The following is a 144,179-nucleotide window of genomic DNA, read 5'->3' as shown; positions in this document are numbered from 1 at the left end:
GCTTAGAGAAACAGTACAGGTGACACAGGGATCGAAACCTGTTCCTAGATCATTTGACGGAGTGAGTTTGTAAGAAATCTTGGCAATCATTTTGCTGCATGAATGTATTAATATGGGAAACTCAAGTAAGGTCAGTATTGTCTAAAACTGACAGGCAGATAGGTCCTTTCAAATTAAGTAAATTTGAACTGTGTGCGCTGTGTGAAAAACAAACACCTTTCTGGTGTTCCCTGTGCCCTTCTTCTTTATCATGGTATTAACTAAAGACCTGGTATTGTGAGACATACATGATAGTATTAATGTAGCAATGAAATGTAAGATGGCTGAATATTTCACTGAAATGCAGTCCTAGCTGTGCTCATTGGTATATATAAATAAATATATATGTGTATATATATATATATATATATATATATATATATATATATATATATATATTTATTTATTTATAGTGTGTGTGATTTATTTCATGCATCTTCAAGTCTGTATTCTACAAAAGCTGTTTGAATGTTTTGGCTAATTATAGTCTTCTGATTTTGCATGCCACTTGGCAGTCTGAAAGTTAATGGCTTAAGGAAAAAAAATTAAAAATTTAGTTTAGGATGCCTTAAGCAGCATAAACCTGCCTTGTGGCATTTTACGGCTATCAGCACTCTGGATAGTACTCAGGGAAGAAAATACACCTGACAGTTAACTTTCTGTGTGGTACAAGGTGCAAGTGCAGTGAGATTGAAGATAAAGGGCATCTGATTTAAGATTTGAATCCACTTGAATGATACTTTTTCAGAGGGTTGTCTGAATACATATTTAATTACACGGTGTAATACCATTCTGTTAGTTTTCAAAAAAAGCAACTGTCACTCTTGCTGGCAACATGTGATTGTTACTCTACCCACTGTCATATTATTTGTTATTCTCTACAAGTGTGATAATGTGCTACAGAAACTACATGTCTGATGTTGCATGGAGATGTGAGAAGGAAGGGTTTTTAACTTGAACGCTCTTCTTGCTTTGGTCATTGTTACATATACCCATGCATTGCATTTATTAACTTTCTGCATTTTGTTTTATCATACATTCATTTTTCAATGTCTTTTCCATTTGCTCTCCACTCTGCAGCATGCAATCAGGTTCATTACCTAATGAAAAAAGTGAAACATTTAGTTTAGGCTGCAAAAACTCCAGCTATACTCTGTTGCATATTGTCTGCTCTGAGGCAATCCCTGCTTAACATGCAAGGCCATGTCAAACCCAGAGCTGTTGGACATGCTACACTTAAAGAAATCCCAATCCCTTAGAGTCACATGCTCCAGGGATCTAAATCTTGTCATCACAATAAACAAAACATGCTGGAGGGATAGGTTTCTGACTCAGAGACTCCCCAGACTCTGGAATAGACTGCCCATACATATCAAGCAAAGCGCCTCTTTGGCCCTCTTCAAAAGGAACCTTGATGATTGGATGGGAGAAAGGAAATTCACCCCAGGGTTCACGTCAGTCACCCTGCTAGACAGGGGTCCAGGGGAGTAAATAGTGTAGGAGGAAATAGCCAGGGAATTGTTATGGCTAGTCTTGTATAGGCCCTAGGGCCGATAGCCTAGTACCAACCTATGAACCTATGAACCTTAGGTGGAGAAAATATACCTGCTGTCATTGTGTGGCCCTCTGCAACAATGATAGTACTTACTTCATAAAATGCATCGGACAGATGTCAGATTCTGTGGTACAAGGTGTAACTGAAGTGAATTGAGAAAAATAAGGCCCATAAAGCATTGATCAAATCTTCTGTGGAGCTCACATTGCAATTATTAACAATATGTCTGTTTTAATCTTAGGCAACTAAACTGGCTGGAATTCCAAAACCATCTGATAATACCCCAACTCACGATTGCCCACAATATATTTTACCAACCCAATAACACCCCTATACTCTCCAAGCTCTTAATCCCATATAAAAATCTGAATTCCCTACGTTCTTCTAGCAAACTCCTTACTAGCATAACAAAGTCTAATAATATGGCCGGTGACTCTCTGTTTACTAATGCAGCAGGAAAAAACTGGAACCTATTACCCAATGGACTAACTCTAATCACATCCTTGCCACTCTTTAAACAAAAACTTAAAAAACACCTCCAAATGTACTGGTTATGACCTTGTAGTAACCCTGACTATCCACCCTCTTCACCTCTGTTTCTTCCACTTCCAACCAAACTTCCAAACATTTTAATGCTTAGTCATGTAAATAAGATTGACACTGTTTAAACTCTAATTAACTTACTGCCGAAATCTTTCCACCTGATGTGAATACTTGCACATGACTGCTACTGTGTTACATTTGTTTTTGCTTTCTTAAGTGTAAATATTTTTACTGTTGCTTTTCTCAAGTGTTAATATCTTTAGTATGTAATAATTACTTGTTGAATGTTTCTCTTTTTTTTATTAATCTTTTATTTACCATGTAACAACATTTCATACTTTTTATATCTGTTTGGAGCTTTTCTCCCCGGGCCTCTATTGAAAATGGAAATATATTCAGCTAGACTAGCTCGGTTAACAAATGTAAAATAAATAAAAATAAATAAATAAATGTCCATTTTTTCACTTTTTTAAGGTTCATTTGCTTGCCTCTTGACAGCACAAAAGCATGGTTTACTAAGGGAAAAAGTGAAAGATTTAATTTAGTCTACATAAGTGGAGCAAACGCACCTGGCAACAGTACCTGTTTTCAGCACTCTGGACAGTAGTGAGAGGAAAAAATATACCTGTCATCAAAATACCTCTGTGGCACAAAGTGTACATGTAGAGATGTTAAATAAAGAACACTTTTGATTATGGGTTCAAATTTAGCCATACAATACCTTTTACAAAGGATGTAAGAATGCCATTTCTCACAACATTTTGAATAGGACTGTAACTGTAAAAAACTGATAACATTAAACCTGTTTATTACAGATAATTTACCAATAAGCTTTGCATAATAAAACTTTTCTGTTTCACATATATCATTAATGTTTCGCATATAACCTCAAGCTAATGTGTGTCCAGTTTTCTAGACCCAGGATTTCCCCACTGTGCCACAGCCACAAGGCCGTGACAGGTTGGCAGGTGCGCAGTAAGATTTTTTTTAAAAAGCTAGTTTACCTTTTAAAACTTAAGGATTACTTTGCTCACCTGCTGTTGCTGCCACTGAAAATGTTTGCCCACCACCCACCAAAAGCCACTATGCCTCCCTTTTATTTCAAATTAAGTAACTACAAGAATAATCACGGAGGTGAGGTACTGTAGCACAGATGCTCTGTCTAGCCTGAATACACATGGGTGCAAAACTCAATGCTGTCATGTTGGCTATGCTCAAGGACAACAGGCCTCTATTGATGGAGGGACTAGCAAAAGGACTAGGAGGCTGGTTTATGGGTGGAGCATGATCGACACTTAGGATCTTGAGTTAGACGCAGAACCTGGGTGTTAAATGAGTAGCTTTATGAGCTGTTATCTGCTGCCAGTCACACTGAAGTACTTTCAGGAGGCATTTGCACTTCACAGGTTTAAACATGTGGATCGAAAATTTTAAGTAGCTCAAGGACTGCCAAGTAAATAAATAAGACAGATGCATAACTGTCCACCATCTGTCACCAAAATGTGGAACACTGCCTCACACCCTAACAACTTCATATAGGAAGGCAACAGCATGGTTAAAATGAGATACTATTTTGGGAGGATGTAGTTGGCATAATAGTTTTTAGGCCTTTACCTCAGAAATACGAAGAACAGGGATTGATTCTAACTTCTGGTTATTACCGTATATTTAGACAGTTCCAATAGTAGTAGGAGCAACAGGTCTAATAAAAAGAATTTGGAATCATACTCAGATATAACACCAACACAAGTAACTCCATATGAATTGCGTGTGTTTATTAGTGGGTACCGTTACAGTAACGCTGCTTGGAAACAGTCTTCTCACACAAAAAACATTCTAAAACAATGTTAAGCTCAGATATCTCATTAAATATTCAATGCAAGTAAAAAAGAAGAAAATTTTTTTTAAATCAATTGAAATTATACCAACTGTTCTTTTTGTCAGATCGGCAAACAATATAAATAATTTTTTTGAGTGTGCCTCAAGATTTTTGTAATTAGTTTATGTCTGCCATGAGATGAAAAAGGTTAAAAGTCATTGTTCTAGACAATGGCAATGATTATATTTAATATAAAATTCACTTGCATATATATATATATATATATATATATATATATATATATATATATTATGGGCTCAACACTTTTGTTATAATCATCATAGCTCATCACATATCCCAACTAGGTGTTTAGGACACTTTTGTCTTGTGATGTACATATGCAACATAACTGACCTGTATTAATCAGCACATTCAACTGCGTCCAATTCAATAATATTTACTAACAAAAATAATGACTTTTACATTGGAATGCATTCCAAGAAATATTATAGCCATGCACATGTACACCTCTCTGAGGTATGTCTCCACTTATTCAGAAATTACTATATGTCTAATTTCCATGCTGGGAAGGTAGTTCTCCTGGGGCAATGTTAGTTAATAAAGTTTCATTTTTGCTTACTTCATCCCATGAATTCAATTCCCAGTTGTTACAATAATATTTTAGCATTGTGTAAGCCCCAACATGACAATATGTCATAATTAATCATCCTTATCTTTCCAAACTGCAAATCTTAAAAGTCATGTCATTAGGTATTCCATTGTTAAACACTGGGACCTGTATTAGTGGGTTGAGCATCTCACATGGCAAGCTCAATGCCATGTTTTATATCTTTCTGCTATGCAATGTAAGTAGTGCTAATGTGTCTGCAAAGGAGTCAATCTGCTTTCAGTTATGAAAATGCAGTTGGCAAGGCTGTGCATCTTTGAGCAATACCAGCAACACACAATATCTGAATTGGGTGCTAGCTTGACTTTGGTAGACATGGCTGGCAATGGAGAGAATGGTGCTAAATTTAGAGCACAGAGGTGGGGTGTTGAGGAGTATAGGATTTTTGTGGCACTCCTCATGAAGTAATACAGCTGTAGGTTGCTACAGTGGGACCATACGGGGTCTCAGTATAAACTGAGGCTTGGAATAGCTTAGTCAATGCTGTCTCCAATGCAACAGGCATTCCAAGCAATGGGGAAAAATGTTGTCACCTCTGCAGTGACATAAAAAAGTGCAAGCGGGACCTGTTAAGCTGATGGTAGGATAAATTTAGGGCTGGGAAAACCCCAATTGTGTAACTATACTGACCCATTACCTGCCTATGATATGGCATTAAATATCTAGCCAGCCAATGCAGTTACCCATTATGCTTTCATATATATTTCTTTTTTTTGTGCTGTAAATCTGCAGAGGAGAAAGATGCAAACTGTGAGGTGCACAGCAGAGATTAACTCACCTCAGAGAGGCACAGGGTAAGTGTGAGTCAAGTAAAAATTCAAGCCATAATGTTATTTTCATTTACTCAAGAATTACCATCTTGGGCAGGCATACCTCAACCTTCATCTCAAGAATATATGCCTTCCTCAATAACTCTTGCTTCTTGCATTATGCAATCAGCACACCAGCTTTACTGTGTGAGGGTTCAGTACCCAGAAGCAGCAATTATGTTTTCATAATGGATAAGTATTTGTAAAAGAATAACAGCAGGAATTACATTATGGTAACCGTAAGTAGTATATTAGTTGCATAGTTCCTATCCATCATATCGAAGTAAATGTTGCTGTGTCTTATATCATAGCAGTGAGATTTGTTTACTTTATGGCACATAAATACCTTTCAATAAATAGTATATGAATGAGGCAAAGGTGTGCAATAGTAAATTATCATAATTATTTATGTATTGTCAAATCAAGTTTATTTAAAAAATACTGTAGTGTGACATGGCATGTACCTAATTATCTCTTTTTTTGTCTTCTCCCACACTTCGCCTCATTTTTTGTCTGTGTAGAGGGGGTTATAACTTATTAATAATCTGATGTTTGCATAACTTACTGCTGAAAAATTAATGATCAACAAACCACTATAGCTGAGCCTGCTATACCTCCACAAATGTCAGCACAGACACCCAGTACGTCAGAGGAACAACTTGTCAGTCTTGCCACCACAGCTCCTGCCCTACCTGCTCCAAGTACATCGGGGAGCTCAGCCCTGTCTGCTGGTGCAGTAATATCATCCAGGAGCATTAGCAGTGGAGGTTAAGATTTTATCACACAACAGGCCTTAACAGGGCTGGTGTAAGATGCAATGGAGAGGGTCCTTGGTACACATATCAGCAGGGTTGAATAGGTCATGCATCCCATTGCAGAGACAATGCCATGCCTTGCACTGACCCAGGGAGCTGCTGCAGGAGACAGTAATGACAGTTCTGGGGGTGAGAACTAGATTCTCACTGTTCCCAAGCTAGACATGAGTGCACCTCCAATGTTCTTACCTATCCCCAGTCATGCTGTCCCCCCAACCTTTTGTCTTTATCATTGTCCCTGTCTGTCTTGTGTGCCTTGTGTATCTATGGATGCTTTCTAAACTACCTTACCTACCTGACCCTCTCATTCCTAAGCACCTTTCTTAACATTCCTCTCTCTCCTCCTAAATAAATAAATAAACAGGCAGCTGCCCCACAAAAAAAAAAAATGACAACCCACACATTGCTATCCACTTTGCCTTTGTATCATCATCAGATACTGTTTAAGTCCAGTTGACCATGCAACATTATTCTGTTGTTGTCAGCCATCACTGAAATTGTCTGTACAATTGGAAATCTATATTGTGAAGAAATAGACAGCTATGGTGCTCTGCCGTAAATCTCCTGCAAATTCCTTTATTTTTCCCCTTTGTGCTATCCTCTGTTTGCCAGCCACATTTTCACCACTGTCCTATCCACCCTTTTTTTACACATTTCATCTGGTCAATAAATACAGCACACATGGCAAGAAATGGTCCATGGAGAAGCCTCCACTTTATATACTCAGCATCTGCATGGAGTTTGGCATAGCATAGAAATGCTGAGTGCAGTGAATGCTGTTTAACTTCTTATTGCAAAAGTTTAAGATTTCTATTTAATCTGCAGTGGTTTGGTTACTTTTGGGCAAATGTGCTTAAATCTGCTGCACTATGGGAATACAAAGTAAAGGCAGTACCATGGAGCAGTTAATGTAACAGCTCTTAGGCTGCTGGAAGTATTAAGGTAAGTGTTCTTATGTATCATGTTGGGATAATTACCCTGTTGTTTTGCATAGTGCTGTGGGTTTGATTACAAATATATGTTAATTTATTACTTCATTATATTTCATATCCCTGTCATATACTTAACTGCAAGTGTTTGTATATCTTTTTGCATATAAAACATTTCTTTAACATAACATTTATATAGCACAGCAATACATCATTTAGAAAACATTGCTGCTCCAACAGGGAGATTTATTCAGCCAGCCTTATCCTGGTTAGGTATTCATGATTGTTGCACTTACCCCTATTTGTACCTATGGCAAGCAGTTTAGTACATAGAGCATGGCATAGTAATAATAATTTATTAAGATTAAAACACCATACAGATGTTCTTACATATCCCACAAAACATACTGTTGCTAGTCCTCTCTGCATTTGTCTCTGTCTCTGCCTTTTCAACCCTTCTGCTTCATTAAGTTGTCAGTGTACCAGTTATGTTATTTTAATGTTGTACAGGATGCTTCAGAAGGAAAAAGACAATGTAGAATCCAACAAAATAACATTTATTATTACAACAGGACAATGTCAGGAGATCATCAGAACATGAAAATAGATGCCTTAGATTGCAATTGTATAGCTCAATTATTTGGATGTTACTTTGGTGAAGGATTTGAACAAGCACAGTTACAGCAGTTACAGTTCATTATTATGTAGAAAGCCCACTTATTAGAAATACATTTTTACATTTTACTAGCAATCATCCTTATGAACAGAAGAAATGTTTAGTAAAAGGTCAGATGGTCAGAATTTTCAGAATAGTTTCAGATGATGACCATTTTTTTGCTAGAACTTGATACTTTATTTATTTATTTATTTTATATATGTTGACCGGGTTTGTCTGACTGGGCTACAAATGTTCATTTTCAGCAGACGCCCATGGAGAAAAGCTCCAACAGAAAATAGAAATTGTACATATTGAATACATATAGAAATACATTCATCAGTACCACAGATTACTGCATTACAGTGCCACACATTACATTCATCAGTATCACACATTATTGCATTACAATGTCATACATTAAACTGTGGCAAGTGAAATGTTTGTAGAGCAAAGCTATCCTTGCATGTTGATGAACAACATTAAGGATGAAATTTGTCATAAGCATGACATTTCTTTCCTTTATTGGGAAGTGGTATGGTAACTTTTCCAAATACATTAGTTGAGTCTGTGAACTTTGAAGAGACCATGCTTATTTGTTTTTATTTTGCAGTTTGTTTACTGGGAAAGTCCACTGGGGTGAAAATGAGCCCATTTTCAATGAAGACCCGAGGAGAAAAGCTCCTTGTACCATTGTACAATAAAAAAATCAATTTGCAATTTATATATAGCTCACAAGTAAAAATCAATGGTTTGTAACTTATACGTAGTTTACGAATAAAAACAACAAGGCAAAAACAAAATGGTAAGGAAAACATTTGTGGGATGAATATTCTAAGGACATAAAAATAACAACAGTACATAAATAATAAACAGTATTTGAGGATTGTACTTTAAGAAAGCATATTTAGGAAATATTATGAACAAGGCACTTAGGAGGTTAAGCTTTGCAAGTTCTTAAGTAAGTGAGGTGAAATGGGAGGGAAGTAAGTAGCAAAAAAGAAAAAGTTGGACAGAAATTGTGGAGACGAGTGTTAGGATGACAAGAAGGATGAAGGAGAGTAGGGGTGCAGTGGAAGCAGTCTGGTGGGATGAGAACAAGAGCATTCCCAGTGAAAAGAGAGGTGGGAATGTAGCAAGTTCTTAAAGGTGGAATGGTTCCAGGTGGTTTGAATGTGAGGAGGAAGGGAATTCCATAGTCGTGCTAGGGAGAAAGATAATAGAAGTGTCCCTGGAGTAACTATGGGTTTGTACATTTCTAGGAGGTTCAGATTGTTGGACCTAAATAATCTGTTGGGCTAATGCAATTTGAGGGAGGAGGAGGAGAGTGTGGGACAATTTGAAGGTCTGAAGATGAGCTTAAGGGCAATAGAGAGATGAATGTAGTATAGATAGTTAGGACGTTCCAACCAATTCAAGGTGTGGAGACCATCACAATGGTGGGAGGAGGATTTGGATCCAGTAGCAAACTTAGAGATTTTATTGTAGCAGAAAGCTAGCTTGAACTTTAAGCTAAGTGGATTGAATATTGATAAGGAGAGAGGATCCATACAAGAGGGAGGGAATGAGACAGGTAGTAGAGACGATGTGTTTGGTTGATGGAGTTAGATAATGACTGTGCTGATATAACATACCCAGTTTTTGATGTATTTCCTAATATTAGTTTGTAGGTGGATATCGAACTTTAGTTGATCATCAATAAGGACACCTAGAAGCTTAGTGTGGGGAACTATTTCAATTGGGGTCAAGTTTTGGCTAGTTATAGAAAATGTGTTCTTATTTATTTTGGTGGATTTAGAAGGGGTAAATATCATGACTTTGGATTTTAAAGGGTTGAGAGCAAGGTGATTTTTCAGTATCGAAGACTACATTTAACTGTTCTCACAGCTCCTTTACCCCAATTTTTACAGGAATGTCCTCTATGAGATGAGGTCATTCCCAGCAAAAGTGCACTTTGTAGCCTTAAGAATGTGACTTCTCCTGTGGTGGTTGTGTCTAATACAGTGTTCTCTGGTTTATGTAAGTAAATAGGTAGGAGGTCTGATGCCCAACATGGAAGACTTGTTTTTGTGCATGTCATTGTGTAGCACTTGTTGTTGTATATACTTCTGATAAAATTACATTTAACTGTGCTTGCATCTCTCTTTTCCCAGTTTTTACAGACACATCCTGTATGGGACACACTAATTAGGCAATCCTGACAATAGTGCACTCTCTAGCCTTAAGAGTCAGACTTTTCCTTTGGCACTTGTGACTAAAACAATGTTCTCCATAGTAGATAGGAGGTTCAATGCCCAACATGGAAGGCATTTATGTGTTTCTATGTGTAACACTTCCCACGAGAAGAACACATTTATTGGTTGTCACAGTTCCCTTATCCCAATTTTTACAGAAACATCCTGTATGAGACACAATGATGAGATCATTCTGACAAAAGTGCATTCTCTGCCTTTAAGAGTCAAACTTCTCCTATGGTGCTTGCAACTAATGCAGTGTTCTCTAGGTTGTGTAACAAGATAGGTAGGAGGTTTGAGGCCCAACATGAAATACCTGAATGTGTGTGTGATGCTTGTTGCTGTATCCGCTTCCTTTGAAGAAATGCAATTTACTGTATATATAGCCCACTTATATAAATTGCTATGGAAACATCCTCTATAAAAAACACTGATGAGATCATCCTGATAAATATGCAGCATCTACCCTTAACAGTCAGACTTTTCCTGTGGCACTAGGGGTTAGTACATTGTTCTCAACAAGCACATGGCAAAAAAAAAACAGTGTTGTAAGAAATTATACACTATGTTCTTTTCATACACTGTGCAACTTTTAATTATTTAAAAAACAGGGCTTATACACACAAAGATTTTCCTACAAAAACATTGCAGAAGTAATGCAGTTCTTTCTGGAAACAAATTTGCAGAGTTTGACTGATTTTTCACTTTTTTAAAATATGTATACATATATATATATATATATATATATATATATATATATATATATATATAATTGTTTTATTGTTGTACACGTACTCTGAATTTGAAAAACTTTTTAAAGATTTCATTGTGCATGCTATAGCATTATTTGCTTTTTACTCAATATCTGATAACTCAGCTTTTGTTTTTCATTAAAAAAGTCCACACTCATATCAGCTTACTCTTTTCATTTACAGGCTAGCAACTCCCCCGGCACAGCATCACAGAGCAACTGACACAGCACAGAAACATTACTGGATTTATTTCAGTTTAGTAATTATTTTAACTATTTCAAAAATGACACAACAGTGGTCCAGCTTCATTAGCAGTTATGAACTTTTTCAGGAATTCCATGTTATTAACTTCAGTAGCATAGACAATGCTTAGACATTACATTTTGACTGTATCTAAAAAAAGGTTCGTAGTCAACATTTTCAAGTGCGCACAATCTTGATCTGCCTGAATTGTTATTCTAAAAAGATGTTCAACACTGCTCATCTATACAATCCATTATACATACTCTATACAAAATCATTATACATACTCTAAACAAAATCCCGGTACATGTGAGGCAGAGCACCTCGCTGGCCTTGTTCAAGAGGAATCTTGACCAATGGATGGGAAATTGCAGATATACCCCAGGGATTACTTCAGTGTCACTGCTTGACAGAGGCACAGAAAAATGATAGGCATAGTTTTTATTCAAACTAAAGGGGTGGCGAAAGCCACATAACTATGGGCTAGGTTTATAAATGCCCTTGGGCAGATAGCCTAGTATGAACCTATGAACCTATAATTACTTAATTTATTTACATATAAAAGCTAGTACAGAAAACTCAGCACACAACTGAACATAAGCATTGTAGCACCAAAATGTATTTTCCAGTCCTCTGCTTATCAGTTGCTTTGTTTCTTTTTAAGTAAGTACACTTTGCATTTTGGGGGCAATTGACACATATTTGCAAAAAGTCAAGGGTAATTTGACAACATAATGCTTTATAGTTCATTTATTTTAGGTCTATGCGTAAAATGCAGTAAGCTACTTTTTAAAGTTTGGAAATTCAGCACAACTTTGCCATGCATACTACTTCACTCAGAAATTTTTATCATGAAGGCATGCTTCATTCTGAAAGACCATATTGCTGTACATTTTTAAATAAGTTTAGCACATTCATTGTATATATTTTGATAACTAGCTTTCCAGTTATTTCATATCACTTTATCCAAACAAAAACACCGGTTTATGGCAAACACTGAGTCAGAAACACATAACTGGAACAGCAAAGCACAACAGCACAGCCCGTTAAAGCTAGTATCTCCAAATCAATTGCTGTATCCACAAATAACGCCAACTGCTAAAATCTTCTTTATTGTGATGATAAAACAGACTTTGAACTGACATAAACCATAATCCACTAGTTTAGCGCTTTCATCTGCTCAGCGCAGACTTCTTCAGAACTAGTGAATAAGACAAAAACCAACATTTAAAAAACTTTTTTGGCACCAATACTATAATCATCTCTTAAAGAAACATAGTATTCACTATAACAAATATGTTAGAAGGAGGGAATTACAAGAAGATAGGAAAACAACAAGAGAAGATTACAACGAAGAGATGTGAAAGATGTAATCAATGCAAATATATTTATACTAGTGCAGATGTCCGCCTGGGTGATGTAAATAGGACAGTTATTAGAAGTATAGGTGGAAACTGCAGTAGTAAGCACATAGTGTATTTAGCTTTATGTCAGATATGTTCAGCCTATTATATAGGCAAAACAGAAAGGCAGCTAAAAAAGCGGATCTATGAACATTACTACAGAATTCAGAAGAAAGATAGCAAAAATGCGTTATATCGTCACATCAAGGAATATGGGGGGAATCACACTTTTTTATTTTTTATTATAGATCAGGAGCAAGACATCATATATGGTGGTGATTGGAAAACAAGATTAGCCTGTAAGGAAAGCAAATGGCAGATGCTCACTGATTCTACTAGGAGTCCAGGTATCAATGAATACATAAGTATCAAACCTTTTTTGGTATTGGACTCTTAAGTATAAATCAATTAATATATTACCAAAATACATAATTATACATAGTAATTCAGGTATACATAAGTTATGTTTTAGCAGTTGCAGTTTTTTATAAAATAAGTCATAGTACACCAAAATCGTTGCAAATATTAATTTTATTTAAATATTTCATACATATGTATTTTATATTTTATATTTTATATATTTATATTAATATTTATATTTATATATGTATATATGTTACATTCATATATTTAAGCACCAGTAACATTTTATATTGAGATTTTAAGAATTCAAGTACTATCATTAATTTTAAAGCTTTGTATATTTATGATCAATAGCTGGTGATATTGTTTGAATCTGTTGCAGTGCATAAAGGTACAAGCAGAAAAGAAAGTCAAAATGTTATTTTAAGCATCCATATTTTAAGTATCCACATTTTTCAGCACTGAGAATAGTATGTTTCCTTTGTTATAGTGAATACTATGTTCCTTTAAGAGATGATTATAGTATTGGCGCCAAAAATGTTTTTTAAATGTTGTTTTTTGTCTTATTCACTAGTTCTGAAGAAGTCTGCGCTGAGCTGATGAAAGCACTAAACTAGTGGATTATGGTTTATGTCAGTTCAAAGTTTGTTTTATCATCACAATAAAGAAGATTTTAGCAGTTGGCGTTATTTGTGGATACAACGATTGATTTGGAGATACTAGCTTTAACGGGCTGTGCTGTTGTGCTTTGCTGTTCCAGTTACGTGTTTCTGACTCAGTGTTTGCCATAAACCGGTGTTTTGGTTTTATTCGTTGGCGATTTTCATTCCTTTATCACTTTATCCAAACACATTGTCAGTCTGCCACTGTTTGACTTACCATGCACTTCTTTTTAAAAAGTAATGACATTACTTCTCTTTTGAGAATGGACAATCTATAGATCGCATCCTGAATGGAGAATGAATGTTCTCAATCAGGGTATTAATATACTAATAATGCCTGATGAAAAACAAGTCTGCTGCCTCATGGCAGCATATTCAGCAACCATGAAACTCGGACAGAAAAAAACTAACAACTGCCATTATTTCACTCTTGGTAAGCAGTGCTTCTGCTGTTTAGCAACTGTAAAACGTAAAAAAAAAAAAAAAAAAATTAAAAAAGGTGTATGCATGTGTGTTTATGTTTGTGTGTGTAAGTGTATATGTGCATGTGAGTGAAAGTGAGATTGATAGAGCCATTATTTCACATTTCCTAAGCAGCAGTTTTGCTGTTTGGGCAGTGTAAAATAAAAAGAAAAGAAACTTAAAATAAGAAAGTGAGTGTGTGTGTGTATGTGTGTGTGTGTGTGTGTGTGTGTGTGTGTGTGTGTGTGTGTGTGTGTGTGTGTGTGTGTGTGTGTGAGAGAGAGAGAGCGATAGAGTAAAGAGCATCATTCTGTGCATATCAGGATAGTTGAGACATATGCATGGTAACTGTATTTATGTTCTAAATAAATTTATTAGCAAGTATTACCCTTGTGACCACGTAAAGGATAAAGTGGTTTATGGGAAAGAGGAAACTGCAGTATATGACTATCCATAAAAATACACAGTACCGAGACCTGTATGAGCATTGTGAATTACTTTGTTTAAAAATTATGTATTATCAGTACTGCGGTAATAACCACAGAAAGTGAATAAGCCTTAACCCCTGGTATATGGCTAGATATGCTTGGTCGTGGAGATGTTCAGACTGCTCAATCCATTCAGTACTGGCAGTTTTCAGATTTCCAAAGTACATGTTTCACTGAAATGCAAGAGAAAGATTTCACGAGTCAAAATAAATCATCAATAAATGCAAAAAACTGATTTTACTTTTATTAGCAAAATTAAGATTACTGTTTCTGAGTTTTGGTTGTTTCTGTTGCTTCACATCTCATTAAGGTGTTTCAGACATAGCATAACCCGATTTTAATTATTTTTCTTATAACAGTTGCTTAAATAACAGGATTTACTGTATGTTGCAATAAAATTTCTAAATGTAAAGAAAGTCTGAAACTCAAATTTATGTCATCGTTTAGAAACATCAGTCTCTAATAAATGGTAACAAACCAAACATTTTAGTTAAAAGGATCCAAAAAGAAAAGAAAATACCTGGATATTTTTCAAAGTGTTATTATATTTTCGATGTAAAATGCTTCCTCCAACACCATTAACATATACTACAGCAAGTTTGAAACATTAGGCAAAACTATTTTACATTAAAAATATGTAAAAATATATAGTACCTAAAAAAATAAGTAAGTAAAATGCAATACGTTTAAAGAAAGCCTATTCTCTAAGCCAATAATACCTTCCAGGGTGTCTGTTGATGCGTAATTAATGCCCTTTCAGGGGTGTAGAGGCCTGACTGAATGTGTCTGTGAATGCAAGTTATGATTCATAGTTGTAACATAGATTAGAAGCATAGCAAGTTATATGGAACTATAAATGCATCATCACATAAACTTTTGGAGTTGTATCAATTAAACATGCATGGACTAGTAGCAGTATTCATAGAATACAGTCTGTATTTTATGTAACAGCCTCACAAATTGACCACCCTATGTTAGAGCCATCCACTGACCAAAGATAGCATTGTTGTACTACACATTTGCTGTAGCACTTGCTATCATCCATATGGAGATAATATTGCAGGACTGTGCATTACCATAGTCCTCATGAGTTATAATAGGGCATTATCTCCAGACTGCATAACCTCACCTAGGCATTGACAGTGATGGTTAACACCCTCATGAAAGCCACACACCACACTGCTCAATTTTTGGTGGGAGTTTAGCATTGCCATGAATCAGGGTACAGCTGTGACATGTAATGGAATAAGGAATCCCTGCTGGGTTGTAGTATGGTTAGAATATCCATATAGTAGGCAGTGTGGTCCTCTGCTGCTGCAACAACTGGGAGAGACTTGCTGGTGATCTCAGTCATGGGTAGCACTGTTGGACAAGAATGGTCACAGCTCTGGTTGAACACCCAGTAGTTCAGGTCTCTTGACCCTGAACAAGATTTGGAGAACCACCTAAGATGGATGGAGGCAATGCCTGTATGTTGTCTGATTTGGTCTGCTTATTGCCATTAACAGACACTGCATAAGTGCAAATATCAGTCTGTTATCATGACCCATTCTGCACAGATTTCACCAGAGCAGTGGTCCAGCACATGCCTAAATAAGACAGAACAGTGAAAACCTGATAACTGCTACCACAGGGTGAGAATTTGTTTCATGTATGCAAACAGTGGAGCACACTATACAGAGAGAAAGCTGCTGCATACCTGTGTGCCTGCACATCTGACATGTGTATGGGTAATCTATGTAGTGATTTTCCTGGCCTGCCAACACACAGTGTACACTTGCTTGAAGCATGTATGCATATTATTAACCTAGGCATCTACATCTAAGTTGCATGAGGGTTGTCCACTCCTAGAACCTGTGTCCAGTCTTCCAGGTATAATACCTGTGCAATTATCATAATCATGCAGGGATACTAAGAACTCCTCATCATTTAAGCTTGCAGTTTGATGTGCTCCACTTTTGCAGGTGACCCCTCTTACTCTATTTTACATTCCTTCTTGCACATAAACCTAATAATGTTTACATGCCTGTAACATTTCTGAGGTGTCTGTCCACCAACAGCACTGACATCATAGAGTACTCTTTTCTGGTTGTTGCCCAATGGGTCCTTAAGGCCTGTAGTAAAAAAATATTTTCAGCTTGGCTGACATCTGCCTATCATCTCTTGTAAGAGACAAAAGGACATCTACAAAAACAAGATACACAACTGGTGGGTGGTGAATGCTTTGGACTGTAGTCTACCAGTTACAACCAGTTGGTTGCCATATATATTAAAAACAGTACAAGTGTTCAGGGAGTACAGTCATGTCGCAGATATATACTGATGCTCCAGAGTACCAGTACAGATAGGCATGTGTATGTGTACATCTGGGCAGTTGCTACACAGAGTCTCACAGCAATATACATAGGTGAAAGTCTAGACTGAAGATACCTATGCTGCAACATGCAACCATATACAAAGGTGGAATCCTGTGGTATGGTATAGGAGTCACGTCTGGGGATGCCACAGAAATTATCATAAAGAATAGGCTCGTAGCACACATTTTAGGACAAGCAGGATACTTTAGGGCTAGGCAGTTCTGGTAGTGGATTGCTTTCTCTGACTGCAAGGTGGCTATGGTGCCACACATTTTCCTTATTATATGCAGGTGTGCACTGCAAGCAAATAATTCATCCAAAATTAATCTATGTACCTATATTCTCTTTGCAGGCAAGGGCTCACATGCACATTTTACCCCACATACATCTTTACCCCATTACTACAGAACACTGCAACTTCCCAAGGCTATAGCTTCTGATAACTGTACCACTTTGCTTCCAGATAATGTTTTCCAAATGCTTTATTTGTGTTGCATTCTGCAACTGGGGCAGCTTCTTTTTACTGCATGGTTTTACATTTAAAACATTGGACTGTCTGCCAAAGCTACAAGTAAGTAGCAGTTTGCATGTCATGTGTGCATTTGGGACTCATGTCCACATATACCTGTGAATCTCAATACTTTGGTAAAGTACAAGAGTGGTTTTAGTGAATTACAAGGGTGACATAACACATATGTAGGGTGTACTCCTTGGGAGCTATAACACCATGATGTAGGGACTGTGCTTGCTGCCCATCTGTGCACATATTTTGTTCTTCATGATTGTGCTAGGCTGTACCACAAGCAATTCAGAATTTACATCTGAGCTTGAATCCCAAACTACCATCTCATTTTGTAGTGCATTTATCACAGTAGCAGCCTGTGGCATTTCACCTCAGACAGCACCTGCTTGATGTACCAAGGACAGAGAGATATCGTTCTACTACATGCATGGCTAGCTCAGAGACCATCAGTAGGACCATATCAGAGAATACTGAGGTTACTGGCATTTCTAGAAGTGATAAGCAATGCAGGCACAGATACGATGAAACACAACCCTGCCACTCTGAAGAGCTCTAGCTATGGTAAGAGGATTTTAAGCAGGAAATGCCCAAGTGGCATTCACCATGGTTACTATTTTCTAAAAGTGTATCTTTTTTTCTGGCATTTTGATCTGTGTTGCAAGTAAAGGCTTTTCTGTCTGTCAGATACTAGGACATGTCTGGTAAATGACCACTATGAAGAACCATATCTTGGCTGTGATTGCTGCTAGTCTGTCTGTCCTGACACTACTACTTTCAAGGGGTGTTACATAGCTGTTTTATTGGGTGGCTTTCAGCAGCATGTCCGGCTTCTGCTCTCTTGCACATATGTGTGGGGCTATAGCTTCATAGTGCAGGTCTGCGCATATTTCAGAGCATCTGCTGTTATGCTAGGACATATGGACCAGTAGTTTAGTTCTGTCACTGTGGGCATGTTTCCATGCATCTCCTATCATACATGTCTTGTGAGTGTGTGGGTTTATGCTGGTCTTTGTACATCTCACCTATACCGGAGTGATACAGCTGTGTCTTGCAACACAGGCAGAACCAATGGCCATTAACTTTGGCTCCTGTAGGAGATATCTAACAGTTGTGGCATGGCAGCATGATTAGTATGGCATGTATCTACCAAGTTGTCCTATGTTACCTTACCAGGAATGTTCAGTAATGCCATCCTTCCCTTCCCACTCCGTCTCCCTCCTGCAGTTCATGAAGTCAACAAGTCTGTCATCCACAGCTGACTCTTGTACTATGTGGATGTAGTAGGTAAGAAAGTGGGAAGTGCCTCTTGGGGTAGTTCTGAACTCTTTCAAGCAGGTAGCTGGGCTGGATCATCGACTATGTCATAAATTTCAGTGCAGAAAGAGATGTGATGAGTAGTTGATGGTACAATGGCCGGCTGTGGCAATTTGCATTGCCTTTCTAATGTATATAACATATATACTCAGTTGTTACTTTTGTGTAAGCCTGCCCTAATTTCAAAAGACTTGCTCTCAATGTAAGTAACTTACTCTGTAGAAGGCATATCATTAAAAGAGACTTACAGTGGGGAACAGCTTTCAAAAGACTTGCTCCAAGTTTAAGTGACTTATTCTGATGAATGCAGAATATGCCACTTACATTTAGGGAAAGTCTTTTGGAATTGGGACAGGCTTAAAATGGAGAAAGTATCTTACACTGAGAGCAAATCTTTTAGAATAGGAGTCCTCTTATTAATAGCTATTTTTTCTGCTATGTAGTTGACTGTTGGTCAGAGTTACTCTAGCTTATTTCCCTTTGGATGTCTGATCTTATGCATGATTAATTCAAGGGCTAAAGTGTCAAGTATTTTAGCCACATCAATGTATGCTGCACAGAGAGATTGATTTATGAAGACGTATAGCTCATTTTCTTTCTCAGAGGGCAGAACCAAATGGAAAAAGTTACAGGCAAATATTTGAGGAATGCAAGACAGGTCTTCAAACCATGCATTTTGATGGCTTAGACCTTTGAACTTCATGGCAGCTTAATTTTTATTTATTTTATAGGCATTAATGAGTCCACCTTTGCCTTATTGTTTTCTCCAAAGTTTAGTTTGTGGAAGCCAATGCTACATATGACATATTCTATATAGTCACTTGATATTTGTGCTGACATTGGGAATTGTGTTTTTAAATGAGAAAGACTACATTGTATTTCGTCATATGATTAAAATTTTACTTGATAAAAGTATTTAGAAAATGCAATTGAGTAGTAAGGAATATTCTTAGAAGCCATTCTGCTAAGGCATTGCAAGAGTTTTTTTCCAAATTAAAGGACATATTTTGGAATATTTTTGATTTTTTTTTATTATTAAATGGGAATTTATGCATATGGTTCCCTAAGCTTCTGGGAAAGAAGTTTGGCCAAAGTGTAGACTCATAATGAAAATATGAGGAGGAGAATAATTTTGAAATGCTTAAGAAGTTAGTTACATAGTCAATTACCATGGTTCCAGTAATCCAGTTGTGTTTCAAGTAGATACTGATCAGAATGATATGAACCTGCAAAACGATGAAGCAGATGTCTATGGGTCATGATGACTTACAAATGTATGCAAAAGGCATGATCAAAAAGAAAGAAAATTGGTAGCAATATTGTATGCACATGATAAATTCAGAGAATATGGTCATAGTGAAGAGATCAGGCAGAAACAGGTCACAAGTCCTTTTTTTAAAGCTTACTCAGAAAGTCTTAGTAAGCATCAACTCTTTGTTATCAAAAGACTGCTCTGCATATTAATAAAAGCGTAATTACCAGAGCTGGATACAGAACTATTAGAAGGACTAGAGATTGTTGGGTAGTAGTTATGCTACCAATGGTACTGCAATGAAAAGTATGATCTCAGCCAAGTCAACACAGTAAAGAAAGAAACTACCGCTTATTCAGATCCCAATTTTGAAAACTAAAAACAATAATTCCTAATCAGATATGAAGACACATGCTTCCGGGGATAAATGAATCCCATCTGGGAATGCTAAAGTACAAAAAAACAAGAGATATAATGTATTCAACAGAAATGATGCCTCATAGAGAAAGACATTCTGTAGAGGTAATCTATATGGAAAGCAAATCATCCAACACAACAAATATTAATATACTCAGTAGAGAGTCATACAGACAATCAAGTGGGTACAACTTTGTTCCATTTCAAGAAGCCATGAATTTCATATGTGCAAATTATTATTATGTTTTGTGAAATAATCAGACAGATGCAACAACTGCATGCATAATTATTTTTTAAAAATCTATATTACTGAGATAAGGAATACCTGATATTGCCATATAAAATATGAAATATAAATGGTCCACAGTAAAAGAGTCTGGAATTCAGAAGATTTGTTTATGAATAGGAATTAAAATTTACAACATCCCATGCAGACCAGGATCTCATGATAAAAAGCTACAGCAAAACCTAAGAGGATTGTCATCTTAAAAATGTTTGAATATAGGAATTAACTAATGCAAGATCTCTGTTTCTTAATGCCTCAACTGTGAAGGAGCAGAAGGTTGAAACATAAATTACCTACTTTACTATATAGCACATGCTGGCAAATTAGCACAAAGTAAGAAAATGCCTCCTGGACATCAGCAGAGACAAAAAGACTACTTTGCTAAAATCTACAAGCGACTTTTAGATTTTCAAATTAAAGATAGTGTCAAAATATAAAATTGATATAAAAAGTACAGTTTTCAGTAAATCAGATGAGCCAAGATCCTTTGATGGTCATGGGAAAGACTGAATGCTGCATGGAATTTGCTGACATTTGCAAAAAGTCAAATACACAGACGTTAAATGCAAAGAAGTTGACCAACCAGAATGATTGCAACTACATTTGTAGCAAAAAGATAAAAAATGTGAGAACTGCAGTAAAGAGTTGCCGAGACAGAGACTCCTTAAGCTGTGTCAGCAAGAAAAGCTGTAGTGCGGACATTAAGAGCTGTAGGGTACTTATCCAGAATAAACTGTTCTGCTAAATTTGGCAGCTACGGAAGATTATTGAAGAAAACAGACATATGGATTTTTGGGGAGTTAATAATGATACCAAACATTAAAAGTTTAATTTATTTCATTATTATTTTAATATAAATAGTCAGTGGCTTGTTTAGTGTAGAATTAATTTTAATTTTGCAATGATTATTGAAATCGACTGTATCTTAACTTGTAGATGGCATATATTATATTTTATACTTAAGTAATGATGCAAACCATAACGTTTAAAATGTTAAAGAGATTGTTATAGAAAACTGCATGCCATGTAGTGAATAAATAATGCAGTCTAAGAGTGCAGACTTCATGTAGGCAAAACAACATCCTCAGAGTCTCTGTATTGCATGTTCTTGCAGACCAGCGTATATATGACATAGTACTTTTTAGAAAAATCACCAATAGTACAGTACAGTTCGTGTTATTTCTTCCAATGTTTATATGTTTTGGGACTGCTTTCATGCAACTGATGATTTTGGCTTGTTAAGGTCGCAGATTTTCTTTTCTAGGCCAGTAACTGCTCATCCACTATCTTACTTTTCCTGTCTCAGTAATGTTGTGACATTCCTCATGAACTGATGCACTTAAAATGCTGGCAGTCCTAAGAATATATATATTGAAATTTTGTTTTAACCCACTTTTATTATGCCAAGAATTTAATTTGATGGCAGGCACAGTTATGATTCTGTACTCCTCATGTGACTTTCTTAACAGTTTTAATTCCATGAAAACCTCTTACCAGACAGATACAGTGCTTAGTCTCCTTACAAGAGGCAGTCAGGCTAGGACTCAAAACTGCAGTTTCACTGCAAAAGGCACATAATACTTCTGTCTGTAATTTACTGTGGTCAGTTTTTATGGCTTGATGATCCATTATAGCATCTATTATTAATACAAAGCCTTTTGCAATAATACATTTTACTCACAATTAGGGACAACATGCATTAAGGTAATATTAAAAATCTTTATGTTAGAAGAAATTAAACATATTTCTTCTATAAGTTTATTCCTCTTGTAGATTGAAATTTGTTTTTATCTGTACAATTCACAGCTTCACAAAGTAACATGATGATATAGAACATTACAAATCTTGGCAGTTGTGTTAAAGGGGGATGGTACAACTAAATATGATGAGAGAAGATGAGAACAAAGAAACTGACAATTTATGAAGTGTTTAAGGCAAGCCCTATATAGAACCACAAACAATGTAAGGAAAGTAATCTAAACTTGCTCTGGTTACTGCTAGTAAAGTAATTCAGTATTATGTTCTTCCTCTATATTGCCATCATGAGTACATGCAATAAATGTCTTATATCTTGTTTCCTAGGCTGCTTTCAGGTTGTGTTTATTTAAGTGACTGGAAGGAAAGTTGTATATTTTCTCAGCATGCAGACAAAAAGATCCTTGGGGTACATAAATGGCCAAGAAAGACACTGAGTTCATCAATTAGTCAATGAACTTTATTTATCACGATTCAGTGTATTTTATGCATCATTCCTCAAGTCCCCAGCTTCATTTTCCACAAATTGTTAAATCAATAATGTAGGATGAAAACAGAACTATGGGATTAAATGAGATTGAATACCAGTGTTACACTAGCACATTATACTTTTTCTCTCATATACTGGTATTTACCAGGCTATAGTGCAACGAGGGTAAACTTCAAGGAAAAGGAAAATCTGGTGGGACTGAAAGTATTAATTGACAAAGCAACACCTGAGGAATTCATAGTTTAAGGACAACAAATGAAGCTTACTTTGAAATAAAGGTTGTTTTCAGAATATAACGTCTTTTGACCAAGGCATATATTGCCTCTGTTTTTAATGTCCAGTGTTTTGTTCTTCTAAAATGTCCAAGAATATCTAAGTTGTTAGCTAAATGCATTTTATCTTTATATTATGACCATTAATTGTATAAAGGACAACAGATAATGCTTAATTTCTAACAAAACAGCTTTTAGTTCTTCTTCTTGTTATATTGGATGTATTCATTTCCTAGTCTTAAAGCACACTAAGCATGCCATAAGTTGAAATCGTTATACCTCAATCATATCTTAATTCATGTTCGCATTCCTTCATCAGATGCTAAAAATAGCTACAAGAGTATTTCTATTAATTCTTTGATATACAAAGATTACATTTGGGCCTTTCATATTAGTTTGTGAGCTTCACTAAAGTATAACTAATTTCCCACACCTGCTTGTTGATAAATATATCAGCAAGGTGTGTTGTGTTCTTATAAGCTCCTCATGTTCTCATAAGATGGAAAATGCTGCAGCTAACCTCAGTCCCTGCTGCTGCATGGGACACAAACAACGCAGACTGCCCATCTGCTCATCCAAAAGGCTTTGGTATGATATCTATACATGGTAATGCATATAATATAAATGGGACTGGAAATTACAGAAGCACACAGAATTAGTGCTTTATGTAACCACTAATTCATGATTGGTGAGATATTGGAAATTGTCTCAGTCTTATATAGTCCTCCTTTTTATAGCTAGGAAAATCTTAAGCAGCAATATTGACTTCAAGAGACAGCACTTCGGAGATTTATTTCCAGCATACTCACTGTTTTCTTCTCATTACACTACTTTGTCTTCTCCATATTTGTCACTCTGCTCCACTGTGACAACACTGTCTGAATTCCTTTGTTGCTTTTAATGGTCCTCGGAGAACTTATTACTGCTGGACACACAGCATATTTTAGCACTGATTTTAAAAGACTGACTTTAAATCACGGCAACATGTTTAACAGGCTGTAGCACACTTGTAAGAATACTTAAAAGAATGACTATCATTTTGATCTCTGGTTTGAGCAAATGCACATAAATACCAATATCTGTATGTGCGATTGTGAATAATGTTGACCTGTATGTAAGCAGTGAATGGTAAGTTGATGATTTTTTTTTTTTAGGAATAATAGTAATATATCAATTAGTGATTTTTGTACTTTGTGCTGCTGCAGTGATTTCTGTGTTTATGGAGATTTCTCCCTTGTATGAGTTGGTGTTGCCATGGCAGTGGTATATATATTTAAGTTTAATGGCTGTGGGAAAAGATTGCCCCCCCCGAGCAGGAAAATGTCTTTTTTTGTAATAGGTGTGCCATTATTCTTTGAATACTTCCTGCTGTGATGTTCACTGTTTTGTATGTTTCGTGTTAGATGAGATAATCATTTAGCTACAATATTACAACACTGCTAAAATGTTTCTACACCCACTTCCGTTAAAACATTACTTTTTTTGTCAAATGTAGATCAGTAGATTGTTTTCTGTGTGCCTTCATTTGAGCTCCAATATATCAGGCAAGGCATGTAAGCTGCAGTTTTGAAGACTGAGCCTGCTAAGACTAGTTCATTGGAAGGAGTTTTACAAAAAGGTAACATGAAAAAAAAAACTCTCTCTCTCTCTCTCTCTCTCTCTCTATATATATATATATATATATATATATATATTTATTAGTATTTATTGGAAGTGGCAAACTCCCATACATTCCATGCAGGATTTTAACATCTAAAGCCCACTAACTCTATTATACCAATTCTGAGTCTGAGCAACAGCCAAGAAAGAGAATAAAACTTTCACATCCCTGAAGGGGCCAATTACTCAGTTGCAAAGGAAGGTGACCAGCTAACATGTAAGCTCCATAGATTGCCATGTATATTTGAGGAAATAGTTTGAAATTTGGCAAAGGGCAATGAAAAATAAAATGAGAAGTTAGTAAAAGAGACGGGATCAAGATTATACTGAGACTGAGGATGAAACTGCTTTGAAGATGACTATTGTGTGATTACATTTATGAGAGTTGAATAGGAAGGTGGCCATTTCAAAAGGCAGCTTTGCTAGTGGCAGCATGTGGTAGAATGATTAAAGCAGCATATAATGAAGATGAAGAAAGTGTGAGGATTTACCAAGTGAGAGTTGCAGAACAATTCAAGTTATTGGAATAACAGAAGCAATAGAAGACCAGGATCCCATTGCCTCACTGGGATGCTGAGTTAAGGAAGTGATGGTAGAAGTCCATATTTGGATCTCAGATGGATAATGTGCAGAAAGTAGGGATGCAAGCAATGGCTGGTAAGCAGAGGCAGCTAACAGTAAAGACACACCGTTGAAATACAAGGATTGGTTAGTGTGGCAAACATTTCTTAAAAAAAAAGCTTTACTATGTGTACTATGCATGTCAACTATACTAGAAGAGTTTGTTAAAAATATGTACAAGCAGCAAGAATGGTATCCATGGTATGTAACATGAGAAAAGAAGGAGCAGCTGTGAGAACAGATATTCTTATCTCCTTAAATGTTCTGTGGTAAAGCAGGTATTAGAAGGAAAACACAAATGGTGTTTGTTTTGTGAAACAATGGCATCATTAGAGTTAATTAACAGATGTGAGAAGGAAACGGCAGGATGAAATGAATGGATAATAGAAGAAAGGCAGATAGTGATGAACCTGTTTTTCTTACAAGGTGGTGGACAAGTAATAAGCAATGAGGCAGTGTAAGATGGATATAGCAGAGGTGTAGTAGTAAACCCCAATAATGGTCAAGTCCTATATACATGATTAAGGTCAAGTCCTATATACATGATTAAGGTCAAGTCCTATATACGTGATTAAACAGAAAGAGAATGTGGTTAGTGATGTGCGGCCTGGAAGAGTGAAACAACATCAGGAAAACTACTTTTAAGAGAGGGAAATAGTGTGACCATGCTAGACATGGATCTGTGGTACAGGTATCAAACAAGTGAAATGGGCTTGGAAAGCATGGTGAGCTATCAGTATTCCATGACAAACAAAGGAAGGCAATGACATAAAGTAGAAAAGAGCTAGTGATAAATTGTCAGAAAGAGTCTGAAGGAAAGCTGAATTAGTGGGGAGGAAGATAAGGGGCTGATGAATAAACGGATGAAGGTGGGCCACTAGTACATTACATCCAGTAAGAGACAATGCACAAGTTATGTTTGACTTGGGAATGGTTTGGGTACTGTGTTTAACAGAATACCATCCATATAAATGCTGTTCTCTCTTTTTTTAATTTTCCTGTGAGCCTGGACTGCATGGAGTATAGGGGTGAAATAAAGGATCTATCATCAGGATGGAGTTTACAGTGAGCAGTGGAAGGAAGCCATTGTTACTACATGTACAAGAATATGTGGAAAAATAGGAAACTATTGATGATGTCTGGGTAAATACCAGAGACAAAAGATAATAGTGCCATGGTGGCAATTAAACCCTTTGGAAGTTATTCTTCAGAATGCTGAGAGGTCTGAAATTACAGTTATTAAACTGTTATTTGCGTTATGTTAATTGAAATGAGTTGCAATGTTTATAATATTGTGCTTATCGTAAATGGGTTGACTGAGGAGTGTTGTATGCAACAGTTATTTGGAACTGGAGACATGGAGATTAAATAAGTACTGTTTGACTGAGAAGGTAAGGACACAACATTTATTCACCTAGAGATATTAGTATGTGTCATGATAGAGTTATACCCCAACATATTCACTACTACCGACACGAAACATTCAATGACCACTAAAATAATCCTAGTGATAATGTACAGCCCATGTGGATTCCTCTTTCTAATACTATTTCTTTTGTAAATTCACCATTTATATATAACTATAGCTTTTGGGCTCTATAAAGCTTTTACGTTCCTCCCAGCTACATACCTTCATGCAGTCATAGCCTATTATTGTCTTAAGGACTTTCTCCAACCTTTCTGTCAAAATATGAGCAAAACCATTTGGCATCTGCATTGCACAGAGATATAGAGTGATTTTTTTGACATCAGTCTGTTTATCTTTCTGTTGTTACAATACTATTGCTGTGACTTCTTCCATAGATTTGGTTAATCTCCCATTCTCTATAGTGTCATTGAACAAATATTTTCTTGCATTGCACTTTTGAAATACCACTATGTTATTGAAATCAGTGGCATATTCATGTTATCCCCCCTGATAATAGCCTTAAAAAAGTCCTTTAGCACATGGCGGGGGGGGGGGGGGATGGAAGGTCTAACACTTCTTTTCTCCACTTAAAAAAATCTTTTTAAACTGCAACAAGCCACTTGCTGCAATTGTTTACACCATACATGGAGTGCTAAAGGACTTCAGTCCTCACTGCACGTGCAGTACGGTCATTTATTTCTGCACACCTGTAATGTACTGCAGACCAGTTGGCATCTGCCAATCACACCCCTCCCCAATACTTTACACCCAGGGTGATTGCCACCTTCTCTCAGAACTGAAGGATTTTTACACTCTGTATTTGCAATAAATTGTAGCAAGCAGCTTGCTAAAAGTTAGAACAATATTTTCTTTGGTCCTGAAATCCAAGGAAAGGAGCTCCCTGTTTTCTTATTCTTTTCAGCTTAAAGCTGGGGAAAGTGTGTCAGCAGGTTGGGGAATGACCCTGGGTGCAAAATTAGCTAGTTATAAATCTGTCTGGAGCTTGAACTTTCCTTCTTCAATGTATTCATAGGTTCATAGATTAGTACTAGGCTAACTGCCCTGTGGCCATTTTAAGCCTAGCCAACTAAACCATGTGAGATTCGAACCCTGCACCTTGTGTTTGTAAACACCTTAACCATTATGACAAGTATTGTAACTTCCTAATCCTTTCCTCTAGCTCCATCACTGCATCCTTTCATTTCATTTTCCCTCTTCTAGCCATAATCCAAAGTCACAAGTTCCACAAAGTGGTAGCTACCCACATCAAGCTAACTAACTTGAGGGTTCTGAAGGCCACCACCAGGATGAAAAAAAAAAATAAATGTCAATAGGATTAGCTCAAGAGCAGTGATTGGTTTCTGTTGAAAATTAAGCCTTGCTTCTTGCTAGAAGCTCTATATGAAAATATTTTGATCCATTTCAAAAGTTCTTAAATCAGTAGAATCAACAAATTTCAGAAAAACAATCATCTTTAGTATGTTTTCTTCAAAGAAAGTTTATTGAGATCAGTGTTTTTGCCTTCTAGACTTCATCAGCTCCAAAATGTTTATAAAAAAAGTAGCTTAAGATGTGATCTTTTATATCAGGTTCCAAACAGTGAGATAGAGGAACAGTTTGCATAATTGACTGGTGTTAAGATTATTTCTGATGGGTTATATTTGGTGCATTCCAACTCAATGCGACTTTTACTCCTTAATTTCCACCAATTTTTTTTTTTTTCCTATAGGCGGTCTGTCTCTTTTAGCTAGTTCTTTATCTGTAGGAGGATGTTAAGCCCTCTTCTTCCCAACTCAAGCAGCCAGCTCTTTATTTTGCCATCACTTTACAGCACATGGCTTATTACAGATACAGACAAGCTTAGTATAATGTTTTCCAATAAGTGTAAGAAGAAATCCAAAAAGAATCTCATCATATTCTATTGACTTGATATTAGGTATTCATAGTAGTTCACAGATTTTACACTTTAGGGAGCAAGACTGTTTGTGATGTACTATATAGTTTTATTGTAAACTTTGGTAAGTTTCTGTCCCTCTTCATAGGTTCATAGGTTCATAGGATCATAGGAGGTTACAAGGCAAATGGCCCTAGGGCCTTTACAAGCCTAGCCATGTAATACTCATGTTCCCTAACTGATCATTGTTAGATGGTTACATACTTGACCACTGTTAGATGGTTTGATTGTTTGCACAGTGCATTTATGATAAGCACCAGTTGTCCCTGTCCATGACTGACATAGGTGCCACTCCAGGGGTGAATTCATGGTCTCTCATCCAGTTGGCAAGATTGCACTTATATAGGGTCATTAAGGAGCTCTGCTTATCTTGAATTAGGTGTTTATTTCAGACTTGTGGCAGTCTCTGGGGGGGCATACCTGTCTCTTCAGCATGTTTTGTTTAAGTCACGGGCTAGGTTGCAGCCTTTAAGACACAGAGTACAGTGACAGGGCTTTCTGTCATTCCATGTGGGTCATGTTTTGGAGTCCCTGAATGTTCGTGCACAGGAACCTCTGCGGTCTCTCCAGCTGCTGCAGTGTCTGATGAGGCATATGCAAGAGGAAGCATTGTACTGTGTTAGTTGCCTAATGAGGGTGGAGTACAAGGGAGCTATAACATCCTTGTTCTTGGAAGCAATGTCCTTACTTATGAGGTGTGCAATGTAAAGGGCTTTCCTTACTTTTGTGGATACATGGTGATCAAAGTCTAGACTGCTATCAACTTGTGTTCCCAAGTCACACACCACTGGGTTCGAGCTTATGGGGGTGCTGTCTATATTGTAATTCGCAGGGGCTACCTCTTTGCCAAAGGGGACAATGACACACTTTTTTGCATTTGGTTTTAGACCATGGCTTTGGCACCATTTGTCTTTGTTAACCCTCCTGCAATATGCTAATATCTATAGGGGACTCAATGATTTGTCCCAGTTTGCAATCATCTGTGAACCTGGTAAGCCACAGGCTCTCTACTTTTGCCTGGACATCCGAGAAATAGATTCCAATGAGTGACGGGCTCAGCACAGAACTTTGTAGTACCCCGATGGTAACTGTTCTACTGACAGAGGTGGAATTGCCAACTTTGACAGTATGAGTTTTGTCTGTGAGCCAGTTGGCCTCCCATCTAGTGACATATGGGTTAACTCCAAACTGGGTGAGTTTCTTGATGATACCTGAGTGGAGGATTGCGTCAAATGTCTTGACTAAGTCGAGATAGGCAGTATGCACTGCTTTGCCTTTGTCCAGGCCTTTGATGACATTCTCGAAGAAGTCCACCATGTTTAGTAAGCATAATCTACCCTTAATGAAGCCAGACTGGGTTAGGTTGAGAGTCTGAACGTTGCTTATATCCTTGTCGATAAGGGCAAACAAACCAAATACAAAAACAAAAAACTGATAAAACCACAAACTCAAGGCTGCAGAGATTTTGACGAACCAGCTCCAACAATTCAGAATTTGTTGATAAGCATTTTCATTTTATTCAGTAATAAAACTTCATCAGATAAACAAAATATGGCCTTTCAACATTTAAATACAGTTTTAAAATATCATATGACCAATATTTTCAAATCATGTGAGCAACACAAAATCATGTGACAGCCAAACCCCCTGTGCAAATCCTAAGTCAAAGACAGTAAAAATCACCAAGGTAAAACAAGTAAATATACACAATAACAACCTGAATACCTAAATAGATAGTTTTAAATAATTTTTAAATAATTTCATACTCTTGTCACCTAACCCGAATGTACACAAAACTATAGTTAAAAACATTTTTTATTAAAAAAACACATATTCATGACTAAATAAATAAATTAATTAATACATCTGCTTGTAAACAATGGCAGCAGTGTCATCTTTGCAATGCTATCAGTTTTAAAAGGCAACTTACATAAAGCTGATCATTTATACCTGGCCAAGAATTTGCATTAAATGTAAGTTTCCAATATAACTCACGTGTTTCTAGTTTAAGCTGCCAAGGGCCACCACGTTCACCAAGTGTTGATAGTACAACCATTAGGAGCATGTTGTTTGTCTTTCGGCTTTTTCCCATTAAGGGGTCTCCACAGCGGAACTCCGGTCCGCTAATGATTGGCAGTAGATTTTTTATGAACTGCCAAGGTGCCAGCTTGACGCCCAACCTTCAACGAAGGCACACCCATTTATGCATGCATGTTTTCAAACACTACCCAACCGTGGGGAGGACATGCAGACTCCACACAGAAGGCACTCCCAAGCCAAGCCGAGAATCGAACGGGAGGACCTCTTGCTGTGAGGTAACAATGCTACCGCTGTACCACCGCAGAATTAGGAGCATGATTTAGAAAAACTGGGCTATTTTAAAAGAAGATAGGCATGTTACTAAAAGGTGGGGGACACATGCATTACATAATGAAGGGGCTGTAACCTTAAAAATAAAATTGAGTATCCTAGTAAAACATCAATATTCACCAGTCATAAAACCCATTGTATGTGCAAGTGTGGTTGTTACTGTGTTTGCCCTTACATTATAGTGTGAGAACAAGTAATTGTAAAGAATTTTACATTTAACATAAAAGGGACATTTAACTGCTTAATTAGCAAGGTAATATATATGGCATGTTACCAGAACTGTTAGGTTTTCTAGATAGGGAAAACCGAATGCAAGTTTAAAGAGAGAGGTGTTGAGCATTCATAGGTATTTACTAGAATAATGACCACAGATGCCTTTTTAAGTCTAGCCATGCATCCCAAATCTCTGACAAGTTCTGATACCCTTGATAAGTGTAATCATGGCCCTCAGAGATGAACCATTTACAGGTTACCTGTGTTCATTAGAGACATAGGTGCCAAACCAGGGATGATTTTCCAGTTTCCCATCCAGTTGTTCAAGTTGCACTTGAAATTGTTTAGGGAGGAACTCTGCTTCACATGGATGGGGAACCTGTTCTATAGACAGGGTATTCTCTGGGATACATACCTATCTCTTCAGCAGGTCCTATTTATATCACAGGCAACATTTAAGTTTTTAGAATGGGTAATTCTGGTGCTCTTTTTTTGTGGATAGGCAAGAGGTCCATTAGAGTGGGGTCTGACAATGCTCTGTATGTCAGGCATAAATCTCCCCTCAAAAGTCTGTAGGTGACAGAATGTAGGGATAGGGCTTTGAGGCAGTCTGCACAGGAAATTTTACTTACGCCCTGTATTCTTTAAGTGAGGAACCTCTGTGGACATTCCAATTGTTGGATATGCCTGGTCAGGTACATACCAAAAGGGGGCATTGTGCACAATGATAGATCTGATGAATGTTGAATACAGTGGAACAATTACTTCCTTGGACTTAGATGGCATACCTTTGTTTATAAGGTGCGCAGCATAGAACGATTTCCTCACCACTGTAGACACATGATGATCAAAGGCTAAATTACTATTCATGTGTGACCCTAAGTCCCTAACTATTGTGTCAACTCTAAGGGATGTGTTGTCAATATAATAGTTACCAGTGATGAATGACTTCCTAAAGGATACTATTATGCATTGTTCAGCATTCAGTTTTAGTCCATGGCTCTGACACCAGTTGTTTGTCTATGTCAGCCCCTCCTTGAGAACATTTCTGTCAGTGTGAGATTCAATGACAGCTCATAATTTGCAGTCATCTGCAAATTTAGTCAACCAGAGACCACTGATATTGGCCATGTCTTCTGAGAAGTAAATGTCAAAAAGGAGAGGTCCAAGGATTGATCCCTGTGGGACTCCACTTGTGACTGTAAGCTTTGTAGAGGTGGACTCTCCAATTCTAACTTCCTGCATCCTTTCTGTAAGCCAGTTGGCTATCCACTGGATGACATACAGATTTGTACCTAACCTTCTGAGTTTGTCAACAATACCCGAGTGGGAAATTGTCTCAAATGCCTTGGCCAGGTCAAGGTAGGCAGTGTGAATGATTTTTCCCTCATTCATCGCTTTGGTACCTTCTCAAAGAAGTCCACAGTTTGAGTAGGCATGACCTACCCTTGACAAAACCAAACTGTGATGAGTCCAGTGTCTGGAGGTTTACTATAGCTCTGTTGATCATCTCCATGATGATTCTTTCCATGGCTTTACATATAAGACTAGTGAAAAATATGGGTCTTTAGTTTCCAGGGTCTGTAGATGGCCCACCTTTGTGGAGACTGATGACTCTTGCCTTTCTCCATGCATGAGGCACGAAGTCAGTTTGGAAACTACAGCTAAATAGTAATTCCAGAGGTCCTGACAGGTGTCTTTCATGCTATTTAGAAGGCATCATGGGATATTGTCTGGGCCAACTGATGCAGTGTTCTTGGTCTTAGAGAGAGCATTAAGGACCTGTTCCCAAGTGATAGTAGGGGGAGTTATATTTGATGATATTTCCTGATGGAAGGTTGAGAGGGAAGAGAGGGGTAAAGTTGAAACTGAATTTATCAGCCAGGAAGTTTTCTATATATTCTGGATCAGTATAGGTGGCTCCATTTACAATGAACTCTTCACACAATTGTGTATTGCTTTTGAGATTGTGGACATACCTAAAGAATGCTTTATAGTTGCCCTTGGCCTGGGATGTCAAACCTACTTCAAATCTGGCTTTGGTAGACTTTACTTTTCCTCTGAGTTGTCTGTTTAGATTGATGAGGGTGCATTTATCCTGCTGGGTGGCTGCACCTCCTAATTGTTGCTATAATTGTCTTCCTCCTGTTATGCAGCCTATTTATTGATTTTGTGATTCCACCAGGGTGGCTTGTTTATTAAGTAAGTTCTGTACTTTTTCATGGTGGGTACAGCTGCCTCTATGTAGCTATTAACATGCTTGTACATGGTTTCTCTGAACAGTTCTGCATATGCGGCAGAGTTCTTAGGGTTTATGGGGGCTTGAAATTTTGCTAGGTTCTCATTTAATAACAGGAGGTTAGCATTAGAACAGTTCATGAATATTCCAAGTTTAGCTAGGGGTCCAGGTTTTATTTTTACTTCTAAGCAGGCCATTTTGTGGTCTGGACTTACCAGGGAAGGCATTACAATAGGGGGTGTGCAGCACTCTCCCATATTAGTGATGACCAGATCCAGTATGGCTGCACCCCTGGTTAGTGCATTGACTATCTGGTCCAGGGAGTTTGTGTTTACAAAATCCAGGAATCTCTGTGCATGTACGTTTGGTGTCGTATAGGATTCCCAGTTAATAGTGGGGTTATTAAAGTCACCCATGAATATTGTTTTGGGTTGTATGGTTAGTGTTTCTAATAAGTTTAAATACATGGTGTGGGTTTCTTGGGTCATAGAGGGTGACGTATAGCTTGCCAGGAAGTGGTATTGGATTTTACCTAGGGTGATTTGAACATGGAGCAGCTCAAGTGCATTGTCCCGTTTTACCACCCTTGAAGTACATTTATTTTTGATGCACATAGAGGCAACTCCACCTTTAGTCTCTGCCTGTGAAATAGCTAGCCTAAATGTGTGGAAGGCATTATAACCTTGGACTGCTGGTGTGCTCTCCGCAGCTTTAAACCATGTCTCAGTGACTACACAGATGTCAGTATTTTCTAGGGTAAAGAAAGCTTCTAGGGAGTGGAGTGTTTTTGTTTAGATTCCTAACATCTTGGTTTTGATTTGCTATACTGGAAATACTTTCAGCTTGGCATTGCCTAAAAAGGCACTATGGGGACAACAGTGTTTTAGCTAATATTCAAAAGCCTAGAGTGGAGAGGTGCAAACCATCCCTGGCAAAGCAGTATGGTCTGTTGGCCATCGGTTTCCATACTGACAAATAATGTACCCCCTTAGAATAACACCATAAACTAACCCAATTATTAAAGTCAATCATCTTTTGTTTGTATTGTGGCATCATCCTTGGATAAGGTAAATGCTGCTCAGTGCTAGGTTCATACCAGCCTGAGACACACATTCCGAGAGCTCCATGATGTCTCTCTTCATATAGTCTAGGAAGGTACATCTCAGGTCATTTACTCCCACATGGACTATGACTGAGTCATATTGGTAATTGTAGTCCAAGGACCTGAGTGCATGCGTAATGTGGTGGATCCTAGCCCCTGATAAGCAACTGACAATAACTTTCTCCTTACTCAGCCTGCTGAGACGGACATCAGTGTGCTTCATGATGGGTTCGCCGATCACTAGAATGTTGGATTGTGTGGTGGCTTGCCTCATGGGCTTAGAGGTACAGGCTCTATGAGATGTAGCTCTATGTGTTGATGTGGGTGTTGTTTTGAAAGAGCGCATTTGGGGCTGCTGAGGGTATTTGTTATGTGTACTCCGTCTGCGAGTTCTTTGTGGTTTAGAAAGGTTACATCTAAGTGCCTCAGCATATGTGAGTTGATATGTCTGCTTTGAATTGTGCACGATGGGTGTAGCATGTGTATTACTGGCAACTTTATTGACATTAGGAGTACTTTTTTGTGAGAGCTTTGCCTCCAACGCATTGTGTAAATACATCTCTCACATACTGCATCAGTTTGTTTGAGAATTAACTGGCTGTCAGTAAACATGAAGCAATTTCTACATTACCTCAGGATGTCCATATCCACCAAGTCGTTAATGGAGACAGTAGGAAAGTTCATATCCAAGGCAATAGACCCTTTTTTATTCATTAGACTGTTGGAGTGAGAATATCATTCGCTGCTAGGAGTAACCTGTTTGCAACTATGTGGACAGTGCTTGTCACTGCAAACTAGTTGTCCTGTGTGCAACTAGGTACTGGAGAAATTTCAATTGTGATTTACAGGAAATTTTCACGCAAGGTGTCTGAGTCTGTACAGAGCACTGACAAACACTTGAGGGGAAACTAGCACATATACCCTGAAAATTTAAGGATGAAGTATTTAGGCCGATGTTCTGCAGTTAGAAACAAATCAAACAGTATTTACTGAAAAGAAAGAATTAACTTGTCAAGAATGATGAAAAAAGGAGAATAGCATGAATGGCTACTGCCTGGCTACTACTAATGCTGGTCTCACGACAGCTTCACCCTGTTGGGATACAATGCGCTTTTGCTTCTTCTCTCACTTGAAGCAAAATGTTAGCACCAATCACAAGAAGAGAAGCAGGCCACAGCCTGTTTAGTGATTCACAATTTTGTCCCAGATGATCCAAGGGCCTGTAGGCTTGTAGCTTTTTTCTGGTAGATGCCTTGAATAGCAACAGACCAATCAGGAACATTATGCACAGATACTCACTCTCCAACCAGAAGCAGTCAGGAATCAATGCACTCTGCTCCTTCTCTCACCAGGACCAGAATATAAGCACAGATTCCAAGCTGTCACCTATAAAGCAGTTTTTGGGCTTTCTGATGATCAGTGATCTCCAGGAAATAATGTAACTGCACTCCTTCTCTCACCAGGAGAAAACAGAAGCACTAATTCCAAGATGACTACTGAGAGGCAGAATGTGGGCTCTACAATAACTGGTGGTCTTGCAATACATGTTTAAAGGTAAGCTGAAAGAAATAGTTTATCCTAAACACTGCAGTGTGCATTAAGCAGTTAGATATGAAATTGGGTAACTTAAGTTTTAGCTGTCTAAGTGAAGAGATGCTATTTTTAAAAGAGAAAGACTGGGTGAAAGGTTGTGGGCATTTGTATTCCGGTACTACGGAATACATTGGGATGACCAATGCATTTCAATAGCTGAAGGGGATTGATTTTACAAAAATGATAATTTGATGCTTACTCACACCAGCCAGTAAAAGGAGAGAGGCAAGGAGATATATGGTCAAATTAATTTAAAGGGCAGGCAACTAGAAAGTCAGTGGTGTTTAAGAACACAACAGTAACAGGGTAGAAGTATAGGAAAAAATCTTGCTCACAAGAGACAGAGCTGTAGTCTTTTTTCAAGTTTTAATATGCAATTAAAAGTAGAATACAAGTATAACATAGTGTAAAGAAAACAAATCGCAGTATATAAAATAGAAAAAGGCAATAAAGTAATACAAAGTATAAAAATTCAACAGCAAACTAACATTTCTCTCACAACAAGCTGTGGCAGAGTCTGGGTGAGCTTTTCCAGTAAAGCTTTGAAATATTTTATTTTACCCCTTAAATAGAAGGCTTAGTTCTTAGTTCCACCCCCTCAATTCACAGATGATTAACCTTAACTGACCTGTTCTAATTATGTCTGACTCCTTAATTGACCTGTTCTAATTTCTATCTGGCTCACAAGAGACACAGCTGCGGTCTCTTTACAAGTTTTAATATGAAGTTAAAAGCAGAATACAAATAAAAGACAGTGTAAAGAAAACAAATCACAGTATACAAAATAGAAAAAGGCAATAAAGTAATACAAAGTCCAAGAAATCAAAAGAAAACTAACCTTTCCCTCACAGCAAGCTGTGGCTGAGTCTGGCTGAGCTTTTCCAGGATATGATATCATGAAAAAGATAAATTAATGCCCTTGCAAAACAATCAGTAGAACACACAGATCATGAGCTTAAGTTCACAATCACAGAAAAGGTAACACTTGTTATTATAATTATTTAAAACTATCTATTCAGGTATTCGGGTTGCTATTGTGTATATTTACTTTTTTTAACTCGATGATTTTTACTGTCTTTGACTTAGGATTTGCACAGGGATTCGAATGTCATATGATTTTAAGTTGCCCATATGATTTGAAAATGTTGGTCAAATGATATTTTAAAAGTATATTTAAATGTTGTCAGGCCATATTTTTGTTTATCTGATGAAGTTTTATTATTGAATAAAACAAAAGCACTTATCAACAAGTTTTGGATGCTAGAGTTGGTTTGTCAAAATCTCTGCAGCTTTGTTGATAAGGTCCATGATGATTTTTTCCATGGCCTTGCAGATAAGGCTGGTTAGACTTATGGGTATATAGTTACCAGGATCAGTTGATGGACCCCCTCAGTGCAAGGGGATTGGATTTGCCATTCTCCACTCTGCTGGAACAAAGCCAGTACTCAGGCTATAGTTAAAGAGATTGCCAAGTGGATCCACTAGGTCAGGTGTTTAGTTGTTTATTAAGCAGCCTGGGATGTTACCTGGTTCCATGGAAGTTGTGTTTTTAGCCTTGGACCTGCTCATTGGAAATACTGGGAAGAGGACAGGTGCCAGGTATGCTTTGGGGTATGGCTGGTGAAGATAGGGGTGTAAAGTTTGCACCAAATCTGTCAGCTAACAAGTTTGCAATTTCTTCAGGGTTAGTGTGAGTGGTGCCATCCACTATGAGTGCGGCACATAGCTGGGTATTCCCTTTTAAATTTTAGATGTAGCTAAAGCATGCCTTATGATTGTCTTTAGCCAGAGAAGCTAATTAGCCTCATAAGTAGCTTTAGAGGACTGTACCAGATATCTTATTTTCTTGTTCAAGCTGCAAAGGGTATTCTTTCTCAGCTAGGTTCCGTGTTGTTCTTAGATATCAGTTTCTTCCTTTTGTTATGTAACCTGTTTATAGTCGAGGGCCACCAGGGTGGCTTGCTTTTATGGGAGGACTTGGTTTTGATCCTGTCAGGTACAGCAGAGTCAGTACAGTTATTTAAGTGGTTATACAGGGCATTTATGTACTGCTCTGCATAGGCTTCATTGTTGGTTGTGTTAGCAGGGGGTTTGAAACTTTTTAAACCATCATTTAGTAGGCTATATTTTGTTTTGGAGAAGTTTCACAGTTATATTGCTTCTGTGGAGGTGTCAGTTCTAATTGTTACCTTGAATGAGACAGATTTATGGTCTGACCTTACTAGAGAGGGTAGAACACAGAGAGTAGTGCAGTGACCTCCCATATTGGTGAGTACTAAGCCCAGAACATTTGAGCCACTTATGGGGGGTGCAGACTAACTGTTCCAGTGCATTTGTATTAACAAAGTCCAGGAACCTGAAGGAGATCAAGCTTGTGCTTGTGTACATCACCCATTTGACAGAATGGCATTTGAAATATCCCATGACCAAAGTGTTTGGCTGTATAGTGAGTGACTCAAGAAAGTCAAGGTAGGTGGTGTGATTCTCATATGTCATGGTGGTACACCTATAGTTAGCAATGAAAATGGTAGGGTACTATAGTTATTTGGACCTGGAGTAGCTCAAGAGAGTCATACTGTTTAACATGTCTCAAGGTGCATTTGGATTTAATGAAGATGGATACACTTCCATCTTTGGTTCTTTCATAGTCATTTTGAGGTCTGAACATGTGAAAGGCATTGTAGCTTTACATGGCCTGGGTACTCTCTTTGGGCTTGAACCACGTCTTGGTGACTTCAAAGACATAGGCATCTTACAAGGTGAGGAAAGCTTCCAGGGAGTGCAGTTTCTTGTTTAGGCTCCTAGCATTAAGCAACATAACCTTGAGTATGTCTATACTGGATTTTTTTTTTTACATCTGAAGTTTCATTGTTTTGGTATTGCCTAAAAAAAGGCACTATGGAGGAGACCATCATCTTTGCCAGTATTTGAAAGCCTAGAGGAGACAGGTGAAGACCATCTCTGGCAAAGCTGCATGGTCTGTCAACTATGTCTTCCCAGGATGACAGATACTGGATCCCCCTGGATTGATACTAGAAGCTAAGCCAATTGTTGAAATCAATCATTTTTTGTTTATGTTGTGGCATCATCCTGGGTGAAGGTAGAATGCTGCTTAGGGCTAGGGACATATCTGCCTAAGACACATAATCTGAGAGTTCAGTCATGTCTCTCTTCATATAGTCTGAGGAGGTATGTCTCAAGTCATTCACCCCAATGGTAATTGTTGTTGATTTGATGGATTCTGGCACCTGACATGCAGCTGACCGTGAACTTCTCCTTGTCCAGCATGGTGTGGGGGACATCTGTGTCTCACTATGGAATCTCCTATGACCAGGACATTTGGTTTTAAAGTGTTCTGCCTCAGGGACTTATAAGCTGAGACACTGGTATGTATTTTAATATGTGTAATTTGCTTGAGCTTGGGAGATCTTTGGTCTCTTGGCAGCACCTCCAGATATGTGGGTTTATGTGTCATGACCTTATCTTGTGTGAGAGAAGAGGTGTGTGTGCTAACAACCTGTTTGATATCTTCTTTATTGTTGCATGAGAGGACTGATTCCAGTTTCACAGTAAGTTACATCTCTCACTTACTGTATTTGCTGTAGGAGCAATTGATTGTAAGAATACATGAGTCAATTACTATACTGCCTCAGAATGTCCATTTCAGTCAGGTTGGTTGGAGAAATGTTGAGAAACTGACTGCCCATTGTAGTAAGTTAAACCATAAGTACTGTTAGGGGTTTGGCAAGTTAGATCAGCTTTTGCTCTAGGGTTAGCAAGGGGACTTACTCTATAAAGGATAAGTGATTAAAAAGTGTGGCAGTGCTGCTCAGTGCTCAGCTGAGTTGCCTACAGTACAGCAGGGAAACCCGGGATGGTTCCTCTGACTGTTCTCTAGGAAAAAAGTTGTATCTAGGTGTTTATGTGTATACAAGGCACTGCTAACCCCTCTTACCTGGTGCACAGCTATGCTCAAACACAAGGCTTAAATACAAGCAAATTTAAACAGTTTTAACACAAACTACCAACAAGAAAGCCCCACACAGAGCCTTATTCCAGCAGTCCCCAACTCAGATGGGTCCTAAGCTACACACTTCTGCCACAAGGGTGCAGGGAGGCCCTCTTAATGTAAGATGGCTGGTTTTAGTGCTCAAATCATACCAAGGTGATACTCAGCAAACCTGAATCTAGATTACACTATTTAAAGCAGAAGTAGCAAGGATGCAAAGTGCTGAATGAAGCCGTCACAGGAGAAAAAACAGTAAAAATTAAGCAGCAGTTCAATAAAATACAGTTCACAAAATACTATACAGGCTTATATTATGCCTGTATTCAGAAGATTTCATTGGCATGCCTTGGATTTTGTTCAGATGCACTTCAGACCTCTAGCTAAGAAGGCTGAACTCTGAGCAACTCCAGTAAACTGTTTAGACAAATCTTCCAAATGTAAAATAACTGGCTTAGAGCCCAAGTTGTTAAATCAGAACAAAGACATTTAGAATAATTGCACAGCAACAATAAGCCTATATTACAGCAGTTCTAGTAGAAAACAGCTACACAATTTTAACTATTTAGCACTTCTTGGTGAGACGTTTATTTTTTTTAAATAGAACAAGGTTTTTAAATATTTATTTGGAGTCATGCTAAAAAAGAAAAAAAAAAGAAAACAAGAAAAATAATATATCAGTGTATTGACCATTGTGAAGCTCACTTTACAGGCTGGTAATTAGGAGTGGGATACGATCTTTTAAATTTGATAGTGTTAGAGTCCAGTCCCTTCTCCTTGTCCTAAGGATGGATGGAGCCTGCTTTTATGAAGCCATAGGTGATACCAGCTGCTGTATATGTGTAATTACCCATTTTGTACTAGAATAGGGTTATTTTACTTCAAATATGTTTGTGGGGTACACTTTTATGGGTCCTGTGGGTGTTTATAAGTGTCAGATCTTTCTTTTTTATGCATTCTTACAGAAGGAAAGGAACGAAAAGTAAGGCTGAAACAATATAAATGTGTACCACTTTCAGTCTCTATTCAACAGAGCTTCTTCAGATCCTTTGTTAAATCTAATAATGTTTTGAATATTACATTTCTCATGAAAACTGAAAGCAGAGGCATTATAAATTTCCATTGATGAAGAAAATTGCATTTGAAAGGACAGGCAAACAGACATTATACAATTAAACTGTGCAAACTACTAGGGTGAAGCAGGAGTAAAATTTAGGCTGATAATGTATTACAAACATTCATAGTGAGATACATAGTCCTAATCCCAATTCCAGGTGGTAGATCAGGCTGGGTGAAATTAGCACAAGTTGTTGGTGTGGACAGAACTCTTATACCCAACCCGGATATGTGCCACATGTTGATAGATTTCTGTTCATAAGATCATAGAATCATAGGGGGTTACGAGGCTAACAGCCCCAAGGCCCTTACAAACCTAGCCAAGTTCAACTCATGTTCCCAAGGGTGTCTGGTTCAGAAGCAGACACTAAAAATCAGCATCTATTGCCACAGTCCAAGAGGGACATAGGTGGAACTGTCAGGGTGAATATCCGGTTACCCATCCAATCATCCAATCATCCAAATTACACTTAAATAGGGCCAATGAGGGCCTTTGTTTAATATCAGTAGGAAGCTTGTTCCAAAGGTGGGACAACCTATGTGAGGCAAATCTGTCTCTCCAGCAAGTTCTGTTAATTTCACATACCAGAGTAAGGTCCTTTGAGTGAATAACCTGTGTGCTGTTTGACTTGCGAGTATGCAATATTTCCATTAAAGCTGGGTCAGAGATTGCTGTATATGCAAGGCACTGGTCTCTTCTGAGCAGTCTGTATGACACAGAGTAAAGTGACAATGATTTCAGTCTGTCAGCATAAGACAGATCTTAAAAGACCCTGAATTTTCTTTGAGAGGAGCATCTGTGGTCTCTCCAATTGCTGCAGCTGTTTGGAAAGGAACATACCAAAGGGAGAGTTGTACTCTATTATTGGCCTGATGAGGGAAGAGTATAGGGGGGTTATAACCTCTTTTTTTCTGGAGGCAATGCCCTTACTTATAAGATGAGCAATATATAATGCCCATCTTACCACTGTGGAGACATGGTAACCAAAGTTAAGTTTGCTGTCAACCTGCATGCCCAGATCTCTCACCACTGACTGTGTGCTTAGGGTATTGCTATTAATGTGGTAGTTTTCAGGAACATCACCCTTGCTGAAGCAGATGATAATACATTTTTTGCATTAAGTTTAAGACCGTAACTTTGGCACCAGTCATTAGTCTGCATAAGACCTGCTTGCAGGATGTTGACATTGCTAGGGGTTTCAATGCTAACTCTCAGTTTGCAGTCATCAGCAAACTTTGTCAGCTACAGTCCTTTAGTTTTAGCCTGTACTTCAGGAAGTAGATTCTGAACAGTAGTGTTTCCGGAACCAATCCCTGTGGAACACCACTGGTTACAGGTCTGCTGGAGGAGGTGGGATCACCTATTTTGACCATATGAATTCTATCACTGAGCCAGTTTGCAACCCACCTGATAATATATGGGTTGTTGCTTATGTCCAATGATCTCTGGCCAAAAAGGTCTAGAAGCTTCCTGTGCACTCATGATAAAGACCTAGTAGGAAGTGGAGTTTGAATAGGAATAAAGGAGTGCTTGTTGACTGCCAGAAATTAGAAAGGTGGTGACACTAGTTGTAAAACAGAGGTGGGGGGACTGGACATTTCTGGAAATTGATCCTAGTCTCTGAGACATCAATATCCAGGGATTTCAGTTAGTAGTACAGCCTGTAGTTAAATTTCCTTAACTCCAGCACAATTTTAATGGAGCAGCTGATGTTGAGCTGTTGCAACAGACTTTTTTCATGGGCATAGTCCTGCAGATCTTTGTATAATATATTTTTGTTTAGATTGTTTAAGAATAGGTTTGTAGTTATCCACAGAGTCTAATATGTCCATTGGCTTATTGATATAATGCAGCCTCTTGTCCACCATTTGTTGTAGAGGTGTGGCAACCATCACCTCAGTATCACTCTGGATGCTTTCAGTTCTATGTATCTTACCCATAACAATTGGGTTTCACCTTTGTATCGTACCACGTGTGCACTTATCATGTTGGACAGCATAAATATATAAGCAAAGACACAGGAATGACAGAATTAACTATAGAATTACTTCATGATTTTTGAAACACCACTCTCTACTAAAAATGTTTCACTGGCAATTCACATGCCACTCTTTTCTGCAATAATTTTACACCCTCAAGCTAGTGTTTTCATCACCCATAAGTCCATAGTTATTCTTTCTTGAGCTGGTGCGTAAGAATATATATCTCCTCTCTCTCTTCCTCTCTTTGTTGCATCTCCTCACATTGTTGAATATCTACCTCCTCTCTCTCACCCCCTCCCTCCCTCCCTCTCTTTGCTGCATCACCTCAAATTTTTTCCTGTTCCAACCTTCCCTACTCCACTATCAGAACTCCCAGGTCACCAACCTCTTCCAGACTTCTCAATGTTGGCTCCTATCTTTCCAAAGAAATTTCTCCATAATGGAGTAATCTGCCTCAGAACTCCTGCAGCACTCTTTGGGGTTTCTGTTGTAAGGATGTCTTCATTCATCTTCATAAGCCTGCCTCCTCATGTCAGGCATGCAATCTGCTTGAAATTTTTAACCACCTCCATCAATAATTGCTCTTACTTTTCTGGTCTATTGCCCATCTATTCTGGTGATACCATGACTAGTACCCTTCCCCTGCAACTGATATTTTGTCTGCTGTACAATTTAGGCCATTCAAAACATTTGCAGGGAATCTTTTCTTCCCTCCAACAACCAGCAATTTTCCCTGGTACTACATCTTTGCATATGTGCATTACTGTTTCTGCATTCTTAGCCCACAACGCATTTCCTTTACCAATTATGTTGAGCATTACAGGATATACAAGAATTCATGCTGCTATTGCTTGCCTTAAATGTCAAGGTTGCTGTAAGCAAGCCTTTTAATTTCTATTAGATCTGTGGTGCAAAATTAACTAATATTTTTTTCTGCATCTACCCATCCACCCATCACAAAGCCCTTGCTGATTGCTGCTGTCTTAACAATCCATTCTTGAAACCTGTAACTATGGCATTTTACAATTAATTGTACCTGTTTGTCAACATTTCTAGAAAAATATGTCAAACACGTGTGCTCTATTTTCTTGTCTAACCAGTCAAGTTCCTTCTGTTACTTGCCATGTCCACTGTTCTACATACCACACTGCTTCTGTACCCTTCAGGCCATTCCTCAAACCAATGACTCTGAAATTTTGTCTGGGTATTCTGTATTATAAATCCTCCTGCTTCCCTAGTAAGGTTTTTATTCATGCTTGCAATTTTAATCTCAATTTCATGTCATTGTACTGTACTTTACACACAATCAGCTTTTTGCTGCATACAGTTAAACATTTCATGTAGTTTTTTAGTTTTTTTCAAAATTCCCCTACCTTCAATCACATGACCATGAGTTCCATAGTAATCTCTTCAACATACTTCAGGATTTTGTCAACTTTCGTTTCTATTTTGGTAATTTAAAAGTTTCACATAGATTGTTTTGCCTTCTAATCTACTTTAAACACAAATTTCTCTTGGTGAGAGATATTAAAATCTCCAAACTCTATTACAAAATAAACCTTAATAATCCACTTGGCACAGAGTCGCTAAGATAGTCATCAATCTTAGATGCATGCTTACGTGGCCCTGGGACCACATAGAAATTCAGAATGTTTGGCATAAGGTCCATGAGAGTTGGAAAATACTTTTTTGGGGAAAGAAGGGCAAAGGCACAGGTCTTTTCTATATATGGTATAGAGACTGCAAGTAAAAGGCCATTATGGGATATGAGAATACATTTTTTATAGAAGCAGCAATCAAGTTTTAGCTAGCTCTGTGGTGAAAGGATAGTGCATTAGATATATACAGACTTACAGAAATGGCAGCTCAGGTGGTGAAGGTATGGTTAAGCTCTAACTTGACTGGGATGGCTCGGAGATGGAATGTTGATATCTGAGGTAGGGAGGATCTGAATGTGATAGACCAACATATGACAACCATTTTGGAATAGTATATAGAACTGGCAGAAATTATCAATAGGAGGGTTATTTTGCTGTCATATCAACCTGATGGGGTGGTGAGACAGGAAATTGAAAGTGTATCCATATATTGCTGAATTGTATAATGTTGTAATAATGTAAAAGACTTATTTTATAATAAGAGTTTGATGGAGTGAGTTATTGGATAGCTCATAATCTAATGTTAAAATACTAATACATTTTATAAAGAGAAAAACGGCTGTCACATCATTCCAGTCAGTCTCAAAGAACCAACCTTTATAGGAGCAAGTGTTACATCCACGGAGAGTTCTTTGTTGTATGGTTTGATATAAAGTTCATTCTTCACATGTCTTGCAACCATTTTCATGAAAGATACTCTACAAGTCCTGTTATCATAAGTATTGTATGTACTTATATCACTATTGTTAGGAAATAAAAATAAAGAACATGAGACCTAATTATTTTTATAAAACCTATATTCTCCAGATAAAAACACTAAATTTATTAGAAGAAGTAAATACATTGATATTTAGCCTTTCAAATTATCTGTGAAGAATGCAAATTGAATGTAACATCACTTCATCTATTATTTATTAATCATTTCAGTGATACAACATTTCTTATTATACAATCTCCTACTGGAACTTTCATCCATTGTCATCATATGGGCTCCTTTTCCAAGATGTGATATCAGACAATGATCATGATTAGAATCTAAGTATCATTAAAGTGGATTTACCCCACTGAGCAAAACAGTGCAAATCTATATCAACCTTCATTTCTATCAATTGCCTTCCCCTTTTATTTAACTTAACTTCAATTTGCACTGAGACCTATATTTGCTTTCATGACAAGTATATAAAACATATGTTGGTCAGATATGTAAACTCAAAATGATTCCATGATCTCTGCAAGAGCGAGCATGTCTGTATGCTATGGAAACATGGATAACACGGCGATACAAAATGCATTATTAGAGTTTCTGTTGAATATAAGATGGAACTGATTAATGGTTCTTAGATGTCATCACTTGAGACAAACTACTGAGAGAATATACAAAACATGAAGTTTTTCAAGAAAGTTAGGAACACTGAGTTTCTTAATCAATATTGCATATATACTTTTGAAATGCTTTGTAAACACTTTCTTGGCATTAGTCTCCCCTTTGTTGCTCATCTGAAATTAACTCTTCCTTAATTACTGGGGTTTTAAAGCATTAAAAACCATTCTTTACATTTAATTGGTTTCAAAATATCATCAATATACAAGGATGTTTGCATTTTTATTAATGCCATGGATGATGTTTATCCTAGAACACATGATTCTCAGATTAGCTAATATCACCTAAGCCAAAGTATTTTTTAGTAATACAGCACGTTTGACATTTAAATTATAACTAGTTTGCAACATTTTATTTTTGTAACATTATTTTTAATACATTAGACTGCAGTCATTTGACTTAACAGTATTTGTCTTAGTTTTTATCACAGATGAATAGTTTAGATACCTGTGCTCAAGCTATAAAGCCAATATACTAAAATAACATCTATGCATGTGTAGTAATAAAACGTGAACAGCTAAAGTATGTAGACCATAACTTTTGTACTACATGTGCATATTTATTTGTTATTCCTCATATTGCTTTTTCATATAAACTAAGTTGTATCATTTGCACAAAAAATTCATGTCACATAAAGTGTCTTTGTCAAAGTTTGGTCTTCAACAGTTGAAAAATGTGGGAAATAAACCATATTATGAAGGATATATTAAGCCTAATTCCTGGTCATCAGTTCTATTTTTCTCTTGATATATTGTGTTAAATGTTATCACAATGGAGTAAAAATATTTCTAAGTCCCAATTCATGATATATAACATCACTTGTAAGCTTTTTATGCAAAAGTTTCACAACAAAAGTTGGGTGACATAGAATCATACTTCTTAACTGCCCTTCATTTTACTGAATATCTCAACTTTTGCTTCACATTTTTTGCCTGTCCCTTATCACATTTTTGATTTTCTGGTAACTCACTGAGATTTGTAGTTATTTAGTGATTCCAGATGTTAGAGTTTCATGATTTTTATTGTTCACAAAATTCAAGTTGAGCCATTTTTTGTTTAACTTTTTTAAGTATATGAGAATAAATTTTAAATTTTCCCTGATTTGGGGCTTTTGTACCACATTATCTTTGGCTTTAGCTAGAATTTTTAAACAGATAAGTTAAGAGGTATGCATAAAAGATATTTAGAATGAACAAAATCACATATTGAAGCAGATAAACACAAAGGCAAAAATAAGTAGCTGGATTGAACCCACTCAAAGTAATGCAGGCAGCATGCAGTAAAGCAATCACCACACAGTTGCAGAATGCAGAATCCACTTTATTAACTTCAGAACATAAAAATCCAAGGATGAGTGCTTTCATGCTCATCAGACAATTTACCCCACATAGTTGCTTCCTTTTTATACAGTTCATACAGGACGTTCCACATATTCTTTGCACTCTCCTATCAAACTAACCTTAAGGATACAAGGAAATAGCCAACTCAAACTGAAGCCAAACATGCTTAATAGCAAAGTACAATTGGAACATCGGAAACTGCTCTCGGTTGTTAAAAACAGCTAATACAAAAAAAAAAAGATTTACAATCTAATACCCTTTTCCAATATAAACTGTGTTCAACACATCCATGATCCTTTAGCACTGACTGAAGTTCAAGACTCTTCCCAACAGTGTCAATTTGTAATAGAATTAATTTCCCAAACTAGCTGAAGCTTCAGCAACCGACCGTGTAACCTATTACTGGTTGGAGTACTCACTTTCCATTTCATTCTGCTGACAAGAAAATGTATCTTCTTGTCCATTCACCTTACCTAGACTGGTAATCAATCGTATAATTTGACTAACTCTGCACAGTCTGTAGTCTTTAATGCAACAACATATTTCCCATTCACACCTTGCTGGCATTTAATGTACCCTGAAGCTTCCTACCACAGTCCTAGTGAATCTTGTTTATTAACTACTCTATTCAAACTCTTGCAGTTGAAGCCAACCCTTTTGCCACCTCTCCCACTGCAGCAGTTACTGGACTTCCCTTGATCAACCATTCTTCTCTTTTCAGTTACAGACAACCTTAAGAGGTTGAGTGGTTGGATGAAACAGAACTGCCTTTAAACTTTGCAAACACAGATATGTAAATTTATGTGTGTGTGTGTGTGTGTGTGTGTGTGTGTGTGTGTGTGTGTGTGTGTGTGTGTGTGTGTGTGTATATATATATATATATATATATATATATATATATATATATAAAACTATACATTTATAGATATAGATATTTAAGATTTGCACTGGGTGTGACAAGGGTGGACAGGATCAGGAATAAGTATATTAGAGGGTCAGCCCAGGTTGGAAGGTTTGGAGACAAAGCCATAGAGGCAAAATTACATTGGTTTGGGCATGTGCTGATGAGGGATGCTGAGTACATTGGGAAAAAGATGCTAAGGATGAAGCTACCAGGTAACAGGAAAAGAGGAAGGCCTAAGATAAGGTTTATGGATGTGGTGAGAAAGGACATGCAGGTAGTTGGTGTGACAGAGCAAGATGCAGAGGAATAGGAAGAATTGGAAACAGATGATCTGCTGTGGCGACCCCTAATGGGAACAGCTGAAAGAAGATGATGATGATGTATAGATATAGTGTGACTATTTCAAGAGAAGTGTTATTTGTTGCCAGCCTGAAAACTGGGAAATGATGAAGAGAGAGACTTGGTATTAATTCCTTTTGTTTGTTTGTTTTTTTTCTCAACAGGCATATCTCACTTTTTGATCAGGTGAGAAAGACTGGTTGATATGTGTGACTTTGCTTTCCCAAATACTGTTAACTAAACATTGAGATAAAAAGGAACAATTAGAAGGCTGTGATCTCTGCTCGAGAAATCACCTTTTATCTACTGCAGTGGGAGCATTTCTTACACCTGCTTGTCATTTCCATAGTAGAACATGTTTTATAAATGCAGTTTCCACCTGTCTCTCTGTTTTCAGTTGATAACCTTACAAAACTGGCCAAACCTTATGTTGTTTAATTTTCTTTTTTAAAGAAACATCTATCTGTCTATCTATCAGTCTATCTATGAGTGTATGTTGCTTAGCCATCTGATCGAGCACAAATGCTCAAAACTAAAAGTACCAAAATAAAATGCACGGAGGCAAGCCCCTCTGAACCCACACTCTCTCTACTACCAAGTCTGAGATCACTCTACAGTGTGGAAAAGGCAAATTCCCCCCATTAAAAATGAAAAAAACCCATAAAGATCATTCCAACCCTGCTGATGTTTCATTTGTCATATTAGAATAAATGATATTATAATGACTAAAAACATTAGACCTTTTCTTACTAGTAGAGATAAAGTATTCCTTGCCTTTCACACTATGTTATTAAAATAGATATACTGGGTTGATTAAATGACTTTTGGGCATTTGGAACATAATATGTGTGTTTCTTAAAGTCATTTTCATGGAGGTCGTCATTCTTAGATAATTCATTTTTCTTAGATAATTCTTAGCTAATAGTTTAGCGTTTTTATGTAAATTAAATAAGAACATCTTTGAATTTCTAAAAATTCCATATTGTTATGATATACTCTAATCTACTTCTTAGGATGACAGTAAGTACCATTGTTGGAAGAACTGAATTATGAGTTGATAAGAAATGACATTGTATAATTTTTTTTATGCTTTTTAGATTACGTATGAGCTTTACATTGCGAAACCAGGACACTTAGGCCATTACAGAATTTGGTTACTGCCGTGTTTCATTACTTCAACATAAGCATATTAGACTATATTTACAGGCCAAGTATTAGTGCAAAAGTTTTTTTTTTAATTTATATTTATTCCGTTTAGTTTCTCCAGTTTAGATATTCACATGAAGCATGTCAGAGGGTCCCTATATCACATTTCTCTTTCAGAGCATGTAATAGCTCAGTCTTCTAAATATGTCATCCAGCTTCATGGCACAGTAGGACAGAACATTGACTAAGGCCTTTATAACATGGGATGGATAATTAGCCTGAGTACTGATAGAGATAAAATACACCACCCCAACTCCCGACTGGAGTCAGATTAATACTTAACAACAAAAACACCACCAAAGCTCTGCTATAGCGCTGCCAAATTTGGCAGCTATAGCAGAGTGTTAGTGGTGTTTTTGTTGTACTGATAGAGATAGCCAATTAGGTTGGGAGTCATTGGCCTATTTATTGTGTTCATTCTGGGTAGGGGTGGTGTTCAGGGCTGGTTAGATTGAATTGCTGTGTAATTTGTTTATAGTGAAATAAAATGTAACAGCAGGTAGAATTAGTGCACTGTGTTTATTTGCTATAGCCTTGTACGACACAGCCACAGAAGTGCACATGTGGTTTTGACAAATATTGTAGGTGCATATAATGCCAGACTAACATGAAGGGTAATGGGAGAAGGAGCTCTTCATTATGTTCTGTAGCTGTTTGTCATGTCTTCAGTCTTCAGCTGACACATTTTAACACATCTTTTCATTATTATTTAAGTTCTTAGCATATCTTGTAAGAAAAGAAACTCTGATACATTTCTCTGTACTTAACTTGTAGTATGTTTTCTAAATGCAGACAGTAGTTTTCCTAGTTCATCCTAAATGAGGAGCACGGTCTTCTTTGAGTAGTACTAGCCACCACTGTGTGCTTCAGTGTTCCTGCCATAAGTTCCTAATCACCTAACAATGCAGGAAAATAAAACCCAGAATAGTAAAACAGAACTTTAGATTCCACAAAACATTGGTGAAAGAACCACATAAAATTTTGAGTGGAAGGCCTTACTCACCTAGAACCCCATCTCATGTGATCCTGACATTTTCCTCCATATATGCAACCACTGATGTTACTGTCCATGAAATTGTGGGCACCCTTTACAGAAATCATAAATTTATAAATACTGTAATTTAATAACAGGATTTCACTGCTCTAGGCATTGGACATATGTTGTGTAAAGAAATAATAGGCAAACTACTCTAAATGAATTTTCCATACATTTATCTTGCAGACTAGCATGCAAATTTACAAGGTACATTCAAGTAAACTGATATTTGTGTATTTTTAACTCAGTATTGGTTAAAATTTGAAAAATGAATCGGCCATGGTAATTATTACTCTTGCTGAAAGTATTGTATGTCGAGTCAGCTTGTAGCAGCTTATTGGCATATGGTCCAGGGCATTCATTCATCTTGTTGTGAATGTTTTATCTTGAGTGAGTTTATATTGGCTTACCATCCTCTATCACTTTAATTAAACACGATAAGCCTCCATAAGCTTCTTTACAATCAGCATATTGTTTAATTTTAATAGACTTGAGCCATTGTTGGGATCACCTCGGAGAAATAGGTTGAAGCAGCTGATGGCCATCTCTCCTATCCCAGGCCTGGAGAATATAATGTTAATGCAATATATGCTGGAGACCAAGTGCTTTGCAGGTCATCTAGTTACATAATGAAGGGGCAGCAGCGACATCTCTGACTAGCCACTCTTTAAGGTAGGGACATTGATGGACGGCCATTAGAATGATGGTATCTGACCTCCATGAGGGATCCCTGGCTCCTCAGGACTACAAGTTTGATATCACTGAATTTGGATTCTGTCAAAGGAAAAAACTTCCAAAACCAATTCATGTAAGGTTCAGGTTAGGCACCCTTTATTACTTGCAGCAAGGAGGCAAAACATGCAGATACAGGATTTTGCCTAAATTACTAGTAAGCAGTATGCTACTTTTATACATTTCTATGAAATGTTACTTTTCTATGGTTGACGTAGTTAGACACAGCTTTCTGTATTGTTCTACAGAAAATGTTATTTAGATTTCCTGCTGACATGTCCAGATTTAAAACTCACTATGTGTTGCACAGAAAATACTACTTGGATTTGCTGCTGACATGACTGGATTTATGAAAAACATTTGAGAAAAACAATTTGGCCTTGGGGCCTTATTTTTAGCCCACTACAAACTTTCTATTCTTCAGTTGTGCAGCTCTAATATATATGAGTTACATTTCATAGTACATTTCTAGCTTAGGTACAAGTAATGCTGACTACAGTTTATATTTTTAAGCAGCCTTTGTTTTCATTATCAATAGCTTCTGCAGCTGTGTACTTTCTCTTGGCATAAGCAGAAAATCAATAACTCTTTGTTTAAGTCTCATGACATTAGGAACATCTATTATTATTTTCATGACATTAGCAGAAATCAAATGCTTTCCTGTTAATTTCCAAAGCATAAGCAGATCATGGCTGCACATATTTTATGACATAACAGGACTGGAATGTCTTTAGCAGCTTGAGTAAATTCATGCAGTGTGAAGAGAATAAATGCATTAACCCTTTTGAACCTTGAATGCACTAAGCATGCATATTATTAATACATATTTTTCTAACATTATCCCAAAGAGTTGGGGGCTTACCAGTGAGAGAGTTAATCCAGGAGTACCCGGAAGTAGCAATTGAGGGATCCAGTTCTTGTGCTGGTATAAAAGTCTGAAAAACAGCCAGAGAGGTCTAAAGCACAGTGAGAGGGAGCAATTAAAAGTAATTCAGGGTTTGTAGATTAAACTAACACATTTCTGTAAATTATCTAAGTGCATCTAAATAAACAGGACATGTTTTCTTACTACAGCTACTATATACAGCCATGCGAGTTTTTTCTGTACTTCACTCCTAAGAAAATTTAATGCATAATTCTTAAATGCAGATTTATCATGTCTTACAATTTTTCATTTCTTTTTATGGATAAATGCTATCCATCCTTTCAGATCCATAGTTTGTTAAATGGCAGTCAGTATAGTATGTATTGCTTGCTTTACTTCTTTTTCCACCATTCTGGCATACTTTATTCGGTGCACCAGTGTTGTATTAAGAACAGGAAGCATGATGATCCTTGTGAAGGTGGAAAGTGTGAGTCTATACATGCTCAAAATACTATAAGGGTTTAAGTTTGAAAACTGAAATATTGGAAAATAATCCAGATATTAACTGAAGTTCAACCGGAAATTGCTGTTACTGATATTAGAAAATAGTCTGGATATTAAGTCAAATAAACTAAATTACTTAAATCTACTTTTTCTTGGTGAATAATCTGCTCTATTTGATAATATAGGGTGCATGTCTCTGTTAATATTCTGACTACAGACTCACATAAAAATAGCTGGATTCTAAAATCTCAAGATCTGTGATCATGTCTCAGCTACATGACCACGAGTGCAAAAGAGAAATTAGAGTCAAAAGCCATACAAATCAGATAGGATGAGGGTGCCTACCTCCTGCAGAAGACATGGCTTACAATTCTAGTATTTATTCAGTTAGCTACTTTTTATCTATTTATCTGTTACCATTTGTTTACTTGGAAAGTCTGACTGGGCCACTACAAGCGCCTTTTCAGTGGATGCCTGAAGAGGAAGGGCCACAGTAGAAAAATATTAAAAGTTGCCTTACAAAAAAGTAAATCTTAACTATAACACACACAATACAAAAATTACTCTATATATATATATATATATATATATATATATATATATATATATATATATATATATATATATATATATATATATATATATATATACACACATACATACATAAATATATACACACATTAAAAAAGGAAAAGAAGAAATAGATCCTAGAAAGCATTATGTTGCACAGTTACATATCAGTTTTACTAAGTGGCAATGATAATGTTGAGATTATGATTACGATGTTAAGTATATGAATGACCATAAGATGTTAAGTATATGAATGACCATGAGACGTTAAGTATATGAATGACTATGAGATGTTAAGTATATGAATGACCATAAGATGTTAAGTACATGAATGACTAAAAGATGTTAAGTATATGAATGACCATAAGATGTTAAGTATATGAATGACCATGAGATGATAAGTATATGAATGACCATAAAATGTTAAGTATATGAATGACCATGAGACGTTAAGTATATGAATGATTAAAAGATGTTAAGTATATGAATGACCATAAGATGTTAAGTATATGAATGACCATGAGATGTTAAGTATATGAATGACTAAAATATGTTAAGTATATGAATGACCATAAGATGTTAAGTATATGAATGACCATAAGATGATAAGTATATGAATGACCATAAGATGTTAAGTATATGAATGACTATGAGATGTTAAGTATATGAATGACTAAAAGATGTTAAGTATATGAATGACAATAACATAAGTATATGAATGACTATAAGATGTTAAGTATATGAATGACCATGAGATGTTAAGTATATGAATGACCATGAGATGTTACGTATATGAATGACCATGAGATGTTAATTATATGAATGACTATAAGATGTTAAGTATATGAATGACCATAAGATGTTAAGTATATGAATGACCATGAGACATTAAGTATATGAATGACTAAAAGATGTTAAGTATATGAATGACCATAAGATGTTAAGTATATGAATGATTATAAGATGTTAAGTATATGAATGACCATGAGATGTTAACTATATGAAGGACCATAAGATGTTAAGTATATGAAAGACTATGAGATATTAAGTATATGAATGACCATGAGATCTTAAGTATATGAATGACCATAAGATGTTAAGTATGTGAATCACCATGAGATGTTAAGTATATGAATGAAAGACTATGAGATGTTAAGTATATGAATGACCATGAGATCTTAAGTATATGAATGACCATAAGATGTTAAGTATATGAATGACCATGAGATGTTAAGTATATGAATGACAATAAGATGTTAAGTATATGAATGAACATAAGATGTTAAGTATACGAATGACCATAAGATGTTAAGTAAATGAATGACCATGAGATGTTAAGTATATGAATGACCATGAGATGTTAATTATATGAATGACTATAAGATGTTAAGTATATGAATGACCATAAGATGTTAAGTATATGAATGACCATGAGACGTTAAGTATATGAATGACTAAAAGATGTTAAGTATATGAATGACCATAAGATGTTAAGTATATGAATGATTATAAGATGTTAAGTATATGAATAACCATGAGATGTTAACTATATGAAGGACCATAAGATGTTAAGTATATGAATGACCATGAGATAAGTATATGAATGACTAAAAGATGTAAAGTATATGAATGACCATAAGATGTCAAGTATATGCATAACCATGAGATGTTAAGTATATGAATGACGATAAGATGTTAAGTATATGAATGACCATGAGATGTTAAGTATATGAATGACCATGAGATGTTAAGTATATGAATGAACATAAGATGTTAAGTATATGAATGACCATGAGATGTTAAGTATATAAATGACTAAAAGATGTTAAGTATATGAATTACAATAAGATGTTAAGTATATGAATGACCATGAGATGTTAAGTATATGAATGACCATAAGATGTTAATTATATGAATGACTAAAAGATGTTAAGTATATGAATGACCATAAGATGTTAAGTATATGAATGACTATAAGATGTTAAGTATATGAATTACCATAAGATGTTAAGTATATGAAGGACTATAACATGTTAAGTATATGAATGACTAAAAGATGTTAAGTATATGAATGACCATAAAATGTTAAGTATATGAATGACTATAAGATGTTAAGTATATGAAAGACCATGAGATGTTAAGTATATGAATGACCATGAGATGTTAAGTATATGAATGACCATAAGATGTTACGTATATGAATGACCATAAGATGTTAAGTATATGAATGAATATAAGATGTTAAGTATACGAATGACCATAAGATGTTAAGTAAATGAATGACTATGAGATGTTAAGTATATGAATGACCATGAAATGTTAATTAAATGAATGACTATAAGATGTTAAGTATATGAATGACCATAAGATGTTAAGTTATATGAATTACTATGAGATGTTAAGTATATGAATGACCATGAGATGTTAAGTATATGAATGACCATGAGATGTTAAGTATATGAATGATTATAAGATGTTAAGTATAAGAATGACCATGAGATGTTAACTATATGAAGGACCATAAGATGTTAAGTATATGAAAGACTATGAGATGTTAAGTAGATGAATGACCATGAGATGTTAAGTATATGAATGACCATAAGATATTAAGTATATGAATGACCATGAGATGTTAAGTATATGAATGACAATAAGATGTTAAGTATTTGAATGAACATAAGATGTTAAGTATGCGAATGACCATAAGATGTTAAGTAAATGAATGACCATGAGATGTTAAGTATATGAATGACCATGAGATGTTAATTATATGAATGACTATAAGATGTTAAGTATATGAATGACCATAAGATGTTAAGTATATGAATGACCATGAGACGTTAAGTATATGAATGACTAAAAGATGTTAAGTATATGAATGACCATAAGATATTAAGTATATGAATGATTATAAGATGTTAAGTATATGAATGACCTTGAGATGTTAACTATATGAAGGACCATAAGATGTTAAGTATATGAATGACCATGAGATAAGTATATGAATAACTAAAAGATGTAAAGTATATGAATGACCATAAGATGTCAAGTATATGCATAACCATGAGATGTTAAGTATATGAATGACGATAAGATGTTAAGTATATGAATGACCATGAGATGTTAAGTATATGAATGACTAAAAGATGTTAAGTATATGAATGACAATAAGATGTTAAATATATGAATGATCATGAGATGTTAAGTATATGAATGACCATAAGATGTTAATTATATGAATGACTAAAAGATGTTAAGTATATGAATGACCATAAGATGTTAAGTATATGAATGAATATAAGATGTTAAGTATATGAATTACCATAAGATGTTAAGTATATGAATGACTATAAGATGTTAAGTATATGAATGTCTAAAAGATGTTAAGTATATGAATGACCATAAAATGTTAAGTATATGAATGAATATAAGATGTTAAGTATATGAAAGACCATCAGATGTTAAGTATATGAATGTCCATGAGATGTTAAGTATATGAATGACCATAAGATGCTACGTATATGAATGACCATAAGATGTTAAGTATATGAATGAACATAAGATGTTAAGTATACGAATGACCATAAGATGTTAAGTAAATGAATGACTATGAGATGTTAAGTATATGAATGACCATGAGATGTTAATTATATGAATGACTATAAGATGTTAAGTATATGAATGACCATAAGATGTTAAGTATATGAATGACCATAAGATGTTAAGTTATATGAATGACTATCAGATATTAAGTATATGAATGACCATGAGATGTTAAGTATATGAATGACCATGAGATGTTAAGTATATGAATGACTATAAGATTTTAAGTATATGAATGACCATGAGATGTTAAGTATATGAATGACCATAAGATGTTAAGTATACGAATTACCATAAGATGTTAAGTAAATGAATGACCACAAGATGATAAGTATATGAATGACCATAAGATGTTAATTATATGAATGACTAAAAGATGTTAAGTATATGAATGACCATAAAATGTTAAGTATATGAATGATTATAAGATGTTAAGTATATGAATGACCATAAGATGTTAAGTATATGAACGACTATCAGATGTTAAGTATATGAATGACCATGAGATGTTAAGTATATGAATGACCATAAAATGTTAAGTATATGAATGACCATGAGATGTTAAGTATATGAATGACCATAAGATGTTAAGTATATGAATGACCATGAGATGTTAAGTATATGAAGGACTATAAGATGTAAAGTATATGAATGACCATGAGATGTTAATTATATGAACGACCATGAGATGTTAAGTATACGAATGACCATAAGATGTTAAGTATATGAATGACCATCAGATGTTAAGTATATGAATGTCTATGAGATGTTAAGTATATGAATTACCATAAGATGTTAAGTATATGAATGACTATAAGATGTTAAGTATATGAATGACCATAAGATAAGTATATGAACGACTATAAGATGTTAAGTATATGAATGACCTTAAGATGTTAAGTATATGAATGACTATAAGATGCAAATATATATGAATGACCATAAAATGTTAAGTATATGAATGACTATAAGATGTTCAGTATATGAATGACCATGAGATGTTAAGTATTTGAATGACCATAAGATGTTAAGTATATGAATGACTATAAGATGATAAGTATATGAATGACCATGAGATGTTAAGTATATAAGTTACCATAACATGTTAAGTATATGAATGACCATTAGATGTTAAGTATATGAATGGCCATAAGATGTTAAGTATATGAATGATCATAAGATGTTAAGTATATGAATGACCATAAGATAAGTATATGAACGACTATAAGATGTAAGTATATGAATGACCATAAGATGTTAAGTATATGAATGACCATAAGATGTTAAGTATATGAATGACTATAAGATGTAAGTATATGAATGACCATAAGATGTTAAGTATATGAATGACCATGAGATATTAAGTATACGAATGACTATGAGATGTTAAGTATATAAATTACTAAAATATGTTAAGTATATGAATGACCATAAGATGTTAATTATATGAATGACCATAAGATGTTAAGTATATGAATGACCATAAGATGTTAATTATATGAATGGCTATAAGATGTTAAGTATATGAATGACTATGAGATATTAAGTATATGAATGACCATGAGATGTTAAGTATATGAATGACCATAAGATAAGTATACGAATGACCATAAGATGTTAAGTAAATGAATGACCATAAGATGATAAGTATATGAATGACTATAAGATGTTAAATATATGAATGACCAGGAGATGTTAAGTATTTGACAGTGAGCAAATCGAAGGAAGGACACTCAGCAAATTCGGAGCTACAATATATAACATTAAGTATCCTGTTTTTTGTTTATTTTGTTCTTTATTTCTTTGTTGTTTATAGCACTTTGTGTACTGTGTATTTTTTCTAGCTAGTTTCACTGTGTGTGAGGTATTAACTGGAAATTGTCCACTCTTATTAAGCATCTGTTGGGTTGTTTGTTTATGATAACTTGTTGCAGTTAAACTCTTTTTTCTAGTGGCTCCTTTAGCTGTTTAAAACTTTCATTTAAAGGCTCACTGCTGCTTTTCAGCTGTGAGTAACATTTCTGCAGTTTGTTTCCCACCCTCCTTCCCTGTTGGTATAGTGTTTTTTATAGTTGGTGTCTTTTCAGTTGCCCTCCCCTAGTGTAAATTTGATCTGGGACCCTCCTCCCAGTCTAGTGTCATTACCTCATTCTACCCAGTACAGGGAGAGCATTTGAGAAGGCCAATCAGCTTAGTTTCTGCTACTCCTTTCTCTCTTTCCTTTCTCTCTTTCAAAAAAAAATGTATCTGCTTTTACTGTATTTGTGTTTTTTCCTACTTTATTTTGCTTTTGCGTCATCTTAAAAGTACTCAATTGTATTTGTTACTGCTTGGTGTAACTCATTGTAAGCCTTTTAGTTTAAGCACCTGGGCTTCAGACCAGTTTTACATTAGGAAGGTTTGTGGTCTGCACTGTAGTGGCAGAACAGGTAGCTTACATCCTTCTAAGTTGGGAACTGCTGATTGAGGGCTCAGTGTCTGTTATTCTAAAAGTGTATTAATTCTGGTTTAAGCACTTGGGCTTGAGGCCAGTTATTTTACATTAAGAGGGTTCGTGTTCTGCAGTCTTGTGGGAGGAGAGGCTGGACTCTGTACTTCTGAGCTGGGAATTTCTGGTTAAAGCTTATAGTGCCTGCATATTTGAACTGCTTCTTACTGAAATTGGTACACCTCATTTGCTGTAGCATAGACTAGATCCAGGCCTGCTGAATCTAGCTTTGTTTGTATAACTTGAGCACTAATCCAGGCATTCTTTAAAGTATTCAGTTGTATTTATTACTGCTGGTAGTAACTTGATTAAAGTGTAGCTATCATTTCTAAGTCTTTTGGATTAAGCACTTGGGCCTCAGGCCAGTTATTTTACGTTAAGAAGGATTGCGGTCTGCACTCTTGTGGGAGGAGAGGCTGGACTCTGCTCTTCTGAGCAGGGAATTTCTGGTTAGAGGCTTATAGTGCCTGCATATTCTAACTGTTTCTTACTGAAATTGGTACACCTTGTTTGCTGTAGCATAGACTAGATCCAGGCCTGCTGAATCTAGCTTTATGTGTATGCTTGTTGTTTATTTCCCTGAAACGCTAATTCCACCTAAAACGCAGCCTTTTAGCACTTCTGTGGATCCCTAGTGATATCTGCATTGCTTACTGTACTTATTTCCTTGTTTCACTTGAAAGAAAGTTACTGTTTGCCGTTTTTGCATTTAAGTTACCTGTAACACATTGCATTTAAGTTACCTGGCACTTGCTCACTAAAGCAGATATATAAGTCAGCTCTAAAAAATTAAAAGTACTACACCCTCACAAACTCCCCTTGAGTACCTTGTTCCCCCTTGGCCCTTTTTTTCAATTATAAAGGAATTCCCAATACTATTCTAGCATGTCCAAAGGTCAGTTGTCAATCTCCTCTCCAGTCCAGTTGGTGAATCTGGGAATCTTGAGGCAATGTTACAACTGCCTCATGTACACAGACAACCCTCTCCTCCTCCCAACAAATTCCAACAAATGTGAGAGATGCAACCATATAGCCAAACTGGAGGCTAAGCTCTCTCAACTCAGTACTGGCGTAACCAGTCAGGAGGAGAAGGAAACCACACTCACTACAATTCCAGTCTCACATAGACCTACCACGACAACAAACCAAACACATAAACACATAAAACATACTGAGGCTCTAAATAAAAATCTGCCTAAGCAGCAGAGACCTCAAAGCAGACACCCAAGAAACCGCTACCCCAAAACAAAACACGTGCAACACATAGCTCACAAAGCCAGTGTGCGAACAGTCACAGCCTTAAGGCTAAACAACACACCTGATACACTTGTAATAGGTGACTCTATAAATCAGGCACACTGACATCCGGCTCACCAGGCTGAACAAGGAGAAGGTCATGGTGAGCTGCCTGTCGGGCGCTAGGATCCGCCACATAACACAAGCACTCAGGTCACTCCAAGGTAAGTACAAATATGACTCAGTCATTGTCCATGCTGGTGTGAATGACCTGAGATGTACCTCCCTGGACTACATGAAAAGAGACATAAAGGAGCTCTCTGAGCATGTAGCCCAGGCCGGTATGACCCTGACCTTGAGTAGCATCTTACCCTCACCAAGAATGATGCCACAATATGAAGACAAGATGATCAATTTCAACAATTGGCTTAAGTGTTGGTGTCATTCAAAGGGGATCCAATGCTTGTCAGCCTGGGATGACATGCTCGACAAGCCACGATGCTTCGCTAGGGACGGCTTGCACCTGTCACCTGTCACCCTGGGCTTTGGATATTGGCAAAGGCTCTTGCTACCCCATAGTGCCTTTTTAGGCAAGGCTCAAAAGACAAACCCACCTCCATAGGTATCACAAGGGATAAGAAACTAAGAGTAATGCTACTCAACGCCAGAAGTCTAAACCTCAAGATGCACGCGCTCAAAACTCTCCTTAGCATGGAGAACATCGATATCAGTGCAGTAACAGAAACCTGGTTCAAGGCTCCCGAGAGCACCCTAGCACTACCAGGTTATACCTCATACCATGCTTTTCGGCCCCAAAACTTGGACTAAACCACAAAAGGAGGGGGAGTATCAATATTCGTCAAAGATACCCACACCTCCAGGTTGGTGGCACAGCATGAAGCATCAGAGACTATCCATGTGCAACTAACTGTGGGTAAAACTGCCTTCCAGTTTATAGCCTGCTACAGACCACCCTCCCAAACAAAGGAACCCCACTTGGCCTTCCTGAGAATACTGGAAAATATGAAGGTCTCTCCAAACACCATTATATTGGGCAACTTCAACTACCCAGACATAGACTGGGAGCATTACTCTAGCTCCAACACCCTAGCCCAAAGGTTCCTAGAATTTAACTCAAATGCTATGGAACAACTTGTTACCACTCCCACAAGAGGGGAAAACATACTGGACCTGATCATCATCTACATGGGGACACTATGCTCCAGACCAGAAGTGTATCCCTCACTGGTAAGATCAGACCATAAACTAATCTTTCTGGATATTCACATCCCGACCCCACCCCCTGCCCAGAAAACCACAGTGAAAAACTTCTCTAAAGCAAATTTCACATGCCTCAAAACCGAGGCAAAATCCTTCAAAGCCCCCGGGCCTGTGGAAAATACGGCCCAGACCGCAGAATCCTTTATAAATGCATTCTATGAACACCTTCAGGAATGCATGGATCATGCAATCCCAAATAAAACCAAGACCCAATCCTCCAAAGGCAGGCGTCCTGTCTGGTGGACCCCAGCCATAAACAAACTATACAATAGAAGCAGGAAGCTACTACATGATAGAGCAAAATCCCAAAAAGGGAAGGCATCTCTGATCATTATTAGCAAAAAACTACGGGCACTCATAAAATCGTCTAAGGCCAGCTTCGAGAGAAAAATTGCACAGGAGACTGAGGATAATCACAAGGCTTTCTTTAGTTATGTTAGGAACCTGGGTGGGAATTCCCAGATATGCTCAGAATTAGTCCAAAATGACAAAAAATACACCGAGCCCACAGACATTGCCAACATCTTAGCTGACAGGTTCAGTGCAAACTTCTCCCCCCTCTCCCCACCAAAAGGGCAAATACCTATCCCAACAGAGTGCTGACCCCCTGACATCTCAGATGCTCAGGTAAGAGTCGCCCTCTCCAAAGCAAAAAACACGGCATCAATGGGACCAGATGGTGTCCCGGGCTGCGTCCTACATGAACTCCAAGAAGAGCTAAACCCAAACATAAAACTACTGTTCAATCTCAGCCTTACTACAGGATATGTACCCAAAGAGTGGCGTGCAGCAACAGTGGTCCCTCTCCACAAAGGTGGTGCCTCAACGGATCCTGGAAACTATCGCCCCATAAGCCTGACTAGCTTGGTCTGCAAAACTATGGAAAGGATCATCATGGACCTCATAAAAAAGATATTGGGGACCTACAGACACTGAATCCTACCCAGTTTGGCTTTGTTAAGGGCAGATCCTGCCTCTTAAACCTGGTCGATTTCTTTGAAACAGTCACCAAGGCCATTGACGAGGGGAAGGTGGTCCACACAGCCTACCTGGACCTCGCAAAAGCCTTTGATACAATACCCCACTCGGGCATTATAGATAAGCTCACCAGCTTAAATATACACCCCTATGTCACTAGATGGGTTGCAAACTGGCTCAAGGACAAAACCCACATGGTTAGAATTGCTGGAGCCATGTCAGACTCCAAGCCAGTTACAAGTGGCATCCCACAAGGCTCACTCCTGGGACCTCTCTTGTTCGGTATATATTTCTCGGCGGTACAGGCCAACATGGAAGGACTGTGGCTGACCAAGTTCGCAGATGACTGCAAACTGGGCGCCATAATCAACTCTCCAGCCGACACAAGCATCCTCCAAAAGGGCCTCATAGAAACAGACAACTGGTGCCAGAGCCATGGCCTCAAGCTAAACGCCAAAAAGTGTATAGTCATCCCCTTTGGCAAAAACAAAGTGCCACAAATTACCACATAGGTGGTAATCCATTAAGTACAGAAGAAGTCATTAGGGACCTGGGGACCCAAGTTGATAGCAATCTCTCATTTGACAACCACGTGGCCAAAGTGGTTAGAAAAACATTTTATATAGCCCACCTTATCATGAAGGGATTCACATCTAGATCAGCGGAGGTCATCGTACCTCTTTACTCATCCCTCATCAGGCCCATAATTGAGTACAATGCCCCTTTTGGGATGTACCTTACCAGACACCTGCAGCAACTGGAAAGACCCCAAAAGTACCTCACCAGGAGGATGAAAGGGCTCAAACAGATGCCATATGCTGCCCGGTTAAAGAAACTCCAGCTCTACTCAGTGGCATACCGCGTGCTCAGGGGCGATCTGTGCCTGACATATAAAGCCATGTCCAACCCGGAATTAATGGACATGCTGCACCTTAGAAAATCTAAATCCCATCGAGCAATGCGTTCGAGAGACTTGAACCTCAGCACTGAAATAAATAGGACATGCTGGAGGGACAGATTCATAACCCAGAGGCTCCCTTCACTCTGGAATAAAATCCCAGTCCAGGTTAGGCAGAGTCCCACATTGACTCTCTTCAAGAGGAATCTTGAAGAGTGGAAGGGAGATCGTAGGTTTACCCCGGCTATCACTTCTGTGTCACAGTTAGACAAAGGCACAGTATACTAACCTCAAAAAAAGGCATAGCAAAATTAATTTAAAATGGGTGGCGAAAGCCAAACACACTCTGGCTAGGCTTATAAATGCCCTAGGGCAGATAGCCTAGTATGAACCTATGAACCTATGAATGACCATAAGATGTTAAGTATATGAATGACGATGAGATGTTAAGTATATGAATGAATATAAGATGTTAAGTATATGAATGACCATGAGATGTTAAGTATATGAATGACCATGAGATGTTAAGTATATGAATGACCATAAGATGTTAAGTATATGAATGACCATGAGATGTTAAGTATATGAATGACCATAAGATGTTAAGTATATGAATGACCATAAGATGTTAAGTATATGAATGACCATAAGATGTTAAGTATATGAATGACCATAAGATGTTAAGTATATGAATGACTATAAGATGTTAAGTATATGAATGACCATGAGATGTTAAGTATATGAATGACCATAAGATGTTAAGTATATGAATGACCATGAGATGTTAAGTATATGAATGACCATAAGATGTTAAGTATATGAATGACCATGAGATGTTAAGTATATGAATGACCATAAGATGTTAAGTATATGAATGACCATAAGATGTTAAGTATATGAATGACTATAAGATGTTAAGTATATGAATGACCATAAGATGTTAAGTATATGAATGACTATAAGATGTTAAGTATATGAATGACCATAAGATGTTAAGTATATGAATGACCATGAGATGTTAAGTATATGAATGACCATAAGATGTTAAGTATATGAATGACCATGAGATGTTAAGTATATGAATGACCATAAGATGTTAAGTATATGAATGACCATGAGATGTTAAGTATATGAATGACTATAAGATGTTAAGTATATGAATGACCATGAGATGTTAAGTATATGAATGACCATAAGATGTTAAGTATATGAATGACCATAAGATGTTAAGTATATGAATGACCAGAAGATGTTAAGTATATGAATGACCATGAGATGTTAAGTATATGAATGACCATAAGATGTTAAGTATATGAATGACCATGAGATGTTAAGTATATGAATGACCATAAGATGTTAAGCATATGAATGACTATAAGATGATAAGTATATGAATGACCATAAGATATGTATATGAATGACTACAAGATGTTAATTATATGAATGACCATGAGATGTTAAGTATATGAATGACCATAAGATGTTAATTATACGAATGACCATGAGATGTTAAGTATATGAATGACCATGAGTTAAGTATATGAATGGCCATGAGATGTTAAGTATATGAAAGACCATAAGATGTTAAGTATATGAATGACCATCAGATGTTATGTATATGACTGACCATAAGATGCTAAGTATATGAATGAATCTAAAATTTTAAGTATATGAATGACCATAAGATGTTAAGTATAAAAATGTCCATAAGATGGTAAGTATATGAATGACCATAAGATGTTAAGTATATGAATGACCATGAAATGTTAAGTATATGAATGACCATAAGATGTTAAGTATACGAATGACCATAAGATGTTAAGTATATGAATGACCATGAGATGTTAAGTATATGAATGACCATAAGATGTTAAGTATATGAATGACCATGAGATGTTAAGTATATGAATGACCATAAGATGTTAAGTGTACGAATTACCATAAGATGTTAAGTATATGAATTACCATAAGATGTTAAGTATATCAATGACCATGAGATGTTAAGTAAATGAATGACCATAAGATGTTAAGTATATGAATGACTATAAGATGTTAAGTATATGAATGACCATAAGATGTTAAGTATATGAATGACTATAAGATGTTAAGTATATGAATGACCATAAGATGTTAAGTATATGAATGACCATAAGATGTTAAGTATATGAATGACTATAAGATGTTAAGTATATGAATGACCATGAGATGTTAAGTATATGAATGACCATAAGATGTTAAGTATATGAATGACCATGAGATGTTAAGTATATGAATGACCATAAGATGTTAAGTATATGAATGACCATAAGATGTTAAGTATATGAATGACTATAAGATGTTAAGTATATGAATGACCATAAGATGTTAAGTATATGAATGACCATGAGATGTTAAGTATATGAATGACCATAAGATGTTAAGTATATGAATGACCATAAGATGTTAAGTATATGAATGACCATAAGATGTTAAGTATATGAATGACCATGAGATGTTAAGTATATGAATGACTATAAGATGTAAGTATATGAATGACCATAAGATTTTAAGTATATAAATGATTATAAGATGTTAAGTACATGAATGACTATAAGAAGTTAAGTATATGAATGACCATAACATGATAAGTATATGAATGACTATAAGATGTTAAGTATATGAATGACCATAAGATGTTAAGTATATGAATGACCATGAGATGTTAAGTATATGAATGACCATAAGATGTTAAGTATATGAATGACCATAAGATGTTAAGTATACGAATGACCATGAGATGTTAAGTATATGAATGACCAGAAGATGTTAAGTATATGAATGACCATGAGATGTTAAGTATATGAATGACCATAAGATGTTAAGTATATGAATGACCATGAGATGTTAAGTATATGAATGACTACTAGATGTTAAGTATACGAATGACCATGAGATGTTAAGTATATGAATGACCATAAGATGTTAAGTATATAAAAGACCATAAGATGTTAAGTATATGAATGACCTTAAGATGTTAAGTATATGAATGACTCTAAGATGTTAAGTATATGAATGACCATAAGATGTTAAGTATATGAATGACCATAAGATGTTAAGTATATGAATGACCATAAGATGTTAAGTATATGAATGACTCTAAGATGTTAAGTATATGAATGACCATAAAATGTTAAGTATATGAATGACCATGAGATGTTAAGTATACGAATGACCATAAGATGGTAAGTATATGAATGACCATAAGATGTTAAGTATATGAATGACTATAAGATGTTAAGTATATGAATGACCATGAGATGTTAAGTATATGAATGACCATAAGATGTTAAGTATATGAATGACCATGAGATGTTAAGTATATGAATGACCATAAGATGTTAAGTATATGAATGACCATAAGATGTTAAGTATATGAATGACCATAAAATGTTAAGTATATGAATGACCATGAGATGTTAAGTATATGAATGACCATAAGATGTTAAGTATATGAATGACCATAAGATGTTAAGTATATGAATGACTATAAGATGTTAAGTATATGAATGACCATAAGATGTTAAGTATATGAATGACCATAAGATGTTAAGTATATGAATGACCATAAGATTTTAAGTATATGAATTACCATAAGATGTTAAGTATATGAATGACCATAAGATGTTAAGTATATGAATGACCATAAGATGTTAAGTATATGAATGACTATAAGATGTTAAGTATATGAATGACCATGAGATGTTAAGTATATGAATGACCATAAGATGTTAAGTATATGAATGACCATGAGATGTTAAGTATATGAATGACCATAAGATGTTAAGTATATGAATGACCATAAGATGTTAAGTATATGAATGACCTTAAGATGTTAAGTATATGAATGACTCTAAGATGTTAAGTATATGAATGACCATAAAATGTTAAGTATATGAATGACCATAAGATGTTAAGTATATGAATGACCATAAGATGTTAAGTATATGAATGACCATGAGATGTTAAGTATATGAATGACCATAAGATGTTAAGTATATGAATGACCATAAGATGTTAAGTATATGAATGACCATAAGATGTTAAGTATATGAATGACCATAAGATGTTAAGTATATGAATGACCATGAGATGTTAAGTATATGAATGACCATGAGATGTTAAGTATATGAATGACCATAAGATGTTAAGTATATGAATGACCATAAGATGTTAAGTATATGAATGACTATAAGATGTTAAGTATATGAATGACCATAAGATGTTAAGTATATGAATGACCATGAGATGTTAAGTATATGAATGACCATAAGATGTTAAGTATATGAATGACCATAAGATGTTAAGTATATGAATGACCATAAGATGTTAATTATATGAATGACCATAAGATGTTAAGTATATGAATGACCATAAGATGTTAAGTATATGAATGACCATAAGATGTTAAGTATATGAATGACTATAAGATGTTAAGTATATGAATGACCATGAGATGTTAAGTATATGAATGACCATAAGATGTTAAGTATATGAATGACCATAAGATGTTAAGTATACGAATGACCATAAGATGTTAAGTATATGAATGACCATGAGATGTTAAGTTTATGAACGACCATAAGATGTTAAGTGTACGAATTACCATAAGATGTTAAGTATATGAATTACCATAAGATGTTAAGTATATGAATGACCATGAGATGTTAAGTATATGAATGACCATAAGATGTTAAGTATATGAATGACTATAAGATGTAAGTATATGAATGACCATAAGATTTTAAGTATATAAATGATTATAAGATGTTAAGTACATGAATGACTATAAGATGTTAAGTATATGAATGACCATGAGATGTTAAGTATATGAATGACCATAAGATGTTAAGTATATGAATGACCATGAGATGTTAAGTATATGAATGACCATAAGATGTTAAGTATATGAATGACCATAAGATGTTAAGTATATGAATGACCATAAGATGTTAAGTATATGAATGACCATAAGATGTTAAGTATATGAATGACCATGAGATGTTAAGTATATGAATGACCATAAGATGTTAAGTATATGAATGACCTTAAGATATTAAGTATATGAATGACCATAAGATGTTAAGTATATGAATGACCATAAGATGTTAAGTATATGAATGACCATGAGATGTTAAGTATATGAATGACCATAAGATGTTAAGTATATGAATGACCATAAGATGTTAAGTATAAGAATGACCATAGGATGGTAAGTATATGAATGACCATAAGATGTTAAGTATATGAATGACCATGAGATGTTAAGTATATGAATGACTATAAGATGTTAAGTATATGAATGACCATGAGATGTTAAGTATATGAATGACCATAAGATGTTAAGTATATGAATGACCATAAGATGTTAAGTATATGAATGACCATAAGATGTTAAGTATATGAATGACCATGAGATAAGTATATGAATGACCATAAGATGTTAAGTATATTAATGACCATAAGATATTAAGTATATGAATGACTATAAGATGTTAAATATATGAATGACCATGAGATGTTAAGTATATGAATGACCATAAGATGTTAAGTATATGAATAACTATAAGATGTAAGTATATGAATGACCATAAGATGTTAAGTATATGAATGACCATACGATGTTAAGTATGCGAATCACCATAAGATGTTAAGTATATGAATGACTATAAGATGTTAAGTATATGAATGACCATAAGATGTTAAGTATATGAATGACCATAAGATGTTAAGTATATGAATGACCATGAGATGTTAAGTATATGAATGACCATAAGATGTTAAGTATATGAATGACTATAAGATGTTAAGTATATGAATGACCATAAGATGTTAAGTATATGAATGACCATGAGATGTTAAGTATATGAATGACTATAAGATGTTAAGTATATGAATGACCATGAGATGTTAAGTATATGAATGACCATAAGATGTTAAGTATATGAATGACCATAAGATGTTAAGTATATGAATGACCATAAGATGTTAAGTATATAAAAGACCATAAGATGTTAAGTATATGAATGACCTTAAGATGTTAAGTATATGAATGACTCTAAGATGTTAAGTATATGAATGACCATAAAATGTTAAGTATATGAATGACTATAAGATGTTAAGTATATGAATGACCATGAGATGTTAAGTATATGAATGACCATAAGATGTTAAGTATATGAATGACCATAAGATGTTAAGTATATGAATGACCATAAGATGTTAAGTATATGAATGACTATAAGATGTTAAGTATATGAATGACCATGAGATGTTAAGTATATGAATGACCATAAGATGTTAAGTATATGAATGACCATAAGATGTTAAGTATATGAATGACCATGAGATGTTAAGTATATGAATGACTATAAGATGTTAAGTATATGAATGACCATAAGATGTTAAGTATATGAATGACTATAAGATGTTAAGTATATGAATGACCATAAGATGTTAAGTATATGAATGACCATAAGATGTTAATTATATGAATGACCATAAGATGTTAAGCATATGAATGACTATAAGATGATAAGTATATGAATGACCATAAGATATGTATATGAATGACTACAAGATGTTAATTATACGAATGACCATGAGATGTTAAGTATATGAATGACCATGAGTTAAGTATATGAATGACCATGAGATGTTAAGTATATGAATGACCATAAGTTAAGTATATGAATGGCCATGAGATGTTAAGTATATGAAAGACCATAAGATGTTAAGTATATGAATGACCATCAGATGTTATGTATATGACTGACCATGAGATGTTAAGTATATGAATGACCATAAGATGCTAAGTATATGAATGACCATAAGATGTTAAGTATATGAATGACTATAAGATGTTAAGTATATGAATGACCATAAGATGTTAAGTATATGAATGACCATAAGATGTTAAGTATATGAATGACCATAAGATGTTAAGTATATGAATGACCATAAGATGTTAAGTATATGAATGACCATAAGATGTTAAGTATATGAATGACCATGAGATGTTAAGTATATGAATGACCATAAGATGTTAAGTATATGAATGACCATGAGATGTTAAGTATATGAATGACCATAAGATGTTAAGTATATGAATGACCATAAGATGTTAAGTATATGAATGACCATGAGATGTTAAGTATATGAATGACCATAAGATGTTAAGTATATGAATGACCATGAGATGTTAAGTATATGAATGACCATAAGATGTTAAGTATATGAATGACCATGAGATGTTAAGTATATGAATGACCATAAGATGTTAAGTATACGAATGACCATAAGATGTTAAGTATATGAATGACCATAAGATGGTAAGTATATGAATGACCATAAGATGTTAAGTATATGAATGACCATAAGATGTTAAGTATATGAATGACTATAAGATGTTAAGTATATGAATGACCATAAGATGTTAAGTATATGAATGACCATAAGATGTTAAGTATATGAATGACTATAAGATGTTAAGTATATGAATGACCATGAGATGTTAAGTATATGAATGACCATAAGATGTTAAGTATATGAATGACCATAAGATGTTAAGTATATGAATGACTACAAGATGTTAATTATATGAATGACCATGAGATGTTAAGTATATGAATGACCATAAGATGTTAAGTATATGAATGACCATGAGATGTTAAGTATATGAATGACCATGAGATGTTAAGTATATGAAAGACCATAAGATGTTAAGTATATGAATGACCATCAGATGTTATGTATATGACTGACCATGAGATGTTAAGTATATGAATGACCATAAGATGCTAAGTATATGAATGAATCTAAGATTTTAAGTATATGAATGACCATAAGATGTTAAGTATATGAATGATTATAAGATGTTAAGTATATGAATGACCATAAGATGGTAAGTATATGAATGACCATAAGATGTTAAGTATATGAATGACCATGAGATGTTAAGTATATGAATGACCATAAGATGTTAAGTATATGAATGACTATAAGATGTTAAGTATATGAATGACCATAAGATGTTAAGTATATGAATGACTATAAGATGTTAAGTATATGAATGACCATAAGATGTTAAGTATATGAATGACCATAAGATGTTAAGTATATGAATGACCATGAGATGTTAAGTATATGAATGACCATAAGATGTTAAGTATATGAATGACCATGAGATGTTAAGTATATGAATGACCATAAGATGTTAAGTATATGAATGACCATGAGATGTTAAGTATATGAATGACCATAAGATGTTAAGTATATGAATGACCAAAAGATGTTAAGTATATGAATGACTATAAGATGTTAAGTATATGAATGACCATGAGATGTTAAGTATATGAATGACCATAAGATGTTAAGTATATGAATGACCATGAGATGTTAAGTATATGAATGACCATAAGATGTTAAGTATATGAATGACCATAAGATGTTAAGTATATGAATGACCATGAAATGTTAAGTATATGAATGACCATAAGATGTTAAGTATATGAATGATTATAAGATGTTAAGTATATGAATTACCATGAGATGTTAAGTATATGAATGACCATAAGATGTTAAGTATATGAATGACCATAAGATGTTAAGTATATGAATGACCATGAGATGTTAAGTGTATTAATGACTATAAGATGTTAAGTATACGAATGACCATGAGATGATAAGTATATGAATGACCATGAGATGTTAAATATATGAATGACCATAATATGTTAAGTATATGAATGACCATGAGATGTTAAATATATGAATGACCATAAGATGTTAAGTCTATGAATGACCATGAGATGTTAAGTATATGAATGACCATGGGATGTTAAGTATACGAATGATCATAAGATGTTAAGTATATGAATGACCACAAGATGCTAAGTATATGAATGACTATAACATGTTAGGTATATGAATGACCATAAGATGTTAAGTATATGAATTACTATAAGATTTTAATTATATGAATCACCATAAGATGTTAATTATATGAATGACCGTAAGATAAGTATATGAATGACTATAAGATGTTAAGTATATCAATGACCATGAGATGTTAAGTATAAGAATGGCCATAAGATGTTAAGTATATGAATGACCATAAGATGTTAAGTACATGAATGACCATAAGATGTTAAGTATATGAGGCACCATGAGATGTTAAGTATATGAATGACTAGAAGATGTTAAGTTTATGAATGACCATGAGATGTTAAGTATATGAACGACCATAAGATGTTAAGTGTATGAATTACCATAAGATGTTAAGTATTCGAATGATCATAAGATGTTAAGTATATGAATGACCATGAGATGTTAAGTATATGAATGACCAAGAGATGTTAAGTATATGAATGACTAAAAGATGTTAAGTATATGAATGACCATAAGATGTTAATTATATGAATGACTATAAGATGTTAAGTATATGAATGACTATGAGATGTTAAGTATATGAATGACCATAAGATGTTAAGTATATGAATGACCATGAGATGTTAAGTATATGAATGACCATAAGATGTTAAGTATACGAATGACCATAAGATGTTAAGTAAATGAATGACCATAAGATGTTAAGTATATGAATGACTATAAGATGTTAAGTATATGAATGACCAAGAGATGTTAAATATATGAATGACCATAAGATGTTAAGTACATGAATGACCATGAGATGTTAAGTATATGAATGAATATAAGATGTTAAGTATATGAATGACCATGAGATGTTAAGTATATGAATGGCCATAAGATGTTAAGTATATAAATGACTATGAGATATTAAGTATATGAATGACCATAAGATGTTAAGTATATGAATGACTATAAGATGTTAAGTATATGAATGACCATTAGATGTATAGTAAAAGAATGACCATGAGATGTTAAGTATATGAATGATCATAAGATGTTAAGGGTATGAATGACCATGAGATTTATAGTATATGAATGACTGTAATACGTTAAGTATATGAATGACTATAAGATGTTAAGTATATGAATGACCATGAGATGCTAAGTATATGAATGACCATAAGATGTTAAGTATATGAATAACAATAAGATGTTAAGTATATGAATGACCATATGATGTTAAGCATATGAATGACTATAAGATGTTAAGTATATGAATGACCATGAGATGTCAAGTATATGAATGACTATGAGATGTTAAGTATATGAATGACCATAAGATGTTAAGTATATGAATGACCATGAGATGTTAAGTATATGAATGACCATAAGATGTTAAGTATATGAATGACTATAAGATGTTAAGTATATGAATGACCATGAGATGTTAAGTATATGAATGACCATAAGATGTTAAGTATATGAATGACCATAAGATGTTAAGTATATGAATGACTCTAAGATGTTAAGTATATGAATGACCATAAAATGTTAAGTATATGAATGACCATGAGATGTTAAGTATACGAATGACCATAAGATGGTAAGTATATGAATGACCATAAGATGTTAAGTATATGAATGACCATAAGATGTTAAGTATATGAATGACCATAAGATGTTAAGTATATGAATGACCATGAGATGTTAAGTATATGAATGACTATAAGATGTTAAGTATACAAATGACCATGAGATGTTAAGTACACGAATGACAAAAAGATGTTAAGTATATGAATGACCATGAGATGTTAAATATATGAATGACCATAAGATGTTAAGTATATGAATGACCATGAGATGTTAAGTATATGAATGACTATAAGATGTTAAGTATATGAATGACCATAAGATGTTAAGTATATGAATGACCATGAGATGTTAAGTATATGAATGACCATAAGATGTTAAGTATATGAATGACTATAAGATGTTAAGTCTATGAATGACCATAAGATGTTAAGTATATGAATGACCATGAGATGTTAAGTATATGAATGACCATAAGATGTTAAGTATATGAATGACCATGAGATGTTAAGTATATGAATGACCATAAGATGTTAAGTATATGAATGACCATAAGATGTTAAGTATATGAATGACCATAAGATGTTAAGTATATGAATGACTATAAGATGTTAAGTATATGAATGACCATGAGATGTTAAGTATATGAATGACTATAAGATGTTAAGTATATGAATGACCATAAGATGTTAAGTATATGAATGATTATAAGATGTTAAGTATATGAATGACCATGAGATGTTAAGTATATGAATGACCATAAGATGTTAAGTATATGAATGACTATAAGATGTTAAGTATATGAATGACCATAAGATGTTAAGTATATGAATGACCATAAGATGTTAAGTATACGAATGAACATAACATGTTGAGTATATGAATGACCATAAGATGTTAAGTATATGAATGACCATAAGATGTTAAGTATATGAATGACCATAACATGTTAAGTATATGAATGACTATAAGATGTTAAGTATATGAATGACCATAAGATGTTAAGTATATGAATGACCATAAGATGTTAAGTATATGAATGACCATGAGATGTTAAGTATATGAATGACTATAAGATGTTAATTATATGACTGACCATAAGATGTTAAGTATATGAATGACTATAAGATGTCAAGTATATGAATGACCATAAGATGCTAAGTATATGAATGACCATAAGATGTTAAGTATATGAATGACCATAAGATGTTAAGTATATGAATGACCATGAGATGTTAAGTATATGAATGACCATGAGATGTTAAGTATATGAATGACCATAAGATGTTAAGTATATGAATGACCATGAGATGTTAAGTATATGAATGACCATAAGATGTTAAGTATATGAATGACTATAAGATGTTAAGTATATGAATGACCATAAGATGTTAAGTATATGAATGACTATAAGATGTTAAGTATATGAATGACCATAAGATGTTAAGTATATGAATGACCATAAGATGTTAAGTATATGAGTGTCTATAAGATGTCAAGTATATGAATGACCATAAGATGTTAAGTATATGAATGACCATGAGATGTTAAGTATATGAATGACCATAAGATGTTAAGTATATGAATGACTATAAGATGTTAAGTATATGAATGACCATAAGATGTTAAGTATATGAATGACCATGAGATGTTAAGTATATGAATGACTATAAGATGTTAAGTATATGAATGACCATAAGATGTTAAGTATATGAATGACCATAAGATGTTAAGTATACGAATGAACATAAGATGTTAAGTATATGAATGACCATAAGATGTTAAGTATATGAATGACTATAAGATGTTAAGTATATGAATGACCATAAGATGTTAAGTATATGAATGACTATAAGATGTTAAGTATATGAATGACCATGAGATGTTAAGTATATGAATGACCATAAGATGTTAAGTATATGAATGACCATACGATGTTAAGTATGCGAATCACCATAAGATGTTAAGTATATGAATGACTATAAGATGTTAAGTATATGAATGACCATAAGATGTTACGTATATGAATGACCATGAGATGTTAAGTATATGAATGGCCATAAGATATTAAGTATATGAATGCCCATGAGATGTTAAGTATATGAATGACCATGAGACTGCATATCAGCAGGCATCAACCGTTCTACTTTTTTGAGAACTCTGTTACAGCACAACCTTAATAAATGGCTTGGAGTGATAAACATTAATCACAGGACATATCAAAATGTAAAAAAACACGGCAATCCATCCCAGCAGAAGGAATATGATAAGGTGACTCAATATTTTCAACAAAATTCCCTAAAGATAAGGAAAACATAGCCAAATAAACTGGACTAAGCAGTTGCATTACTAAGGAAGCCAAACTTCTGCATGTCTTTATGGGCAATAAGGGTTATAGCCTAATGAAAAGGAAAGGTAAAATGCAACCACATCATCTGCACAACAACTATTTGGATCATATATATCGTCTTTTAAAATGTTATTTTTGTGTCGGTGGAGTGTTTATACAATCAGTTATTGACAAAAATCTGGCTTTGAAATAGTCATGTGTATTATATGACCCACAGATAAATATATGCACACAAAAGAGACAAAATGAAAATGTCAAAATGTCAAATCACACAGCCCCATGCATGCATACATACCATGCATGCAAACAACTGAATGATAGTGGAATTTTACTATAAAAATGCATATGTCACAATGCAATACACAAATAAAAATTAAATGCAACGCATTACATGGTCTTTTCAGTACTACCACCACTGTACCACAACACATACAAACACACATGTGTGAGTGCATGCAGACACTTAATATGACAATATCACTTATTCAGCTTCAGAGAAAAATGCAGTAAGATATAATGCATTACTTGTTAGCAGATTAGATGAAACTGGAAAAGCACCTCGGACTTGCATTATTAAGTATGTTAATTACCTAATAGGTTAAATACAACAAACGAGCAGCATCTGTTAATTATTGGTCTGGCAGCAAATCTTGTCCAGATTTATTTTCCGTTATATTTTACTCCAGGTCAGTGAAATGCTTATGGAATGATGTATCATGCTATTATCTTGTTAGAACTATGTTTAGCAAATAAATGCATCTGTAAATGTGTCTCTGGCTGATGTTAAAAGTAAGTCATTCACTGTGAAGCATAGTGGCAAATGCTAGACAATACTTGCTGGAAACAAAGGTGATAGTTAAAGCAGTACAGCAGGCTGCACTACATACTGCTGCCAGTTTAAATAAGTAAATTATCAGTGATAATGCTGAATGAGTATATAAAAGGTACATATCTCTACAGATAGCATAGCATTTTATAACAGGAACAATAGTCATAAATAATTCAAACTGAAAGTGATCTATAACATTCATTATAAAGGAAGAAATGATAACAGAAAATTTCTTAAAATCTGACGTTTGAAATTGTGAGCACCTAACATTTCAGAAATGCCACATATAATGGTAGTATTCATCTAGAGAACTACATCTCTATGGGGATCTTTGCCCCTACAATCCAACTTCAAATTAAACTACCCCTGATGTTGCTTCACCTGAAAAATAGGGGCAAATTAGATGTGACATTTTCAGAAATTTTGGATTTGCAGTTTTAGCCACTGAAATCATAGTTAGTACCATTGATAAGTATATAAAATGTGAGAAAACAATAGTGTGGCTGCAGGTCTAGTAAAAACATAAAATTGCTATTAATAAGTACAGAAAAAATACATTAGGAGTAATGTGTGAATAATAGGCACTTCTAAGTCTTTAAGAAATTAGGAAGCATTTTGAAAATTAGAGAAAGGAGGCAAAATTGATGCTACATCTAAATCAAAGAACGCTGGTAAATAAATTAAAGAAATTCACTCTATATAGCTGAAAGGATGAAGAGGAAGCAAAGCCTTGCACTAAACAGTTTGTTTACTTTCATGGAATGTTTTATTTGTTTTACACAAAGACCTGATTAGTGGTGGGAGTATGTAAATTGACCTTTTTTACATGAATTATTACTCTTTGTTCATGTTTTTATTTAAATAATTGCATTTTGCCTATGATTTGTAAATGATAAATTTTCCAAATATAAGCACAAACTACTTAAATATATGCCCTTTTTAAACTGACGTAAAGAGTTTAAAAGCTGAAATGTCAGGCAAGGAGCGAGCATAGTCACAGAGCCAAACAGCCAGCCTGAAATTTGATTACTCTACACCACTTCAGTGGGGCACATTGTATCACACTCCCCTGTAATATTCTATTTATATCAATAAGACCAGGCCGTTAAGCAGAATTACTGCAAGTCAGTCTGCAGTAGCATGTTTTTAGACTTACTGAGGTTGTGATTGCATGATTAGTTAGATCTTTAGTAAAATACTCATATTCTCCAGCGCATTTATAAAACTAAAAATTAAATTAAAAGGATTCAAAGTGAGAAAGAATTTTAAAAGCTTAAGAGATTAACTGGGTGTGAGTAAGCAGTCATTTAGCCAGTGTATACAACAACTTAATTTGATGTGTGTGACCATGAGCACATACATCTTAAAGGAAGAAATTCTGATCATGTCATTCCAACTCCTGAAAACACAAAATAGACATACTGATGTCATTGTGGCTTTGCTATTGTTAGCCCTGTGGTGTTAGGTCATGCGTTGGGGTCAGGTAAGTGTGCGGTTGGTTTTATTTTAGGGTTAGGGGCGGTTTAAGTGAGTTAGGGTTAGGGTGCAGGTTAGGCATGTATGCAATAGTGACAAATATTGGGGTTAGGGGCGGTTTAAGTGAGTTAGGGTTAGGGCGCGGGTCAGGTGAGTGTGCGATAGTGACGGACCTTAGGGTTAGGGTTAGGGTCAGGGTCAGTTGGTAGATATTAGTGTCTTTATAGTGACATATTAGCATTATTTGTGTTTTCAGGATTTTGAGTTTCAGGATTTTGGTCTTTCAGTATTTTGGTCTTTCAGGATTTTGAGTTTTCAGGATTCTGAATTTTCAGGCTTTTGGTTTCAGGATTTTGATTTTCAGGCTTATGATGTTTCAGGCTTCTGAATGGGAGCTGTGATAGTGACCTTAGGGTTAGGGAGCAGGTAAGGTGAGTGTGTGATAGGGACTTTAGGGTTAGGGAACGGGTAAGGTGAGTGTGCGGTAGTTACGGACATTAGGGTTAGGGTTGGGTTAAGGTAAATGCATAGCTAGTAGTGTATGTATGGTTTAGTGTAGGGTTTTGTGAAGTGTATATGTGTTGATTATTTATTTTGGTGTGCTTGTGTTGTGTGTATGTTTGCTGGAACAGCAAATGTTTTCCCTGGGAAAAAAATTGCTATTCTGAGTGTTCAATTTTATGTTTTTTCAATCTAATGGGTTTGATATTATAACATTTGAAGTTTTAAGACTTCGATGTTATAACATAGACCAAATGACAACATGTACTTTGGTGGCATTTATTTATTATCATTTGTTGCCATGCAAGTTCAACTGGGTTGAAAAAAAAAATATTTGGTGAAGGCCTGGGAAGAAAGTTCATAGATTCTGCAAAAATAACATGGATCTGTAATGAATGATATTAAATGCAAAATTACAATGTACAAAAAAAAATACAGAATCAAAATATTGAATATTTACAAATAATAAAATCAGTTACTATAAAACATTTGCAAAAAAATCTAGTTGGTCTGCTATTAGAGGTTTTCATAGAGGAATCTACCACTGTCAATATGTGCAATGACAAAAGCAGTTATGACCTTAATTATAGTAAATGTTTGCCCTTATTTGGATCTTGTCATTCAGAAAATGCCAGGTCTGATGCAGTTTAATTTTATTGAATATTGCAAGGAATGTATTGAAATTAAGAAAAGAACACAATTGCAAACCAGGTATATAACTGCTTTTGAGCCGAAAATGTGAACTAAAATTAGTATGGAAAATTTCCACTGAGTGAAATATTAACAAGTAGACTTCACCCATCTTGGAGCTATTATTTTCATCTTAGTTTCTTCCAGGTGGCAGTAAACTAGCAATCCGACTATGAAAGATTGTTATACTGATGTATGAAGATAATATATGTGGCTATATCTTCACTGGATGAAGTTCATAAGTTCAAAATAGAAACGCTTAGGCCTGTACAGTGTCTAGCAACACTGACTCTGTAACATTAAAATGGTATTTCAATAACCAATTCATGAATTCAGCTTATATTTAACATTGTCAATATTTCTTACCTCTAAAGTGTACTTCATTATGATGAACATACCTCATCTGGGATATTAAAAAGTTCATGTTCCACAAAGATCCCCATTGAAAGGCTCTGTCACATATTCAGTTTTGGGAATCTTTTTAAATGATATCCATGATAAATAGAACTGAATCATATTCATTAATTAGAAGATCATTTTTATAAGTAAAACCAGCATATTTTTACCATTATATGGCCTTTCTAGTTGAAGTTGTTAGCAAACCGTTAGTATGTGTTCCACATTGTTCCCATTTGTTCTACATTAGAGATGTAGTGTTCCTCATTTTGGAGATGGAAGGTTGAGAGCTATTTTCTCAAATTCTTTTTTCATAAGGACATTTGTCCACAGTTTTGGTGCCTTTTGGACAATAAGCAGATCCCTCTTTTTTGTGTGATTAAGTGTGACATTAGATTTTATTGAAGTATTTTAAATACTGCTTCCCTTTTAATAATCCTGAATTCACATCACAGCCCAGTATAATTTTAAGACATAAGTTCTGTATGCCAAGCACAGTTTTGCCTTTCAGTAGTCTATAACTGATACTGTATTAACCCATATGGGCCGTCCTGTCATGAAATGACAAATGTGAAAGTGGCAGCATCACTTTATCAACTCTACATTATACAGAAAGATTTACCGGTGAAATAGTGCAACAGCAGAACTTTGAACAAACATCCAACAAATATCTGTAAAAGATTAGATATGTAAAAAGGATCTTTTGGGGTCATAGACTTAGACAGGAGGATTACTTGCCTCATTATTCTTGCGCTTATATTGCATGTGTGTTATTTAACAGCTAGCCCTTCTATACTTACATATCTTTCATTCATTTAACTTCCTGCATTGTTTTGTTTGTAGATTAATTCTGATATTGCATTTAGTATTACTAAACATCACAAAATTGCCCCGTTTTGGTGGACATTATGGCATGTGAATACTCATTTAACACTTTTGTATCATCCTGTGTAGTAAATACTGCACATTTCTTACAGTCGCCTGCATTAGCTAGTCATAAGCGAGAAGACTTTGGAAATGATGAAAGCATTGCATTGAGCAACATTGCACCAAAGAGTGACACTTGAAGGGCCGCATATGGGTAATTAATTGGATAAAGTCACATGTGTGATTATGTGAGGTATTGCCAGATATGCCAGGAGAAGTAGGGCAGGGGATGTGTAACATATGCCAGAACAGCTAACTGGAATTTAATAAAGAATTATATGTTATTTGAATATCAAACTGATTTGTACAGATGCTTGTGTTGAAAATGTATTTGTAAAGTTGCTTGTGTTAAAAATGTATCAACAGTGTGCCTTGCTGGACAGAAGAAGAAATGCACATTTATTGTTGTAACTGTTGAAATGTATATATTGTAACCAAGGATACTGGAAGAAAAGAAGTCAATCTCAATCCAACTAAATTTGAAAAATAGTAAAAAATTAAATGCCATAAAGGTAGTATCTTACAGATTTCAGTGCAGCAAGAGACAAAAAAGTCTATATTAGTAAGGTTCCTGAATTGTCATTGGGGTGAACTAACTGCTACTTTGGAAGGTGGAGGTTTGAAATTTTTTATGACCTTACAAGTCTTAGCAAGGCTCTGTGTGTGTGTGTGTGTGTATTATTGACACATAGGTGCTAAATCCTGGCAGTTTCTAGCAATGGGGGGTTGCATGGAAACCAGAAGTCAGATGATCAGATGTATGTGATGTTATAGCAATAACCCACACCTGGGTGTGGGTAATGCTGGATTTACCCATGGTTGGCATGGTTTGGTCCCAAGGGTGAAGCCCGAGGGACCTAACAAAGCCAACCGTGGTTAAATCCAGCATTACCCACACCCAGAAGTGGGTTATTGCTATTATACAATGACATTATTTAAGAAAAAAAATAATTACTTTTCTTAAATAATGGCATTGTATAATGCCTCCTTGCTGCCCTTCCACAGCTGTCTGGTATTCCGCAGCAGTTCTGATGTACTGTGCATGTGTATGCCTACGCATTACATCAGAGCTGTGGGCAAAAGCAACGGAGAAAGCAAGATCTCCATTGCTTTTTACTGTTTCGCTATGTTAAATGGGTTTAACATAGCGAGACAGCTTTAAAAAAAGCAACGGAGAAAGCAAGATCTCTGTTGCTTTTTACAAACTGTTTCGCTACGTTAAATGGGTTTAACATAGCGAGACAGCTTTAAAATAAGCAATGGAGATCTCTGTTGCTTATTTTAAAGCTGTCTCGCTATGTTAAACCCATTTAACATAGCGAGACAGGTTTTTAAAAAAAGCAACGGAGAAAGCAAGATCTCCGTTGCTTTTTGCACACTGTGTCGCTATGTTAAAGGAGTTTAACATAGTGAGACAGCTTTAAAAAAAGAAACGGAGATCTCCGTTGCTTTTTTAAACCTGTGTCGCTATGTTAAACTCTTTTAACATAGCAAGACAGTGTTTTAAAAAAGACTTATACTAATGGAAAAAGTCTGGGTGACCGGACCTTTTTCCATTAGTATAAGTCGATTTACAACATGCACACTGGCCAATCAGCGTGCACTTTTTGGAATATTAATGGGGGGGGGTCATGGTATAATATTCTATAATCCATCATTAAAAATAATGTTTAATACTAGATGAGACTGAAGTCTCAGAACACTCTGTTTTTTTGTAACCTGACAAAGAAAGATCTCTCACCTACTTCATCTTGCCTTGCTCTAGTTAAGTAACCAGAGAATAGTAGTTCTTTAGATCAGTCAGGAAAATATAGTGAGAATAGTTAAGTATTGTTTTTCCTGTAACTGTATGAACATGTCCATCTGTTTTATTTTTAATATTTCAAAAGTAATAAGCCACTGGACCAACCATTAGAATACATTTATTAGAAAGCAACAAAGTGTTAACTTCCTATTTAAAACCAAATCCAGCCTATCAAAGTAGTTGTCACAAACACATGATATGGAGCTTTATAACATCACATGACAGAATAAAAAAATCAGATGAAGAAAATTAATAATAAACAATGAACAATTAATAATAGCAACCTACTGATATAAATATATACATAAAAAATATACATGAATGTCTAGATAACAAAACATTGTTTTTCTTTCAAAAGTGGTTTAACACTATTTTTTACAGGTAGTTTGTCCACCCTGAAGAAATTAATCCATCTATATGCAATCAATTCTGTCCTATTAACTACATCACTACCACGTATACCTAAATATACTGTTTGTAAAACTCTAAACTTAAAAGTGTGATCATTGCCAAAAACTGTCATATACTTATATAATGTATTGGTTTCTACTTTTTTTCTGATTTCTGATAGATGAGAAGCTATATCCTCTTGCAATTTCTGATTATATGCTCTTGCAATTTTTGATTAGTCTTCCCAACATAGAACAACTGCATTGTTCACAATTAACAAGTTATATAGCATTCTCACTTGAAGAAGTTGCAAAAGTCCTAAAATAAAAAAAAAATTCTTTGAAACAGGATGTATAGATTCAGTTTTCAAATTAACATACCTACAAAAGGAGCAATTATGATATGGCAAAGTCAAAGTTTTATTTGATGTGAAATGTCTTTCTTGGTAAAGATATTTATAACCTAAAATTTGCTTCAAATTTTTCTCTTTCTTAAAAATAAAACATGGACAGTCAGCTACAATTTTCTTTACTTCAGTGTCAGATTCCAAAATACTCCAATTGACATCTTATAATAGATTTTATGTGTGGTGTGTATCTATTAAGTTTAGTAATATAACCTAATTTCCTAGTTGTAACTGATATATTATTCTGGTGCATGGTCGAATTATTGCCCAACATATAGGGCTTCCCTAAACCATCTCTTTGTGAGGTTACTAACACTCTATTAGTGCTAATCATGGTTCTATTATAGCTTTGCCTCTAATATAAAAATCATTAGTCATAGTGTTAAGTTCAGTAATAAAGCCATTTTTGGTGGATCTTAGCCTATTTCTCTCAAAATCTGGCTTTTGACAACATTATTATAAACATGCCTGTGGTGCATACTAGTATTGTATACATATCTTGTGGCCTGAGCGTTCTTTCTATAAATAGAGGTCTGAAACTCATCATCTATAATAGCTACATTAATATCCAAAAATGTAATACAACAACTAGAATATTTTAAATCAAACTGAAGAAATTCAGTAGATTTTCATAAATGGTCCACAAACATTTCTAAAGATTCAATATTCCCCAGTCATATTAAAAAAGCTTTGTCAACAAAACGTTTAAAAAATGTAAGGCCTTCATTTAAATATCTGCATTTCACCACCAGAATAATTATATATATAGAGTTCTTCCCAGCTAGACATCACAAGATTGGCATAGCTTTTGGCAACAGGTGTGCCCTTTGCTATGCCTGATATTTGATGGAAATATGCATTGTTGAGCATAAACACATTATTATTAAGCACAACATCCAGGATTATGCAATGGTAGAAAGCCTGCCATGATGGTATAAAAATTCCCTTACCTACTGCACACCTAAATCATTAGGAATAACCATAAATGTGGACTTAGCGTCCAAAGTAACTAAAATTACATCTTGCATATTCATATTTTTCGTATTTTTTAACAGCCATTGGGTCAGGGCAGTTAAAAATGGTTAGTGTCTTTAATATAACTATCACTATAAGAGAAGAAACTATGAAGCTCATTCTTTAAATATTTAGACAAAGATGTAGTAATCCATCTACTACCCAAAACAATAGGTCTCATAGGAGGCTTCACTAAACTTTTGTGTATCTTAGGTAAACCGTATATAAAAGGTGTTACTCGATGAGCCATATATAAAAGATTATACAAGTCTGGTGTAATAGAATTTTCAATTAATAAATCATACAAAAGGACTTTATAAATACAATGATTCAAGTCAGCACTAGAAATTTTCTTAAAAGTAGTAAGATCTAATAAAAGCTGATACATCCAACTTGAATAGTCATTTACATTCATAACTACTTTTCCTCCTTTGTCCATTGGCTTAATAATAACATCCTTTCTAGCACATAAATTAATAAACGCCTTCTTTTCACCTGCATTAAAATTATAAAATTTAGTGCTTTTAGTTTCAAAAAACATTTTATATATTTCATTTTCACAAATGCTATGCTATAAAATGCCTTCATAGTAACTTTACTGTCCATTTAATCTGATTTTTCAAAACAGCTAGAGTTGTTTTTATACATAAGTTTCAGATCAACATTCCTAACAAAGAATCTCAACTCTGACAACATATCATTTAAATCTCCATTAACAGAAACCATAAATGACAAGTCTTTATCTAAAATGGCCAATTCAATATCTCTGAGTACACTTTTGCACATGTTTAAGACAGTATTATTTAAAGTATTCAGTTCTTTGTTTGACTCCATGCTATGGGCCTAACCTAAATATAAACTTGGTTGGATGGTCCCATCTGTGTTTGTACAGTTCTCCCTAAACTGTGATTTCTTCCTCTTGTTTCGGTTTTTCCCTCCAAGGTGCCAATACTTCTATGGGCAATTTGAGCTGAAAATTGGCCATTTTTTTAAAAAAATAAGTAAATCTACAACCTTCAGTAGCATTTGTCGATTAAGAAATCTCCGTTTTCAATGTCGCAGCATTATTCGATATATAGCATATGCCAGCAGAGCTAGCTGGAATTTAGTAATAAATTATATGTTATTTGAATATCAAACTGATTTGTACAGATGTTTGTGTTGAAAATGTATTTGTAAAGTTGCTTGTGCTAAAAATGTATCAACAGTGTGTCTTGCAGGACAGAGGAAGAAATACACTTGTATTGAAACTGTTGAAATGTATATATTGTAACAGAGGATATTGGAAGAAAGAGGTCAATCTCAACCCACCTGACTTTGAAAAATAGTAAAAATTAAATTACTTAATTTAGGCCATAAAGATAGCATCTTATAGAGCTCAGTACAGCCAGGGACAAAAAGTCTGTACTAGAAAGCTTCCTGCATTGTCATTGGGGTGAACTAATTGCTGCTCTGGAAGGGTGGAGATTTGAAATAGTTTTATGACTTCCAGGAGCTGTACCAGGTCTTAGCAAGGCTCTGTGTGTGTGTGTATTATTGACATGTAGGTGCTAACTCCTAGCAGTTTCTAGCAATGGGGGGTTGCATGGAAACCAGAAGTCAGATGATCAGACGTATGTGATGTCATTCTGTTATCCATCACTAAAAATACTGTTTTCTCTAGGTGAGACTGAAGTCTCAGAGCACTCTGCTTTTGTAACCTAACAAAGAAGGATCTCTCACCTACTTCACCTTGCCTTGCTCTAGTTAAGTAACCAGAGAATATTAATTATTTAGATCAGTCAGGAAAATATAGTGAGAATAGTTAAGCATTGTTTTTCCTGTAACTATGTGAACCTGTCCACCTGTGCTATTTTTAATATTTCCTGTGAATAAAACTCTGGTGTTTATTATAAATAGATATTTATTATTTTCATGTTCTTTTATTATTTATTATTACATATATTTAAACTTTTCATTGTGATTCTTGGTCCTTCAGAGAATATTTTAATCTCTGAGAGTACTTATATCTATTTGGTGACATTGTGGCCACTCCTGGAAGTCTTACTGCATTGACCAACCACTATCATTTGTATTAATATTAATTTCACTTGGTATAATTGGTCACCCTTGTAAGATCCTTTGAGTATCTGGCTTTAGGATCTGGTGGCAGTGTAACTACCTTATAGTCTGGGCAGAAGAGGGCATTGCTTGTAGATCTGTGCCAGTCTTTCCCACGTGTGTGTGTGCGTGTGTGTGTGTGTGTGTGCGTGTGTGTGTGTGTGTGTGTCAAAATCAAATCTCAAAGAGTATGTGCATCTGTTGCTTGGAGCAGGGGCATGAAGCACTGGTTTCACAGAGAATGGTGAAGAGGATGGCTTGGTCACTCAGCATAGGTTTCAACTATCTAGCTGTGCCAGTGGGGAGTATTTTTGGGGACCTGGAGGGAAACCCAGACCACATAGTGAGTGCACTTTCTTTGTGCTCTTAATGGAAATTGTGCTTGATGCAGAGAGGTGCATCTTTAAATACTGGTTGTATCCCTTTTTGTTCCAATTGAATGTCCCTTATCAGTGCTAGTGGTGAGGATTCAGGGTCCTTGATTACTGGCTGAGAGTGGGGATGTCAGAAAATGAATTAGATAAAGTGGATTAAGCCATACTCAGAAAAACTTTACAAGACAGATTAAAGGATAAACAATGACTCTCAGGATCTTCTTTGCAAATATGCCTTGCCTCAGTTTGATAAGGAACTTGCAGATAGCCTGCATGCACAATAGTGATACATATTATTTATTTTTTTATTTTATTTATTTAAGTTTAGGGAAGTCCACTGGGCCAAGAAGAGCCCATTTTCAGTGGAGGCCTGAGGAGAAAAGCTCCACAGTAATTGCAAATTACATTTCACATGTTACAAAAGGACATAATTCATACAGCTAATTAAACATTTACAGATAAGCTCCACGATATTTGCAATTGGCTTGTCACAATGTTGCAAAAATGAAAAGACATAATTCAATACAGAAATTTCAACATTTACACAAAGTGAATATTTTTGTTATAAACTCAATTGTAGGTTTAACATTTCAAAATATATAGCTACTAGCCATTAGTAGGTTAGGAAAATAGTATGCATGGAGAGGGTAATAGTATAATTGAGATTGGAGAGTATAGTACAATAATTATTAGAGAGAAAAATTAGTTTTTGGTAGGGAAGGGATTATTTTGGGTGGGATGAAGTAATAGTGGAGGTAGTTGGATGAGTCAGTGCAAGGTAGAATGAGGGGGGTTAAGTTGGAGCATGGCAAGGGTATTCCCATTTGGAAGAAAGATGAGAGAGTAGCTGAGATTTGAAATTTGTATGGTTAGGTAGGTTGCATAGGTGTGTGGGGAGAGAGTTCCACTCTTTAGCTAAGGAGTGAGACAGCAGAGGTAGTGCAGGTTTGTGGACCTGAAGAAGTTTTTGTTTTTTGGATCTGAGTGAGTGGTTGGGAATGTAAGGTTTTAAGGAAGTAACAAGAGCTGGGCAGTTGGCAGGTTTAAAGATGAGCTGTGGGCAATGGTGAGTTGTAGGTAACTGAGGTAGTAGGGTAGTTCAAGCCAGCTGAGGGTGAGGAGGGAGTGGCAGTGGTGGGATAAGTTTTTTGAATTGGTTGCTAATCTGGAGATCTTGTGGTAGCAGGACTCAAGTTTGGACCGAAGGCCAAGATGGATATTGGTGAAAAGAGGGACACCATACATAAGGGAGGGGGGTAGGAAGGTGGATGCAAGAGTTTGGTGGGTAGAGGGGCTTAGGAAGTGGTTGTGCCTGTATAGGAGACCATGATAACAATGGCTGATAAACACACTTATAAGTAAGGATCTTACACCTGATCATACACAGATTTATAAGTATGTCATCTGAGGTCTCCTGTCTTACACAAAGGAACACTATATCAATAAGACATTAAAGGTATTTGTTCTTCAATGTAAGTCACTAGCAAATAACATAAGATTCAATTTATCAAAGTCAATCATTTTCGGTTCATATTGTGACATTATCCTTATAGAAGGTAGAATGTTCCTCAATGCTAGGGTCATAGCAGCCTGAGAAACATACTCTGAAACCTACATCATGTCTCTTTTCATATAGTCCAGGGAGGTATGCTTTGTCAAGAAGCTAAACATAACTGAGGCATTTTTTTGTGGGTGTATGCACTGTAAGCCAGCTGTATGGGAAGGTTTGCCAGCCATACTGACATTACTGAATATCATCAACTTCAGTATTGCAGCAACAGTGAAAAAAAGCAATCTAAACTAATTGACAATTTTCAATTAGACTTTCTTTGGTGAAATGCATGACATCCATAATTTGCTATCAGTGGTTTTGTTGTAGGAATAATTTCAATCACAAATTAGTATCAAAATATACAGGCATGATTAAAAAATGATAGCTGCTGTGCTCATGTTTAAGCTTCTTATTCTCTACATTGTTCCTATGTTTTTCCTATGCGGTTTTACAGCTTGAATCCCAAAGTAAACTGTATTACTTTTCTGTGAGGTGGGCAAATTTTGCTTAACATGAACGCTCGTGGATGGCTTATTACCAAACACTTCAAAGAACACCACTAGTAGAGTTTTGTTAGTGGCCATGGATAAAATACATGAGTAAACTGCATGGATCTTGATAAATAAGACCAGTACTCCATACCAAGCAGGAGTCCTTCAGGACACCCTTAGTGACCACCAACCCACCTTCTTACTAAAATACAAAATCCATGCCAACTCTATCCCACTAATACAAACTACCTGGAATAAAAATAACTGACCCAAACAAATTCAAACTCGAACTAAAACACCATAATTGGAACATACTAAAAGAAGTACCCCTAGAAGAAGCTGTAATCCAATTCAACAACACTTTTCTAAAAACCATAGATGCCCATTCCCCACCTCTTACCACAAAACTCAAAATGAATACTGCCCTCTGGATCACTAAAGAGACTAAAAATAAGATTTATCAAAGTAATAGAGCTTGGCATCACTGGAGAGCCACAAAAACTACAGCAACTAGAGAACAATTCCAAAAAATTAGAAATTAAACCAAATAAACTATTCTCCAGGATAAAAAGAATTACTTCCTACATCTGCAAAACAGGCACCAAAACAACCCCAAGCAATTATGGGCAGGAATAAATGAACTACTTCAGCCCTGCAAACCCTCCACCCCATCAACAACCTCCACAGGCAAAATCACCGACATACCTGAATCATTCAACAAATACTTCATAGAAACCATCTCTAAACTAGTTCAGCAACAACCCACTACTACTACTACCAATATCCCCAAACCTCCAGTCAGTCCTCAAATTACCTGCCAATTCCAACCCATCCGTACCAATTATGTCAAACAATTACTATCCAAACTTAAACCTACTACCCTAGCAGAGGATGGCATCCCAGCAGAATACCTCCAGTTGGCTGCTAATAAACTTGCTACCCAATCTCTATTCTACTTAACAGATCTATATCAGAAAGCACCATCCCACCAATCTGGTAAACCTCCTACATCATCCCTTTACATAAAGGTGGAACACCCACTGACCTCACCAGCTATTGCCCTATTGCCATCCTGTTCCCACTAGCAAAAATTCTTGAAAAATGTATACATTACCAACTTATGCCATACCTACTTAATAACCAACTTTTCTCTCCTACCCAGCATGGATTCCATCCTGCCCACAGTACAACCACAGTCCTTCTTTCCTTTACAAACCTCATCAAACAAAACAGGCACTTAGGTAAACTAACATCTGCCATATTCTTGGACCTGTCAAACGCCTTCAATATGGTCAACCATCCCAAACTACTCCATTCCCTTACTAATCTTGGCCTTAGTGATCACACACTAGCATGTTTCCAAAACTATCTACATGGTAGACAACAAGCAGATTGATGATACAACAACCTATCCTCACTGCTCCCTATTACCACAAGAGTCCCACAAGGATCCATTCTGGAATCCCTTCTATTCTTCATCTTCATTAATGATCTCCACAGCATATGCCAAGATGCAACTGTTATACAATATGCTGATGACTCAACATTAGTCTGCTAAGCCAATGACCCACATGAACTCCTCTCCATTACCCAAAAAACCTTCCAAATTACAGAAACCTGGTTTCTTAACAAAAACCTATTACTTAATCTCAAAAGACCAAATTGTTGCTATTTAAACTAAACAAATCCATCTCAATGCCCAACACATTCAATATTGTGTCCAGATATGGGACTATCATCTCTCCAGACACTCATACTAAACTGCTAGGAGTGACCATTGACAACAACCTCAAGTTTGATTTACATATAAATAAAACTATTAAAAACATTCACAAAAAACTGGGCAGTCATTATAAAAACAAACCATTTCTAACCCAACATGCTAGAATAACCATAGCTTAAACCCACATCTTCTCCACACTATTCTACACCGCTCCCATCTTCACCAACCTAGCCAAAACTGAAATGGCCAAGCTTAACATCTGCTACAATCAAATTGCCAAATTTGCTACTGGTGCCCTCTACTGTGCCCACCACTGTCATTCACTAAATCAACTTAACTGGCTTGAATTCCCAAATCTCCTCTCATTCCATCAGCTTTCTTTCGTCCAGAAACTTCTAAAACTTTGCTCTAGTGATACAAGACTAATCAAGGTGACCAAAAGCAATAACACAGTAGGTGACTTCCTCTTCCCTAACTACATCAGTAAAATTTGGAACTCATTAACGTCTGCTATTACCTCAGCCAACTCAATGGTTACATTCAAAAAGCTACTAAAAGAACAGCTAAAACTCGCATGGCTATGCCTTTGCTACCCACCAGGTTGACCCCTATCATACTCCTTTTCACTTCTATCCCTTCAAGAAGAATCATGACTCCTCCTTATAGTGCCTCACCTGCGAATACCCACACCAACAGTCAGCAATTATACACATTCCAACTTTAAACCCAACCGCATCTCACAAAACTAACCCTAATATCCACTCTCAACCCCCTTTTACTTATATCTGTCTCAATCAGTGTTATTACTCGAAACCAGTACATTCTAAGTACTACTTTACTCTAACTTAAACTATGGAATTTTGTTAAAACTTGTGTTTACCAATGAATATTGTACTTTGTAACTTTAAAACTATGGAATCTTGTCAAATCATGTGTTTTCCTATGAATACTTGCTTGCTATGTAGAAATCTCATAGTTGTTGGTCTTAAACTGTGGAGCTTTTCTCCCCGGCCTCTGCTGAAAATGGACATATATCTAGTCGGACTCTCTCGGTCAACAAATGTAAAATAAATAAATAAATAAAATGTTTTTTTATTGATTCTTAAGGCCATCAGCATTTGAGGCTTGAAAACTACCGAATAGACATAGGCCTGTAACCATGCAGATGAACTTTCCTGATATCTCCAAAATCAACTTTGGTGGATGTGGGCATCCTGAGGTAATGTGGCAATTTTCTCATGTTTACTGACAACCATCTAATTCTTAAATAGGCTAATAATGTATGTGATGGATGGATGTATTTACACAATGCCACTGGAGGCAAGGCTCTCATATATAAGCACTCATAATAACAACTGGGTTTTCAGTAATGCAGACACTGCACCCATCATACAAAGTAAGGATAAGACACATAGACCCACATATTCTTTCTAAACACCAAAGTCCTCCCAGACATTGCACCACAACAAATATCTTCAGCAACCTGAAAAGCACAGTACCAAAACAACACCCACAGCAACATATATAACCATATCTCATGGAGTCTTAACTTCTAAGCCCATAATGCATGCTACCAAACAACCCAATATTTTGGTCATAGGAGAATCCATTGTGAGACACACAGATACCCCACTCACCAGGCTGAGTAAAGAGAAAGTCTCTGTAAGTTGAAAAAGTCTCTGTCAGTTGACTATCAGGAGTCAAGATGTAACAGATAACACATGCACATAGGTCATTAATCTACAAGTACCAGAATGACTCAGTCATAGACCATGTGGGTGTAAATTACCAGAGGCTTACCTCCATGGACTATATGAAGAAAGACATGTTGGAGGTCTCAGAATGTGTGTCCCACGCTGCTATGAGTCTAGTATTGAGAAGCATTCTACCTTCTCCAAGGACAATGTCACAATATGAGCAGAAAATGGTTGACTTGCATAAACTGGCTTAGTTTTTGCTGTCACTCTGAGGGAAGCATAAAAGGACATAAAATGCACACATTAGAAAAAAGATTGATTACAGAGCATTACTTATGGAACAAAAACATCCTTTCAAAATAGCATCATTAGTACAGTGAGTTGTAAGTAAATATGCATGTCACAACCATAGCTGGAGTGATTGAGAAAATAGGAAGGTAGACAGAAAAAAAGGGAAAGGGAGGATAGGGGTTAGTGTAGAGGGGGTGGCGGAGGGAGGAGGAAAAGGTAGGAGAGACTGGGAGAAATGGGTGAATTTGACACAAATAGGTGAGAAGACAGAGGAAATAAGTGAATATTAGTGCCAGTCGAGTAAGAGAAGAGAAGTTAGTAGGATAGTTTTTGAAGAAAAGGGGAGAGAACAGGAGGTAAAGTAATATGTGCAGGAGTTAGAAATAGTTGTGGTGAATATAGGATAGAGTAGGTGGTTAAGGGGGTGGTTTTAGCCAGAAGCAGTACATGAGCAAAGCCAATTGTTACTGAGGTAGTCTTTTAAGAGTGTTTTAAAGTGAAAAAAGACATTGAACTCCCCTTAGTGCCTTTTAGGCAATGCCAACCTAACAAATCTTCTGAGATTGCAAAACCAACCCAAGAAAATCTAATGATGATACTGCTCAATGCCAGAAGTCTAAATATGAAACTTCATGCCCTGTAACCACTCCTCGCCCTGAAGAATACATGTTTGTGCAGCTACCAACATGAACACCACCTTGGCAGTGCAGGCCTATAATTCCTTATACACACTTAGACCAGGAACCAACTAAAGGTGGTTGTATCTTGATTTACATAAAAAACAAACATACATTGAGGCTGGTCAAAAGGTGTGATGTACTTGAGCTTTTCCACATCTAAATTACCATAGCCAATATACTGTACCATATGCCTGCAAACTATAGGTCTTGCTGTGTGACACAGGAAACCCATAACACATTCTCAACATATTGAAGACACTCATTGTTCATGCTATTATCATATTCATAGGTGACATTGACTACTGCACTATAAACTGGGAATCATACATGACCACAAACTTGCAGGCCCAGAGATACCTGGACTTCATAAACTAAAACACACTGACTCATCTAGTCCATACAGCCACTAGGAGCATAAACATCTTTAATCTGGTCCTCACTAACACGGGAGAATGGCACACCTCCAAGTATAATGTCCTTGCTGGTAAGGTCAGACAATAAAACTATCTACTGTGAATTAAAAATAAAACCCAGGACATAACCTAACCTTGGATCATTTATACACCTTTCTGAGACAGACTTCCTACTATTAAATGATAACCTGGAAAAATTTCAAGCTGACCCAAACCTTAAGAATACTGCCATCTATGCTGAATTGTTCACAGAAATCCTGTACAATCATACTAATAGCTGCACAGAGACAGCTGTACCTACCAGGAATAAGCACAGAACAAACTCAAAAAGCAGACCTCCCTGGTGGAATACCAACATTGATACATTGCATAATAAAAGGAAATAATCATGGCAGAAATTAGGAAGTGCAATGCCCGTCAAGAAAAAAAATTCCCTCATCGATCTTAACAAGCAAGTCAGAGGGTTTATTAAGTCTACCAAAAACAAGTTTGAGGCCCCCAGCCAAGAGCAGTCACAAAGTTTTCTTCAGCTATGTCTGCAACCTGAAGGGCAGTGCTCAACAATGTGAAGAACTAATTGCAAATGAAATCCTCTACACCAAGCATGAAGATACAGTACATCTACTGGCTGACTAATTCAGCTCCAATTTTATCCTTCTTTCCCCTCCCCAATGACCCACTGCAAATACAGTCAAACATAACTCTCCCAACTATCACTAGGGAACAGGTACTCAATGCACTCTCCAAGGCCAAGAACACCTCATTGTCAGGCCATCATAATATCCTAGGATGCCTCCTATATAGTATGAAACACAGCTTATCAGGACCGCTAGAATCACTATTTAACCATATTCTCCAGGCAAACTGTTGCACGCAACTGGAGAACTGGAGCCATCATCCCTCTGTACATGAGTGGGACATGCATGGAGACCAGTAACTACAAATCCATAATTCTGATTAGTCTCTTATGCAAAGCCATGGAAGGAATTATGGACATAGGAAGCCTTCAGACACTGGATCCAACCTAGTTTGATTTCATCAAGGGTAAGTCATGCCTATTCAGTCTGGTGGACTTCTTTGAAAAGGTTAGCAAAGCAATGGACAAGTGCTATATGGTACAAAGTCCCTATCTTGACCTGGCCAAGTCATTCAACATAATGCCCATTTAGGCATTATAGACAAACTCATGAAATTAGGCATAAATCCCTATGTCCCCACTGGCTCTCAGATAGGACCCAACAAGTTCAATAAGGGAGTTCACCTCCACAAACAGGCCAGTAAATAACAGAGTCCCTCAAGACTCTGTGCTGGATCTGCTCCTTTTTGGCTTCTTCTTTTCTGATGTCAAGGCCAACATCAAGTGCCTGCCTCTGACTGATGAAGCTTGCAGATGATTGTAAACTAAGTGCAGTCATAAAATCCCCCAAGACAGTAATACCCTTAAAGGAGGTCTAACACAGACAAATAAATGGTGCCAGAGCCACAGTCTAAATCAAAGTGCCAAGAAATGCAAAATGGTATCATTTTGGTAGTTGGCTACTCCTGGAAAATATCGCATTGGTAGCACACACCTAAAAGTAGACCCCGTAAACAGGTATTTGGGGATGCTTATAGACAGGAACATGGCCTTTAACCGAAATGGGTCTATGGCAGTAAGACAATCATTCTAGTTTGCTTGACTTACCAGTAAGAGTATGGCACCTACATCCAAGGAAATCATTATTCCACTAAGAATCAACTCATCAAACCAATCACTGAGTACAACACCCCCTTTGGTATGCACCTGAAAAGCCACATGCAATAACTAGAATGTCCATTTAGGTTCCTTACAAAAAGAATACAGGGCATAAAGAGCATGTCCAATGCAGATCACTTCAAAGCCCTGTCCCTGTACTTTGTCGCCCACACACGTTTGAGAGATGATCTATGCCTGGCCTACAAAATATCCCTGGATTTCTTTCTAATGGACCTTTTTCATTTTTACAAAATAAATGGCATCAGAATTACGCTATCTAGGGAACTAAACTTTGTCTGTAACATAAAAGAGGACATGTTGGAGGTACAGGTATGCATTTCAGAGACTACCACTTCTCTGGAGCAGGTTTCCAATCAATATGAATCAGACTTCGTCCCTAACCCAATTTAAGCATAACTTGGACTAGAGGATGGGGAAATGGAAATTTATTCCTAGTCTGGCACTCATTTTCCTAATGAAGAGTGTTACCCTGTAAATGTTGGGCCACACAAGCTCTAGCCTATGTTTATCCCTTAAAATACTCATAGGTTAACAAAACTTGTCAAATAAATTTAAGCCATAGCCTGCATATGCCCCTTAAAATAGCCATAGGTTAATAAAGCTTGTCAAATATATTTGAGAAGAAGGCCCCTGTGGTCATTAGCCTAGTATACAGCTATGAACCTATGTGTTTGGTGTTGGATTGAAAGTAAAAACCTCAAGCAATAAATGCTACAAATTTTGACAGAGACATAAGATAAGGGTTGGCCTTAGTGTCATATAAAATAAGGAAGCAAAAATGCCCAGCAAGGTCTGTGTTGTTGTGTAAATAATGCAGCGGAGGGCCTCTACATCCCTGGGAAGGTGTTACTTACATAATAACACATACCCTGGAGGATATTATTGCACTTAGCGAATGGGTTGTCTGTTAAATTGTTTTATAGTTGTTTGTTTTAATTACTGTATACATATTTTTAAATGATTTTGATGTAAAATAGTTCTTCCGCCTATTGGTTCAAGCTTCTTTATTATATGCTGGTAATCATTGAGGGTTGAAGTCACTAAATAATGAGTTACATTTGAGTCTCAGACTTTATCATAGCTCTCAACTAATCAGGGACAAATCTCAATAGAATCAGAGTTGAATCCAGAAGTTATCAGGGACACTTTTAAAATATTTGTACTATTAATCTGATACATTGACAGAATAAGAGAATGGGAATTAATATATATTTTCTGAAATAAAATATCTGTAACTCTATTTATTGTCATTGTTTATTAAGTGTAATTCATCACCTTTTCTCCATAAATCACCAGTTTTAGGAGGGATTAAGGTCAGCAGAGCTAAAACTTGAGTCAAAATCATGGGTGTTCCTGATAATCATGGACAGGTGAAAGGTATGGACTTCATATGCATCACAGAATGCATGTCAACATAAATCATGTTATTATAGCAACTTTCTAATTTTTATAAGAGCAATATTTAAAATCTGTCCCTATTTTAAGCCGTTGTTCTCCCCTTACTTTTAGACATTATCCGGATTTCTGGAGGTAAGTGGTTGAGAAGCATGCATACCTTTCAAGAGCTGCATCCACTGCTCAATCGATTTCTCTCTCTGCCTCACGCTTACTGGCACGTGCACACATACACGAACACACACACACACATACTTTTCTATTTTTTATTATCCATTTGTTTAATTTTAGACTCACTAAACAGCAAAAGATCTGCTTAACAAGTCTAAAATAATATCTAAATCTCTCTCACTCTCACTTTCATGCATGCATACACTCACACACAGGTAAACACACACTCATAGTCTTCTATTTTTTTTTTTAATTTTACACCCACTAAATAGCAAAAGCACTGCTTATCTTGTGTAACATAGTGGTGGTTGTTATCTCAGTTACTTTCTGAGCTCAGTGTCAGCTTAGTATGCTGCTGTAGAGTGGCGGACTTGTTTTTCAGCAGGCATTACCTGTATATGAACACCTAGCTGAAGAATGTTCTTCTCCATTTAGAGTAGGAATGGACAGGTTGCCTTTTCTCTAAAGAGGAGTGACAAATAAGTAGTTAGTGAAAGACATTTTCCTTGAGCATTTGCTTCAGAATGAATATATACTGATACTTCAGTTTTACGTTAATGAAAGTGGGAATTACGAGACAACTGAAAAATGGAGATAAAAAAATAAATGCGTACTCGAGAAAGGAAAACATAATGTCACAATGTCCACCCTTTCTGTGGTAGAAGATTCTGCAGTACTAAACAATGGCATTAATGTGACTCAACAGTTTTAAGGTAATTAGACAGTACTGATAAAAGAATAGTGTAAACGCTGAAGCAAGAGAACAAATTTACTCTACAACGTCAAATAAAAGTGTGCTATTATATACTTATACACACTGGAAACATACAATGCATTGTGCTCAGTCTATCTTTGCTTGTGCAACATTTGCACATTGCTAAATACCTATCTTATATACATGCTTACATCGCAGTAAAATTTAACAGCTTGTTAAGTAAAATTCGAGTGCCCTTCTCCTGTTGAGTGCAAAGCAAGTCTTCCTCAGGCTCAGGCATGCTTTAAACTAAATTTTAATATTAAACCTTGTTTCATAAACTATTCAGACAACATTCGTTTACCTTTTCAACAAGAAACTGGGCCCTGATGTTGTAATGAAAACAATGCTCAGTTCTATGAATAGTGAACTTAAGCTTGAATACATTGATAGTATTGAAATCTCAGCACATTGAATGTGTTCAACATTGCAAGATGGATGGTGGTAATAACGAGCACACACAATATTATGCTATCACAGAATGATAAAAACAGTGATGTCATGATGGCTATGCAGATGTCTATGCAGAAATTTTGATAGAGCAGAGTGTGCCGGAGCTATATACTGGTGTAACTGGGGAGATGGAGCAAACAATGTTATTGCAGAAAGGGAAGCCAGTTCTTCTCCTGGATAGGTATGTTTATCTTTATGAAAAGAACTGCAAGGATAAAAAGTACTGGGCCTGCAACAGAAAACTAAATGAGAAATGTAAGGGAATAGAATAAAAAAATAAACAAGAAGTGTATGGCAGGGGCATTAAGCAAACCAAGCGTGGAAGGAGAAACACTATTAAAGTGTACAAATCTTAATCACCTTCCAGAGCAGCAGAGGCAGAAAGCTGCACACATTTAGTTACTTTAGGGCAGCATGCTACAATAAGCAGGGACACTTCTTGTCTTCTTGTTAATGATATCATGGACTTCACATCTCCTGAAGCACATTGCATATGCCATCATGTAGAGTGATAATTCAGACAGTGACCAGGGTCAGAAAAAGTTATATACTAGTTATACGTGCAGAAATTGCCACTATTGTAAATATTCAAGCTGAAGATTTCACATTAAAAGTCGATGTGATTAAGCAGCAGACCACTGTAGATAGTACTCATGGCTCTATGGTAGCAAGTTTCACTATGAGGGATAATTTGTATAATCTTAGTTGGGCTCCCATTTGACTGATGAATGATGCCAGGTTGCTGTATACTATTCATGCATTTATTAAGCGTAGTGAATATGGCAGGTGCTTGCCACTGATGTATTGTCTGATGAGTAGAAAATGATTACATACAATATGATGTGGCAAAGTACGTAAGAGTTACTTGCACACTCTCAGTTGTAAGCATCTTTAACTTTTGTAATGAGTGAGTTTGAAGTGGCAGCTATAATAAGTATTCAGAAGAATATACCAGGTGCAAAGATCAAGGGATATTACTTCCACTTTGGGAAGAATATATAGTGCAAGGTTCAACGTTTGGTTTTGACAGTGATGTACGTTCAGAACCGTTGTTTCCAAATCAGTGAGAAGAATTTTGTTGCCCTTGCATTTCTGCCTGAAAAATTATTTGGCTTTGTTGTTCTTCCCTGAAGCAGATAACTTGTTGTATTATTTTGGGGAGTCCTACCTCACTGGGAACCCTAGAAAATTTTCCACCAGGCTTGCTGTAACAGTTTGCCTCCCTCCTCTTTTCCCCATAAGATTCTGGAATGTTAACAAATTGAATGCTCTCTGGATCCCACAAACTCAAATAATATGGAGGCATGACATTGCTGTGTTTGCTGCCTCTTGATGAGATGGATGTAGACTGGAGACTGGTTATGATAGTGATTGAATATGAACAAAATAGGATGGATGAAATGCATTTTAGACTAAGTGTACACACACCTTTGCCAACGCAAAGACCAGAGTTATGACTTCGGCATACTCAGTTTTGTAAGGTGATTGCAAATAATGATGCATGCAGTATTATCAAATTCCTTTAAGCGATTACTTTCCAGCTTAAGGTGTAGTCGCAATAAATTACTTAAGTCTGCCATGCAGAGATAGTAACAAAGTCATTGGGTTTTATGAGTTAACAGTTTTTTTAAGTAATGCGCTTCTCTTCTCTGTTATTGGTTTGTCAATATTGTGGGTATTGGGGATTGGATCTATTATGTTTATATTTAAATGTTTAAATTTGCACGTTCTTTGTTATAATGTTGCACTGTTATATTTCAGTTGTAGCTTAGGTGAATATTCAGCAAAGTGTCCTTGTCATACAGGCATGTGAACATTGTTTTGTGTGGTTGGGTTTATCGCCACACTACTATTTTACTTTTCCAAGCACTGGATAATTCCTTACATCACTGCTGTGCTGTCCAACTTGATTTTTGATATTTTTTTGCATCTAAATTGTGATTATTTGTTATTATGTGCATTTTACAATACCTTTTCTATATACTCTGATTTGCGTCTGTGAAATTTTTATGTTATAAACGTAATCCACTTAAGTCACATCATAAATTTTGTGACACTACTTGAAGGATGTGTATTACTAGTTAACAGACCTGGGAGAGCAGGCAGGTCACATCACGGCTTCTTTGAAAACAGCAGATCACTTTCTCCAATTATCAATTTTTTTTACTATATCAAGAAAGTCTTTCTTCCGGATTCACTAATCTGCCATGCAGGACTAAACTAGTCCTGCACATAAGTGGCAGTTTAAGAGGAGGATGGTAGTGCACCATGCATAATAATGAAGGCGTGCCGCCGGAGCTCCAAATCCTACACTGAGCGTGGACAAGTGCAGGGGGCATGTCTGAGAGCAGAGCTCTCAAAATAAACACGCCCCTGCAAAGTAGAGCAGAGGAAAGTGTAAATAAATGAGCAAAACCGCTCATAGGTGTCCACATATCTCCACCAACCGTCCCCATGTGTACAACAGCAACAGTACATTGAAATAAAATGAAAAAACCCTTGTATTTATTTTTTTAAAACCCCGAGTATAGCTAACCGTAGGTGCATGGGTTTGCCCATTGCTTAGCTACAGTTAAAGCAGCTGAAAAGGCTGAAGAGGATAACAAGGAATATATATGCAAATGAAGCCGCACAGCAATAGTGGAGTGGTTAGAGCATCCGCCTAATGAACAGGCATTCCCGGTTTGAGTCCCACTACAGCACATATCATTTTCCATGTGAAAACTATATATGAACATATATTTACAGCTTTGTGCCGTATAATATACATAATAACATTTAAATGTGAACTGGAGTACTGCACGAAATGCACATGGGAAGTGTCAGTGTCATAATGAATAAGGCACTAGTAAGCAGGTTTAAGCACAAATAAGCAGTAGTAAGCATGTCTAAGTGCGTTTGTGCGGGGGTAAGCATTGTCTACGCAGATTAAGCAAATTAGAAGCTAACTGGATGTAAGAAACTGTATCCGGACGTTAGCAGTGCTTACCGTCACGCAAACCCACACATACCCACTTACAACTGCTTTAAAGTGCCTTAATCACTCTGGATCCAACGGGCCATGTTCTGCCCAGCAACAAAATTAACTGTCTCTGCAAGTCTCAAACTCAGGACCCTGTACACTATAGTCACATGAGTTAACTACCAAGCCATCATAGCAATAGATATGCATGAGGTATCAGTAAACTAAGTCTCACCACAGGAAAATCAAACCAAACATGAACTGAATCTATGTACAGTGTGATGTTGGATAACGTGTCACAGAACATAAATATGTGAACTGGAGTACTGCAGTAAGCATAGTTGGAGGTGTTAATTTATACAGTGTATGCACACATGAATCACGGATACCAGACACATATATAACCTGTAATAAAGAATAAATCATTGCAATGGCAAACATAGTACTAATTAACCATTAAGCAAAGCTAACCACAGCACAGCTCATGTTAGTAAGTGTAAGCAATGTATAGGTGAGCCAATTTAATCTGCCTTGTGGTATACCTCTTTAAGCAGTGCCAACCTCATTTAAGCAGGTCTGCCCATAGCTTAGCATTTTCAAAACTGGCAAATCACTAGGAAGTGCAGGAAAATGTCTGTATTTAAACCCCATAGCCGGGAATACAACCCATAACTGGTTGCAGCTTTCTACTGCAGGCAGAATGGCTGGTGTGGGTGAAGGCACTCGATTTAGAGCACAGCACTGGGGCATCCAGGAGTCAAAAATCATGGTATGGCTCCTGGTAAAACACCATGATCAGAGACTACTGCAGAGCCAGTACCAGGTCACACAGTATAAAATGGTGGCCTGGGACAGTCTCGTCCGTGACCTCACCAGTGCCACATGTATCCCCCGGACCGGTGAGCAGGTCAGGTACTGCTATGCTGACCTTAAGCAGTGGTGGGGGGATGTACTGGAACAGTGGATCCAGGAGTCTCGGCAGATGCCCAGTGCCACAGGACTAAGTACTCATTCTACTAAGTAGTAAATAATTGTGTAGCTTGTGTATACTATGGATAGGTATGGCTAAATATCACTGCATTTCTCTGACAGCTGCAGATGAGCAGGCTGTGAACCAGCAAGCCCATGATGCTAGGCTGCAAAGGCTGCGTCGCAAGGCAGGTTAGTAATCAGTCTGCATGTACTGTCATAACAAATATATATAAGAGCCTTAGAAAGTGTTGTACCAGTAGAAATAAATGTGTAATAGTCTGTGAATAAAGGTATAACCCCTGGAGTGCTTCTGTTTAATATTCTCTCATATGTTGGCGATCTGTTCCATACTATAAATAGTAATGTTGTATCTTAAGCAGTGTCACCCACACCATGGTATGCAGATAAAATGGGCATGAAGTCCTGCATAAATATGTTGGAACTGCCAAGAGGTCAGTTATATTGTACAACTTAGGGAGACTTAGATAGAAAACACTTGAAAGCTTTACATCAATTCCCTGATAGCACAGTGTACTGTGATGTTAGCTATAATAGTTTGTCACACACAGCAGGGGTCTGAATCCTGGGAGTGCTACTAAGTTGTATGCATAATCATATCCCACAACTGTACAGATTGTGATACAATGTCCAGATAGAAAGCTGTATGCATACTTACACCCAACAGTACAGAATTTGCTAGAATGTTCAAAATGTAAGTTGTATGCATATTCATACCCCACAACTGTTTCAATCTGTCCAGCATGTCCAGATTGTATACAGAAATAAACCTGTTATTCTAGCACCTCACCCAAAGTGTATGTCAGCAATACTCAACATATGTTGCATTAACACCTGCAGCCTGTCACCCCTGCATGTAAGATGCAGTTCATGTATATAACAACTTATAAACATACCAGTGTACGATATAAGGTCATTGTGTAGTGTAATAATACATGTAAGGGAAAGTCCACTGCAGTGACTACAAATGTTGTGTAAACTACAAGGATATATTAGTTGCTAATTGAAGTCTCTCTCTCACCCCTATCATATGCGCATAATAACCCAATGACCCTCCTCAACTGGTATGTGTACATTCCACACTTTTGTTGGTACATATGTCTTAATGGTGTATAAATATTCACATTTGTTTCTATGTATGTGCCATGTGAAAATACACCCATATTGGTGGCCTGTTGCCATCAATGAAACCTGCATGTACCTGTAATGGCCACTGTTGTTCCATATATGCATATGTTCTGCTTGCTCTGCAACTGTGTTAAATCTGGTGTGTTGGGTTATTGGGAATACCTATGCATGCTGTTATAACTAATCCTGAATGCTGTTGACTGTTACAAACCCATATCTGTCATAAATCTGTGACAACACAGCTTGTATGTGAAGGCCAGTCCCAGCGGACCTACCAGTCCCACCTCAGCTGGCCATGGCACCGGGCACCAGCACATCTGGGGCCCAGCCTAGGACCTCCTCCTCTGTGCACCCTGTGCCACCTCCAGGTGGAACCACTGCAGGGGATGGGGCTCACCCCCCTCGGAGCGGGCACAGAGGGGAACTTGTCACCCATTAACAGGTCCGGGCCATGGTGCGTAAGGAGCTTGATCTGGAGTATCGAGAGTGGCTATGCCAGCTTGAGGGCCGAGTGGCACTATTAGAGGGTGAGCCTGCCCCTCCTACACAGCCCCTAGCACAGCCAGCTTCGGGGCCATGAAGGTGCAGTGGTGAATGCCCATGCGTGGGGACCACAGTCCCACTGTTTCCAGGAGGGGGCTCATGGGATTGTGACTTCCAAACACCCCCAGTCCAAGGTGTTTACCCCCCATGTGTCATATACTGGCCCTTTATGCATCTTGTGTGTCATGTCTGTTAACCTACCCAATCTACCTCCCCAAATATACCTACTACCCCTCCCCAACATCCCACTCTCAGCTGAAAAAAAAGGGGCAATCTGGTCCCACAAAAAATCTTGCCTCGCACATAGCTGTCCATTTTGCACGTGTCCACTGGACAAATAATCTGGTCTAATTGGCATCACAATTAATATATGTCATCCTCACACCTCCCCCAGGTGTTTGATGGTCCAAATCTACCTGCAAATATAGCGTATATACACAGCTGTTGCTGTAGAAGAAATGGGCAGCTATTGACCTTTCCTATACCCTTCCTGCACATGCCTAGCTATGTTCCCTACTGTCTTTCCCTCTTTGTGCCCCATTTTTCACCACTGTCCTATCAACCCCTTTGTCTTTTCTTTTAAAGGAATTAGCGCGGGGGTAAGTGACAGTAGGCACTGTTAAGCAGTGGTAAGCAGTTTGCACAGGGGTAAGCTATGCCTACACAGGTTCAGGAATTTGAAGCTAACTGACTATAAGGAAACATGAGTGACGGTTGACAGTGCTTACCATCCTGCAAACTTGCAAAAACCCGCTTACAACCCCTTAAAAGTGCCTTAATCACTCTGTAGCCAATGTCCCTTGTTCTGCCCAGCAACAAAATAAAGTGTCTCTCCAAAGCTTGAACCAAGGAACCTGCACTCCATACACAAAGTGATTTACCACTAAACCATGGCAGATATACATAACCTAATGTTTTCACAAACATATCATGCAGCACAATCAGTCAACAGTACAGGAAATGTATTATTATCACACCACATAACCTGTTAATGCAAGAAGCCTGGACAAAGTATGCCACACTGTGGGCACAAATAGGATATATGTCAACTAATGCTTTGATACACTTAAGATGTGGCTAGTTACACAGTTATATGTATTAGTACACATATGTAGAAGGAGCTGAAGCCTGAAACACAAAAGTGTTGCTGCTAGTTACTGACTTCAATGCTGCGATCATCCATGACAATTGCCAAGTGAATGAGGAACAGGCCAAAATATTAGCCGAACATGCATGTACATATGGACAAATATATATCTGTAAATGTAGACAGACAACTATATGTAGATATATATTAATGTATGACTCACAAATAATCATATTACATCAATTGTATATCGATACAACACACATGCTCATATATATATGTATATATAAATATATATATATATATATATATATATATATATATATATATATATACAGATGTATATAATTATAGATACACACACATATATATATATATATATATATATATATATATATATATATATATATATATATATATATAGCCATATGAGATATATATATAGGTACACACATATACACACACAAAGGGTATCAGTAGCCATACATATGTAGAAGTAGTGTGGACGTACTGGGTGCAAAGTATATCCCTCACCCACAAGCCCTTCAACTGGCACCTGTGTAATGTGTAGTGTGGCAACCATTCCCACCAATGAGAATACTGACATTAAACATATACCCACCCACAATTCAAAGGACATGACACGACACACAGGTATGAATACACAGATAACCTTTATTCCTGTACTATACAATAATGTATGCCAGTACTGACACCACATAAGGTTTGAAATATGTAATCAGTCATGAATGTAAGGCACACACAAAGCAGTAGATGCAAGCAATGTGTATATATACCATACTATGCTGTCCAGGCCAAGGCCTTCAATTAGTACAACAGTAGAAACAGGTTTTGCCTTCAGGATACGTAACAATCAATTTATTTTTTTTATCTTTTATTTTACATTTGTTGACTGGGCTAGTCTAGCTGGATACATGTCCATTTTTAGTAGAGGCCCAGGGAGATAAGCTCCAAACATAATAACATTACACAATAGAAATTAGAAAATAAAAATTACAAAAATAGAAATTACAAAATAAAAATTCACTACTTACATTAATAGCTTTCATGTGGAGATAAGCTCCAAATATAGCAAAGTTATTATGTGTAATACTTAAAAGTTACTAAAGTTCTACTATATAAGAGAATTTAATAGTGTATGGGTTATAATTAAATAAAAAGTTTGTCTAAGAAGAGGAAGAGTAGTTTAAAGTCTTAGCATGGGTTTTAGATATAAGGAGGTACAGGTACACTTGAGGTTCTAATGTTGCCATTTGTAAGTCAAAGTAGAGGAACACGAGTTGAGGGTAGAGAACAAATGTTACACATGAGGGTTGGAATAAAGTTAGCTTCTAGGATTAAAGTTAGAGAGGGGACAACACCTATAAGGAGGGCATACGGCAAGAAGAGTTAGTAATAGGAAAAGTGAGGTTCAGTCAGGTTCACTGCAAGGACAGAGCCAATGATTTTTCATAAGTTCTTTGAGGTGTTTTTTGTAGAGAGATGTAGATGAGAGAGATGTGAGTGACATAGGAAGTTTGTTCCATATTTTTCCCACAACATTGGTAAAAAGGGAGTCTCCAGCTTTATTATTAGATTTGATATTGGCGATTAGTAACTTATTAGCTGAAAGAAGTGTTGCAAGATTTTTATATGGGGTGATTAGGTTAGAGAGGATTGGAGTATTATTTGGGTGATGAAGGATTTTTTGTGTGATCACTAGTTGATTATACACCAGCTGGTTTTGTAGTTCAGACCACCTGAGTTGTTTAAGGTTGTGACAGTGGTGGGTTCTAAAAGGGGTGCCAGTGGCAAATCTTGCTATATTGTTATAGCTAGTTTCGAGCTTACTTAGATTAGATTTTGATAGATTGGTATAAATAGCAGAAGCATAGAATAGGGTAGAAGTGAGGTGGGTCTGGGCAATGGTGGTTCTAGCTAGAGGTGTGAGGTAAGGTTTAATTCTATACAAGGAGCCAAGTTTTTTATTGACCATCAGCATAGTATTGTTGATATGATGGTCATAGCTGAGGTTATTATCTATAGTAATGCCCAGGAGACGTGTAGCAGTATCAGGGGAAATAGTGGTACAGTTGTTAGAGGTAATTGTGAAGTGGATAGATGGAGACTTTTGGGTGGGAGCAAAAAGTAACAATTTTGTTTTTTTGGGGTTAAGGAGGAGGCAATGGTCAGAAAACCAATTTTCAACAGTGTTAAATACTGTTTGGGTAAGGGTTTGAAGAGAGATTGATGAATTAGAAGAACGTATTAGAGTAGAGTCATCGGCATATTGAATACAGGTGGCTTGAGGAAAAACAGTATTGAGGTCATTAATAAAAATGGAAAATAAAAGAGGGCCTAAAATAGAGCCTTGTGGGACTCCATTGTTTATGGGGAGGGGTGTGGATAGGTTATTAACCCAGAGCACTGCTTGATGTCTGTATTTTAGATAGGATGTAAACCAAAGTATTGCTTGAGGGTCAAGAGATTGTGCTTTTAGTACACTGATTAGTAAGTTGTGGTTAACCATATCAAAGGCTTTTGATAGGTCAATAAATAATGCGGAAGACAGAGAATTATTATTTTGATTTCTGTGTATACAGGCAGCAAAAGTTAGCAGGCAGTGGTTGTACTGTGAAAGGGCCTAAAGCCATGCTGGCAGTTGGCAAGTAAATTGCTGTTGAGCAGGTGTTGAAGTAGTTGATGGTGAATACATTTTTCCATTATTTTGGCAAGTGGGGAGAGTAATGCAATTGGATGGAAATTGGAGAAATCAGTGGATTTGCCTCCTTTATGTAATGGGATAATGTGGAAGACTTTCCATATAGATGGGATGCTACCTTCTGTGATGGTACGGTTTATAAGGATGGATATGGGATAAGCTATGACTTTGGAAGCTATTTGAAGATATTCAGCTGGCAGGTGGCCAGCAGAAGGTGTACAAGGCTTAAGTTGTTGATGGAGTTTGCAGATAAAGGATGCTGGTACAGGTTGTATGTGGAAGGAGGGCACTGGACTGTTTATGTTTTGTAAAGGGTTGGGAGGACTGGGAGGGAGTGTCTTTGCAAGATTTTGAATAATTTCAGTGAAGTAATTATAGAAGGCATCAGCTATTTGCAAAGGATTGTCATGAGGAATTGAAGTTGGGGCTGGAGTTTTGGAATGTCCTGGTTGGAGATGTTTATTGATGCCTGACCAGAACTTTTGTGGGTTTTTTGTATGAGATTGTTGAAGGTGGAGATAATATTTTTTTTTGTCTACGATAATGTCCTTTTTGGTTGCATTTCTTAGCTGTTTAAAGAGGAGATGGTCTGCAGAGCTCTTAGTGGCTCTCCATTTGGCCCATATTTTGTTTCGTAGGAACATTTTTTCCTTGGTTATACAATCAACAATTACAGATGTAGTTCAGAAGCCTCCAATTACACCCTGTAGTCAAGCCCTAGGGAGAAAAGTAGTACTTGTGTTAATGTCACAGTATATAGTACATAACATTGCTCAACCTAACATCACACTATCACACTGAATGACCCTCGTCTTAGTTATATCCCTGAAAAGGTGCCAAAGCCTAGGTTACTGGCATAGACCCCCCCCATAAAATGCTGTACAAGGGCAAGGAACACTGTGTACCACACACTTACCTCTAGAATGTGCAAGGACACATATGTGTTCTCCCGCTGTTGCCACCATATATATGGACCTGGCCCAATAGTTGGTGTGGAAGTCCATGACATGACTGGAATGATAGCAGTAATGCTAGCAGTAAATAATGATAGGCCGTTACCTAACAACCCTTTCTGTATCACAGCAGGACAAAGACTGGCATATATGTGGAGGACTGAGGCAGGGACATAGGGCCATATTTGCATTATTGCTGTTACACACCCTGGAAATTGCTGGTGTTACAGGATTTGTTGCAGCATACCCTTATGCAGGGATGCAACATTGAAATACAAATGGATGTAGCCATGTACTCATAGCACTCAACAGACAGACTGCCACAGATATATCTGGGACAATACCTGTGTGGTGCACAGACAAAACCTAACAGACAATCCCCCTCATATTATACGGATAGGCCCACAGTTGAGAGCTATGCAGACAGACAACATTCCATGAAAAAGTACCCTGTACACAGAAACCCTGTAAGAACAGCAATATACATTGCACACAACAATACTACTCACGCTGTCTGTAGTTCTGGAACCTTACCCAAATGTGGATTTGGCCTGTGTCTGCAGGTTTTGCTGTAAGAGGTATTGCTACCTGCTGTCTGTAACACTGATGTCCACACACAAGAAGGATGTCATCCATACTGTAAAGGTGAAGGGACAACGCCCACAGAAGGCAGCAATTTATAGTACAGGGTTGCCATGACAATGGTTATCTGAAGTACTACACAGAAGGCTGCATGCAATTACCACTGGTGGACACTGACTGGTACAGAGGCCACCACCTGATCATGTGCAATACCAAACAAAGCATGCTGCAATCTATTCATACTAGTTCATTCACTCTACTGGAGAGACTGAGAGAGAGAGAGAGAGAGAGAGAGAGGAAAAAAAAAACTTCAAGAAACTTCACAAAGCCCGGGGTTGTGTTACAGTGGAAACCACATAACAGGTATGTGAAACAGATATGCATTTACTGGCATGTAGTATATGAAATAGAATAATAGGATGTATACTGTGAAAGGATGTATGTGTGCCATCAGTACTTGTTCCTGTAATGATGTTGTGCTCAACAACTGCAGTGGACAGTAGTGTCAGTCCCTGTAGTCAGTGGGACATACCTGGAAAATGTGCAGACCAGCAGTGAATGGCAAAGATGTGACCCATGATATCTGTGTTCTGTAAATTACTGTGCCCAACGCCTGGTAGGGGCATTAATACTGCCATGATAGACACATGGGTGAGAGACCACACCACCTGCAGGACAGTCATGTTAAAGTGTAGCAAAGCATGCCCAACTGCCATAGCAGTATAATATGCTTATCTAATGTTTGTCACCATATATACCACCCTAACATTAGTCTGTGTTCACACGTGACACCTGTCTGTGCTGCAGCAAGGCCGAACAGTTCAGCTATGAAGTAAAGAGGGTACATGACTGTGGCCCAGATGGTCATATGCACCCCATATACAGATACATATATGTGTGAAACATATTCACAACTGTGTATGAGTACAGAACCTCTGACAGTTATACATTCATATAGGTATATAAACAACACAAATTGATATCTACACATATATGCACATATGTATATATATATATATATATATATATATATATATATATATATATATATATATACATGTCAATACATTTCCCCTGCCATGACAAGTGTGAGAGAACATCACACATCAATACACAACATACGTACACACCAGTACATGGCTGCAAGATGGAGTGTAGAGTGAGTTGTGTAACCCATGTTGGGAACACATTGCAATTGTATGAGATGGTGGGATATATATGTTGGTGAAGGGTATTAGGCACATATTGGTATGTAAGTCTGGTTGGGTGACAAACAAGACAGCATACAGGGCTGGTATATGACACATGTGGTGATTAAACACTGTGGACGGGTAGTTACATTTGGAATGTAGAGGCCATTGATCCCCCACATGGGAACAAAGGGAACATGGTGCCCACCCATGGACAGTCACGACAGCGTCAACATGGACATAAAGGTGCCTGGGCTGTGGGCTGGGCAGGAGGGACATGCATGTTGAACCTTGTGTATGTGTACTGCATGCCTCCAGGTGATGCAGAACATACCCCATGTCTCTGTGGAGCTCCCTATGCACAATACCCGCAACCTAATTGGGTGACAGATACATGTCCGTGTGTGCTCCATTGGGGGACACACCATCCCCTGAGGTTGTTTCACATGAAGGTAGTGATGGAACAGTAGATAATGAGGTTCCATGGTGGGCCACGGATGTGATGTGGACTGGTAACATGTGCACATTAGGTTGGAGTGGTGTTCCTGCTGGCAAATAACCCCTACACATACTGGTGTGTAGCTGTCAGTTAACATATGTGGGTTGTAATAGTCCACACAATCCCAGAACATGTCTAACAGCATGCATAGATATCCCCAATACCACAGACTGCCAGATGTGTAGCAATCACATAGCAGACCTACCACATGCATATGTGGAAACATAGTGGCAGTGACAATGGCATGCAGGTGAAATACCCTGCAACAGCCCTGCAACTCTAGTGTCCCCAGAGGGAGCTTGTCTATAACCACATAACAGAAAGTGTTGTACAATACAATATATGGCCCAATGGTACACATACCGGACACATACCACTAGCTTAGTGTGAACATTATGTTGGAGCTGATATGGTGGCGGGAGACTGATATGTGTATTGTATTATGGTAAACTTGACATATGAGTTGCTCAGACATATTTCCATCATTATGTCTTTCAGAGAGTATGGCACACCCGAGGAACCCTGCACACATTGCCGCTGAAGAGGAGATTATCATTACCAACATCATCCACAACTATCAACTGTTGTTCTCACAGACAAGCCAGGACCAGTAGGAGAGAACAGCCATGTGGACTGATGTGGTCTGCAGGGTGAATGAGGTGGGGATGCACAGCCAGACATAAAAGCAGGTCCACAATCATTGTAGTGACCTGCTCCAACAAGTACATCATTGTGCCGCTGCCATGCAGGGTGACTACCTTGCAATGTGGGGCATAACATCCACCCCCCCTCACCAGAGTGGAGGAGCTGCTCATCAGCCTGGTAGCACCTGCCCGCCTGCAAGAGCTCCAGACTTATACAGTCATGGAGGTGGGTCCTACTCACAAACCACACATTGAGCATGCAGGTAAGATTCCAGGGCATATCAGTAGACTACTGTAGTGTGTGCATCTGTACATATAGACCATGCATATGTGAGATGTGGGGTATGTTGCTGTGTAGTACCAATAAGTAGTAATGCATAAACTGTAGTACTGTGGACTTCAGCTGTTGTTGTACTGTAATATTGCAGCCAGCCTCTAGCAATGCCACAGCTGTGGCCACTGACATCAACTATATCCCATCTCAATGTAGGTACCTCTGGGATACCAGCAAGGCAGCGGCCAGATGCTGGTGAGTATGGTTTAAGGTTATGCTTGGCAGTTCACTGTGCATGTCATAGCTAACGTGTAAGCTATGTACACATCTAACACACTTAACAATAATGCATGCTGTACATGTGCACTGAGACAGCACACAACTCACTAATGGGATTACCAGCCTCAAACACATGCAATACACAGTCCATTTCAGACAACTGTAGCTACACTCCAGTGCACATTGCCCAGGCACAGCTGACATCTGACCAACATACACAGCTATGTCATACACAGAGCAGTTGAACATGCTACATATAATGACATCCCACTCCCTCTGCTAACACACTCTCCAGGGTCCTAAACCTAATCAACACATTTCACAGAACATACTGGAGGGATAGGGCCCTGTCCTGGGGAATCCCCACACTCTGGAACAGACTACCCATATATGTCAGGCAATGCTACTAATTGGCCCTCTTTACAGAAACACTTGGCAATTGGATGGGGAATGGGGAATACACCCTGGATAGCATGTCTGTGCCACAGCCTGACAGGGGAACAGGGGAATAACATTAGTGGGTGGTGCATGGCTGGGAACCCCTGTGTCTAGGCTTATGTAGGCCCTGGGACCAATAGACCAGTACTCACCTATGAACCTATGTGTACCATAGGCAGCATCAGCCAGGGCCCATTCATGGTCAATAATGGTCTCTACACTCACCATAGGTACAGTACATTGTGTCTGTAGTCGGTCTAATGGTAGTCTACCACACATACATGCACCACTGATGATGACATATGTGAATACACATCAAGCATACACAAAACACATGTGATCCAGGAACACACAGAGGCTGTGAGCAGCAGCCGAAACACAACTGACACACAGAGACACATCCTACAATGGTGAGTACACCCGTGAGTTATGATGCAGAGTACATGCCAGGGTGCTGAACAGATGCCCAGTAATGCTGTGGACATGGGTGCAATGAGTTACAAACAGATGCCATGCATCACAGCCATGTATAATGTTGGTAACGGGGACTGACTACAGTTGCACTGCATGCTGTTGAGCCCCACATGTCCTGCATGCTGACATGTGTGTAATTACAAGTATGTGTGTGATACTGTACTGCACCATCACCTGCTATTGTGTGTGTTATGGGGTTGCGGGAGCTGTCTGTAAGTGCTATCTGCTGGAGTGCATGAGTTGCCATGTATGTCGAATGCATGTGTGTATGTCTGTGTTCGTGGCCATGTCTGCACACGTGTATGTGTGTGTGTGTGTGTGTGTGTGTGTGTGTGTGTGTGTGTGTACATACTGTTTAGCAGTGTTGTACAGGTCTTACAGTCTGTTCCCTGTTTTCTCCTCACAGGTGATAAGGTTGGGCTGAGTCTCCCCCTCAGGGAATCTGATGTCATTGATACAGACAGTGACCATGAAGATAGGTGTGTTGAGACACAGGAAGGGTCATCAGGGGCTGCCGCTGGGCCACCAATTGACAACCCACACGTATCCACACCATCCATGCACACAGTCAGACTGCCTCTACATACCTCATCACCGTTGGCCCTAGCTGAGGTACAGCCTACGGTTGGCATTGGCCAGGACAGTGTGGTATCTATGGCACCTGTGTCAGGACACAGCAGCCATAGCCAGATGTCTGGTGGGGTATCACATAGGCAGATTTTTAGGGCTGCTCATAGATGCACTGCTGGTCATCATGCCCCTGACAGACATGTTATATCTATTTCAACCACACGCATGTTCCAGACTGTCATGGAGGCACAGGCATGAATGGAATGTTACACCAGACAGGGTCTAAGGGTGCAGAGGGCTCATCACACCTGTGTAACTGACAGCATCCATGACCTAGCAGGTGCCATCTGTAATTACACCGAGGTCATGGATAGACAGTGGGGAGAGAAATTGGAACTCATCCACAATGTTATGTCAATGCGTCAGGACAGGGTGTGATGGTTACGGCAGCCATGTGGACATATGCCAGCAACACCAGCAGGGGAGGTCACCGTGGACACCCAACCAGTCACAGCCACTCCTGTAGTGGCAGGACCAGCCCCAGCACTGTGGGGGGGGGCTGCCACAGACCATCATAGCAAACCACATGCACATAGCCCTGGCCAGTCCCAGGAGGGACCTGGATCCAGTGGATGTCTGTCAAACTCTGGAGACAATACTCGGTCTGGCTCTGTACCTGATACTGCCTGTAGCACCCCTGCCAGGCATAGGTTCCATGTCCATGGCCAGAGATGATGAGCTGCAAACCCTGCCAGGTACAGTCTGCAGTTGTCCCACAATTCTCTGTATAGGGCAGCCACATGGAGGAACTGTGTACATGCAGACACCCACACATAAACAACAAACCTCTGGCAAACCAACAACACACCCTGTGCCACTCCCTGACATCCGTAACATCGATGCAGGGACAGGCTAACATGGTTGTGATGCACAGGGTGACTGTACAACAGTGTAGCAATGGAATGATGTGTAGCATGTTGTCAGCAGTAAAGTGAAATGCCAATATCTTGGAAGGTGTAGCTGTGTAGCCATGATGCATCATAGCTGTAATTAACAATGTTGTATTGTTGTGTTGTATTGTGCATGTGTGAACAGTGTATTACCATGCTGTAGACAGTCTGGTCTGCAGCACAGGATGGCCAGTATGGTCCAGTGTACCATATAGCAGGTGTAGTATGTGTACAGATTGTCACCATATAGTAATACAGTATGCATATACATACAACAATATGTCACTGATGTGTACACAACACAGTATCTACCCATAATAGGTATATATTATATATATATATATATATATATATATATATATATATATATATATACATATGTATATATATATATATATATACATATATATATATATATAACATACATTACAACCCACTACACACACTCAGTATTGAGTCTGGAGTGTGGAGTGTGTTGTGACATATAACACCAGTACAGACATAATATATGGAGGATGGTGGTATATATGTGGGGGTGAATGGTGGTGCAAACAACAATACTGGTTACATACAAGATGACAAACAAGACAGCATACAGGGCTGATATATGACACATGTGGTGATTAAACACTGTGGACGGGTAGTTACATTTGGAATGTAGAGGCCGCCATTGATCCCCCACATGGGAACAAAGGGAACATGGTGCCCACCCATGGACAGTCACGACAGCGTCAACATGGACATAAAGGTGCCTGGGCTGTGGGCTGGGCAGGAGGGACATGCATGTTGAACCTTGTGTATGTGTACTGCATGCCTCCAGGTGATGCAGAACATACCCCATGTCTCTGTGGAGCTCCCTATGCACAATACCCGCAACCTAATTGGGTGACAGATACATGTCCGTGTGTGCTCCATTGGGGGACACACCATCCCCTGAGGTTGTTTCACATGCGTGGGTTAAGGAGGTATACCAGGTTCAGGTTGTATTCTCTGCCTTTGACAAGTCCAACATTGGTGGGGTCCTGTGTGCTGAGATAACCAATGATGTTGGCTATGGGTTCATTGGTGATATGTTCCATGTCCCTGCAGACAAAGGTCATCAGGCTACAGGGTGGTAGTTCCCAGTTGACATGGTGGGTTTGTGGATGTCCCTGCCAACATTGGTGAATCCATTGTCAGGTGGGCTATTGGATTGTATGAGGGATCCAAGCTACTTTCTGCACCTGACCAGGGGGGTCCCCCAAGCATGAGACGTCACTTGACTGTACTGCATGATATGTTAGTAATGCCAACCTTACGTCCTACAGGTGGTATGGAGTACTGTTAACATGTACTGCCCTTGTCATGTAGGGTCCTGCTTATGGGATCTGCTAAGGTTGGTATTATATTGCAGGCCAGACATATTTGGCTGGGGGGAATACCTGTCCATGCCAGATGTATGTTGTTTGGGTCTCTCAAACCCATCAATGGTGCATGTGGACATATATGTTGTGGTGACATTCCCAGTTCCATCTACAGATGTATGTCCATGTATGCCTATATTGATATATATATATATATATATATATATATATATATATATATATATATATATATATATATATATATATATATTTACATGTGTGTGTGTTCACCTTTGACAGGGGGACAATAATTTCTTCGAACGGCCCTTTCTGCAACCTGAAAGGACTAACCCATCATTTCTTACTGCACCACAGTTAAGAGAACTGCAGTTCTAAAGGCACCTTCGCTGACTCTCGAACTGCAAGTTGGAATACTTATTGTAATGTTGGGGGGCATGACACCCTTCAACCCCCCTCTGGAGGGCTGGGCCCCCCACAACCCCCTACTGTGATATATAAACTCCTAGTGTGCACTACAGTGGGGATAGGTAATTATTCCCCATCCCCACTATAGTGGCATCCACAACCAAATTGCCTAATCTGCAATGAGCGACTGCATAGTGACTTTCACTCATTGCACATTCGATGCATGTATTGCAAGATTGTGCAATGTTGAGAACATACTTTTGGCCTTCCAGCTTCTGGACACATGGATTTCTCCCTTTGGAAGGTGAGCTATATATATGCTGGCATATATGCATTCCTATTGCTGTATATATGTGGTCATGTGGATATATATACATATATATCTATGGCTGTATGCGTATCTATGCATTTATTGACATATATATATATATATATATATATATATATATATATATATATATATATATATATATATATATATATATATATGTATATATTCATACATATACGTATATATATATCTATACCTGTCTATACTATGTCTATACCTATAGCTACATATCTACATATATAGATATGTTATATCCATTTAAAGATGAATATATATATAAATATATACACATGCACAAACACACACGCACACACATACACAAATGCATCAACATGGCGTAATACATTCCCTGTAGTGTTGTATACCTGAGCTAGATGATATGTATGTGAAAACATCATGATTTTGCATAGCTGCCATGGCTTAGTGGTAAATCACTTTGTGTATGATGGGCAGGTTACTGGTTATGAGCCTTGCAGGAGCTGTTTATGTTGTTGCTGGGTAGAACACACAAACCTTCTTATAACTGCTTTACGGTGCCTTAATCACTCTTTATCCAACCGACTGTGTTCTGGCCAGCAACAAATTAAACAGGTCTTGCAAGGCTCAAACCAAGGACCCTACACACACTGATGTACCACTAAGCCATGACAGGTACACAGATATTCAATGTTTTAGAAAAATATCATCCAGTCCTGTCATGCAGCAGTACAGAGAATGTATACCAACATCTAGATGTCTGTGTGTGTAACTATAGTGCAACCTTAACAGATACAACATACCCATATATGTATAGATACACATATATTCAAATATATATGTTGTTTTACTAACTCTATATACATATATATCACTGTCTATGCACATATACTTATATATCTGTTAGCAGATAAATATATCTATATAGGTATATATGGCCATACATCTGCAGATAGCAATTGCAGATTAACAAATACACCTATGTCCACATGCACCATTAATGGGGTTGAGAGGCCCCACACACTATACATCTTGTACGAATAGGCATCCCCCACAGCCAAACACATGTGCCCTAAAATACACTACTAAGTACAGTCTGCCTCCCACAGGACATATAATATGTTGAAGCTGTCATCGTCCCCAGGATACAGATACACAGACAAACATATGCAGATACAGATATACATATATATATATATATATATATATATATATATATATATATATATATATATATATATATATATGTGTGTGTGTGTATATATATATATATATATATATATATATATATATATATATATATATATATATATATATATATATATATATATATATATATATATATATATATATATATATATATATATATATATATATATATGCAGTGACTGCACATACACACTCAGATATATGTACAGTAAGATATATATGTAGGAAGTGCACACAATATGGAACAGCCACTATGCCTACAGTAAACACCTGAACATCTGGACACTGTATGGGCTACACATGCTAATGTCAATCATTGCCTGCAACATATACCCATAGAAAGGTCATAGGAAAGACACCACACACAGGTTTGCAGAAATGGGACTCCTTTAATTGTGTACCATAAGAGTCCTATATACCATATCATATAGCTGTTCAAATACTGACAACCATATAAATGGAGTACTGCAACTGTGAAACAGTTACACTTATACAGTAGTCTGGAAAGGTTCACAACTATTGCAGTCCAAGCCAAGCCCTTCAGAATGTACAATAGTGCTGACAGACTGGGCCGCAGGGTACCACACAATCAACAGTATTTACTGCAGGTGTGTAGTTCAGCAGCCTCTATCTACACTCTGTACAAACTCTGTAGGCGGTAAAGATGTTTTGTGATCAAATGGGTTGTACCCTTTAACATAAAAAGACATAACGCACAGAGCAGTCTGTATGGCAGGAGGCAGTAGACTTGCAGTACCCCAAGTCATGCAAGTAATGTCAATATAGGTGGAGTATACAGTACTGTACACCCACATACCTTGTGGCAACCCACCCCTGATACCCCCACATTTGTAACAGCCTAGGTAATTTATGGTGCTCCCCACCTGGACTCAATAACACAAGACCACATACCATTGTTACATACACTGGCCTCTGCAGTGCATAAGGGTGCACATGTGTTGTGTAGATGACGCCCAGACATATATGGCCTCAGTCCCACTGTATGTGTAGGGGATACAACAGCAGTGGACTAATGGCAGCAATGGCAGTGTGATATACTCACAGCCCACTACAGAACAACCCCCAACAGCATGACATATGTGCACAGCTTGGTATGCAGATGGAGGACAGAGGCTAGAACACAGGCATATATGTGGAACACTGTTGCCATGCACTAAGCAAGGTGCTGGTGTTACAGAACAGTCTGCAACATACCCTTAGTCAGGGAATTGAGGTTAGATATAGACATGGATGTAGCCATGTACTGTTAGTAAGCAACACACACACTGCCAGTGTCATATCTGACACAGGACCTGTGTGGTGGATGGACAACACAAGATAGTCATACTTCTGCCCAGCAAGAGTTTAGGCCCACAGTACTGAGCTATGCAGAGAGACTGCATTCCAAGGTACACTGGTATGTACACACATACACCCTGTAACACCAATACTATGCAAAGCATTACGCAACTCTACCCACAGTCTGTCTTTAATTCCTGAACCTCCTACAAATATGTGTCCACTCTGAGTGTGCACGTTCTCCTGTAAGAGGTATTGCTACCTGCTGCCTGTATCACTGATTCCCACACACAGGACAGATGCCCATCACACAGGAAATGTACAGTGACCATGGCCACATACTGTAGGGAGTTATAGTGGGTGGTTGCCATGTATATATATATATATATATATATATATATATATATATATATATATATAGCTATCTGGATTAGTATATGTATATATATTTCCACCATATGTCCTCGACATGAAGTTGAAGTTTTATTGTATATGATTTCAAACAAAAAATGTCTTTGTTCATGTTAGAGAATCATAGGATAGTTGAAGTTTTATTGTATATGATTTCAAGTGCTTTTAAATGTTTTAAGCTTTTTAATGGTTACAGCATTTAAATTATCTAATGCTACATAAACAACCTAATCAGCTGTGGTGTTTGTATTCCCAGCATCACGGCCCCAGGATATTTATTGAAGTTGTTGTGAGAGTGTTTTTTTGTCTGAAGAAGTCCCACAATTAGGCGGGACGAAAAGCGCTTAATTTGTACTTGATTTTATTCGTATTAAATTGTTTTATCTAATCCATCTGTACAACTATTTTGTGCTTTTGGGTGTGTGGTACCTTTCAGGTCTTGGTTATTTGTTTGAGTTGTTCCCAGTTCGTCTCTGTTCCTCAACATGGAGTGTAGCCATACACCAGCCCCTACAGTCCCACTGTAGTAGTGCAAGGGGATGACAGCTATGTATAGCAGGTATATTACTAGACTGTTGCTACTGTCATTGGGATTGTCTTCACAGACATGGTGTGTGTGGATGCTGACATCTGCTTATAACATGTGTGCCATTGGCTACTGATAGACATCCTAAGGAAATCATTGTAAGGTACCGCTGCTAGCATGTAATGTCCCTATGGACTGCAGCAGGGATATTGGTCACTATATGTGGAACTTTGGACACACCTTGTACAGTCCAGAGGTATACACATGATCCCTTAGTGCACCGCATGTGTACCAGGCCTGACAAAATGGATGTAGACAGCCATGTAGATGGGTATAACACATAACGACTGGTATACATTTGGCACCATAGATGTTGGATTCACACACTCCTGTGTGGCCTGACACATAATGACCACTGGTACAGGGGTGCCATGGACACATACCACCCACTAGATATTAACATACATCTGTACAGCATCTCACTGCTCTGTCTGACATACATAATATTTAAGGGCGGCCCAGCAGCAGCAAATCTGGTGAGAATCTGCACATAACATCCCACTGGTTAAGTACACTAAGCTGCTAGGCATGTAACATTGCACTGTGCAGGCTACAGGCAGACTGGCTCAACACTGGCCTACATCTCATATGGGGTAATACACATGTACCTGCATATATAGCAGGCTTGACAACCATGTCACAGCACAGGGTAAGATACACCTGTGTGACAGTGCATAACCACAACCAATGTGAACACAGCCACAGCCACATATGGTAAGCTAGCATAATATTACAGTGTATGGACTATCTGTTCTACACCATCCTCATATGTGCCACTCACAGAATAACCCTGCATATACTGTGCTGCTACACAGCTTGTCATGATGGCTGTCTGTGGTATGGGACATGTTTATGTATGGCCCTACAAACATATACGGAAAAACAGTACCATACAGTGGGGCAGCATGTAACACCTGAGAGAAGGGGAACTAGAACTATGACATCTACCACAGTCTGTACACAGGCTGAGGTACATATTAACAATAAACACACTGTCAACGTTCACCATCACTACACAGACCTCAGTACTGTACAATCATCCACAGAATGTCCAGCTTATGTCATGAAATATAACCACTACTGTACTTGACATGTGTAGCAATCTGATATATCACTGGCTTGTTTTCAGATATGATGACAGTATTTATGGTGTTCAGCACATATGCACCACTTCATGCACACCATATGTACAAAGGTTGATAGAAGTGTGGCTGACAGCACATACACAGGGCCAGCATAGCCATGTTACTGTGATAACCCCATATAATTTCCATTGTATCAGGGTTTGTTACAACATATGTCCTATGAGGGATGTGAAGTCAGTAAATGTCATGGCCTTCACTATCTATAGACTGCAATCCTCACACTACCTTCTGTATTCCATGGATTGATGCACTGTGGCTAACACATGAAACCATAGACACAACACTGCCCAGTGTGCAGATGACCCTGCAGATGGGGATTCCTCATATACATGGAACTGACATGGCAGGTATTGCAACATGTACGACAGGCATATCCAGACAAACACTGTTAAACCAACATTACTCCAAATGCATTATAGCAGCACTTACATTCTGTAGTCAGGTCAGGCACATCCCCCTGCTGTTGGTTGCCCTCTTTCCACAGTGTATGGTGTTAGAGGTAAATCCCCAATCCATCTGGGATGCTGTTTGCCAAAACAGCAAATCTAGTTCCTGCTGACAGTGACTGCAAAGGCCCAATACCACCGTGATATTCCTAGGTATTGGAGAGTGTTTCCATGCAATTGGGTATGGGATTGTTACCACAGCTGTTCACATGTAATCAGCTAGGGGAGGGCTGCAATTCGTGCAGAGGCCATCAGATAATCATGAGCATCATGTAACATACACATGCTGTTGCCTAAGCAAGGCAGGTGTGTGCCTCCACATCCACCAGATAGGAAGTGGGGGAGGCAGACAGATGCAGATACATGTCAGGGAGGTGTGGGAGGGTAAACTGAAGCATGTTTGTGTAACACACCTACCAGCACAGGGTATCAAACCCCAACAACTATGTAGTGCTATCACAGTTCAATGCAGTTATTGGATGCACCACATGGGTTACCTGATGTGGAGCACTCATAACATATATGTCAGGGTGAGTGACATCTGCAACAGGAATATGGTAGATATATGGTAGGTGTCGTACACATGCCTGTCTGCATGAACATGTGCTAGTGTCAACACATGCACACTCACACAGGGATGCACACACATTGACACACTTGGCAGGGCCAGGAGTGCAACTCATCAGTAGTGGGATTGCCACAACACATCAATGTGCAGGTATCACATGCACCTCACAGGTCATACAGAGGCCGTATGGGCAAAGAGTATGAAGAGATGTCAGACAGACAGCATGCTTCAATATACCCTGGGGGGTTGTAGTGAGAGTGGATGTGGACATACGCAACATACAACACACACACACACACACACACACACACACACACACACACACACACACACACACACACACACACAGGGTGCCAGTTCTGACATGCATGGGTGCATGTCTACATGGGCATGTAGTGGTCAACTGTGCCAGCAGGCTGTACAAGGGTATGCAATGGGTATACCATGGCATCAGGCCACATGACAATGCTCTGCATTGTGGCTCATGGATGTAGTTACTGCATTTGCCCACACAGGGGGGTATTGCATCCCCCATCCAATCAGCTGGGTGACTATTGTGTGTGGCCAATGCTGCACACCACATGCCATGTATGTGTTCCTTAGTCGATGACATGGATGGTGTCTGGGATGTGCACACCTTCCACATGCATGTACAGTGACATGTGGAACTGTACCTGGGGTGTCTGGCCCATGTTGTGAACACAGCTTATCATCAGTTGTGCCAGTCTTGCCCAACTGTGGCTGAAACTGGTAATGGGCAGCAGGTTTACCCTTCACCTACATTGATAGCATGCCATCAGCATTCCCTGATGTCAGTGTCATCTGTCCATACAGGGCATGTTGTCAGGCATGGTATGTCCATTGTGAGTCACATGTGGAGGCACCTCAGGTGGGGCAGGTGTCCATTGGGGAACATGGTGGAGGTGCACTGTCTGCATGTATGTGCATATTGGACAGATGGCCAGGGTGACATGCCCTCTGTAGCCCACTGCTATCACTGCATAGTTACTATCAGTGGCCAATATGCAGTGTACTAACCACATATTGGCTGTTGCCTTGGCATGTCTTTGCGTATGACACATGGGTTGAGTGTGTCCTCTGGGTAATAGTGGGGTTGCTAATTTGGATTGGCTGGCCTTGATGTCACATGTATGGGGTATGGCTTTGCACCCCAGCCTCCCAGGTAATTTACATCTGTTATCCCTGTATGGTTGACATTGTGATATATAGTAGGGCCACCATAAAAGTAATGAGCAAAACTCACTCCACATTGGCCACACAATCACCTCTACACAGGATACGAATTACACACACACCCACACCTGTCATGTTTGGGAGTTGAACCCCTACCTACCTAGGTTATTACACTACAGCATTCTGCAGTTATAGTACGCACCATGGACATTATTGGAGCACTTTTTCCCCAAAGGTGTATTTCACAGTGACTGAAATCAGCAGGATTACCAAAGTAGGGCATTCACCTGTACTGTGAGTGACTAGCCTAAAATGAATCGCTCCTTACAGAAACAGTGAGACACACACAAAACATCCACAACTGTCATGTGTGGGTATAGAACCCCTCCCAAGGCCTATATTACACTACAACATGGAGCAGTTATAGGTCACACCACAGGGATTGCAGGGAGCTTTCTCCCAAAGTAATATTTCACAATGAATGACATCAGCAGGATTGGCAACATAAGCCATTTAAATTGTACTGCACTTGAGTAGCCTATGATGTATTGTTCCATACACAGACATTGTAATACATGCAAAACATCCAGAACTGCCATGGGTGGGGATGGAACCCTACCACAGTTCTAAATCACAATACAGCAGTACACAGTTACAGGCCACACTACAGACATTACTGGGCTATGACTTTCCCAGGGGTGTATTTGTAGGTAAGTGACATCAGCAGCCTTGCCAACATTGGGTGCATGAATTCTAAGGTGTGTGTGTGACCTAAAATGCATTGTATGTCACTCAGTCATGAACAAACAGATTCACACACACAGTTGCCAAGACTGGGGTTAGAATACCTACCTAACTACTTTATCACAGTAGAGCAGTACACAGTTACAGGACACACTACAGAGATTACTGGGCTATGATTTCCCCAGAGGTGTATTTCTAGGTGAGTGACATCAGCAGCCTTGCCAAGGTCGAGTATGGGTATTGTACGGGGTGTGAGTGGCCTAAAAAGCATTGGTATCGATGCCATCAGATACATACAGATTTACACACCAGCACAGAGTTGCCAGGTCTGGGGTTAGAACACCTACCTAACTACTTTATCACACTACAGCAGTAGGCAGTTACAAGACATGTTATGGAGATTACTAGGCTAAAATTTCCCCAGAGGTGTATTTCTAGGTGAGTGACATCAGCAGCATTGCTAAAGTTGAGTATGTGTATTGTACGGGGTGTGAGTGTCCTAAAAAGCATTGCTCTCTACACAGTCAGGAACACACATTTGCCAGGTCTGGGGTTAAAACACCTACCTAACCATTTTATTGCACTACAGCAGTACGCAGTTACAAGATGCGCTACGAAGATTACTGAGCTCTGATTTTCCCAGAGGTGTATTTCTAGGTGAGTAACATCAGCAGCCTTGTCAATGTTGTGTATATGAACTGTACTGAGTTTGAGTAGCCTAGAAAGCATTTCTCTCTACACAGGCAGAGACCGAGACACACACACATACACACGCTCACACAGTTGCCGAGTCTGGGGTTAGGACTACTACCTAACTAGTTTATCAGTACAGCAGTACACAGTTATGGGACACGCCATGGGGATTACTGAGCTACAGCTCCCCCAAAGGTGTATTTCACATTGGATGACCTCAGCAGGCTTGTCATGATACTGCTATGGGGAGGGTGGTGTGTGCATGGGCCGTAACTCATTCATGTAGGGGTTGACATGCCACATGCGGTCACACATGGGGTCATATTCCATAGGTACGTATATACAGCTACTAGGTGACAACTTCCTTGTACCGTCATGTTGCACAGCTGGCTGACAGATACTTGTGGCTAGTATCTGCAGTGAGTGACACCTGCACCTCAAGTGTTTGGGGCCATTTGGCTGTGTGCTGGGTGGGACAGGCCCAGATGGCTCCTTGTCACGGTCACCCTCTTCAACACATCTATGTCCATCTACCTTTGGCTTATTATAGTGTGTTGTCCTTACATATATGTCTGTATTCCTATCCACTGTGTGTGCAAGGCAGGAGTGCTGCATACTGACATGTCTCTGCACTAAGAACTGCAACGACCAGATATGTCTGATCCACTGTTGTTTGCTGACATGGCCTTCATGTGTTTGTGTGTGTGAGCATGCCCAGTATGGGCTTTCAGTATGTTGTTGACTGACATTGCCTTCATTCCTCTACGTGTGTGAGCATGCCCAGTATGGCCATTTATATTGCATGTGTGGATCAAGTCCAGGTGGTTTGTACTGCAGTGCTGACCTTTGTGTTGTACACCAACAAGTAGACACAGGTCTGCAGGGTATACATCAGTCATTTGGCATTGACTGTTGCTACATTTCTGCATAGCGAGGGGGACACCTGACTGTTTCTACATTTCTACACAGGGGTAGGGGGCACACCTGACTGTTACTAAAAGTGTACATAGGATGGTGGGGCACACCTTACACTTTTACACAGTTGCTAGGACTGTACTGGTATGTCAGGTACACCATTTCAGTCTGTAATCTTACTTATCATGCTGGCTAGAGGCATACCAGTGTACTACAGATCATAGCTTTCACTACCTTACATATTAGTTTCTGACTTCCTAGCCTTCACAACTTACATCCAACTGGCTGGCCTGCTGTAGTCTGTCTGTGTAAGGCTGAGGTAGGGGTTATCCATGGGGCTCATTCAGAGTCCATAGTACAGCATTTGTTTGTGTTTGTCTACACCTATCCTGCTGGCTGTGACTGTTGTTGGGTATGTGCCCCCCCCCGACGGGCATGTGTGAGTCACTTACCTTGTGGGTGTCCCAGTATTGAGGGTAGTGCTGCAGGGCTGACTATGTCGGATGCACATAGTACACTCCCTATATATAGTTGAGCATAGGTAGTGTCATGTTTGAAATCCCTTTTACTGTATGTCCGAGTCGACGAGAGGTGCCATTCCCTGGGTCCCTACTGTGTCAGTGCATGTGCTATGCGTTGCCTCTTTGCCAAGGCCAGGGCATACTGGGCATGCCTTCTTCTGCCTACTGGGGCAGGCTCAGGTTGTTCCTCCTCAGAGTCACTCTGCACCTGTGCAGGCCTTGGCACTGGTGGGGGGCTGTGTGTCCCTGCCCCATGCTGTTCCTCCTGCAGCTGTTTCCGCAAGATCATATTGTGCAGCATGGCACATACAAGGACAATTTGGTACATGTAGTTGATGAGTACCGCAAAGCTTCACTGGATGTGTCCAGGCACCAGAACCGTGACCTGAGCATCCCAAACACATGCTCTATTATGATTCATGTTTGTACGTGTGCCTCATTATGGAGTTCTTGTTTGGGTGTGTGTGATTTCTGATGGGTGTCATCAGCCATGGCTCTAGTGGGTATCCAGCATCACCCACTAGATGACTGTGTGGGATGTCTCCATTGGCAAATGTCTGGTACAACTGTGTCAGATGCCAGATGTGGGAATCATGGTAGCTCCCAGGGCAACCAGCACACACATTCATTATTATGCCCTGGGCATCGCACATGACCTGGCAGTTGATGGAGGGAAGCCCTTGCCATTGATGTAGACCCTACCCCACTCACCTGGTGGTGCTTTAATGCATATGTGCGTGCAGTCTATTGCAGCCACTACCTCAGGGTAGTCTGCTATTTGGTGGAAGAGATGCATATTGCTGGCCAACACCTCATGGGTGATGGAGAAATATACATGCTCGCCGACATGTGCTGACATGGCATCCAGGAACTGGTGGAATACCCTGGATGCTGATGCCTGTGTGATCCCCATCATATCGCCAGTTGGCCTTTGGAAGGTACCTGTAGCTAGTATTCTTAGGCCTACACATACCTTGGTATCCACTGGGAAGGGTTCCCCTGTGTTGGTTCTGTGTGTCAGGCGTGGCCGGCACAGCTCAACAATATGCTGTAGGAGGTCCCTGCCCATCCTATAGTGCTCCACTATCTCCAGCTCATGTAGCCCTTGGTAGGTTACCCTGTGTCTGTACACTCTTCTCCGTCTCCTCACTGTGGGTTGCTCAGCAGCATTCACATCCTCACCACCCTCAGCCTCTTGCATATGTTGGTTTATGATAGCAAAAGCAGCCCCTAACATTGTTTCTCTTGCTTTTGTTTTGTAAAATTTCTCCGTCTGTATACAGCGGTTGTGCAGATTTTTTGGGAATAACAAGGGGGAAAGGTGTTTGCATAGTTTATAGTGGTGTGCTGGGCTGGGCTGATCTGCTACCTGTGTAATTGGCTGATTCTGATACATTTCACCTGTCAGCTAAGCTAGCGCTCCTTGATTACCTTCCTACTGCTGTTTTCTCTTCCCTTTGCCTCCCTGTTTAAGCCCAGGGTGCGCCACGCAAACAGAGTGCTCAAATGTGCACAGAGCTGCTTTTTCCTGGTTTAACTTCCTTTTTCTTCCTGTACAACCTGGTGCGCAGTACGCACACGCGCTTACACTTTGTAGAGAGTGCTGGGCAGGTTTAGACACACCCCTAGCTTAGCTGTGCTAAGCTAGGAGCAATCCCGAGCCACAGGTCTCCAATCCACTTACAGTATGTCTGACACAGACCCCCATGATGTCACCTATATCCTTGTCTTGCTCCCAGCTATTTATACTCTTATACTCTTGGGACCTGCCTCACACCCTGGGAAAATCGGGGATTCACTAACCCTTCCCTCATTTGCATAGGATTGCCTGCTAATGCATAGTTACATGTCCCACACTGAGCCTCCCCCCTTAGCAACCATTGCTCACTGGCCAGGTTGTCTTCTGACTGCTATTGACTTGCATGGCAGAATATTGATTTTAGTTAGAATGTTTATTTTAGCTTTATTTTATTACGTTTCCCCAATCCCGTTTGCACGTAAGTGCCCTATGCTTAATCAGGCGAGATCGGCGAAAAGAAAATTAAACGTTGTTTATTTTATTTTTTTTTTTTTTACAGTTTGCAATGCCAATGGCCTTCTACTTGGACAGTGGCATGCTTCCTCAATTATATTCAGCCTTTATTTGGAGCTGTCATAGCTCCGTTTTGTATATTGCAGAATTGTACTTGGTTACTAACCGAGTACATTTCTGCACACTGCACTCGTCCTGCACAGGCGGCTGCTAGCTTCCTGGATCACATATTACCCTCATTTGCATGGTTTTCACCTGCAAATTAGGGTAATTTGCATACAGGAGCTCGGTTCATGCAGGATTAGCCCAGGAGCTCACATGCATGTCCCAGGAGCTTGTTCCTGGATCGCACGTCGGCCATATTGCCGGAAATAGCTCTTAAACTAACCTGCACGCTATAAAGGGTTTTCTAAATCCGGGGTATTATCTTGCAATATGAAAAAGCTGGTGATCTTTACCAAAGAGGAAAATGATCTGCCATATGAGCAAAGTGAATGGATTAGACTTCTAGCTGCTGGATACTTACACAGTTCCCTTTGTCTATTTGTGTGTGTCATTGTCTTCTTCTGTGTGCTAAATTATTTCACTTTCATTTGGATCTACCCCTTTCTGTATTTTTAAGTCTTCCAATTATAACTGAAAACACATTTGACTCAATTACACAGTCCGGGAAAAGTTCAGAATATTCAAGGCCTCATATTATAATAAGAGAAAGAAAACTCCTTAAACCAGTAAGGTGAGAACTACTCTGAATGAGGGTAATGTGAAAATATTATTGAAAAAATGAAAAACACTATAATGACCAGTTAAGCAACTCATCAAACATATATATATATATATATATATATATATATATATATATACATATATATGGATCTACCTGAGAAGGTCGACAAGCCATTTGATCAACACTCATTTGGTCGACAGTTCATTTGGTTGACAAGCAGTTTTATGTGGGGGGCTTTGCCCCCCACACCCCCCAATGTGGGGGGCTGTGCCCCCCACACCCTCCCTAACTATATATATCAACTCCAGGGTTGCACAACATTGGGGAGGGGGGCAAATCTGCTTGTCGACCAAATGAACTGTCTACCAACTGAGTGTCGATCAAATGGCTTGTCGACCATCTCAGGTAGACCCATATATATATATATATATATATATATATATATATATATATATATATATATATATATATATATATATATATATATATATATATGGATTTGTATCACTTCAATGAAAGACTATTTCACTGACACTCCTTTCATTGAGACCAAATCACCTAAAGTTCATTTCACCTAAAACTCATTTCACCTAAAACTCATTTCACTGATAAATAGTACTCTAAGCAAGTCAACAGTATATGTCCTTTTCCCCACTGTAGTGCGATCCTGGTGTTTATATATATAGTTGAGGGGGTGGGGGGTGTAGCCTCCCCGGCTAGTTGGGTTTTACCAAATAATGTAAAACAAAGCAGACAACAGAAAAACAAATTAAGTGGCGGGCTGCACCCTCCCTAACTATTTATACTAACACCAGGATCGCATTACATTGGGGAAAAAGACATATACCTTTGACTTGCATTGGAGTACTAGTTGTCAGTGAAATGAGTTTTAGGTGAAATGAACTTTCAGTGAAATGAACTTTAGGTGATTTGATCTCAGTGAAATGGGTGTCAGTGAAATGGTCATTCAATGAAAGTGGATACGAATCGATATATATATATATATATATATATATATATATATATATATATATATATATAGTGCAAACTTTTCCCACAAAAGAACAGTTCCAACACTATCTATCCTAGATTCCCTTATCCATCTATCTCTACTAATGAACACATCATTAATGTGCTATTTAAATCCAAAAGCACTTCCCCAATGGTCCTGATAACATGCCTGTAAATTTATTAAATAGTGTCAGACTCCAACTGAGCCTTCCCTTTTATTATTTAACATAGGTCTAACCACAGACTTTTTACCTGAATGTCAGTGCTCTGTTGTGGTGATATCTTTCCACAAGGTTCTTATGATTGACTGTGGAAAATAAAGACTAATTAATCTTCCATGTCTGATCTATGGCCATACTATAACTAATCTCATTAATTACAATATGAAAAATCTCATTAAAATTGACCCCAACATCTTGGTTATTGTCAAGGAGAGACTGTGATATTAAACCTTTGATTGGGTTACACAAGTTGTCAACAGAGACCATGCTGTTCATTGAGCTTATCATGAGTTGAATAAAGTATTCAGTATTATACCTCATGCCAGAATTGCAATGAAACTATCATCCTTAAACATAGACCCTTACACCATTGAATTGATTACTAATTGGTTGAAAGATAGAACCCACACAGTTCATGAGGTAAGTCGTTCTTTAAATATTGCTAAGATAATCATTAGAGTCACCCTTGTGTCTGTGCTGGGTCTTCTTGTGTTTTTCATAAACTTCTGTTATCTAGAAGACGGTAATCATGACTGGTGATTAACTAAATTTGGAGATAGCTGTAAGCTCAGTGTAAATGTTAAAACTCCTTCAGATATTTACAACCTTTATAAAGTGCATAACCTAGTTAATATGTAAGTACGGAAAGTGGCATAAACTGAATTCTAAAAAGTATATTTTGTTTCTTTCAAAAACCAGAAACTACCCACGATGTACAATATAGGTAACGTACCCTTACAAAATGAAAATGTTGTCAGGGAGCTGGACACTTGGGTTGACAGTTCACTGCTATTTGATCATCTTCTGGCAATTTTTGTCATGAAATCCTTCTACTTTATACAGCTAGTATCCAATGGTTTTCCATCTAGATCCAAAGATGTTACTGTCACTCTATATTCAACACTGATCAGACCATTGCTAGAGTACAATGATACATTCGGTATGTGTCTCACAAAACATCCCAACAAAGTATAAAAGTCCCAGAGATTCCTAACAAAAATGTTTGCTGGTTTTAAGAACCTTAGTTATCAGGGGAGACTGAAAGTACTGCCCATGTACTCTGTAATTGGTATACTCCTGAAGGGTGATCTGTGCCTCACCGACTGCACCATTAGAGATCCAGTAATTCTTTATCTCCTTTATTTCAGGAAGACAATTGGCCCAGCTAACACTAGAAATAGAGACCTGAACCTTCATCAGTAGGTTAAAAGAACATTGCAGTGTTCAACATTCTCCCAGTACAAGCCTTCTGGTAGTTTTGTGGTAACTTGTAAAGACTAGAATTTCAGGAAACATTGAAACCGATATGGTTTCATGTCATAGCCATGCCAGTTCTGTAGCTTTGCATACTTCATGCTGTGATTGGTGATAAAAGTAATGACTTTTTCAACAAAAAAATCTTGAAAAATATCCAATTTTATTTTATTTACTTATTTAATTAATTTATTTATTTACATTTGTTTACTGGGAGTGTCCGACTAGGCAAAGAGCCTGTTTTTAGTGGGGGTCCGGGGAGAAAAGCTCCAACATACAAACATAGAAGGAGTAATATTCACAATTAAAACATAAGTAATAAAAAATAGAAATTTGAAAAGAGCACTGATGTAAAAAGTATACAACATAAAATTAAGCATATTAAAACATATAGAGTTTTACAGAAGTACACGTACATACTAAGGAGTTAGGTCAATTAACACCTTCACAAGTTACATTCATTAGTTTCTATGATAATCTAAAAAGTAGCACATAAGTAAGAAGACTTGTAGATGTACTATTCAGATCAATTAAAAAGGTATATTGCCTAGTACCTGGGGTTTTACACATAGCCCAGTTGTGAGACTTGTTTGTCAGAGTTGTTTTATTAATTATGAATAAGTTACTAAGCTGTCTCAAAGTAGCAGATAGGAATAAAATATTATAGGGAAACTAGCCTGAACAGTAGCTGGTATGTATGTAGATAGTGGACATGGAATACGCAAAGGAATGTGGAGGTAATGCAGAGTTTGACAGGTTAGCCACCGGTGGTGGAGGAGCACAGCCAACTATCTGTTAGATGTTCCTTAAGTAGACTTTTAAATATGTTAGGGTTTGTTGTGTTGAGAATATGCTGGGGTATGGAGTTCCAGATCTTTGACACTTGGTTGGAGAATAGAGCATCCCCAGAACTGTTGTTAGCTTATGTGACCTTTAGTAAGAGTTTGTTGGAAGAACACATGCATCTACAATTAGAGTAATGTTGGAATAGGTTTTTTGAGGGCAGGGCAATTGTTGGGTTGATGAATGGTAGCATGAGCCATTATAAATTGCTTAAATGATATAAGGCATGGAAGTTCTAACCATTCTGGTGATTGAAAGCTGAGCAATGGTGAGTTTGATTTGGGTGACCATTGGGGAATCTTACTATTTTATTGTAACATGCCTCAAGTTTGTTTAGTTCAGATTTCCTTAGATTAGTAAAGATAGGGGTGTATAATAGTGTGGAGAAAAGATATGTTCAGGCTAGGGCCATACGGAGGTTAGGTTGAGGAAATGTTTGGCCCTGTACATGTGCTGAGTTTGATGTGCAACTTTTTGAAAGCCAGGGTGATGTGTTTATAGGGTATTATTAAGTGGGACACCAAGTCATTTGGTGTGGTCCTCAGGTGAGATTATAGTATTATTAGAAGAGGGGATTGTGAAAGGGAGTGGGAGGTGAGATGTTTTGTCATTTAAGAATATCATTAGTTTTATTAGGGTTTAGAATAAGTTGGTTGTCTGCAAGATGTTTTTCAATGCCTGTAAATGCTTGCTTAGTTTTTCATAAGAGTTCATGAAGGGTGAGGGCTGTGCAGATAAGTAAGGAGTTATCTGCATATTGCACAATAGTTGCTGAGTGGGTTGCTGGGCTGAGTTTGTTTGTGAAAATTGTAAAGAGTAGTAGCTCAAGGACTGAGCCTTGAGTGACACCAACTGAGACTGGTAGTAGGAGAGAGGTCTCATGTAGCCACTTGACTGCTTGTGTTGTCATTCTGTCAGGTAGCTGAGAAACTAAGTGATGGCCGATAGGGAAGGTTTAAGGATGCAAGTTTGTTAAGAAGTTTTTGATGTGAAACTGTATCAAATGCTTTTGACATATTGGTTGACTATGTCTGTGAAGCTAAGGAGAGCTGTTGTGGTACTATATTTGGGCCTAAAACCATGCTGTGAGGTGGAGAGTGAGTTATTGCTTAGTAGGTAAGGTAGACGTTGGGAACGTATGTACTTCTCAATGATTTTGGCAAGGGGGAAAATTGCTATAGGTGTACAGTTTGATAAATATGTGGAGGAACCTCCTTTATGTAATGGTTTAATGTGAGAGATTTTCCAGAGTTTGGGGGTGTATTGCTCAGAGATGGAATGGTTAATTAATATGGAGACTGGGTAGAAGATGGCTTCAGCTATTAATTTAAGACATTTACTTAGGAGTGAGTCAGCTGCAAGTTAAGAGAGTTTCAGTTTGTTGTCAAGTTTCTTAATGTAGCTAGTTTGAATTGGCTTGATGGTAAAGGACTTGGCCAGAGATGGTGTGCTGATGGGAATTATTAGTGGGGTGCTGTTCACATTTGTTAGCAGATATAGTATTGGATTTGTAAAGTGTAAGTTAAATTGGGTTGATATGGGTTCAGTGGTATTTGTGAGGGTGGAGGTTGGGGTAGTTTTGCATCTGGGGGTCAGGAGATAATTAATTGAGGCCCAGAATTTTTGAGGGTTGTTCTGATGTTGCTGCTAATAATAGTTTTTTTTTTGTCATTTTTTTATATGTAATTTTGTTGAGTTTCTTAGGTGACAATATTCTTGCAGGGACATTTGTTTTTTGGTGTTTAAATAGTGTGTCCAAGCTAAGTCTCTCTGATTCATAAGTAGTTTGGTATCCTTTGTTATTCAGGGAATTGGTCTTGCTTTTATGAGAATCTTTCTAAGGGGAGCCAGGTTGTTAAGGATATTTAAGAATGTTATTGAAATACTGGACTGCATTATCAAGCTGTAGATATTTTAGAGGGATCCAGTCACATTGTTTGAGGAGGGAGTTAAAAATTTCAGTTGAAAAGTTTCTTTTGTTATGGATGTATTTGTACATGGTATTTTTTTTTGGGAGGGGGTTACTTAAGCCTGAGGAGGTAGATGGGGATATGATTGCTTAGGTGGTCCGGGAGACATCTAGATTGGTAGCATAAAGCGGGTCAATTTGTGAGAGACCAATCTAGTATAGATTTTTTGTTACCGTGTTTATCAATTTCAGTTGGAGTGGAGATCTGTTGAGTAAAGCTAAACAGATTAAAACGGTTTGCTGGGTTTTGCGAGGTGAAGAAGGACAGTCAATGCTGAAGTCTCCAAAAATAATATTTTCTTGTTTGAGAGTAGAAGCTGTCCAGTATAGTAAGTTTTCAGTTGTAGCTGTTTTATCGCCGGTGGGGGGGGGGGAGTAGGCAGCTACAAATATTATGCATCTGTTAGAATTATGCAGAAGTCTAGACACTAGTAGCACTATGTTTATGAGATTAGGAGGGTATTTGTCTATGCGTTCTCAGGTGAGAATGTTTTTATACATAATGGCAACACCACCTCCACATTTATGAACTCTGTCAATTCTGTAGATTTTGTATTTGTGGGTTAGGATTTCACTATTGTTGATATGAAGTTTTAGCCAGGTCTCAGTTATGAGTACTATGTCTGGAGAATAGAAAGTCATGGTAGCTAGGAAATCATGGATTTTATTAAGAATGTTCCTTAGGTTAAAACTTATGATTAGAAGGTCAGATTTTTGGGGCTTATGATTGAGTTTTGAAAGTGGGGGTGGCTTTGGGGTGGGAAGTGTGAAATTGAAGCTGTGGGCCTGGGTTGGGATGAATGTCACTGGCTAGACTATTAAGGTTAAGCTGCAATGGAATAGGTGATGGAGTTTGGTGAGTAGCTTGGAATATTTATGTTGTGGTGTTACTTGTGTGCGCATGTATTTGAATAAGAAGAGTTCCATGAAAGTGTAATTATATATCTGATGTCCTATTATGGTGTTAATGATAATGAAAGAGGTTGGAAAATTGATTATCCTAGTGAGAGAGTAGATTTTAGTGCTTTGAAGATTTTGGTAGGAGGTTATAAAATAAGTTGTTGTTAGGAGACCAATCAGCAGTGTGCGGAGAAGTAACAGTTTTGCTGTAATGGGTGTGCATTAGATAGAATAGGTAGGGTGTAGTAAATATAGGTGTGTTTGGAGGTGGCCCAGTTGTAGGGGTAAGTATTACTTGAAAGCATAACTATGCTGTAGGTGATATAGAAGATAATTTTGTAATTGGAGGTAGAGATGGCTTGGGTAGATTGTGATAGGTTAATTGAGAAAGGGATGGGACTATTCAGGATGCATAAGTGTAGGTGTAGTGGTGGGGTGAGAATTGGGGGTAGGGTAGGGGAGCAGAGGGAGACCTAACATATTGAGGGTGACCAGAGTGGATAGAACCAGACAACCACTGAGCCTGACACCTAGCAAAAACAATCAGTGAGAGAGAGGAGGAAATTCAGGTAAGTGTTGTCAGATCTATGTTTCATGGCTTACATACAGAGGGAGTTTTTTTTTTTAATTTGAAGCTGGAAGTGCTATATCCAACAAGGAAAAAGCAACTAGTGACCACTGTTTTGGGGCAGAACCTGGGATTATTAGCAGTGCTCTCCCAAGCTAGTCTGCACGCCACTTACAATAAACTTGTAAAAAAGCATACCCTGGATGCTAAAGTGAGAATAACATACATAGAGTGCCTTTTTTATGAGATGCAAGGCTGATTCCTGATTAAGTGGCTCATTCCAGGATCAGGTTAGTGAGGGGAAGTTTGGGGTCCTCTGCACTGAATATGTAGTAACTGTAAAAAGAGGGCTATAGGACAAAAGAACAGCAAATTAGTGCAGGTCACCAACGAGTAGTAGGAGGTTGCCAGTACCGCATAGAGAATATTAAGACAAACTGTATAAATTAAGCTGCAGCAGATTTGTTCATAAGAAGGTATACAGAACATCTAGAACTAGTGTTTTAAAATCCATTAAGCATTTAGCAACACAGAAAGCAGAGATGTAACAATTAACATATCTCTCTGCTGTAAAAAAACACTTTTCTAACATTCATAAATGCGTCACATGGCCACAGTACCCCTAAAAATACCTTATATAATGATCTTCAATTTGCATGAAGCACAAATTACCTAGTGCCTTTAAAAATGCCTTATCAACAATCCACACAAATACACTAACCACCCATTGCTTAAGCAATTTTTTAATAGTCTTTGCTGATAAACTTAGGGCAGGATTCACGAAGGCTTGCACGGAGTGTAAGAGACGTGTAAGACTCCATGCAAGCCTCGCGATCCAGGAACAGCCCGAAACTCTGTGTAAGAGACCAGCTAAAACGTCTCTTACACGGACTGGGTGTGGATATGCTAAATACCTCACTTGCAGCTGAAAGGCATGCAAATGAGGTAGAGTAGCGATCCATGAAACAGAAAGCAGCCTGTGTAAGAGCTGTTTTAGCTGCAGAAATGTACTCAGTTGACAACTGAGTATGTTTCTGCAAAAAATCACAATGGAGCCATGTCAGCTCCAAATAAAGGGTGCATATGTGACAGGCAGCATGCCAATGGCCAAATATGTGGCCATTGGCAAGGTACCCCGATGCAAATATGAAAAAAATATTTTTATTTTTCGGCGATCACCGATCTTTAAACGCAGTGCAGCCCCGCACAAATGGGCTGCGCTGTATAAAACATAAAAATGAAGGTTATAAACCCACAAATGTGGGTTTTATGCAATACATGGATTTACAATGCAGGGACCAGCAGACAAAAAACAACATGGGCACCGTTTAGTGGTTGCTAAGGGGGGAAGCTGAGTCTTAGACATGAAACTATTCATTAGTAGGCAATCTGATGTAAATGAAGGTTAGGATACTGAATCCCACTGTCACATAGCAAATGAGCACATTCTGAGTAGTGTAAGAGATACATGAGGGGGAGGAATAAAGAAGGAGATAGGTGACATCACAGGGGGGAATGGTAGAAAGAAATGCAGTTCATTAGAGGTCAGTGTTACATGACAGATGTCAGACACAGATCATGGAAAGAGGAGTGCCACAAGATAAGCATGAGAAAGTCAAGAGATAGAAGCTGTACACTGTTACTTACACCAAAGTTTCTTGCTGGGCATGCATGCGCACGTGTGCGTGCCATGAGGCGCGGGTAGGACAGTGTGCGCACGTGTAAGGCAGACTGAGCATGTGGGAGCGTGTTAGTAGACTTTGAAGACTGTTTGCGCTAGTGTGCGCGCGTGTAGGTCAGACTGAGCATGTGGGAGCCTGTTGGCAGAGTTGTAACACTGTTTACGCTAGTGTGCGTGCGTGTAGGGCAGACTGAGCATGTGGGAGCCTGTTGGCAGAGTTGTAACACTGTTTGCACTGGTGTGCACGCATTTTAACCCGAATAAGCAGATTCCGAATCGTGTAAGCATGTGTGCGCGCATGTCAGCCACTGTGAGCGTGTTTTTGCTGGTATGCATGTTGCTCCCCTCTGAGGAAACAGAAAGGAAAAAGGAAGGAACAGAATTAGTAGGAAGCTAGCAGTGTATACTGCTGGAACTAGCAGGTGAAAACAATTAGAAGCAGGCAATTACATAGGCAGAATAGTAGCACAGCCAAGCACTTAAAACTCTGCAAACAACAGTGCAGGATGTATCTATCAAGAGACACTGTAAGACAGGAGTAAGCTATTAGAAGTGAAAACTGAAAAAGCTGAACTTAGAGCAGAAATGCTAGGGGCTGCCATAGCTGTCATAAGGAGACATAGGCGACTTGCTGAGGGTGGTGACAATGCAGATGGTGCCAGACAACCCACAGTGAGGAGATGGAGAAGAGTGTACAGGCCCAGGGTCACCTACCATGGGTTACATGAGCTGGAGACAGTAGAGCACTATAGAGTGTACAGAGACCTCCTGCAGCAAATTGTCAAGCTGTGCAGGCCACGCCTCACACACAGAACCAACAGAGGGGAACCCATCCCAGTGGAAACCAAGGTATGTGTTGGCCTAAGATTACTAGCAACATGTACCTTCCAGAGACCAACTGGTGATATGATGGGGATATCACAGGCATCAGCCTCCAGGGTACTGCACCAGTTCCTGGATGCCATGTCAGCACATGTCGGTGATCACGTATATTTCCCCAATGTCCATGAGGTATTGGCCAGAAATATGCGTCTCTTCCAGCAAATAGCGGAATACCCTGAGGTAGTGGGTGCAATAGACTGCACGCACATACGGATAAAAGCACCAGCTGGTGAGCAGGGTAGAGCCTACATTAACCGCAAGGGCTTCCCCTCCATCAACTGCCAGGTCATGTGTGATGCCCAGGGCATAATAATGAATGTGTGTGCTGGCTGCCCTGGGAGCTACCATGATTCCCATATCTGGCATTTGATGCAGCTGTACCAGACATTTGCCAATGGGAACATCCCACACGGACACCTAGTGGGGGATGCAGGTTATGCACTGGAGACGTGGCTGATGACACCCATCAGAAATGCACACACACCTGAACAGGAACGCCATAATGAGGCACACGCACAAACACGTAATGTAATAGAGCGTGTGTTTGGGCTGCTCAAGTCACGGTTCCGGTGTCTGGACATATCTGGTGGAGCCTTGCAGTACTCACCAACTACATGTACCCAAATTGTCATGGTATGTGCTATGCTACATAATATGATCTTGCGAAAACAGCTGCAGCAGGGCCAGCATAGGGCCGGGCCAAACAGCCCCCCCACCATTGCCAAGGCCATCACAGGCAGAGTGTGACTCGGAGGAGGAACAACCTGAGCCTGCCCCGGTAGGCAGAAGGAGGCATGCCCAGTATGCCCTGGCCTTGGCAAAGAGGCAACGCTTAGCACATACACTGGCTCAGTATGAACCCTGGGAATGATACCCCTCTCTGACTCACTCATATAATAACATGGATGCCTAAAATGACATAACCTGCTCTCAAACATGTACAGGGAGAGTAATATGTGCATCTGACAGAAGCATCCCTGCAGCACCACCTGAGGCATGAATGTCATGTATTAAGTAATGTAATACCATGTACTATATGCACACTTGAGGACCCTGACTAACATCCACCCTCACCAAGCATGAAACCACAATAAGACGATGGGGTGATCAATTGCAATAATTGGCTGAAGTAATGCAGCTAGTCAAAGGGGAGCCAATGTGTGCCAGCCTGGGATGACATGCTGAGCATGACATGATGCACCACCTGCTAGGGGTGGTGTGCACCTATCAGTCCAGGCCTCATGGATACTGGCAAAGGCTGTCAGTACCCACAGCGTGCCCTGAATAGGTAAGGCTCAAAACACAAACTCACCTCCATAGGTACCACAAGGGATAAGAACCTAGATGTAATGCTACCCAATGCCAGAAGTCTAAACAGCAAGATGCATGCAGTGTAAACACACCCAGTATGGAGAATGTTGATATCTGTCCTGTAACAGAAAACTGGGTCAAGGCTCACAACAGCACCCTAACACTACCAGGTTACACCTCATACTGTGCTGTACAGCCTCAAAACATGGAACAAGCTACAAAAGGAGGGTGACTAGCAATAATTGTCAAGGATAACCACACCCCCATGTTGGTACCACAACAAGAAGCAGCATGGACTAGCCATGGTCAAGTAACAGTGGCTAAAACCACTTCCCAGTATATAGCCTGCTACAGACTACCGTCCTAACACCAGGAACTGCACCTGGTCTATGTTGAAATACATGAATATATCAAGCACCCCAAACCACATTATACTGGTTGACTGAAAATACCCAGACATACACTGGGAGCATTATACTAGCACCAACACTGTAGGAGAAAAGTTCCTTGAATCCATAAACCAAAATGCCCAGGAACAATGTACCACTCCCACAAGAGGGGTAAGCATACTGGATGTGATAATCAGCAACATGGGTACTGGATGGCAAGATGAGAAGTGTATCCCTCACTGGTAAAACTAGACCATAGAGTAATCACACCGGATATACACATCCTGACCACAGTCCCTGGCCAGAAAACCACAGTGAAAAACATGTGTAAAGCATAAGTTGCACCCCTCCAAACTGATGTGGAATCCAGTAAAGGCCCTGTGCAGGTGCAAAATATGGGACACACCGCAGAACCTGTTATACAGGCATTCCATGAACACAGCCAGGAATGCTTGGATTATGCAATCACAAATAACAACAAGACACAATGCCATACACGCAGGCATCTGGCATGCTGGACTCCAGCCATTACCAAACCATGCAAGAGAATGAGGAAGCTACTACATGATAGAGCAAATATAAAAAGGGAAGTAATCACTGATCAGTAGTATGGCAATATGTCCACAAATACAATCCACTAAGGCCAGCTACAACAAGTAGAATCTGTGAATCCTGAGGCAATGTTACACCTGCCCCAAGTACACAGACAACCCTCAACACCCCCCAATAAATACAAATATATGTGAGAGATGCAACCATTTATCCAAACCGTAGGCTGAGCTCCCTCAACTCAGTACTGTCAAAACTAGTCAGGAAGAGAAGGTAACCACACACACCACAAACCCAGTCCCACATAGACCTATCACAACTGTAAACCAAACACATAAACACAGAAAAACATTCCCGGAGGCCCTAATTACAAACACACCACACCAACAGAGGCCTCCAAACAGACCCCCAAGTAACCACAACCTCCAAACATATCACATGCAACACATAGTACACAAAGCTGGTGTGCCAAACAGTCACAGGCCAGAAGAAGAAACAACATGCCTGATACAGTTGTAATAGGTGACTCTATAGGCAGACACACTGCTGTCCCACTCACCAGACTGAACAAGGGAAAGGGTACAGTAAGCTGCCTGTAGGCTGCTACAATACGCCATATAACACAAGTACGCAGGTCACCCCAAAGCAAGTAGAAATATGATGCAGTCATTGTCCATGCTGGTGTGAATGACCTGAGATGTACCTCCCTGGACTACATGAAAAAAGACATGGATGAGCTCTCTGAGTATGTACTCCAAGCCGGTATGACACTGGCCGTTTGCAGCATCCTACCCTCACCATGAATGATGCCACAGTCAAACACAGAATGATCAGCTTTAACAGGTGGCACAATTGCAGCTGTCAGTCCAAGAGGATCTAATGTCTGTCTGCTTGAGATGTCATGCATGACAAGCCATGCTGCTGTTCCAGGGATGGCTTGCACCTGTTACCCCTGGGCGTCTGGATATTGTATAAGGCTTTTGCCACCTCCATAGAGCCGTACGTAGGCAAGGCTGAAAAGACTAACTCACCACCCTAGAAAACATAAGTGTTAAGAAACATAAGGGTAATGCTGACGAATGCCAGATGTGTAAACCGCAATATGCATGCTCCTGAGGCCCTCCCCAGTATGGAGAACATCGATATCTGTGCAGTGACAGAAACCTGCTGCAAGCCTACTGATACCACACCAGCACTACCAGGTTATACCTCATATCATGCGTTATGGCCCCAAAACCTGGACCAAAACATAAAAGGAGGGGGAGTATCCATATGCAGCACAGACACCCATATGTCCAGGTAACTGACATTGCATGAAGCATTGGAGACCACCCATGTGCACCTAACTGTAGTCAAAACTGCTGTACAGACTGTAGCATGCTACAGACCACACTCTCACACACAGTAACCCCACCCAGACATCCTGAAGACACTGGACAGTATGAATGTCCCACCAAATACCAAACAAGGTACTCACAAATTACCACATAGGTGGTAAACCATTATGTATGCAAGGAGTAATCAGGAACCAAGGGACACAAGTGGACAGTAACCTGTTATGTGACACTCACATTGCCAATGTGGCTAGGAAGACTGTCTATATTGGACACCGTATCATGAAAGGATTCACATCTACCTCAACAGAGGTCATTGTGCCCCTGTACTGTTCTCATATCAGACCCATAATCTAGTACAATGCCTCATTTGGGATGTACCTTACCTGACACCTGCAGCGGTTAGAAAGACCTCAAAGGTACCTCACCAAGAGGATAAAGGGTCTCAAATATACGTCATATGCTGCCTGGCTGTAGACACCCCAGCTGAATGCAGTCACATACTGCCTACACAGAGGCATTGTATGTCTGTTGTACAAGGCCATGTCCAACACAGGAGTAATGGACATGCTCCATCCCAGAAAAACCAAAGCCATTGGAGCTGTGAGAGTGACAGATGTTAACCTCAACACATAATGAAATAGGATGTGCTGGAGGGACAGATACATAACCCAGAGGCTCCCCACACCCTGGAACAGGATCCCACTCCATGTTAGGCAGAGCCACTCACTGACACTCCTCAACAGGAATATTGCCAAGTGGATGGATGATCATAGATATACACTGGGGGTCTTCACTGTGTAACGTCCAGACAGAGGCACAGTAAAGTAAATCATAAATGGCCATAATATTCACATAGCAAGGGGTGGCAAAAGACA

Source organism: Protopterus annectens, chromosome 3.part1 (assembly GCF_019279795.1).
Source record: "Protopterus annectens isolate FY-2018-M chromosome 3.part1, PAN1.0, whole genome shotgun sequence".
Classification (NCBI taxonomy): Eukaryota; Metazoa; Chordata; order Ceratodontiformes; family Protopteridae; genus Protopterus; species Protopterus annectens.
This window is presented reverse-complemented; position numbering follows the sequence as displayed.